The following is a 144,179-nucleotide window of genomic DNA, read 5'->3' as shown; positions in this document are numbered from 1 at the left end:
GCACTTAAGTTATAAAATATATTTCTGATCCATGAATAAAAGACAAAACAATCAAGCTGAAGCTCAAGTGCACAACAAAAAAAAATGTCTAAAAGCAGCTTTAGTCTAAAAATATATTTATATTTTTATTTATCTCTGTACAGTCTTTGCTGTAAGTGACACAGAAGATGTCCATGGCCACAGTTTGTTATTTTAAAGAATGCGGCTTATGTGGTCTGTCAGGTGATTGTGGCAGGAACTGCAGAGGGTTACTGCGCCTGTCTGGCCGGTGGGCAGGCATATTTTGTTTGGTGGGCCTGGAAACAGTAACTTTGGCAGCAAGGAGAGTGCCGGCACCAGCAGCAGGATGGGAGATGTTGTGCACAGAAGCATTCACAGCAGCCTCCACTTTCCCTTCCAGCTTCACCAAACGGTTGAGAATATCATCTAACAGCACAGCAATTGTCCTCTTCAGGTCAGCTTCAGCAAAAAGAGATAATGGAAAGATTAGTATTATGTTATTTCTAAACCTCTTTCTGACACACCCATCCAGAATGCTAAGTAGGCTGTTCTTTCACATACACTTTACAAGCAAAAAAAAAAGCATGAATAAGAATAATGTTCATTTTTTACAAGATAATGTAAAAGAATTACGTATGTAAACACTTTACAATAAGGTTTCATTTGTTAACATTAGGTAACAACATTAGTTAACCTGAACTAACACAATACTTCTATTATTATTAATCTTAAGTAATATTAATTTCAACATTTTTAAAATAAAAAATGGTAAATGGACTGCATTTATATAGCGCTTTCAACGCATATTATATATTATAGCGCATGGTCATCCAAAGCGCTTTACATATTGCTTCACATTCACCCATTCATTCACCAACGGCGGTGTCAGCCATGCAAGGCGCCATCCAGCTCGTCGACAGCTGGGGTTAGGTGTCTTGTTCATGGACACCTCGACACTTGGGACACTCGACACAAAAGCTGTATATATATATTAACCTAGATTAATAAATGCTATAATAATTTTTTTTTTTTTTTTTTTTCATTTTTAGTTCATGATAGATATTGCATTAACACATGTTAATTAATTAAACCTTATTGTAAAGTGTAACATTTTATTACATAAAAATGTAATAAAATGTAATAAAACTGAAATTTTGTTTGGTTAAAAGACACACGGGAAGCAACATTTGCTAGACATCAATTTCGTTCTATTCATCGCACAAAATTATTCTATGACTTCGAAAATCTATTTAGAATTTAGCAGGCAAGTCGTATGGACTGTTTTTACGATACATTACAGTGCTTTTGAACACTATAAAACAGCATACAGTTTGGAACACAATGAAGGTGATTAAATAATGAATAAAAATAAATACTTACCATATCCTGCCATGGAGGTGCCATGAGGACTGGAAGGATTTTGGTTCTCCTCGCTAAGGACTTTGACATAGCGATGGCTGAGCTCAAGGATCTGTTGGCGGAGTTCTGCACTGCTCTGCCGGCGTGGTTGTGTGACGGTGTAGTGAAGCAGCAGCAAACACCAGGCCAGGCCGAAGAGCACCAGAAACATACTCAGTTTGTGAGACATGCTCCTACGCAGCAGACAGCCCAGCATGACAATGCTGCAGGTCTGATGGGACCTGGGTTAAGGGGATGGGGTGGGGACAGGTTTAAAAGAGTCAAGGTCAGGGCTGGGAATAGTTCATTCGTGAAAAAGTGGAGTGGAGGAATGGGGAGAAAGATTGGTAATAAGGTCACTGATCTCATGCATTTGTTTAGCTGTTCTGTATTTTTGCCTAAGGAATTAACAGGGCGGAAGATGGATGAATTGTGTGTGTGTGTGTGTGTGTGTGTGTGTGTGTGTGGGGTATTTTTATCAATGGGGGTTAGGTGCAAGGAATATCTGTAAAAAACCACACACAAACAAGCAAAAATATGAGGATTAATTATATAAAATGGTACTTGACCATACATAATATATTTTATGAACGTGCACTTATCTTGCAAAGCCTCACATTTCAGTTTGCATGAATAAATTACGGAACCTTGTCATCGCTCTCCTTCTCTATGGTCAGAGTACTATTCTCCACCCAATCACAAATCACTCACTAGAATGGTGCTTTAAATGAATTAATAACGCAGGAGAGAAACATGACCAATTTTAATTCTCTGCACCACAAAAACAGCACCACGATATTGTTTTTGCACTTTCATTATATAAGTCAAGACTAAATGTTGTTCAAGCTTGTGACTTTCATAAACAAAGAGTGATCAAAGTACAGGTAGTTTACATTATGTGTGTGTGTGTGTGCTCCACCCTGTCAAGCTATTGTTTTCGTTTGGAAAGTTGTCAAAGCATAATCGCATGAAATTTAAGATGGGAATTACAGGATAAAACTGGGTTAAAACGCTGAGGTCAGACATATCATGCCTTGCTGAAAAGACTATGATTAGTTAAACAATGTCAGAAAGTTATTTATCAACTCAGTTTAGCTGCTGATGTTATCATAAAACCGTTATGATACAAAAAATAAAATAAAAAATAGGATCACTGACATTGGGCAGGCAAGAAGCATAAGCAAATCAAAAACCGTTCAGCATATTCAGGCTGGACTCTTATCAGCCATCGACACGTGCTTGTTTGATGATTTTCGCTCGGTCTGCAGACTGTAAAGCAATCGACTATATTACTATCGCACACACACATTCTAAGAAAAAAAAGGCCGGGTGGGAAACATATTAACTTAAACCGCTGGAACAGCCTGATGAAACCACTAAAGCAGCATATCTCATATAGAAATTACCTTAAATGCTTTAGTCAAGGTGACAGATTCGTTGACTCCAAATTGTTGACATCTTCTTAGCACGTTTTGCATGGCTGGCAGCCTTAAAAAAATTGGTATATTAAAACATTATTCAAACTGCAGCAGAACTTCAAGGTAGGCGTCTCTGTATAAAGTAAAAAGCGAAATATTTTATAGCTAAACCGCCTAAAAATAAATGCCAGATCACCATTCGGAGCCGCCTGATGTGGGGAAACTAGGAACAAACAGAGAAAAATGTTGAGTATTTCCCTGCGGTGACAACACGACATATTGCGTACGACGTCACGTTACGCATCAGCGATGTCCGGTTTGTGAATGAATTGTTCTTATGAGTCGAATCTTTCCAATGAGTCGGTTTACAAAATCGTCTGAACAATTCTTTAATATTGGACTGAACACGAAACGAACAGAAATGTTTCGAGCGGTCTTCGACATAGATGGTCCTCGAGTCATTGTATGTGCGTGTGTGACTGATGGACACAAAAGTTAGAGCAGACATGTACGAATAAAACGTTCTGGAAATATGATTTTTACAACTTTATATAACATGATTTGATCAAAAAACTTTTTTTTTCCAGCCAAAAGACGTACATTTGTAGTATTATTTGCTGTTAACGCAAATAACATTAAGGTTGTAAATGTTTTTTTTTTTAATGAGCATGACGTTACAATAAACACCTTTAGTAATAAACTGGAAATAAGCAGTATAGACAGCTGTATGTGCCTACATATTTATTGGAATAATTTAGAAATAAAAATAAAAATATTTCACACGAGGATCATGCGATAACTGAACTACGTCATAACTTAAAAGAATCACTGAATCGTTTTCTTGAAAATAACTGTTTGAAGGAACCGATCTCGTGCATTAGACTTCTCATCACGCACTCACGTAAAATGTAATAGGGAGCATGGGAAATGTAGTCCATTTGTACAAATGTAGTCGTCGCGTCGAGATGTTTACGAGTGTAGGCTATATTGGACATTACTAATACCAAAAATTACATTCGTATATTTATTTCCTCTTTTCTTTCTTTTTCCTGGTTTAGACAATAAGAAACACCGATCACTGTTGTTTTGTCGTTGCCTAGAAACACATACGCCTAGAAAAGCCTTAAAAGCTGTCAGTTACAGCGCGAGACTGTAGTTTATATCAACAGACAAAACAACCAAATAGACTCAATCACCGTGAAATGGAAAGGATACACATCGACACACATGCAACCAATGCAGTGGAGGCCTATTTAGAATACAGAAGGTAGGTTTGTTTGAGGAAAGCGGCGAGCTAATAACTAACTTACAAGTCTATTAAAAATATCTTCTTTGATCTTTTCATTTCCTGTTTGTTTGTTTCATGTTCTGGTAATTTGTACATCTCTTTGTAGTTCAAGTAGCATAATAAGCTTGTCAGTTTGTTAAGGTGATCTTAACGTAATTCTCTATCATTGAATGTCATGTTTTGTAAAGGATTGTTGGAGAAGATGACAGAGGGAGGATGTTTTCAGAAGATGAGTACAAGAAATACAAAGAGACAGTGGTGCCAAGAAGAATACGGAACCGCCTTTACGTCAGTTTTGGCATCCCCGGACAGATAGACTGCAAACTTATTGGACCAGAGACACCTTGCTTCTGTACACACAGGTATGGATCAGTCATACACATACTTGATGTACGCACACATACAAAAACAGTTTATTCTATGTTTCTATTTCATTCTCAGGTATAAACAACACTGCACAGACTTTGAGGAGTTGCCATTGGAAAGGCCTATACTTCTGCCCTGTAGGGTCAAAGGTTGTCACTGCGTGTCCTATGAATACATTCCTATGAATGGCTCTAAACCAGTACGCTGCCGATGCAAACACACAACCAATGAGCACACGGAAGTTGCAGGGCACCTGTGCAAGAAATGTTAGTTTTGCACCATTTCATCCCATATTATTAAATGAAAGCTAACATAAATCATCATGTCACACATAAGCATTTAGTAAAACATAAAATGAGTCTCCATTTGTCTTAACCTATTCAAACATGCAGGTACTCAGTGTACTGGTTATCGAAGTCCATTCACCTGCGGATGTGGTCAGCCTGGATATGCCCATGTGACATTGGTCGAAACCAGGGAAGAGCGCATGGCACGAAGTCGTCCGGTGGGCAGAGCTGTTCCTTATGTGGCTATGGGAGGGCTGACTGGGTTCAGCTCACTGGCAGAAGGCTACCTGAGACTGGACCCCAGTGGTATAGGCAATGTATCTGAACAGCACACACAATAGGATACATGTCACCTGATCAATGATTTGGTGCCACTACAAACAGTCGGTTAGCAGCACACACCTTAAGAGTCAACATTACCCTTATTTTATCATAAGTATGTGTGGCTATATATATATATATATATAAATACACTTTTGTGATTAAAGTATCTGACTAGATCAAGATTTTGGGTCAAAATGTATAGTAGTGTATATTTTGGTCTGTAACTTTTTGCCTTTTTTTGTTTTTAAGTCATTTTTAATAACCTTTTTTTTTTTTTTTAAAGTTTGACAAAAATGTTCCTGCAGTGTGAAAAAATATTCATGTTTAAATTGGTAAAATTACTGATTATAGTATCTACGTTTGCCCAGCAGAGGTCTGTAGTGACACACTTGCCTCTGCTTTGCTTCTCTTGCATTGACGTGACCGTGTGAGAGAGATGTGTCTTTGTTTTCAATGAATTGGCTTTAAATTGCTCTTCTCTACTTGGTAATGTTCAGAACAGTAATAGCAATTAAAGTACTAATTAAAAGAGTGTTTGTGCTCTATCTATGAGACACAGAGTGCTGCGTGCTCTGTGAACTCTGCGGGGCTCTGTAGCTTGCATTCAATCGTTTTCTGTTCAAGGAGCAGAAAGAAAGAAGAAACAATTTCACCCCTAATCATTGGTACAGTTCCACTAGAATAGTTTGCTGCATGTGCTGGGCATGACTAGCTCTGTCTTCCACTGCGTGTGTGTGTGTGTGTGTGTGTGTGTTTTGAATCTCAGAATATGTTTGAATGTGCTTCTCTGTATTTGTATTTGTGAATGTTTTATGACTCATCCTAAGCTTCTCAAGATTCCATTAGATTGGATTCGTTACGACTTCCTCTTTATATGTTCCTACTCTCTTCCTCTGTTCTGATATGCATCTCCACTCAATTGCTCTCGAGAACATCTGTCTGTCTCATGAAATGTGCAAATGCGAGTGTGTGTGACCTGTGAGACTTGCCTTTGGTGACGTCGGTGATGAAAAACCGGCAATGAGACCAAACACAGACTCTTCTCATTACCACACTTGAAATAAAACTCGTGGCTCATTGGTGGATTTTTCATTGCCACCAACACTCTGAAAATACCTCGCTGATTTATTTAGAAGTCTCTTTTGTACTGCCGCTCTTTGCCTGGTCCTCTATTTATATTGAGCCTCATTTAGATTGTATTATATTATGCACCCTGCGCCTCTCTACCTCTTCAATGATATCTTTAATTCGTTCGCTCTCTTTTGTCACCCTCCTCCAAATCCCTCAGCTTCAAATCTTTAGTTACGCAGAAATCAGTTAAAGACACTGAGAACGGGAGAAATCTGGTTGGCCGATGTCCTTTGCAATGTACATTCACTCTAAACAGAAAGATTCCTCAAATGGACAGTTCTCCCCAAAGAAGAAAATTCACACTTACTCACCTTCATGTCTTTCCAAACAATATATCTTTCTTTCTAATGTCCAAGCAAATCTATTCCATAATGAAAGTAAATGATGACCAAGACTTTAATCGAATAAACACTCAAATCTGAGTCTGTTTCACTCAACTGGTGTCATTTGTGACACAAATGGTGTCAGAAGATGTATAGACTACTTTTAATGCTTTTATAATGGATTGTGTCCTTTCAGAAGCTTGACAGACCCTGGCCACTATGCACTTCCATTGTGTGAAAAAGAGCAGCGTGAACATTTTTCAAAACATACCCATTTGTGGAAGAAGGAATGTCATATTCGACTGGAATGACACAAGAGATTATGTAGAATTTTTGTTTTGAGGTGTAATATCCCAAATAATTAATATACCGTATTCCTAATGATATGTTTCTATTATTATATTAACTAGCCTATATTTTGCTTTAGATCCCTTAAATAACTTAAATTAATCTTTGTTTTGGGGTTTAAGGCTTAATTTCTTGTTCATTATGGAACCTTATAAGCAAGTTCCAAGAACCCATAATCTGCTGCATTTAGAACCATTTGTCATTAGATTTCTAGATTTGAATGAACGTATTGTGAAGTCTATTTGTATTTGAATTGATAAAAGAGAAGATATTAAGAAATCCAGCAATACTTAAATCCCTTGAAGGTTTTTTGATACTTGATATACCATTTTTGCTTGAAAGTAATTGTGCCATTTAGATTGCCACAAACCAGGCCTCTTGGCTGCATGCATCAAATAATGAAATGCATTGCAGTTAAAATATCAATTTTCCAATCAACTTCTCAAGAGAAGTTTAATTATTTACACCACATTATTAATTACACCCACACACACACACACACACACACACACGTCTATGTGATAATGTGATTAGTCCACAATAATGAAACCCTTGCTTTGTCCTGCTTCCTTCCATATACTTCTTTAATTAAAAAAAAAAAAAAGAATGAAAGAAGAAATTGAAAAGGCTCTTTGAACTCATTAAAAATGCATTGCATGAAAAATGAGAAGCAACGGTTTATTAACAAAATATAAAATTACCATCTGACTGAGGTTTTGAATGACGATGTAGAAGAAAATCGGGACAGGATTACATATAAAGGAGCTGGTGTAAATGTTTAATTAATCTGATTAGATTCAGCAGATCTGTGCCACAAAAGTGATTCACATTGAAATCAGATTAATTCCCTTCCTTGCTGATACAGTGCATGAATTTTTATTCTGAGCTGAAATGAGTAAGTAATCGCAGTAGTGATTAAGACAACCATACGCTATCATGCCATTTTTTTTGAATAACCCAGGCCTGTCAGAGCAGAGATCACAAACTGCTGGGATTCAGATTATTGATGTGGCTTTATTTGTTTATGACACCCTTTGTCTCTTTTTTGACCCAAGCAGGTGTCCAAGGGAAGCCTTAAACACGCAAACAATCTACAAACACACACCTGTGTCCAAAGAGAACACTGGAGTAAGCTAGCGGAAGGGATGATGTCTGATCTGAAAGGTGACATATCGATTTAGTGTGAATGTTTGATGATTGTGTGTGTGTGTGTGTGTGTGTGTGTGTGTGTGCGTGTGTGCGTGTGTGTGTGTTGATGTCATCCCTAACGCCTAACTTCACAGATCCTTTGGTGTCATTGTGCCTTCAATAAGCTTTTTTCCTCTACTATGCTGTATTAATTACGACTTCCTGATAACCTTAATCTAAAGACTAAATGCGATGAAATCACTTCACAAATTCCCCGTCAGTGGAGACCATTAGAAAAAAAAATGCAAGGAAAGAAGGAAAACTTCAAAATATACCTCCTCACAAGTCTAATCTCCTTGCCATGGAAACCTTTCTGAGGTCTTTAGAGCAACTGATGTAGGAGTCACCATGGTGCCATGATTGACAGGGTTTGGGGAAGAAGAGAAGAGAGTAGAAAATAGACCTGAAAAATATTCACCCGTGTTAGGTTATGGCTTAGATTCGCCACACGAAGCAGCTGTCAATCAATGATATATTTCAAGAAGTCGAGTTTTTATTACTTTATACTTTATTAATAATTTATTAGTTTTACTCAACTTGCTATACTAAGTCAGGAACTGTCCAGCAAACAATGAATCACAAGGCACTTCTTGATTCTGTTCAGACTTTATTAATAGTCCGTTTATAATACATTGAATTTCCTTGAAGCCTCGTAAAGTGTCGTCTTAAGAGTTTCTCTTCTCAGTCTCCCGTAAGCCTGACAGATTGCCACACAATTGTCAGTCTATGTTGTGTGATGTTGAAAAGAACAACATCAATTACCTGGAATCAAAGCAGTGAGACCTTAAAGTGTGTCAAGACAATTGCTTTTTCAATTTCTTTGTTAAAAAGCTTGAAAATCGACGCTGGAACAGCACTGTGGCCGTGACTCGGGGTGCTTCTGCTCCTCTCCAATCCTTTATTCTGCTCAGTGATGCTTTGAAGGATTGAAAAAAGAGGAGAAGGAGGAGTGAGGGAGCAGAGATGAAGACTGTGGGATTGGTGGCGTTATTTATTCACGTCGAGCCCATGAGTGTGAAGGGGAAGACAAAAGCCACTGTGGAATCACGCAGCTGTGCAAAATCGATAAAAGTTTGCTTGACAAAAGATGATCTCTGTTATTCTTACATCAAAATACATCAATTTGCCCTCATACTGAATTCACACTCTCTCAAATACCCTCTAACACATGATGGCACTCTGATGATGATCTCTGACTTTGAAGACCAACCGCCAAGGGCGGATTATGGTCCTGCGAGACCTGGGGCAACAGCTTCATTGGAGGCTTCATTTTTTTTTGTAAGTTGTAAAATGTAGCATAACCCTTGAACAACCTGTAATATTTTAGATATTCTATAACAAAAAGAGAGAAAAACAATTTAATAAAATCATAATAAAAAAAAAACATTTTCATAAAATCACTGAAATAAAATGGGAAAACACATCTTGTCCAATTTACTCAATCATATTATTTGCGATCTATGCAACAAAATTGTGTTTCTCTTCTAAACTTGATTTCTTTGCTTTCGATTAATGTAATTCTCTAAAATGTGAAATCTACTAGATTAAATTATTTAGGCTGACTAAAATAATTGTCAACCAATCAAGTATTTGAAAATTATTTTTGCATGCTTTACTTGGGACTTAACAAAGAGAGTAAAATTTTTGAAAATGAAGTGTTATTTTATGTGTTTTGAGCAAAATGAGAAAAGGGGGAGACTTGATAATGTGTTTAATAGTGTTTAATGTTCAATTATGTTGGAATTATTAGAAGAGTGGAGCATTTGTGGACTGATACGGCACATGTTATTACTGCTTTGCCCAAAGATTTAGCTTGCTAATATGTGCTATTGCTAGCTAATAGTTTGGAAGCTATCTAGTACAGTCTTATAATTGAGTAATTTAGTTTGTAAAGCTATAAGAAATTGAATAAATTAATCGTGTTAGGGAACCATATTAAAATCATTTTGAGACTACTTAATTGGGATGCTTAAAAGTGACTTCATTCCTTGATGTTGAAATTATGTGAACAAACAATGTTTGTTTAACTTGATTGATGTGGAACCGATGTACAAGATTAAATCATATAAATCCAACACGTTTTTTTCAGTCTCATTGACTGCTGTGGCCTACGTTATTTTATTGGCAGTGAAAAATATTTGGTGTTTTGCGAAGTTCGCAGCATTAGTTGTGATTATTGCGCAGACTCAGAGTGATCGGGTGCATTTTAAATAATTGCAAAAAGCTTAATGGGCACAAAAATGAACAAAATCCAAATTTCACAGTTTTTTGGCCCTGCATGGCACAAAATGACCAGCTAACATCACTTCACTAATCCTATCATCAGCATAAGTGTGAACAAGTAGTCGGGTAAAATCACTCTATCATTCTGATTGGATTATAAGAGCAGACTGATTGCTATAGAAGAAGTGAGGGAAGAAGTGTCTCCAATCATTGTGTTCTTGCTTTAATGATGGTTACCTCCAAAGAAATACGTGCAGTCATTATCGCTTTGCATCAAAATGGCCTTACATGCAGGGAAATTGCTGTTAAAAAGTAACTTCTCTCCAAGAAAAACATTGAGGACAGACTAAAATTCTGCTTGAAGTATTACGACTGGACATTATTTTCTCTGAAGAAGCCCATCTTGACATCTTGAACATCAGTTGTCCGGAGAAGAAAGGGTTAATGCTAGCATGAGTCCTCTATCGTGCCAACAGTGAAGCATCCTGAAACCACCTATATGTGGGGTTGCTTTTCTTCAAAGGGAGTGGGCTCTCTCACAATTCTGCCCAAAAACACTGCTGTGAATAAAGAGTGGTATTAAAACGTCCTGCAAGAGCAACTTTTTCCCTTTTTGGTGATGGTCCATGCATTTTCCAATATGATGGAGCACCATGTCACAAGGCAAGAGTGAAGTGGCTCGGAGATCATTGCATTGAAATTTTGGATCCATGCCGAGGCAACTCCCCTAATCTTAATTCCATTAGAGAACCTGTGGACATCCCTCAAAAGGCGAGTGGACAAGCAGAAGGACTAATAAGGCAAGAATGGATCGGCATCAGTTAGCATTTGGCCCAGAAGCTGATATCTAGCATGCCAGAGCGAATTGCAGAGGTTATGAAGAAGGGTCAACACTGTAAATAATACACTTTGCATATACTTTTGCCAATAAAAGCCTTTTAAATGTATGTAATGTATGCGTAAATTGTTTTCCAAAATACCATAGAAACGTTGAAAATAATCAACAATAATCAATAATCGGCAAACTTTGCTAAACAGATTTTATGTCACTGCCAATACTTTTGGTCAGGGCTGTAGTACAAGACAAGATATTTGCATATATTCCACAAGACAATTTATTTTGCACAAATTATCTTATTCCAAAAAGATTACGGTATGTGAACTTTTGAACATGAATTTGTGTAAATTCAGTTGTTTATTTGAACTGTAACTTGTTAAACTCAAACCTCAATATGCATGCAGTTACCTCAACATAATAATGTGGAAAAACATTTTATAGTGTTATCCAAAGAAGTATAAATATGAGGAAACACAAAGGCCAAATTCTTTTAATCATTCATCACAACGAGTAAAACCAAAGAATATAGTTCTCATGTGCAGCAAAAGAGAAAGTGCTATAAGAAAATTGCTAAAGCATTGAAAATCCCCATTTCCACTATCAGGGCAATAATTAAGAAGTTCCAATCATCTAAAGATGTTACAAATCTTCCTGGAAGAGGATGTGTGTCTATATCTTTCTAATGCTCGGTGAGGAGGAGAGTTTGAGTGGCCAAAGATTCTCCAAGGATCATAGCTGAAGAATTTCAGAGATTAGTTGAGTCTTAAGGTCAGAAAGCCTAAAAAAAATTAAAATCAAACAGCACCTACATCACCAGAAGTTGTTTCAAGAAAAATCCTCCTCGCTCATCCAAAAACAAACTCCAAAATATTCAGTTGTATTCGGTTCTATGTTCTCGTTGTATTCAGTATTCAGAGTATTCGGTTCTATGGTCAGATGAAACAAAAAAAAGTGATTTCTGGCAGCAAACCCTCCAGACGGCTTTGGTGAAAACAGGGATAAAAAATACCTCACGTCTGTGGTTAAATACACAGCTGGATCTTTAATGTTGTGGGCCTAATTTTTTTCTGGAGGTCCTGGACATCTTGTTCAGATACAAGGTATCATGGATTCTAGCAAATAAACGAAACAGATAAAAAAACGAAACCTGACCGCTTCTGCTAAATCTTATAATGGGCTGCAATGAGATGCTCAGAAAGTACTGCTGTTGGTTCTAAGGAGACCATTTCTCAATTAATTTCACATTGCACCAGTAGTCGCGGGCATACAGTGTCACTATGTCTAAACTACATCAATTTTACATTTGCAGTAGCTTGTTTTCAGGTGTCTGGTCACAAGGGCCCTCTCGTGGAGGCCCCATTTGCTCAGTTAGTAATCTGTCCTTGCCAACAACCATGACTCAAGTGTAGGAATGGACAGAGTCAAATAACAATTATGAAGAGAGAACAGAAACAGACTGTTCTATAAAAAAAAATATCATTACAAAACAGTGAAGTTCCATGTTTTTATAGATTAATAAGACATTGTAAAACCGCTCTGAGAAAGAGATAAGGAGAAAGAGAGGGAGAGGTGGAAAAAGAGAGAGAAGAGACAATTGGAGTTTGAGTGGAGCGAAATTAGTTTGACGTTCTTATCTCAGGACTCTTTTCTTTAACATAAAGGCTTTTATGTAACATGTTTAACCAGTGTGACAGTGAACGGGAGAAGAAACGAGCAATAATTGCATATAGTGAGTCAGACATTTTTGCAAGCAAGTGTGTGTAACTGCTTTTTCAGCTTTTTTTCAGAAAACCAATCCTTACTTTAGACATGTTTCTATGTGAGTGTGTTTGATTTTAACAGTTCAATAACTTAAAAGTGTATATATTGGGTAACTTAGCATTTTAGATACAGTAATGCCAGTTACCTTGTTCTTGCTCCAACGAAAATTGTTCCAAACAAAGACAACAGATCTGTTACAACACCGAACAGCAGTGGTTTAGTTCCTGGATGATTCAACATGTTTAAATGAATCAACTGAATGAAGGATTCTCATGGTAACACTTTATTTTACAGTGTCCTTTTTACACATGTTACAGGCAATTATTAGTAATAACAGTAAATTATGCATGATTACATGCAACTAACCCTAAACCAAACTAAGCCTAACCCAACCTAGTAAGTACATGTTGTTAATTAATATTACTCATTACTTAACTGTATAATTACACTGTAACAAGGACACTTAAATTGTAAATTGTAACCTGTCTCACTCACAATCCCATGAAGCATTGCGAACAGCATAATCAAATTAAAAATGATGGAGAAATAAAAAACTACTGTTGATTATATAACAAAACAATATATTTTACACGCACATGTATACATTTAATTATTTTGAAAGCATAGAGAGGCTGACTCGTTTATGTCATTCACAGGCTGAATCCGAAATCGCCCACTATACCGCCATTTGTAGCAGTGTTCGAATCGTTATCAAGTGCACCCATCCTATCCCACAGTGCACAACAATAACGAGTGTACAGCCGATGTACACTCAACGGCTGTCCGAATTCACTCACTTGTTTTCATTCACCCTTCAAGTGAACTGTATTAGTGGACTATCGTAGGGAATAGGGATGGAGGGTTTAAGGGGCGATTTCGGATTCAGCCACAGTGTGAAAGGGATTGGTTGGGCTAAAGAGCTCTTTTGGCAGTTTTTATTGTGGCAACTCTCTGATTGGTGAAATTGTCTGTACAGCATCATAGGTAATTCAAAACGAATTCCGCTTTTAAACACTATTATTTTAAATAATAAGTTAAAATAACAAAAATAAGTGTATCTTTGTACACTGATAAAAATTATTCTGTGGTGAAGTAAATACTACATAAAAAACAAATGTAATTTCTGAATGAAAAAGTTAGTTCAGGCAAGAATTAAAGAGTAAATATCAACAATATAAAATTAAGTAAAACCTACTCAAATTTTCTGATACAGATGTTCCCATCATGCACTGGAGCATGAATAATTATTAAGGTTGATTTTGTTTGCTGTTTTCCAAACTGCATTTACACTATTGTATCATTGCTTTTGTTGTTAGGTTTAGTAACTTTATGACTTCTGAAGTTCATGTTCTACTAAAAATGACACATTCATACTCAAAGTATTTATTGAAAGTATTGAAGTCTCTGTTCGGGTAAGTGAAACCTAACAACAAAAGCAATGATAAAACAGTGTAAATACAGTTGGAAAACAGCAAACAAAATCAAGCTTATTAATTATTCATGCCCCAGTGCATGATGGGAACACCTGTATCAGAAAAGTTGAGTAGGTTTTACTTAATATTATATTGTTGATATTTACTCTTTAATTCTTGCCTGAACTAACTTTTTTCTATTGTCTTATTTACTTAGATGTTTCAAAGTAAAGCATGAACTTTATAAGCATGGATTAATTTGATATTGTATTATTTGAGTAAAGTTAATTTTGCTAAATTTACTCAACTTAGTTAAGTATAGATTTTGCTTAAAGGGTTAGTTCACCCAAAAATGAAAATTCTGTCACTAATTACTTACCCTCATGTCGTTCGACACCCGTAAGACCTCCGTTCATCTTCAGAACACAAATGAAGATATTTTAGTTGAAATCTGATGGCTCTGAAAGGCCTCCATTGACACAATGCACGGTTCACTCTCAAGACCCTTAAAAGGTAATAAAGATGTCGTTACAAAGTCCATCTCACTACAGTGGTTCTAAAATAACTTTATGAATCGGTGAGAATAGTTTTTGTGTTAAAAAAACCCCTAAATAACGACTTATATAGTGATGACGATTTCAAAACACGGCTTCAAGAAGCTTCGAAGCGTTATGAATCAATGAGTCGAATCAGCAGTTTGGATCGCCAAATTTCAGCAGTTTGGCGGTTTGACACGCGATCCGAATCATGATTCGACTCACTGATTCATAACGCTTTGAAGCTTCATGAGGCCGTGTTTTGAAATCGTCATCACTATATAAGTCATTATTTAGAGGGTTTTTTTCGCACAAACTATTCTCGCCGATTCATAAAGTTATTTTAGAACCACTGTAGTGAGATGGACTTTGTAACAACGTCTTTAGTACCTTTTAAGGGTCTTGAGAGTGAACCGTGCATTGTGCCAATGAAGGCCTTTCAGAGCCATCAGATTTCAACTAAAATATCTTCATTTGTGTTCCGAAGATCAACGGTCTTACGGGTGTCGAACTACATGAGGGTAAGTAATTAATGACAGAATTCTCATTTTTGGGTGAACTAACCCTTTAATTCTATATGTGAATTTAAATATAATTAAGTAATATTTACTTAATTTCTTTATGAGTTAAGTTCAATAGTAAGTTACTTGATAATAACAGGTAAGTTGTACAGAGCAGTAGCAGTAAAATGTACTTTAAATGTGTTAGTGCAAATCGTTACGAGGGTTTTATCAAGTAAATACAAGAAGTATTTTAGTTTTTTCAGCGTAGCTCACATCTGTCTTTAAAGGTTTATAAGATGTTAAAAATCAATTTTCCTATTAAGAAAATTAATGGGGTTTTAACTTTATTGTACGATGACAGCGCCTCCTTAATTGGCTTGGAAAAATTACGCAGAAGTGCGTTCCAAGGGACAGTGTTTTGGTCCCCTACACCCTTCATTCCTTCAAAGCTCTCACTCTGGAGGGTTAACCCTTCAGAATGGAACGCAGGGTGATTCAGGTTTTTGAACAAATTGGTTGAATGAATAAGTCAATATATTTGATTAACATAACAACAGTTACTCCAGTCTCCACAGTCTCCACTTACTGGCGAATCTTTGTAACCTGCAGAAGGATTCATGATAAATCCCCACCATCAATGCAGCTCTAAAATTCTGGTTGGGAAATTGGGAATTGTTTTGATTGTTTTTGATTCTGGTATAGACCTGTTTATGTATAGGAATGAACAGGTGATGGAAAAAAAACGTCATGTTCCCAGTTTACCTGCTTTCTTGACAGACATTATTGGATTGGCAGCTCTAAGACATGTTTTTATGGGTCAGACAGAGATGCAGCAGGTTTCATTAAAGTTATATCTCACCTTTGTGTCTGACCTGTGACTCTGACCCTTTGGCTTTGCACAAGCCTGAAGGCAAAGCACTGGAGGAGACAGGTGGCACCACAGCACCAGTATTTCTGTGGTCCACTTCTGTTCTTTATTTTCTTGAAAAGATTGCTTCTTAAAATGTACACACATACACACACTTAATCATTTTAGTTAAACGATATTTTTTCTACGGTTGAATAAGCTTATAAAACACAATAATCACAGGCACATTATTTTCTAGGAAATTTGTTCTGACATAATGTGTTCCTTGAAATGCTACTTAAATTTTTTTTAACAGCAGATTTAAACCGCAAACTCAATACGCATGTTTCAGGCTATTATCATGCAGTTACCTCAATATAATAAGGCAGACAGAACATTTTACAGTGTTATCAATAGAGCATGCTGTTATGTTTTTAAAGCGAGCTGTAATATTTTGTGAATAAAGCTCAGGAAACATGGATGGAGTATGTTTTAATGCAAGGAGGTACTAATATGCTTCCTTTTGAGGTTGAAAATGTACTAATTATTGTGCTTTTTTTCTTGAATATGAAAGTGGGAATATACACACACATACTATATTGCCAAAAATATTGGGACACCCCTCCAATTCAGGTGTTCCAATCACGTCCATGGTCACAGGTGTATAAAATCAAGCACCTAGGCATGCAGACTGCTTCTACAAACATTTGTGAAAGAATGGGTCACTCTCAGGAGCTCCGTGAATTCAAACGTGGTGATGGGTTGCCACCTGTGCATGTGAATGTAAAGGCAGGCGTCCTTTTGGCAATAGTGTTTGGTGGGGAAATGTAAATGGTAAAAAATAATGGTAATAATAATGTAGCCTACAAACTGTATATTCTATCCCCTTACACTAACCTTACCCCTAAACCTACCCATCACACCACACTTTATGCATTTTTACATTTTTAAAAGAACTCATTAGTTCTTTTAAAATGTAGGTCCCCACAGTGACATGAGTCCCCATGAGTCAGTGTGCATTCAGGTTGAAGTCCCCACCGGAAGAGAAAAACATGTCCACACACACACAGGTTTGTTTATCTAAGTGAGGACATTCCATAGGTTTAATGGTTTTTATACTGCACAAACTGTACATACCCCTACCCCTAAACCTACCCATCAAAGGAAATATTCAGCATTTTTAAATTTTTAATAAAACATTGTTTAGTATGTTTTTAAAGCTATTTTAAATATGAGGACATATGAAATGTCCTCATATTTCATGGTTACGTTGTAATACCCGTTATATTACCAGTGTAATACCCGTGTCATTATACAAATTTGTGTCCTCATAAATCACAAAAACAAACAAACACACACACACACACACACACACACACACACACACACACACACACACACACACACACACACACACACACACACACACACACACACACACACACACACACACACACACACACACACACACACACACACACACACACACACACACACACACACACACACACACACACACACACACACACACACACACACACACACACACACACACATACTCAGAGTATAGCTGTGGTTGCTGTTGCTGCAAATACTAAAACATTGTAGCTGCAAGTGTTAATAAGGTTCTGCGTGAGTGGAAGCAGATGTGCAGCAATAAATGGAGATGATTTTGGTGAATTCTGGAGATGAATTCTTGAGGTGCTTCCTTTCAAAGCTCTATATGCTGTTCATCAGCTCAGTGTGAAAGAGAGATTGGCTGAGAGAGAGAGAGAGAACAAAAAACACCAAGAAAGCGAAAGAGGTAAAATAGGACAAACGTCCCCATGTTACAACAACTAAAAAAATGGATTGTGCATGTAATTATCTGCAGTTGTTGACAAAGAAAGACATTCTGGCCCCACATTTTCCTTATCACAACACAGCCTCATTCAACAACACCAAGAACATATTATATTGTCATTTTTATGAAGACGGTTTGCCTTTGATGAGTGCAACACACTCAGACATACTCAGATAAAGAAGAAGAAAGGATGAGACAGTATTACAGTGAAAATATTTTTCAGCAAGAGAACAATGCCATGATGTTGTATATGATGCATGGACAAAGTCTCTCTGGAATGACTAATGTACTGCGGTTACACTGCCAAATAATCCATGCAAAATTCTCAACAGAGCACACTTATTCTAACTCTTATCCAGTGGTTTGAGCAGAATGGCCCCCTTTTTTTGCAGCTCTGGCAAAACTAATGCATTTTGACATCTGAATCAATCAAATTATTTCCTTTTCTTCTCCCTTTCAAGGTGTTTTTTTAACCATTAATTCAATCAGACTCCAAAAAGACATATCATGGTTTTTGGGGGATGTCCATTTTATTCATTACATTTGCTGGATAATGTTTCTCCTGCTTTTCAGATTTTACATTTGAGAAAAAGACCCCAGTAATAGGCCCTACATTGTGTCTTCACGAACAATGTCTCACGCTGTTCTCAGAAATGACAAAATATCCAGTCTGCAATCAAAAGTCAGATTTTTTTATTTTATTTTAAAAGGAGCTGAAACATTTTGCGTACATTTCATCCAAAGGTTAAGATATCCACATTCATTTTATAACTTTATTGCTCATATTGTATGTTGACACTTTTCTCATTTGTCTATTTTTCCTACTTTTAAGGGGAAACATCTAAGACAAATGCTTCAACAATAGGCTACCGAGTTATGAAAGAGCAATAAAGCTTTCCTCTGGCATTACATATCATGATAATCATAAAAGGGCTCTTTGTTTGTTCTATAGAATAAATTAAAGGGGACCATCATTTTCTGATAGAAATAAATTTCCTATCAAGTTCAGCATATGTGTATAGTATAGCTCAGGATGACATTTTAGTAAAGAACATCAGAACAACCAAATAAGTTTAAAAGTGGACAAAACTGGCAGTTTCAGATCATGACTCGAATCTTCTTGTTGTGTTTAGAGCAAAATAGAGTCCCTAAATAACCTCCCACGCATTCAAATGAGGACCAAACAAGCTCGTTGACAGAGGATTTAATCCGTGACGCGGGCTCGCGCGCATCAAAAGAGTCGCGCGCAATTGCGCGTGGGCTCCGCTCTTTATGGCACGAGCCGTCCAGGTATAAAACCAGAAGACGCACGACTCAGAATGCAGAAAATCGGAGAAGTCGAGACCCACCGAGCAAGAAGTGCAATCAAGACCTCGAAGTTGAAAGGAATGTAAGTGCACCATTTATATTATGCTTTTACATCATTTGGAAGCTTTATTTTATTCAAAGTTTTATTTCTTTTAGAAAGTAATGAAATGTAGTTATTGTTAAATATCTCTATTAGGCTAGTATTATTAAATATCACTATTAAGTGTTACGATACCATAGACTCAACTATTTGTAGTTTAATGCAGACCACAATCCAGCCCAAACGTCTTCTGGGTGTGTTAAGATTTGTAATTATACGAGTTACTTTTTTAGCACTTTTTGCTTTGTTTTTATCTCAGATGCACCCAAACATGAAAATGTGGATCGGTTGGGCAGCGTGCGCCTTCCTCTTGTTCGCCTGCTTGGGAACTCTCACGGAAGGGTATCCAACAAAACCTGACAACCCGGGAGAGGATGCGCCTGCGGAGGAACTCGCCAAGTATTATTCTGCACTAAGACACTACATCAACCTCATAACAAGGCAGAGGTGAGCTCCTCTTATTTCTAATTAAGACTCCTTCAAATAATTGAATATAAATGTTTAGAAATTCTTTCTCAAGTTGTTCCTTTTCTTTCTTCTCGCAACAACATAATTTGCTCTCAATTTATTATCGACAATAGTTAATCTATTGCCCATTTCTGCGGGTTTAGCGGTTTAAAAACAACCTCTTGAAGCAACTGGGGAACGGAAAGCTATGGTCCCGTTTCTTCTTTTCAAAAGCACTGTATTAATCCACAGATAAAACCCCGCTGACTCTCTAATTGACCGCGCACTACACAGCGCTTTAAATGTGTTTCTTTTTGTGTTAAAACAGCGGGATGTGGTTTTGTATAGGCTACTTACACAAATTCATTGCCCTTCTTTAATTATTGACGAGACGAAATACACAGTAGACAGCGAACGAAGTATCAGACAGAAATTGGCTTCTAAGAAACGGTTGCAAATAAGTCTTCGCATTAGTGTTTTATTATTTTCGCCTAGAGCAAAAGGGAGAACATAGATTAGAGTGGAAATGGAAATGATGCGCTTCATTCAAAGCGTGCTCGTCTAGGAGTTGTGGGAAACAAGTGTTATTGACATTGGGGTGGGGGCTGGAATATTGTTTCACATATTAGTATTAGGCTAGCTAATGTGAGCTCAAGTTTCAGTAACTAGACAAGAGGTCTTTGTAGTCAGGAATGCTGCCTTCACGTGCTATCGGAAATTTGATAATTCCGACTTCTGAAGTCGTGATTACGAGCTCATTGCATTCAAGTTTCAGAATGCGGGGGCGTTCATGTGCAATTTTTACCTCGGAAACTCGTATTTACGATAATTCCGATAGCACGTGAAGGCAGCATTAGTGCGTATATTTTACTCGCGAAGTACGCTAGACGTTTGATAGGTAGGGTGCCAAAATAAATCATTATTTTACAAAAGCTGACTCCACTCCTACTGTATAATTCTTACACTGGTGTGATTTTGACGCCTTTGTTCCGTTTGACAGGTATGGCAAAAGGTCCAGCGCTGACACCTTAATATCAGACCTTCTGATTGGTGATACAGAGTCCCACCCCCAGACCAGGTAAGGGTTATACACTAACTTTGGACAGCTTATAATTCATTGATCATTCTTTTATGACAATATTATAATCATAATCACAGTGTTCCATTCACCATTCTTAAGGAAACAATAAATCATCAAGTGGAACAGTGAACACTTTATTATGTAGAAAGTGTTTTTTTTTTAATTATAAGAATTTTCTGTCTGTTTATCCACAGATATGAGGACCATTTGGTGTGGTGATCTCAGCAGTTGTGTTAGCGCAGTCATGTCCATGTGTCACAACTTGCTGTGACGTATCACAGCCATAATCAGGATAGTGAAAAAACTGCATCAAATCCTTATGTCTGTACAAGTACGCGTCTATGTGAAATACTAACATATGGTTCCACTGCATATGGCCTTGTTGACGTGTGCTCTCTCTGTCTCTGGACTCACCGAAGATCAGTCAGCCGTTCAACAAGACAATTGTACAGAGAATTATGCATGTTGTGTCCATTGTAATCCCATATATCTAAAGAGAACATTATTAACTGTACAGTATAACAGTGATAATAAAGTTCACTATATTTGAAAGAGTCGTCTTTGTTTCCTGTGTTCTGTTTTCAATAAAAACATGCCAGTCAAGTTTAAGAATACTTAAGAAAGCTTAATGCAATGGCAGTTTCCTCAATTTTTTTTATTAAAAGTAGTATACTTTTACAGCCCTTGCTTAAACAATTCTCTAGAGCCTCATTGTTCGGAGGCTAAATGCTTAATTTAGATATAAAGTTGATTAAATTTGTTCACTTTTTAATTACAATAAATGGCCTCTTGGTCAAAAACTGATTCTGGGTTGTTTTGGCCATCTGGTAATTGTAGCTAACCATTGCAGAAGGGTCAAATTGCATCAGACACATTTTCCTAAGTTAAAAACAAAATAGAACTCGTGAAGCACATTATACACAAATCCAAAAATGATTGATCAGGATATTATCTTTATGAATTAGAAAAAGTCATTTTTGTCATATTTTGGATATTAGAAAGGTGAATAGGTACAGATATATAGCTATATATATAGAACATTTATGACGTAAAAGCATTTACATTCATCATGAAGGTGACGAAAATGTGACATTCAAAGCATTAAAAATGTAAGAGCTGATCCACATCATATGCAAATGTTTGCTTTTCATGGCTTCAATGTTTTATCATCTTCTTCAATGTTTTATTATCTTCAGGTTTGTCAGACTCTGTCACGTCTCCTGGGTCTTTCCCTAGTGGCCACTTTAAGTCATTTTCTTTTTATGTCATGTATTCAAGGTGTTTTTGATTTTCTGTCTCCTGTCATATTAATTGTGCACACTTCACCTGTCCTTTGTTCATGGTGTAGTTTTGTCCGAAATTACGTACTGTTAGAGTTATACTATATCTATACACGTGTGTAGAAGGATGCACTACATCCACCATGTTGCCATTGTCACACAATGGCTGTTCTTCAGCATTTACGAATACTTAATATCTATTCCATGGGCTCGGATAGTAGTGTCCATCAGATGCGTACTAAAGAATCTGGGCAGGTCACATGTCAAAATGTATCCCAGTGCACTGAAATGCTTGCGGTCTAAAAATTCCAACATTGCACCACAAAAAAGTGAAAAATTCACTAACCAGAAATATTGTTTTCTTCAGTCTCTCAAGCTGACAGATATAGAGGGTGAGCAGATTTTACAATGACGCTTTTTAAGTGCAATGGAATATTATCATACTGCTTACTGCAAACTATGCAGTAATAAGTAACATATAACACACCGATCAGGCATAACATTATGTGTTGGTTGTGTTGGTCTCCCTTTTGCAGCCAAAACAGCCCTGACCCCTTGAGGCATAGACTTCACTAGACCCCTGAAGGTGTGCTGTGGCATCTGGCACCAAGATCCTTTAAGCAGCAGATCCTTTAAGTTCTGTAAGTTGCGAGGTGGAGCCTCCATGGATCGGGCTTGTTTGTTCAGCACATCCTACAGATGCTCGATTGAATTAAGATCTGGGGAATTTGGAGGCCAAGTCAACACCTCAAACTTGTTGTTGTGCTCCTCAAACCATTCCTGAACCATTTTTGCTTTGTGGCAGGGTGCATTATCCTGCTGAAAGAAGTCACAGCCACCATGGACGGCAGGACCCAAGGTTTTCCAGCAGAACATTGCCCAAAGCATCACACTGCCTCTGCCTTCCTTCTTCCCATAGTGCATCCTGGTGTCATGTGTTCCCCAGGTAAGCGACGCACACGCACCCAGCCATCCACGTGATGTAAAAGTAAATGTGATTTATCAGACCAGGCCACCTTCTTCCATTGCTCCGTGGTCCAGTTCTGATGCTCACGTGTCCACTGTTGGCGGTTTCGGCGGTGGACAGGAGTCAGCATGGGCACCCTGACGGGTCTGCTGCTATGCAGCCCCATACGCGACAAACTGCGATGCACTGTGTATTCTGACACCTTTCTATCAGAACCAGCATTAACTTCTTGATCAATTTGAGCTACAGTAGCTTGTCTGTTTGATTGGATCACACAGGCCAGCCTTCGCTGCCCACATGCATCATTGAGCCTTGGCCGCCCATGAACCTGTCGCCGGTTCACCACTGTTCCTTCCTTAGACGACTTTTGATAGACACTGCCCACTGCAGACTGGGAACACCCCTCAAGAGCTGCAATTTTGGAGATGCTCTGTCGTCTAGCCATCACAATTAGGCCCTTGTCAAACTTGCTCAAATCCTTACGCTTGTCCATTTTTCCTGCTTCTAACACATCAACTTTGAGGACAAAATGTTCACTTGCTGCCTAATATATCCCATCCACTAACAGGTGCCGTGATGAAGATGAAGAGATAATCAGTGTTATTCACTTCACCTGTCAGTGGTCATAATGTTATGCCTGATTATTGTACACTATGCAACTATGCAGTACATTGCATTCTGCTTACTATTTTTAAAAGTAGTAGGCCTATGTGAAAGTGTATAAACGGCAGTGGTCAAAGGACCTTATTACATTGCATGCTTAATTGTGAGTGGTGTCCAGTTGCATATAAGGCATATTTTGGCAAATAGGTCATCCAGGTATTCCATGCATTGAATACAACATTTGCATACTATGCACTGTATACATACTACTGAAATAGTTCAAGTAGTATGCTAGTGTTAGATTCTGGACATAGCTAAGCCTGTTTGTCATTATTGTCCCTTACTGACATGGTTATGTTATGTCTGTGAGCATTGTAGATGATTCTAGGTTCAACTTGATTTAGTTGGACCACTACAGACTAGACTACACTTTGTGGACTTCAATGTTTCTAGTTATAATAAAAACATGGATTCAAGTGCTCACAATGGGCTGCACAATCTGCTCGTATAGTGATCCAAAGAGGAGGAACAGTACTTTCAGAGGTTTACTTGTCACTGCAAGCACATGCTATCAAAAAATATCAGTTTACATGCCCACATATAAAAGTGGCGGAGCCATTTGTCCAAATCCCTAAAGGGATACTACTCCATTGATGCATTTACTGATGCCAAGGGTGCAGATACCTTCTCTAGACGCCTCCCACCTGCACCAGAGACACCCTACATGAGACATTTAACAACATAGGCTGGTAGACTTGTCACTAGAGGAAACCGCGAAAACATTTTGTAGAAAGTGCGCCCTCTGGTGTGCGTTTAAGAATCCAGTATAGCCTATCTTTCTTGTCCATTTTCTTAAAGCTGTCCCATTTATAGTCTTGCTAATTTTATGAAGGCCTACATGATTTAGTCAAAATTATATAGTATAATAGGTATAAACTGTATAAACTCATATCCAATCCCCTAAAACAAAAGTTACTGTTAAAGAGATTAAAGGGCGCTCCCTATTGTGGTTCAGGCTACAATTTGCCTGTTAAATACAATGTAAATTGTATGGGGAAACAAAACAAATCCTGTCTCGTTTTTCCTGTAGTCGAGAGATTTAGTCTAATATGATTCTTATGTTTAAAAGTCGTTCTAATATGTTTAACAACAAAGGTAAACTCTATTAATTCTTAAGACACAATGTCTTATCAATGTCATCCATGTAACCTCCAGCATTCTCCAAGAGAGTGGGTATCTTCAGGTCGAAAAAATGGGTGTGCCGTGTGTGGTAGGGTTAGGGCAGGGGTGTCCAAACTCGGTCCTGGAGGGCCATTGTCCTGCAGAGTTTGGTTCCAGCTTGCCGCAACACACTTGCCAGAAAGTTTCTAGTCTAGAAAGACCTTGATTAGCTGGTTCATGTGCGTTTAATTGGGGTTAGAGCTACACTTTGCAGGACAGTAGTGGCCCTCCAGGAGCAAGATTGGACAGTCCTCCTGGGTTAGGGGTTAGTTTATATTGTTGCAATTCACCTGTCGGAACGCCCCTACCTTTCGGCACGCACATTTCTCCGAGTCCGACCTGGCTGCAACCCTCCTGTCTCGCATAATCTACCACGAGAGGGCGAGGCGTAAACCGAGAGCGCGTTCTGATTGGTCAATTCGCACAGACGTCACTCAAAAGGCGAGGCGTTTAGCGTTTGATTGGCATTGTGTGTGTCCGAATAGTTAACCACGGGACCCACGACCACTGAAAGCTTTGAATATCTGACCGGGACGACTGGAGAGGACTCGGAACAACCTAGGTGAGTGCAGAGATCATATTATTTGCGAAGTGCTGATTGGAACAAGTTGTGTTTCATTTAAAAGTAACACTGCATGTGCTGGAGAGAGACACTTTTGGATAGAAATGACTTTGCCTTCGGAAGTCCAGCCCCTAGCTGTCCTTTTTAGTGTGCGTGAATTGTGCGTGTTGTATGTGCACGCGCAATGTGTGCGAGTGCTTGGAGAGCACCAGGTTCGGTCATTGACTTGAGAGTAACGTTATGTCCTTCTCATCTGTCCAGTGTCCCGTCATGGTTCAGGTGGAACAAGTTAAGTCTGTTTTGCGCTTTGAACAAAAAAACAAAAATGGCCGCGCGTGTGAAAACATCTGCAACAAATATAGTTTGTAAATGCATATTATAGATGTTCTTTAGCCAGTCATAGATTTCGTTCGGCTCGTTCTGCTGATATTGATCTGTTTCTGCTCATCTAATGATCATGGACTGAACGTCCCGCGCTGCAGTTTTGATGGAGCGGAGCTTGAGAAAATGTCATTTGGGAATAAAAGCCAGGGGACCTTTTTCATGCAACTTCTTGAATCTTAATCGAATACATTTGCGATTGTCTTTTCGAGACTGTGCATTCTCTGGGAAGAGGACACGGTGGATGTCCTTGCGCGTTTGAGCTTCATTCGGCCTCTCGTTTTAAAGACAGCGGTTCGTTGTAAATGTTTCTACTGCGCAAAAGTGGCAAACTAGGCTATGTGTACAGTCTGGTTACTCGTGGTGTAAAATATATCGCTTAGTTCATAATTACGCAGTGTCCTACTCCCTCCCGAACCCTGGACATCTGCCCGTGTAAACATTTCCTGTGAAGTGACCGCCGGGGAATCCCTCTACGTCATTACGCTGAAGACTTGGGGTTCCAAAGGGGCGTGGCTTCAATTACCTGTAAATATCAGCTAACTTTAGAACAAGACTCTAGTCTTTATGATTGTTTTTACCCCCTCCGCATTTTTTATTTAATTTAAATAATCTATTTAATAAAATCTTTTTTTTTTTGTCACCCTTGTCAAAATGTCTTAATTCATACATTTACCTTTTAAATAGGCTACTTCTTCATTATATGTTCATAGTAGAATTTTGTCTTTGGCATTTTATTTTTGCTATATACATTATCTAAATTCCTTAATGATATAATATAATATAATTTAAATGTTATAAATGTATAGTTTATAAATGAAATTCTACATCCACAAATTCAAATAAGCTGATTGAAAGTCTCTCTTCACAGTTTTTATGAAAAAAAAATTAAGCCTCACGTAGACACAATATCAAATCTATCAAAACAAGTAAAATAAAACATCAAACATATGCTTTATCATTAACGTTTTCACCATTTTCACTTTCACATAGTCCTAAGTTTTACTTAGTAGGCTATAATATATTATGCTATTCAATTTTCTACATAATATTTGCCCTCAACCCAATAGGAAAAATGATATTGTATTAAAAATATGAAGCATGAATAACACAAATGACAATGATAGATATATTGTTCTATTTTAATAGAATGATCTAGACACGATGATACCATGATGATGATGAAAATTGTTGTTGTTGCCTTTCATTATTTGTTTTGCTGTAACACTTGGCACAATCAGCGTAATCCTCTTATTTGCAGGGCACTTCATCATGCAAACTGACCTACATATTCATGCAAGTGTGTCTGTGTGTAGCGAGGGGGGTTTGCAATGTGCTGTACCCTTTGTTCAGAGACGAGTGTGTCGTGTGTGCGCTCCATCAAGTTCACTAACTGTCTTTGAGACGTCAGCAGCGCAGGCTGTGGGATGGACATTAGGCTGTTGGCAAGCCTACTTGTGAGAACCGATTTGAAGAGACATTCATAAAAGCTACACAAACTTTAATGAATGTATATCCTTGCTAAATTAGAAAAAAATGATAAATAATACATTTGTTGTTTAATAATGGTGTCTAAAGTTGGCATGGAATGGAAGTTGTGATAGTCTTGTTTCAATGTATATTGAAACGGCTTCTTAAACCAGAAAAAAATGTGTAGGTCGAGACATGATTTTGTCCATTGGAAATTGATAGGATCGTTGGATGGTTGTGGTTTGCCATTGCTGTGATCCAGAGGTGGACAAAGTACACAACTCTATTACTTGAGTAAAAGTAAAAGTACTACTAGTCAAATATTACTCCGTTACAAGTGAAAGTTCTAAAAACAGATTTTTACTTAAGTAAAAGTACAGAAGTATTTGTATTTAAAAGTACTTAAGTATCAAAAGTAAATTTCATTTATGTCAATGCATTATTTTATTATTTTGCATTCTTGTATAAATGCACATTATGCCATCATTTAAGCCAGTCAGTGATGCTCCATCCGACATGCTAGCGTACAACTACCTTAAACTCATTTCAATACTTTATAAAAAAGTTACAAAGATCTTCACAAAGCTGCTATCACTTTAAGGCTGAATGCACGGATCCAATACACTGATACACATCTGATATTCTCCCAACTGTTTACTTATCTCTTTCTCCCAAACATTTTTGATCAATTGTATGCCAACTAAACTAATCTTTAATCTTTTCAGAAAACTGCAACATACTTTTTAAGTATGGCCATGCACACACACTGCGCAGAGGAACCGCCTTCTTCCATTTCGCTATAAACTGATCAGTGTTCAGAAAATGTTGGGAAACTTCACATGACCCTACAAGAGTGATTACTGATAGGCTGTCTGAAAAAACAACAACAACAAAAAACGTTTAAAGAAGAAAAAAATCCTCCACTGACTTTTAAAGCTGCTACAAAAATTACTTTCGACTTCGAGGGCCTTGATAGAAATATAGTGGAGTAAAAAGTACGATATTTGTCTTTCAAATGTAGTGAAGTTAAAGTCAAAGTTTCCCTAAAAAATAATACTTAAGTAAAGTACAGATACAAGTAAAGTGTACTTAAGTAGAGTACTCAAGTAAATGTACTTAGTTACTGTCCACCTCTGCTGTGATCTCATATGAGTGACAGGTGGTCCCGCCCTCGCGCAAGTAAACACATCATCAAAGAAGAGAAGAGATGTCACTGCCTGCAAGTGGGAGGGGAAATTATTTTGATTAAAATGTATAAGGGCACATGAAAAAACAAAAACAATATGTGCATAGATAAATCAATTATAATAAATACGGCAGTATTCCATAAAAAATAAGAATTGTCAATTTTGATTTCATGGTGACTTAAAGCTTGCAAAACTTGGGCCTTTTTATAGTAGTAACGTCAAAGTTAAACAAGGAGAGAAGCTTGCACACAAGATTTTTTACAAAAAATAAGTTTAGAAGCCAAATACAATTGATAAAGTCAAACCAAAAATTATTCAGACACCAGATATAATTTTTTACTAGTGGGTGCAGGACACTATAGTTAATTTATGTAAGTGAGGATAGCAAACTATAGTAAACTGTGACATATTATACCCAAAAATGCTTCATACTATCAGTAAAATTGATACAAATTTGGGACCAAAATTATTCAGACACTCTGACCTGACCATGTTTGGCTTGAGTGTTTTTGCTTTAATTGCTAATGCGACCTTTTACACCACAGACTGAACCTAAATTGGTATTATTTAATTGTGTACTTAAATTTAACAGCTGGCAGCTGATTGGTTGATTGTAATCCATTACATACCTTTCTATCAAGTTATCTGACATTATCAAGATGAATTTGTTCTTGTCATATATATATATATATTTTTACCATTTTCTAAATTATAGCGAATAAACAGTGATATAATGTGAGAAAATGTTGATGGTGTCTGAAAACATTTTGGTTTGACTGTAGAAACATTTTTTCTTTGCATCTGGCCTCTAAATAGATCATTTCTTTTGTAAGAAATCTATTATGTTTGCAAGCTCCTCTCCTTGTTGATCTTTGATATATGTTTTGGAGTCATTTTTAAAGTTTTTTTTATCTACTTACTCCTTCAGTATTTGGCACAGACGTTCCATGGCTTTTTTTGCTGTTGTAAACATGTAAACAAAATGTACAGTAATAGCACAGAGATTCACTGAAGCTTGCAGAATTTCACAATCCATCTTATTTCAACATGTATGTTGGCCACCTATTTTTATCTGTCATGTAATATGTATAGCACACTCTCCAACTTCTTCACTTGAAATGAAAAGTGCCTACAGTCTTAGAAGAAAAGGTTCTAGAACCTTAAAGGGTTCTGTCAGGCACTTCATATATAGAAACTTTTAGTGATTCCCATCATGAGATCATTTTATGGACTTAGTTTTAATAAAATTTTGTATATTGATTAAAGATTATGAATTAAACATCTTGGAAACATATATTACTAGAAGAAAATTGAAGCAACGTGTTAAACATGAAAGTATAATGCAATCATTTAAGACATTTAATAACATAGTAACCCACTGTACTCTTTGTCTTCTGACTTTCCATTCCGAGTTGTCCCTCCTGACGTTGGTCCTGCATATAGGCTGTTAAAGAACATATTTTATGGTTCTTCACACCTGTCAATAACACATGAATGACTAAAGCTAAATTTATACGTGTGATATATTCAAGCATCATATCTTCAATACTTATGTCTTAAACAGGACAGATGGCAAATACCATGCCAATAAATCATCATCATGCATTGCATTTATAAAGAATACATTTTTTAGACATGAGGAGATCAAGGGAGAAGAAGCATAGTGGATTTTGCTTAACAAAAAAAAACAGCCAACTGCCTCCTGACCTCAAATAACAGTTCACACAATGGCCCCGCTGTATCAGGATCAGGGCTGTGACAGTCTCCGTCCTGACCCAAGAAGAGAAGTGTGTGCGTTATCAGTGTAAAATGGTCTTTCTCTCTATAGATTCGGCACTTGCCTGGAGCAGTGGATGAGAAGTTTGTAGCAGCACGGGGAGGGAGCGGGAACACCATCGGCCACAAGTGAGTCGTGTGTCAGTGAATGTGGAGTGTGTGTTCATTGTTCCAATGTTACTTGAAAGTATATGAACAGTATTATTGAATGTGACATTGTCTTCACAGCTGGAATCGCATTGTTTGGCAACCATGATCACAGGTAGAGATGGTGAAGTGAGCAGGAGAAAGACTGAGTGTACTTGTCTGGCCTGCAACTTACTATGAAAGTACAAGCGCTTTTTATAAGCCAGTCGTGAAACTGCTGTAAAAATAACTTTTGATTAGTGATTCAGGTCGCCTATAAAAAGTTGTAGGTATTTGAGAAATATAAACACAAGAGCTACAGTATATATACGAGTTGTTGACTGGACATGGCATTTTTACTGTCAAACAAGATAAAAATTATTATTGTCGTAATTTAAAATGCAGTTAAACATTTCTTTGTCTTACATGGACCTGTTGTTATAAAAACTGCTTTGTCATTTGGATTTTTTTGAGCCAAATCTCTAAATTGTCCTATGGCGTGACTGTCTCAAGCATGGTTCAATAAATTACAATTTTTATAAAATAAAAAGAAAAGCATACAAATGTTAATTTTAGTAAATGACAATAATTTTATTAATCTATATATTTTTACAAGCGTACGATCTTGATACATTTTGTCACTGAAAACCATGTCCTCCGGTGTGACATCATATCCTGATATTAAATCTGGCAATTCCACGGACAACTTTAATTAGTCGAAGGACCCCATTCAAGGTCATGTTACTGTGAAGCCCATGATATGTGCACATGGTAAGTTTTTGTCTCAGATTGGTCAAATATTTAACTTTTTTGGAACCACTATAAAAGTGTTCATTTCTATTGTCCTTCAGTGCGACGCCCCTACATTCTTAATTCTTTCTTTGTCACACCATAGGACACATTTCAGTAAAAATGTTCAAAAAACAGTGAAAGAACTGACAAAGTTAGTGACCCATTATTTTTTCCCAGACATCAGACTTTACACTACATAATATGCAGTTTTTCTTCAAAAGTGGTGTTTTACAAAAAAAACCCATATATATATATATATATATATATATATATATATATATATATATATATATATATATATATATATATATATATATATATATATATATATATAAATACATACTTACATACATGCATGCAGTGATAGAGATTAATAAGATATAATTTTTGATATAATTCATAATTATTATTAATAGTATATGATTAGTATGTTCATTAGAGTCACACATTTGCCACCTAACAGAGGCCATTAAGTCAAAAAGCGATTGTGAAGCACTTAAAAAATCAAGCTGGTATAAAAAAAGTACTTGTAGTAAATGGTCAAATTGTAATATCAGCAGTGTTATTTAACTATCATTGAAATACTATTTTTATTAATAATTTTAGTAATTAACTTTTAGATTTTCCATGTTAATTTTAGTTTTAATTGAAGTTTTGGTAATTTTGTTGTGTGTTTTTGTCATGTCCATTTTTTTAATATATAGTTTTTATGCATTAAAAAGTAATGTTTAATAATAAAATAATTTTAAGTTTCTTAAATATATATTTTTTTATTTCAGTTAATGTTTATTTGATTTCAAGTAACAAATATGTTTAACCCTGAATATCGGTGCGAATTTGGAAAGCTTTACATTGTATAGAAAAATATGTTTTAACTCCATTATGTGAACGTCAGATAAGTCCGCATAGTCTTTCTCCACAGATTTAAATATTTTTTTGTAGCTATTGCTAACCAAGAGCAAATGTTCACTAAATATACTTACAGTTGTTGGGAAATCAGAGCCTTCACTTGAGTTTTATTAAATTAGTATCTTTTAATATATGGGACAAGGCATACATTAAATGCTGCTTAAAGCTACTTTCTGCAGTTGCTACAGGCTTATAGGAGCATCACACAGTTGCAAAGGCTCTCCATGTGTAACTCTGAGTTAGCCTCTAATTCGTATAATACCTTACAAAGATAATGGGCTTTTTCTGTGACTGCAGATTGTACTTGAAAGCCAGTGATGATTTGCATGTTCTGTCAGATGTCATTTGTTAATTCCATCTCTCCTGATATACTTCTTTTTAATTGTTTTCTCAAATTTATGTTCAGAAGTGTGTAATTAACCAAAATTGCTATTCGGTTAACTAGCTAATACTAATGTTTAATATAATGCTAAGCTGCTAAATTCAGTTTCTAAACTCACTGCCACTTTCGTCTTAAATGCATCATTTAAAGCGCATGTGCACTGAACATATGGACCTTTCCTGGAAGTATCTAATGCCTCAGGCATTATTCATCAACTTTTTCCCCACCTCTCCAATGAGTCATTTACACACCTGATGCTCGGACGTGCCTTTTCAGCCTTGCTCCAGCAAGCTCATAATGGATTCCCTAATCCACTGTGGTTGTATTGAGATTAAAATCCGGCTCAGATTTACAGAAGGCAATGCCATGAGAGGGGGTAGGAAAGGAGGGAGATGTGGGGGAGGAGCGGCTGGATTAGGGACAGATTGTATCCTCTTATGGCACAGCTGTGCAAGAGAGTGACTGTCATGAGTGACTGTCAAGAGGCTGGATGCCTCTTACAAACTGACCTCAGATCAGACTACGCTATCAGTAGACTATCAGTATTGAAAAACAAGATAAACAATAATTTTAGACCAGCCATTTGGATGAGCTATGACTATTTGCAACTATTTTGAGGTTTATATATATATATATATATATATATATATATATATATATATATATATATATATATATATATATATATATATATATATATATATATATATATGTGCTGGGCAATCGATTAATCGCATCCAAAATAAAATTTTGTGTTTACATAATATATGTGTGTGTGTGTGTACTGTGTATAATTATTATGAATATATAAATACACACACATTCCATGTATATATTTTACGAAAATTGTTATATTTATATATAAAATATGTATGGTTATATATGAGATGCATTATATAAATCTGTACAGTATATACATGCAAATATTTCTTAAATAAATACATGAATGGGTGTGTATTTATGTATACATAATTATACATGCGCACATATATTATGTAAACACAAATTTTGGATGCGATCAATTGCGATTAATCGATTGCCCAGCACACACACACTATATATATATATATATATATATATATATATATATATATATATATATATATATATATATATATATATATATATATATATATATATATATATATATATATATATATATATATATATATATATATATATATATATATATATATATATATATATATATATATATATATGCATGCATGCATGCATACATACATACATACATACATACATACACATATATATATATACATACATATATACATATATATATATATATATATATATATATATATATATATATACATACATACACACTCACTAAAGGATTATTAGGAACACCATACTAATACTCTGTTTGACCCCCTTTCGCCTTCAGAACTGCCTTAATTCTACGTGGCATTGATTCAACAAGGTGCTGAAAGCATTCTTTAGAAATGTTGGCCCATATTGATAGGATAGCATCTTGCAGTTGATGGAGATTTGTGGGATGCACATCCAGGGCACGAAGCTCCCGTTCCACCACATCCCAAAGATGCTCTATTGGATTGAGATCTGGTGAGTGTGGGGGCCATTTTAGTACAGTGAACTCATTGTCATGTTCAAGAAACCAATTTGAAATGATTCGAGCTTTGTGACATGGTGCATTATCCTGCTGGAAGTAGCCATCAGAGGATGGGTACATGGTGGTCATAAAGGGATGGACATGGTCAGGTCAGAATGGTCAGAAACAATACTCAGGTAGGCTGTGGCATTTAAACGATGCCCAACTGGCACTAAGGGGCCTAAAGTGTGCCAAGAAAACATCCCCCACACCATTACACCACCACCACCAGCCTGCACAATGGTAACAAGGCATGATGGATCCATGTTCTCATTCTGTTTACTCCAAATTCTGACTCTACCATCTGAATGTTTCAACAGAAATCGAGTCTCATCAGACCAGGCAACATTTTTCCAGTCTTCAACTGTCCAATTTTCGTGAGCTTGTGCAAATTGTAGCCTCTTTTTCCTATTTGTAGTGGAGATGAGTGGTACCCGGTGGGGTCTTCTGCTGTTGTAGCCCATCCGCCTGAAGGTTGTGCGTGTTGTGGCTTCACAAATGCTTTGCTGCATACCTCGGTTGTAACGAGTGGTTATTTCAGTCAAAGTTGCTCTTCTATCAGCTTGAATCAGTCGGCCCATTCTCCTCTGACCTCTAGCATCAACAAGGCATTTTCGCCAACAGGACTGCCGCAAACTGGATGTTTTTCCCTTTTCACACCATTCTTTGTAAACCCTAGAAATGATTGTGCATGAAAATCCCAGTAACTGAGCAGATCGCGAAATACTCAGATCAGCCCGTCTGGCACCAACAACCATGCCACGCTCAAAATTGCTTAAATCACCTTTCTTTCCCATTCTGACATTCAGTTTGGAGTTCAGGAGATGGTCCTGACCAGGACCACACCCCTAAATGCATTGAAGCAACTGCCATGTGATTGGTTGATTAGATAATTGCATTAATGAGAATTGAGCAGGTGTTCCTAATAATCCTTTAGGTGAGTGTATGTATGTATATATATATATGTAATGCTGCTGGGAGGGTGTTTCTAAAGCAGAGGCTATGGGTGTGACCGGTAAAATTTACATATTTCTCTCTTCTGACTGGTGTTATCAATCTCTCTGTATTTTTTCCTCTTTTTAAAATGTGTGAAAACATTGTTGTAGAGTTTTCTTTTGCTATTTGGGCAAATTGGAACACAAAAAAAAATATTTCATTACCGCTATAGAAGTTTACCCAACTATGATGACTTCCGCTTCTGAGAAACCCAGAAATGTGAAAAGGGTCAATTGTAGTCTTTTGAAAGGCCATCTGAAATGGTAAACTGTGCAATGTAGTGTTGTCAGAAATATAGATTTTTCGACACATTTGCCTGAATAGATACACGTACCTGCGCTTTTTCGCTTTCTTTTCTGCTGCTTATTGCGCTTAAACAGTAAAATACACACAAAATAATGTCAAAACGCCAGTCTTGGTGAGTAAGTGAATGTTAACGGTTGAAAAAGAAAACGCATGTGTAACAGTATAATGGATTTGTGCGTCAGGTCTAAAAGTGAAAGTAGCCAAATATTTCTGCTGCCAAATTATGAGATGATATTAAAAATATTTATGTCGCAGTTTTCCCCGGCAGCTGTTAAAATTGTGGCCAGTGAAAATGCTGGCTAGTACCTTTATGTAAGTTAATGTCAAGCCTTTTGGAACTCGAATTGAATACCAGTGGTTAGATAATTTGGGAACTTAATGTCCAGTGTTTCCAGATTTTTCTCCAAAGCACTCAAAAAGTATGCACATAAAATAATAATATTTATTTAAAATTAGTATTTGATAAACATTCTTTTATTAAAAACGTTTAGCAAGGATGCATTACATTTAAAAAAGTGATACACATGAATAAATTACATTTACTAAAATAGAATATAAAAATATAGAAAATTAGAAAAAGTAATAATATTTCACAATATTATCGGCGAGCATAAGAAACATCAACAAATCCTTCCAACCCCAAACATTTGAACAGTATTGAATTTTTATACATTTCAGATATAGTAGCTAAATATTTACATTTAAAGGTCCCATGGCATGGCATTTTTCTATTATTTTATAATGTTTCCTGAGGTGTACTTATATTGTTAGTATGACTTTTACATCATAAAATGTCATAATTTAGAAAGAAATAAAAGGCATTTTTTCTATACTGCTGTTTGCCCTGTGGCTGAGTGCCCTGCTTCAAGAGGCGTGTCTACTGTGAGACTTCAGTAAAAACGCCCACTGTTGTGATTGGCTGACATCTTTGTATTTTAAATGAGCGGAGGGGGCGTGGTTTAACTTGGTCTATGAGGCACGAGCAGGCACGAGCTGCTGCCAGAGAGACGGATGGACCTGAGTTCACTTCACATCAGTTCTCAGCATGTCTGAACTGTTGTAGTTACAGCATATACTTCAGGTTATTAGTCTATTTCTAGTCGGAGGGACTGTCACTCATGTCAGAAAGTTAGTAACTTTAGTAAATTATGGATCAGCGCTGACTGGAGACGCGAACCGTTTAGAACAATTCAGTCCGATTTGGTGAATTGATTCGGTTCACTAAAAAGAACCGGTTCAAAAGAAAGATCGTTCGCGAACCGGACATCACTAACGTACCAGAGACGGAGATCAGCGATTGCTAACAAAGTTATTTATAGTAACTACTGAGTTATGAGAGCGCTGTCGGTCAGCGCGAGTTTATTGTGTTTGTATCTGAGAGTTCTGAATAAACACGAGTCCCAGTCACACCGAGTCCGTCTTCATCATTATTACCAACTTTGTAACACATGCAAAGTACCATTACAGCTGTCGAGATGAACGAGTTAAAAGTAAGTGTTGATAATAGCATTATTTTCAAAATAAAATAAAAGTGTCAGTGACGCGCGTTGAGTGCACAGCGCAAACAAAGACACAACAGCAGTAATCGAATGTAATCCAGTTTATTGTGGGGCTAGGCTGGCTAGCCCGAATATGCTCACGCTTACCCCCCTTCTGCTTAATCTCACGCCGCGTTTGGTGCCTCCGCTGTGGCCCAGATGCAGTACTGGGGGTCGGGGATGTTGAAGGCCAACGGCTAGTGCAGCCCGAGCTTCGGCGTGTGTGAGGCTGATGTTGAGCAAAAACTCATGACTGTATGCACATTTTAGAACCGATAGACGCGACGAGGACGTACAAAAACACTGACTCACAAGATAGAAAACACCGTTCTGTCTGGAGAGAGAGAAGCCGCAGTGTGTGCACAAATAATAAATAATTAGCTACACATCTGTAGAAAAGGCTTTGAATACATAGGTAGATACATTAGTGCCCCCTTGTGGACTTTCAGATACCTTACGTGAAATGACGCACTTCCCCTTTAAGAGTTCAGTATTGACAGAACGCAGTTCGGAGAGTACGAATAGAGAATTCGCTGCCGCTGTTGTTGTTGTTTCAGAGTGCGTTCATATACAAGTGAGTGACTTTGTTTATGTTATTCATTATCTGTAAAGAGCCATAGTTAAAATATACATTTGATTGTATTGAGGTTATTTAGTTGTAATCGCGGATGTTCACCATATCATTGTTTACCTATTGCATCATATGCAACGCTAGTGAAAGCATACAGAGACAGTTAAATATTAATGTTTTGAGATACTTTGAGTCACATTGAGCATCTGTACGTTATTATGTACTTTATAAGTGATCTTATGCACATTATTTACGCCAGAGGTGTTGATTATCCCAAGCTCACGTGGCAGACCAATGTGATGCTAATTTCACGTGTGCTAATCTAGCCTATACGATCGCTATATATGTATAACTATATACATAATGGATATTTAAATGACAAAGTGATTTAATTCTTGTTATTATTTGCATTACTAATTGAGTATTGTTATTTCTGTTGTTTAGAACCACTCATACTACTCATAATACAGTCCAAACTACTCTGTATCATTCTGCCATCCATCTGCTACTTGTACGACAAGTCATCAAGCCAATAAAGTGTACTTCGTCTCTGACCGGACGACTTATGTCTGCTCAATATCCACCAGCACCCACACTAGTCTACCCCACAAATGGTCCTTCGAGCCGGATTTGAGGAGCTGTCATAAGAATGATGGATCAGAGTGATACAGATACAAGATACACCCATCCTGAGCCCACCGTCAGACCTAGACGATCGGTGCGACTCCCTAGCTACCTGTCGGACTTCGAACTCACTGATCATCAACAGAGGTTCCAGTCAAGACAGAGAGAAGATTCTTCCCCTGAGATGAGTGATGATTCAGAACTGTTAGGAGCAGCTGCACCTAAGTTAGCCCACACCTCCATTGAGTATAGCGCAAGTATGCAGTCCAAGCAGCCTCTGATAGAGTGGAGTCCCAGTAGTGAGTACGAACAACAGCGAGCACATACTTCCTCAGTCCCAGTGCTGTCGTCAGAAGTTCTAGTAGAGTTCCAGCAGTTACGTAAAGAGACTGATGAACTGCGACGTCATTCCTCTGAACAAATAAGGAAACTGGAGGAGCGGAATGCGGCCTTGGAAGTACAGTTGAGCCTACTTGCAGTGAGTGATAGATCCAGTCACCATCCACAGAGCACATCTTCCCCTGTTCCTCAACCCCGTGTCCATACTCAGCAGATCACTACAGATGCTAGGCCCATCCCTCTGCCTAGATTCAAGCTACATCAGAGAATGAGTGACAACACGGCAGAAGCATATAGACAAGATCGTCTGCATGACTTAGAAAGGAGACTTCAGCAGCTGGAGATGACATCACAGCTTACTAGCGCTCGACCCACACCATGTCAGTCTTTCCCTCAGACATCTCATGACAGAGTCGAGGATAGCAGAAGTGGCTACAGCTCCAACAGATTACGTATACCTCCCAGTCAAGAGACTACCTATAGGGGACCAGCTCCCACCATCCCAAACTTTGTTAAGCCAGATCCTAGAGAGTTTTCCCGGCTGCGCATAGCCCTGGAGAACATCCTGCCAGCAGATGCTACAGAGAGATTCAAATACCAGATTCTCGTCGATCACCTGAAGTTAGAGGAAGCGTTGCTGATTGCTGACTCTTATTGCAACTCATTATTCCCCTTCTCGGAGACTATGGAGGCACTTAACCAACAGTACGGACAACCCCACCAGTTGGCCCTTCAGAGAATAGCTGAGCTTATGGACGGTCCGAATGTCAGTCATGGAGACGTGCGAGCCTTCAGGATGTTTGCATTGAAAGTTCGCTCACTAGTGAGTATGCTTCAGCAACTGGGAAATAAAGGCTACATGGAACTTGAGTGCGGTTCCCATGTATCAAGACTGTTGTGTAAGCTTCCGCATGATCTCCAGACTAGCTTTCGACGGTCTGTCCATCCCCAACAAGTTCCCATTCCAACCTTGCTAGATCTATCAGCATGGTTAGAGTTTGAGCTGCAAGTTCAAGAAGATAGCACCAGGTTCTATCCACTAGCAAGTAAACCTGTACCCATTCACAAGAGGGGACCTCAGAGAGACTTGAGACAGCCAGTCAAGGCCACAAGTATCTTCCTTGGAACAGAGAAAGAAAGTAGTGATCCGCCAGTTCAAGTTCCCGACCCCAAGCCCAGAGACAGGAAGGTGTTCTGCCCATATTGCGATGCTCAAGACCACTACCTGAATGGGTGTGCTAGTTTCCAGAGACTGAATAGAGATCAGAAAGTGCAGTGGATCCAATCACACAAGAGATGTTGGCGTTGTGGACGAGCACATCAAGCCGCACAATGTAACCTCAAGACACTTTGCAAGAGTTGTAATCGCCGACACCTTAACGTCCTTCACAAGGTTAATGATAGAGGCTTTGTGAAGACACCTGAGAAACCTACGATCGGACCTTCAGAAAGTTGTTTGGTGAACACGACCACAGAGACATTGTACCTAGATCGTCCCACTGACAGCCGGCGTGTCTTGTTGAAGATCTGTAAAGTGCTATTGAGAAATGGAAATCACTGTCTAGAGACTTACGCCCTCTTAGACGATGGTTCCGAACGTACCATCCTCCTTCATTCTGCAGCACAGCAACTCAAATTGACTGGTCGGCCAGAAGAGCTCGTATTACGCACAGTAAGACAAGACCTCCACAAGCTGCGAGGTGCATCAGTGACCTTCACAGTATCGCCAGCTTCCCAACCTAAGACCTCATTCAGGATCCATCAACCCTTTACAGCAGAGACTCTGGGATTAGCCGAGCATACATACCCAGTAGAGGAGTTGCAACGTAAATTCCACCATCTACAAGGTCTACAGTTGCCACATGTTCAATCCGTCCAACCACTCCTCCTTATAGGATCGGATTACCCTGCTCTTATCACTCCAGTCGAGCCAGTTCGTCTAGGCCCGCCAAATGGTCCTGCTGCCATCAAGACCCGACTAGGTTGGACACTTCAAGGTCCAACTCAAGAGATCAAACATCACCTTCCTAGCCAACAGTGCCTCTTCACAGCTACTTCAGGCTCATATACTGACCTGTACAGACAAGTTGAGAGATTGTGGCAATTAGACGTGCTCCCTTACCGCAGTGAGAAACTCATTACCCGCTCAAAGCAAGATCAAGAAGCAATTTCACTGCTCGAGTCCAAGACTATCAGAGTTCCAGTAGATGGAGTAGCCAGGTATGCCACACCCTTATTAAGAGTGAAAGATATGCCTCTTCTGCAAGCCTCAGCAGATACCACTCTGCCTTGTCTCCGAGGAATAGAGCGGCGATTAGCCAGGGATCCAGCACAAGCAGACGCTTATCAAGTGGAGATGAACAAGTTGAAGGAGGCAGGATATGCACAATTGATACCTCCCGACCAAGTGGATCAAGCTGAGGAGGCGTGGTACATCCCTCACCACATGACACAACATAATGGCAAGAAAAGGGTTGTATTCAATTGTTCGTTCCAACATGGAGGGAAGAATCTCAACCAATTGCTTCTCCCTGGTCCCACACTGGGCCCTTCCCTGTTGTCTGTACTCCTGAGGTTCCGTGAACATGCTGTCGCAGTGAGTAGTGATATTAGAGGCATGTTTCATCAGGTGCGCTTGCTACCTGAAGACCGACCACTGTTACGATTCCTCTGGAGGGACCTAAACAGAGAGAAGTCCCCGCAAGTATATGAGTGGCAAGTTCTCCCCTTTGGGACGACGTGCAGCCCATGCTGTGCGACCTTCGCGCTCCAGAAGCATGTCATCGACCATAGTCACCCAAGCGAAGATGTCAGATACAGTATAGAGAAGTCATTCTATGTAGATAACTTCCTTCAGAGTTTCAGCTCCCAAGAAGAGGCCAGTGCACTGGCATCCAAGTTACGAGATCTCCTCGCCACAGGAGGATTTGATCTGAGACAATGGGCCAGTAACATCCCACAAGTACTCAACCATATACCAGCAGAAGCCAAATCAAGTAGCTTGATGTTGTTGCTGACACAGGTAAAACCAGACGCTCAGGAGTCCGCTCTTGGCCTACAATGGCAATGTAACTCAGATACTCTGGCCTACAAATATCGGTCCATTGCAAGCTCTGCCCCTACTATGCGCCATATATACAAGGTTCTAGCCAGTCAGTATGACCCCTTGGGGTACATCATTCCGTATACCACGAGAGCAAAAGTCCTGGTCCAACGTCTTTGGGACAAGAAAAGGGATTGGGATGACCCTCACCTTCCAGAAGAGTTGCTCCAAGCTTGGCTAACATGGGAGCAAGAGTTACCAAACCTTCAGCACATCTCCCTTCCCAGATGTTACATCACGTCAGAGTTGGATAACCCTCAGAGTATCAGAGACATACACATATTCTGTGATGCGTCTGAGCGAGCCTATGGCTCAGTAGCCTACCTCCGCACCCTCAGCCCTCAAGGTGATGTAGAGATAGCTTTCTTGACTGCCCGTTCCAGAGTTTCCCCTAAGAAACAACAGTCTATCCCTCGCCTTGAGTTGTGTGCCGCTCTGACTGGAGCCCAACTCGCCAAGTTGTTGAAGGCAGAACTCAGTATCCCTCTGTTTCAAGTCACGCTTTGGTCCGACTCCACTACCGTGCTGGCATGGATCCAAGCTGAATCCTGTCGATTTAAAGTTTTCATTGGCACGAGGGTAGCAGAGATACAGGAGATGACAGACCCCAAAGATTGGCGTTACGTTGATTCTAAGTCTAATTCAGCCGACGACATCACGAGGGGTAAGACGTTAGCTGAGTTAGCAAAGCAGAGTCGATGGAGTCAGGGACCATCTTTTCTCCTCCTACCCCCAGATCAGTGGCCACAGAGTCCCCCCATACAGCTCCCTACCGAAGATGCAGAGCTGAAACAAGGCATATTTTGTGGACTCACCGTTCCTATCACCAACCCGGCCTTGCCTGATTGCAGCCAGTTTGAGTCCTATAAACAACTACTCGCATCAACAGCCAGAGTCTTACACGGGGCGCCTAATGGTACTGACACTCTAACAGCTGAGGATTATAGAAAAGCAGAACTTGCCCTCCTTCATCAAGCACAGATCCAAAGTTTTCCAGTAGAGATTACTCATCTGAAGTCTGGTAAACCTCTACCTCTGAGCAGTCGTCTCTTGTGCCTTGCTCCAGAGTATGATAGCAATACACACCTCATCAGAGTTGGTGGCCGTCTCCGACGTACAGATCAACTAGACGAATTCACTATTCACCCCATAGTTTTGGAGCCTAAGCATCCCCTGAGCAGACTGATCATCCAGGACTTTGATGAAACTTTACACCATCCAGGAGCGGAAAGGGTGTTTGCAGAAATGCGTCGTAAGTACTGGGTATTGAAAGGTCGAGAAGCGATTCGTCAACACCAGAGGAAGTGCTTGGGGTGTAGACAGTGGAGAGGTCAGCCCAGCATTCCCAGGATGGCCGATCTACCTTCTTCGAGACTTCGCTTGCTCCAACCAGCTTTCTACTCCACTGGAGTTGATTGTTTCGGCCCTTACCTCATCAAGATAGGGCGCAGACAAGAGAAACGATAGGGGGTCATATTTAAGTGCCTGACAACGAGATCTGTATACCTTGACCTGCTCTACCAGATGGACACAGATTCATTCTTAATGGCTCTTCGAAGATTCATCTCCCGCAGAGGCAAGCCATTCGAGATCATATCAGACCAAGGTACAAACTTCCGCGGTGGTGTGAGAGCATTACAAGAGGATTTCGCTGAGCTCCATCCGTCCCTCCAGGAGCAATTAGCAAGCCACCAGATCACTTTCAAGTTCAACCCCCCAGGCGCTGCACACTTCGGAGGCTGTTGGGAAAGAGAGATAAGATCCCTGAAGTCAGCCCTCTGTTCTACTATAGGGGATCAGATTGTCACGGAAGAAGTCCTACGTACTGTGCTCGTAGAAATTGAAGGAATTCTCAATGCAAAGCCACTAGGATATACATCCTCAGACGTAGCAGACCCTGACCCCGTTACTCCCAACATGTTACTCATGGGGCGGCCTGACTCATCCTTGCCTCAAGTAGTATACCCCGAGTCAGAGTTGCTGAGCAAACGTAGGTGGAGACATAGCCAGCTTTTAGCAGACCACTTCTGGATACGCTTTCTCCGTAACTATCTCCCAGAACTACAAGTCCGCCAGAAGTGGCACAGAGAGACTGAGAACTTACAGCCTGGTACAGTTGTCATGATTGTTGATCATCAGTTACCCAGAGCTCTATGGCCAGTTGGACATGTAACTAAAGTATTTCCTGGAGAAGACGGGAGAGCAAGAACTGCAGAGGTGGAAGTCAAGAAGAAAACTTATCTTCGTCCTATCACCCGTCTTATCAGCCTCCCAGCCCTACCAGACTGAGTATCCCTTCGTACTATCCCTTCTGTGATAGTGCCTTTTCTGAATTCACATTTACACAGAAATGTGGGGGCGGCTGTAGAAAAGGCTTTGAATACATAGGTAGATACATTAGTGCCCCCTTGTGGACTTTCAGATACCTTACGTGAAATGACGCACTTCCCCTTTAAGAGTTCAGTATTGACAGAACGCAGTTCGGAGAGTACGAATAGAGAATTCGCTGCCGCTGTTGTTGTTGTTTCAGAGTGCGTTCATATACAAGTGAGTGACTTTGTTTATGTTATTCATTATCTGTAAAGAGCCATAGTTAAAATATACATTTGATTGTATTGAGGTTATTTAGTTGTAATCGCGGATGTTCACCATATCATTGTTTACCTATTGCATCATATGCAACGCTAGTGAAAGCATACAGAGACAGTTAAATATTAATGTTTTGAGATACTTTGAGTCACATTGAGCATCTGTACGTTATTATGTACTTTATAAGTGATCTTATGCACATTATTTACGCCAGAGGTGTTGATTATCCCGAGCTCACGTGGCAGACCAATGTGATGCTAATTTCACGTGTGCTAATCTAGCCTATACGATCGATATGTATAACTATATACATAATGGATATTTAAATGACAAAGTGATTTAATTCTTGTTATTATTTGCATTACTAATTGAGTATTGTTATTTCTGTTGTTTAGAACCACTCATACTACTCATAATACAGTCCAAACTACTCTGTATCATTCTGCCATCCATCTGCTACTTGTACGACAAGTCATCAAGCCAATAAAGTGTACTTCGTCTCTGACCGGACGACTTATGTCTGCTCAATATCCACCAGCACCCACACTAGTCTACCCCACAACATCAGAAATTACTGATCACAGATCAGAAGGAACTGAAAAAAGACTTCTGTTTTCATTTGTACATCCAAACACTGAGAAACTGCCAGCGTTCACTCGTTCACAAGGAATGATCTCTCGAGCGTTTGCATGGGCGTGCCAGATTCTCTGGGCGGAGGAAAGGGAGGTAACCGTTCCTGCTTGGACGTCAAACCAGGAGACTTCAGGATTGGCTCGTCTGGCCTGTCATTTTCTCAAAGGCAGAGAAAGACAGCCAGAACTCGGGTTTACACCGATCAACATTTCTATCCACTTGGGGACAATATTCAGGCTAGGGGAACTCATATTAATGTTGAAAAACCTCATAAAATGAAAATTTCATGCCATGGGACCTTTAAATGTTAATAAGTGCCAGTGATTTGATAATGGCACCTGAAGAAGCCAACTTCTTTTAGGCTCATTCCTAATACATTATGTATTTTTGAAATTGTATGATTTCAAAATTAGGGGGTTATTGCTTAAATGACCAGATTGGTTGAAATTCTTGGTTCAGTACGATGGTCATGAAATGAAAGTTGTGAACTAAAGATTATAGCGTGCATCACTGTGTAAACAGAGTAAAACTAAGTGAGCTGCTTTTAATACATCCAGAAACCTAATGCATTTGACTCCAACTAACATTATCAGCACTAAAACACACCAGCTGATTCAATTCAAGCATGACACATTATACAATCGATACATGCATTCAAAGCTTTGTGTATCTGACCGAATATGAGTAAACTCTGGTCTCAAACATGACTCAAAACTGTCCAGAGTGTGACAGTAGAAACTGTGAACATCCTTCATATATAGACCATTCAGTCTTGAAGTTGAAGTGTTGAATGTACTGCTGTTTATAATGGAAACCACAGAATTGCAAGTTCACAGTTTCACCCATGCATTTCCTGCGAAAGCCCATTTATGACCAGGATTGAGTCTGAGAAATCAGCGGGAGACATGTTCAATGAGGGTGGGTGAATCTAGCGTTGGCCCCACAGACCCCTGGTAGCTAAGCTTATATAAGGACACTTATGTAAGATCCACTGGGGGGCTTAACTGGGCGATGGGCTGTCTCTGATGTGAAGGGGTGGAGTCTGAAACAGCAGGAGAGGATTGCGGGATTAGATGTTTGGAGGGAGGACTGTATGTGTGTGTTTAAGTCAAGCACTAAGAGGATCTGTGTATGTGTATATTTATGTGTGTCCACATCTGTGTTTGGCAGACGCCTGGAAGGCTTTCTCTCCTTTCTTTGTTTGGATGCCTCTTTTTCTGTCCTTTTTTCACTCCTCTTCTACCTCCTGCCTGCTTTTTTAGAGAGTCAGAGGAGTTTCTGTCTAGGTTTTTATTTTATCAGTCACTTTGTTTCCATTGGCAGAAGTCAGCAGTTGTGCAGTTTTGGTACAGAGCAAAGGTCAGGAATGATTCTTACTTTGGGCGAAACGTTCACAAATGGAGCAGGTTCTAACTCGGATGCCGGGGACATTGGAGAAACTGGGGAGGGGGCGTCTGAACTTGCTGAGAGCGCAGAGACATCCGGAGGTTAGAGAGGATTTTTTTTCTTCATATCTTCTGTAGTTATATTGTTCAAATATGAATGGTATTTCTTGCCTTTTAGAAGAGGGTTGTGAAATATTCTGAACAAACCAAAAGAGAAAGTGTGGGTTGCCAGGTTGTGTCAAAGCATGCCATAGCGAGTGTAGCTTGTATCAATGGTTTGACAGATGCTGTTTTATTTGTGTTCATTTATGTTTTTTAAGGAAAATCATGCAGAACTTGAAAGAGAGGGTGAGAGAGGATCTCTTGCAAAACTTGAGACGTAGAAGGAGAAAAATGCTATGTAAAAGTTACACACAAGATTCAGTCAGCACAGAAACATTAATTAGTTGTAAATGTATTATTATTATTATTATTATTATTATTATTATTATTATTATTATTATTATTATTATTATTATTATTATTTTGGGGAAATAGCCTGATTTTAATTAACCTAAATGAGTCACTGTTTGCAATGAGAAGTTGATCTGAACTCATATGCACTCTTATGTGATCTGAATATTATTATTATATTAATCAACAATAATGTAATATATTATTTTAATTATTTTAATTAATTAAGTCTATTTTTTTATCAGCCAGTCCTTCATGGACTAAAATTTAAGAAATACAGACTTATGCGAAATATTTTTTTCTGAGGGTTTTTTTTTTTCTCCCCCAACTTTGTATTGTTTCATTGGGGATTTAATTGGGAATATCATTCATTTGATGTTATATGCAAGATTATTGACTTTTCCTACATTATTCCAAACATATGATTTGGTCAAATAACAAAGAATATATTTTGATAAAACATGCTATTTTGAGGCCAGTGAGTGTGTGTTACTCAAGCATTTTCTTGTGACATTTAGCGCTCACTGTTTGCATGGAATTTACAGTAAATCAGGTGTGTAATTAAATCTTTGGGAGTGTAATAACAGTACATGCCAAAAGTGCAATTTAACTGTCAAACTGAGTGCTAATGTTTCTAATTAGGTCTTTAAAATAAACCAAATTAAAACACAGCTTACAGAATTTGACAGATATGAGAGGACGTTTTTATTAAAGGGTGTGTGTGCACACACATATGTTAAATGTTAATTGCATGTTCTCATTTATAGGTGTGTGTGAGACTTCATTTGTGTTTTATTTCCCCCTCAATTGTTTATTACTCTGTCAGTTCATCCATTATGTACAGCCAAATAAGGGACGCCCCAGGGTACATTTCTCTGTGACATATTTGCAATAGAAAATAAACAGTGGCTCAATGTCAAAGTTTGCTGATGGTTGTTTCTGGACTGCAACAGTGGTGTCTGACCTGAATTAAGTGAGTGTAATTGAACCACTGAACTGATGTTAAATATTGATCTGTTGGCCTCGACTACTGTTTCCTGATGGAGAGTAAATGTGCAAGCATATATAAGTGCTCTGTTCTGTTCTACTGTCACAGATGGATTACGCTACTGCAGGCTATGACCTGTGTAGTCACGTGACTCACTGAGTGCTTGGCCTTGCAAAATGGTTGTGTGTGTGGATGTTGAGGGAGATTTGTCAATGACTGTGAGAGTGGTCTTAACATCAGTAGGAGTACACGTTTAAAAAAAAAAAAAAGTATAATTTTAATAATAAATACTTAGGTAATAAATACTTAATAAAAATACTTTAAAATTACTTAATAATAAATAATGAAATGTTAAATAAATAAATATTTATTACACCCCTAATATATATATATATATATATATATATATATATATATATATATATATATATATATATATATATATATATATTAGTGGTGGGCCGTTATGGGCGTTAACTTGCTGCGTTAACGTGAGACTCTTATCGGGCGATAAAAAAAATATCGCCGTTAATCTATAAAGTTGGGTTGGGAGCTGGGTCTATACTACGCAAGCTATGATGACTTTCACCTTGATATTTTAGCGAGGATGTATACCTAGCCGAATTGCACTGTAGGGGGCGAGAGAACGCTTCGGTTACTAACGTAACCTCGGTTCCCTAAGATGAGGGAACGAGTATTGCGTTTTGCTAAAACGCTTATGGGGTAATTCCTTTCCTCGAGATATTGAAGCAAAATTTTTATCCAAAAATACCATGTACACGCAGTGCAGCTGCACAACTCTCAGCAGGAAGCAGCTGCGTGCTGATTGGCTGTGCCGCTGCAACTGCAGCAACCTATGGCAAGACCGCGGGGCGGGACGGACCAATCAGGTCCTTCTAAATTCCCGCCACAAGGGGCAACAGAATTTGCATAGCCAAGGGTATATAAGACCCCGTCTCGCAAGGTTAGTCAGGTTAATCGACTGAAGCGACTCCTGAGCAAGTAAGCAAGCACGGCAAGCAAAACGCAATACTCGTTCCCTCATCTTAGGGAACCGAGGTTACGTTAGTAACCGAAGCGTTCCCTTACGAGAGTACTCTCGTACTGCGTTTTGCTAAAATGCTTATGGGGGACCAATGCAAAACGCCGTGCTTGCTTAACGGCTCTAAAGCCAACGACACCAAACCCAGGCCAACCTAGGTGGGCCCGTAATATGATATCAAGAAGTCCCAAAATGAGCCAGACCTGAGTCGGGCCCTTAATGAGAATGAACACGATATACGTGTAATAATATAATGTATAGACCAGACATAGTCGGGCCAGGAATAATGAATGGCCAGATGATTCGAGCCGTATAAGGAATGTGCTTATGACTTATACAATATTTAACCCAGACCGGACTTTTCGAGCCTTAAGGGGTTAAATCTGTTTACACAGCAAGAAGCCCAGCTTGTAAGGCCGGAACATCTAAATTATAGAATCTGATAAAAGTGGACGGGGAGGCCCAGCCTGCCGCCGCACAGATATCATTCAGAGAAATGCCAGTAGACCAAGCCCACGAAGAGGCCATGCCTCTAGTAGAATGGGCTTTGATGCCTAAAGGGCAGCTGAGATCTTTAGACTCATAGGCCATGAGATAGCATCCACTATCCAACGTGACAAGGTCTGCTTTGTAACCGCGCACCCTCGGGTGCGGCCGCCAAAGCATACAAAGAGCTGTTCAGTTTGCCTGTAAGCAGCGGAACGCTCTATGTATATTCTCAGCGCTCTGACAGGACAGAGCAAATTAGCATCTTCTTCATTTATCGGTGATGAAAGTGCTGAGAGTGAAATTACCTGTGCTCTGAACGGAGTTGAAAGCACTTTAGGTACATATCCATGTCTTGGTTTGAGGACGACTTTGGAGTCGTTTGGCCCAAACTCCAGACACGAGGCGCTCACAGAGAGCGCGTGCAGATCACCCACTCGCTTAACTGACGCGATCGCCAGCAGAAAAGCGGTCTTTAGTGACAGGAGCTTTAAGCTCACCGAATGCAGAGGCTCAAATGCAGAGCTCTTCATGGCATCCAGGACCCTGGACAGGTCCCATATAGGGACTGAAGGGGGGCGAGGTGGGTGAAGCCTTCTAGCCCCTTTAAAGAAGCGAACAATGAGATCGTTCTTTCCTAGTGACAGTCCGTTCACTTGAATGTGATACGCTGCTATAGCAGCCACATAAATTTGAGCGTGGAGGGGGAACGACCCGCGTCCAGAAGCTCTTTTAAAAATTTAAGCACTTCTGACACTTCACAATCATGTGGGGTCAGACTTCGCGCTTTACACCAGTCCGAAAAAACTGACCATTTGCCTGAATAGAGCCGCCTGGTCGCGGGGGCTCTAGCTTCAGTAATAGTATTCAATACATTTTCAGAGAGGTTCTCATGTTCCCGTTGATGGGCCAGACATGAAGCGCCCATAGATCGGGACGGGGATGCCAGATCTGCCGTTCCGCCTGCATGAGGAGGTCTCTCCTCAGCGGGATCGGCCACGAATCTGTATCTGACATCTGACTCAGTAGTGAGAACCAAGGTTGATTTCTCCAAAGCGGGGCTATTAAAAGCACAGCTCATTTGCTCTCCCTGATCCTCTCTATGACCTGAGGTAACATTGAGATTGGGGGAAAAGCATAAAGAGGAAGGTTGGGCCATTCGTGGGCCAACGCATCCTTGTGCTTGGAGAAATATATTTGGCATTGAGCATAGTCTTGTGAGGCGAAAAGATCCACTTTTGCCTCTCCAAACCTGCCCCAATTGTCTGAATTGCATGTGGGTGAAGAGACCACTCTGCAGGGGACACTTTGCCCCTGGACAGCATGTCCGGACCCAAATTCAGAATGCCTGGCACATGAGTCGCTCTCAGCGAGCTCCGATTGTGCTTTGCCCATATTTGGACTTCTTCCGCCATTGTGTGCAGATCGATAGATTTCAGACCGCCTTGGCAATTTATATAGGCTACCACCGACCTGCTGTCCGTTCGGACCAGGACATGGTGGTGCTTTTTGTACGGAAGGAAAGCTCTTAGCGATAGCGTGACTGCTTTCATCTCGCGACAGTTTATGTAAAGGCTCCTCTCCGAGTCTGACCAGAGACCGGAGACTGGCCTGCCCTCGTGAAGGGCTCCCCAACCTAGGTTGAATGCATCTGTCGAAATAACTTTCCACTTCGTAACAGTGCCCAAACTCACGCCCGTCTGGTACCAGACGGGATTTTTCCAAAGAGCCAGAGCCAACACACAGCTGTGGTCTACCTTGATTTGCAATCGGCCCGAGAGCCATGCGTGAGCTGGAACGCGGCGATTCAGCCAGTGCTGTAGGGGGCGCATGTGCAACAGACCTAGTCTGAGAACTGGCGCCGCCGAGGCCATGAGACCCAGCATCCTCTGAAAGTGTTTGAGAGGAATGCGTGCACCGGACCTGAGGGAAACCGCTCGGTTCTGAACCGAGAGCGAGGGTGCGATCGAGACCGTCCCTCCAGCCGAAATTAAGTCCTAGTCCGCTCAGACAACACGGCCACAGTAGCTTACATCAACTATCAAGGTGGTCACGCTCCCGCCAGATGTTGCAACTCGTCCGCCACCTCCTCATATGGAGTCAGAAGCATCTGAGGTCGCTTTGTGCCATTCACGTTCCGGGAGATCTGAACTGTGCAGCCGACAAGCTCTCACGGCTTCAGACACTCCCGGGTTAGTGGAGACTCCATCCCCAGATGGTTCAGCTGATTTGGGAACAGTTCAGCGACTCACAGGTAGACCTGTTTGCCTCCCACGACTCTTCCCATTGCCGCCTGTTTTACTCCCTGACCGAGGGAACCCCTCGGGACGGACGCACTGGCGCACAGCTGGCTGCGGAGCCTCCGCAAGTATGCGTTCCCCCTAGTGAGCCTTCTTGCACAGACACTGTGCAAGATCAGGGAGGATAAGGAGCAGGTACTTTTGGTCGCCCCGTATTGGCCCGGCCGGACCTGGTTCTCCGAACTCATGCTCCTTGCGATAGCTCCTCCCTGGTCGAACCTCCTTTCTGAGAGACCGGGCACCCTATGGCACCCGCATCCCGATCTCTAGAACCTCCACGTGTGGCTCCTGGATGGGACGTCACCCTACCACCCTACCACCTCAGGTGCAGGCTACCATCACTTCGGCTAGGGCCTTGTCTACTCGACACACCTATGCGTTGAAGTGGAACCTCTTTGTCACCTGTTGCTCTTCTCGCCGAGAAGACCCCTGGAGATGGAGTCTGTGCTCTTGTTTCTACAAGAAGGGTTGGAACGAAGGCTGTCTCCTTCCACCCTGAAAGTCTATGTGGCCACTATCTCAGCCTACCACAACCTTGTAGAGACAAAAACGGTAAGTAAGCACAACCTGGTCATCAGACTAAATCCACCTCGCTCTCCCCTCGTACCCTCTTGGGATCTCGCAGTGGTCTTATCCGCTCTGCAGAGAGTCCCCTTCGAGCCTTTGCGATCAGTTGAGCTTAAGTTCCTGTCAATGAAGACAGCACTTCTGATCGCACTGGCATCTGTTAAGAGGGTAGGGGACCTGCAGGCATTTTTAGTTGACGAAGCGTGCCTGGAATTCGGGCTGACCGACTCTCACGTCATCCTGAGACCCCGGCCTGGATATATGCCCAAGGTTCCCACCATTCTGTTCAGGGAACAGGTGGTGAACCTGCAAGCGCTGCCTTTGGAGGAGGCAAACCCAACCTTGGCACTGCTCTGTCCAGTACGGGCCCTCCGCGCTTACATAGACAGGACGCAGTGTTTCAAGACCTCAGACCAGCTCTTTGTCTGTTATGGTGGGAAGCTGAAGGGAAGAGCTCTCTCCAAGCAAAGGTTGTCTCACTGGATAGTGGACGCCATTGTTTTGGCTTACCAGACGCAGGGCCGTCCATGCCCCCTTGGGGTGAGGGCACACTCCACTAGGAGTGTGGCCTCCTGCTGGGCTCTAGCGCATGGTGCCTCGCTAACAGACATCTGCAGAGCTGCAGGCTGGGCGACACCCAACACATTTGCCAGGTACTATAACCTCCGAGTGGAGCCAATGTTCTCTCATGTACTCACCTCAAGTAGTGGCCGGTAGCTGGACAGGCTCAGGTGTCTTCGCTTGCTCGCCATTTCACTCCACGGACTGCGATATTTTGGGACAGGTGTGCTACCCCTGAAGCCCTGAGTTCCTCCACCACTGTTGTTGCTGACACCAGAGTGCATGCCTGTTCGGTCAGCCCTCGTGTCTGGCTAGGTGCCCCATGTGCATGGTTCCCTCGCTGGGTGACCTCCACATGTGTATTTCCACTGTAAGCCTCCTTGAGCATGTGTCTTCCCTTGGCAAGCTTGCCATCCCTGGGGGTAAAAGTTTTCCACCTTTGGCTGGTTTCCCCAGAGTTCTTCCGTATGTAGCCTCTCTACGGGTAGGCACTTGGTGCATGTTTCCACGTGGAATAATGCTTCCCAGTGTACCATGGTATTCCTGTGATAAGTTGGAGTCCTTCGTCCGTACTAGTCTTACTACTGGGAGGTCACACTTACGCAGGGCACTGGACGACAGCCGAGTGGCGTTATTAGATTGGGACCCCCGTTCGTCAGTGACTGACGTTACTCGGAGTGACTGAATGAAAGGGAACGTCTTGGCTACGTACGAGGTTAATATTCAATTCACATATAGTTGTATAGCAACTCATATCTCATTACAGCAGTTATTAAAAGTTGTGATCATGATTACAATACATAGAACATTTGGCAGTGGTGCATGTTGATTCAGAGTTTGCTTCAACTGAAGTCCTGGCTGGGGTTGGCATCATCTCTTCACAGGGCATCTCGAGGTAGAAACAGAAAAGCACATGGAAAATAATTAACGTAGCTGATGTTCATAACATTTCAAGCAGAAAATAATCATGTGCATTTTATCTGATACACCTAGAGTACAAGGTTATGAGATGTAGCATTCTGTGAATGCTTGGCTTAAGACAGGGGTGTCCAAAGTCCGGCCCGCGGGTCAAATGCGGCCCGGGGATGAATTTCAAACGGCCCGCAGCGTGTCTATTAAAATGTAGCCTATTATATGTGGCCCGCCACGGATCATTTACAAGTCATGCAGTTTCACGATGTCACCGCAAGGTAGCAGTACTAGACTTTAGGCCAGGGAAACAGCGCCCAAAGCGGAACGAAACCGCTGCTTGTGCTCTGCGCAACTCGCGAGCTCTGACTCTGAACAAATGTGTTTACCTGCTGAGTGTCTCCATCACGCGCCCACTAAACAGCCTTCGAAGCCCGTGAGAAGTGTTCGAGTTCAGCGCTGAGGTCTCCGGTACCGAATCTCTCTGTGATTTGATTTAATTTAAATCCAGTTAAACAGCGCTGACTTAATAAACAACACTAACGTGCAAATCAGCTGAGCCGATTCAAAATAATTTTCAAACAACAATTCGCATTTCGAATTCATCATGCGTTTACTGTGGTAACACCTGTGACCCTGGTAATTTGTCAGAAATGTAGGTTAATATCTAATTTTATTTAATTTGTAATGTAGACATGTATTACATGAGTAATAAAGGCCAAATTGCAGACTATTTTTTGTCATAAACTTGCAGTTTTGTGCATTTGTATTTATATGTCTATAGACTAAATACTTTAATACTATTCTATATATATATATATATATATATATATATATATATATATATATATATGTATTACTTTTTGCCTTGTGCGCCCTGCAAAAAATGCTGTCATTTAGTATTTTTGTCCTGTTTCTAGTCTAAATATATCTAAAAATTATATCTAAAAGATGTTACGAGATAAGTAAAATGACATTAGATATTTTTTCTTGTTTTCTGGAAAACACTATTTAATTGAAGTGAGTTTTTGTTTAAAATAAGCAAATATATCTGCCAATGGGGTAAGAAAAATAATGTTTCTGTTTGGAATCTTTAAGGAAGATTTTGGAAGATTATTTTTCTAATCCATTGGCAGATAATTTAGTTTGTTTCAAGCAAAAACTCAATTCATTTAGAGTTTTTCCCCCAGGAATGAAGAAAAAATATGTAATTTTCCTTAGTAAAAGCATCTTGATTTAAGAATTTTTTGATATTTGGACTAGAAAAAAGACAGAAATACCAAGTCAGAAAAGCATGTTTTGTAGTGTGGTTTTACCTGTGGTGATCTAAATAGAGCACTTATTAAATTTAAATTAGAATAGAGTTCTAACTTCTAACTCCGTAATAATATTAAAATTTCACCCATTAAAACTTTTTGGTTGATGAAAGTTTTACAGATATTGTTAAATATCTATACATTTCCTGTGTCCTATCTCAAGCTACTCTACTGTCAGCTCAAGCTTTTGTCAAATATATATATATATATATATATATATATAATAGAAAAGGGACCGGCCCCCAGGTATGTCCACAACATCAAATCCGGCCCCCTTTAAAAAAAGTTTGGACACCCCTGGCTTAAGAGATGTCTTTAATCTAGATTTAAACTGGGAGAGTGTGCCTGAGCCCCGAACTTTATCAGGAAGGCTATTCCACAGTTTAGGAGCCAAATGTGAAAACATACACACATACATAGCTGAACCATTTGGGGCCTTATAGATCAGTAGCAATACTTTGTAACCAATATGGAACTTAATGGGCTACCAGTGTACAGATGATAAAATTGGTGTTATATGATCATATTTTCTTGACCTGGTAAGAATTCTAGCAGCTGCATTTTGGACTAACTGTAGCTTGTTTATGAGGATGCAGGACAACCACCTAGTAATGCATTACAGTAATCCAGTGTAGAGGTCATGAATGCATGATCTAGCTTTTCTGCATCAGAAACAGATAACATGTTCCGTAGCTTAACAATGTTTCAGAGGTGGAAGAAGGCTATTTTTGTAACATATGGGGCGGCAGTGGTTCAGTGGTTCATGTAGGTTGTCTACAAACCGGAAGGTTGGTGGTTCGATCCCCGGTTCCACCTGACCAAGTGTCGAGGTGTCCATGAGCAAGACACCTAACCCCAGCTGCTCCCGACGAGCTGGATGGCGCCTTGCATGTCTGACACCGCCGTCGGTGTGTGAATGGGTGAATGTGAGGCAATGTGTAAAGCGCTTTGGATGGCCATTGGTCTGTTAAAAGCGCTATATAAATGCAGTCCATTTACATATGAAATATGATTTTTGAAAGTCAAGTTGCTGTCTAATATAACACAAAGGGCTGTGTTTTCCAAAAGCATCGTAAGCCTAAATTGATCGTAAAACAATGCCACCAGTGGTCTCTACGATCAACTTAGGCTTCCGATGCTTTTGTGAAACGCAGCCCAGGGGCCTCATTTATAAACGTTGCGTACGCACAAAAGAAGGCGTACGCCGCTCTCTACGCAATAATTGGTATTTATAAAAAGCAAACTTGACGGGAAAATGTGCGGTCCTTCACGCAAGCTCTGACCCAGGCGTACGCACAAAAACGGGTGAAATGAGAAATGGCGACACCGTCGGCAGATGGAAGAAACACGTGAAAGTGTGTGAAACTGTAGACCGTTGTGTAAAAGAAATGGCTATGCCTCTCATAAATAACATTAAGACTTCACAAAGCAAGTCTTACAATGAACAGCCTACACGAACACCCGTTTGATCGATCTGCAGTGTAAAACAAACAAAAGCAAACGAAAATTACAACATAAATGCAAATTAACACATATTTGCAAAAAGAAAAGTGAAATATGTTCTGCAATAATATTGGCATGTTATGCATTGCAATTCATCCTCATAAATATGGTAAACAACGAAATAGCTAATGTACAAAACTGATATTCTTGTCAAGTGTCCGTCTGGCGGAGCAGATAGATGCAATTAGACAGATAGATAGATAATTAGGGAGATATATAGATAAATAGATAGATGTATTAATTGTCCACTGGGGAAAGTTGTTTTCATAGTAAAATTTCTTCATCAGCTACGTTCATGGTATTCATGCATATGCCTTTAGTTTTATTTTTGATAAAATGACGTATGTCTCAACCATTCAGAAAGCTGCAAGACATTACATTTGCACGGAACTATTTCCCATTTCCACGTAGATTATAACCGACATCTGTAGCTTGTCAGATTCAATTAAATGGATGGAAATAAAATGCCCATCTCAATGCATAATGACGCACAATGGCTGATCTTGTGCTCTAGAAGATGTGGCGAATGGAAGGATTCGGAGTGAACGCATCTTCAGACAGCAAGAGGACACACTCTGGCGATGGAGCACTAGACGCTTTTTTGCCTCGACTTTGATGTCCGACCATTTCTTTTTTATTTCGGCGATAGTCCGAGGTTGTGAGGCTACAGCATTTACGGCGTCTGCAACCTTTTGCCACTCAAGTGTCTTTTTGGCATTAGTAATGCCCACACTGTGCCCTCCAAACAACACTTTTCTTCTCTTTTCAACCTCGCCAACGATAACTTCTACCTCACATTGAGTGAAGTTTCGTTTTTTTTTAATTTCCTCTCTGTGTTTGCCATGATTTCGCAACCTATGAATATTAACTTGTGTGCGTTTCACGGACTATTTATGGGCAAGTATGGGCGTGACATGAAGCCGCAAAAGCTGCGCTACATTTAGAATTGATTGTGATTTATTAAGGGAAAACTGCGTAGGATGTGCGTGCGCACGGTTTTATAAATCCGAATATTTCTGTGCGTACGCACGTCCTATGTTTCATCCGTACGCCAATTCTGACGCAAATCCTACGCAAAGTTTTATAAATGAGGCCCCTGGTCTTTAACTGTAGAGGATGAAGTAACAGTACATCCTTCTATTCTAAGAAATTCTGTGTACAGGTTTTTGGTCCAACAAGTAATACCTCAGTCTTATCTGGATTTAGTAGACACTGGTCAACCAATATTTTATATCTTTAATGACACTGTCAACTTGGTCAACTTTTAGAGATTTAATTTGGTCATGATGTATAACTGAGTATCATCGGCATAACAGTGGAAACTAATTCCATGTTTTCTAATAATATTACCAAGGGACAGCATGTATATTAAAAATAGCAGAGGTCCTAACACAGATGTATGTGATGTAGTGCTGTGTGTATATATATATATATATATATATATATATATATATATATATATATATATATATATATATATATATATATATATATATATATATATATATATATATATATATATATATACATACACATACTGTATATGCACTGTATTGCCAAAAGTATTGGGACACCCCTCCAAATCATTGAATTCAGGTGTCCCAATCACGTCCATGGCCACAGATGTATTAAATCAAGCATCTAGGCATGCAGATTGCTTCTACAAACATTTGTGAAAGAATGGGTTGCTCTCAGGAGCTCAGTGAATTCAAGTGTTGTATCGTGATAGATTGCCACCTATGCAATAAGTCCATTTGTGAAATTTCCTCACTACTAAATAGTCCACTGTCAACTTTTAGTGCTATTATAACAAAGTGGAAGCAATTGGGAACAACTGCAACTCGGCCACGAAGTGGTAGGCCTTGTAAAATCACAGAGCGGGTTCAGTTCATGCTGAGGCACACAGTGCGCAGAAGTCGACAACTTTCTGCAGAGTCAATAGCTACAGACCTCCAAACTTTGTGTGGCCTTCAGATTAGCTCAAGAACAGTGTGTAGAGAGCTTCATGGAATGGGTTTCCATGGCCGAGCAGCTGCATCCAAGCCTTACATCACCAAGTGCAATTCAAAGCGTGGGATGCAGTGATGTAAAGTACAGTGCCACTGGACTCTGCAGTGGAGACGTGTTCTCTGGAGTGACGAATCACGCTTCTCTGCCTGGCAATCCGATGGATGAGTCTGGGTTTGGTGGTTGCCAGGAGAACGGTACTTGCCTGACTGCATTGTGCCAAGTGTAAAGTTTGGTGGAGGGGGATTATGGTGTGGGGGGTGGTTTTTCAGGGGTGGGGCATGGCCCCTTAGTTCCAGTGAAAGGAACTCTTAAAGCTTCAGCACACCAAGACATTTTGGACAATTTCATGCTCCCAACTTTGTGGGAGCAGTTTGGGAAGGGCCCCTTCCTGTTCCAACATGACTGCGCACCATTGCACAAAGCAAGGTCCATGAAGACATGGATGAGCGAGTTTGGTGTGGAGGAACTTGACTGGCCTGTACAGAGTCTTGACCTCAACCTGATTGAACACCTTTGGGATGAATTAGTGCGGAACTGCGAGCCAGGCCTTTTTGTCCAATATTAGTGCCTGACCTCACAAATGCGCTTCTAGAAGAATGGTCTAGAAGAAATGATCTAGAAGAAAAATTCCCATAAACACACTCCTAAACCTTGTGGAAAGCCTTCCCAGAAGAGTTGAAGCTGTTATAGCTGCAAAGGGTGAGCCAACTCCACATTAAACCCTACAGATTAAGAATGGGATGTCATTAAAGTTCATGTGCATGTAAAGGCAGACGTCCCAATACTTTAGGCAATATAGTGTGTGTATATATATATACACAACACTACATGTTTCACTCACTATAATATTTTAGACTCAGGAAACTACCTCAGTGGATCAAATGAACACTGAAGACAAAAGAATAGTTAAACATGTACAATAAGGAGATTATAGTATCGTGGAAGGGGGTGTTATATTTCAGCCATCTGATATTGTGATGTGAAGTTTGTTGTATTTTACAGGTGAAACATTTTGTCATGTTCTCTGACCCTGGTGTGTATTACTCAGCGTGTTGCAAGGGGTGTGTCTTGTGTCGTAACAGCTCTCTTTCTGTATGCGTGCAGCTATGCAGCAGGTGTTGGATAACCTGGGCGAGTTGCCCGCCACCACCGGGGCTAAAGACATTGACCTCATCTTCCTCAAAGGCATCATGGAGAGTCCTATAGTCCGCTCACTGGCCAAGGTAAAGCACACTCAGCTGTCCAGGCTTTACTCTAGTTGATTTGAATAGCAAATGAGGTTAATCTAAAAACAAATTTAATTTGTGACTAAATTATATAAATAATTATTGGACAACTTTTGTCTGAAAAGCACACTCATCATCAACACATTTAGAAAGTCATGCGAATTTGTCAGATCAAAAATGTGTCATGCGATTAAATTAGTGTTAAATTCACAGAGAGGAGCAACTAGACACTGTAAGAAATATCAGTTCATGGATTGATGAAATGATGAGATGTTTGTGTTCAGGCTCATGAGCGTTTGGAGGATGTGAAGTTGGAGGCTGTGCAGGAGAATAATGTTGAGCTTGTGACTGAGATTCTGGGTGACATCAGCGGGCTGAGCGTACGAGATGACAGTGCTGCAGAGCTCTCCAAAATCCTGCTGGAGCCCCATTTTCAGGTAGAATATTTGTACCTCGTACCTTATCTTGTTTCATCTAAACTCATACTAGGGCTGCGCAATATATCACAGTTATCGAAATATCGCAAGGGCATGCAATATCTGAATGATTTTAATAGGCTACTTCAACATTAGACTGGGCACACGACTGTTACTTATGTGACTTGCTTGAATTTAAAAAGAGTTATTAAATGCAATAATTTGCAAAAAACAACTCCCTGCAGTCTCGTGCTGTCTGCTGTCTGACACACACACCGAAATGTGCGCACAAGCTGTTCTTTTTTTCGTGTCTTTTTACACACTCAAACTGTCAAATACACGCACAGTTATGTCTTGATGAGTATTCATGTAAACACAGTTGGTGATGCTTTAAGTGAAAGATATCAGTTGGGGAAAGAAATAGATTTTATACACTTGAAGCAATATCGTATCGCATATCGAATATCGCATTATTTAACAAGGATATCACATATCGCATTTTTCTTCAATATCGCACAGCCCTAACTCACACTTTCTCATTTTGTATTCTCTCATCTAATATAATATTTTCTTGTAACTTCTTGTCTCATCTCTTCTTGTACATTTTCTACTTTTCTTGTCTCTTCTTGTACCTTATTGTCTTGTCTTATTTCATCTCATGTCTTTTTATCTTGTCTCATCTCGTACCATCTCTTCTCATTTCATCTCGTGCTTTTTCTACTTTTCTCATCTAATCTCATACCCTCTCTTCTCGTTTCATGCCTTCTCATCTTGTACCGTATCTTCCCATCTCATACCTTCTCTTCTAATCTCATTCCATCTCTTCTCGCTTCATCTCATCTCATGCCTTCTCTTCTTGTTTCAACTCATCTCGTACCCTCTCCTTTCATCTCACCTCATACCATCTGGTCTCATTTCATCTCCTCTTATACCTTCTCTTTTCATCTCGTACCTTATCTTCCCATCTCATACCTTCTCTTCTTGTCACATCTCATTCCATCTCTTCTTGTTTTATATCATGCCTTCTCTTCTTGTCTCAACTCTTCTCGTACCATCTCCTCTGCTTTCATCTAATTTCATACCATCTCTTCTCGTTTCATCTCATCTCATGTCTTCTCTTTTCGTACCTTCTCTTCTCTTCTCTTCTCATCCTTTCTTCTTGTCTCATCTCCTACCATCTCTTCTTGTTTCATCTCATACCTTCTCTTCTTGTCTCAACTCATCTCGTACCCTCTCCTCTCCTTTCATCTCATTTCATGTCTTCTAGTCTCGTCTCATCTCATACCTTCTCTTCTCATTTCATACCTTCTCTTCTTGTCTTATCTCATCTTGTACCCTCTTTTCTTGTTTCCACTCATCTCATGCCTTCTCTTCTCATCTCATACCTTCTCTTCTTGTCTCATCTCCTACCATCTCTTCTCGTTTCATCTCATGCTTTCTCTTCTTGTCTCAAATAATCTCGTAAACTCTCCTTTCATCTCATGCCATCTCCTCATCTCGTATCCTCTCTTCTCATACCTTCTCTTCTTGTCTCATCTCATACCCTCTCTTCTCATTTCATCTAATCTCATGCCTTCTCTTCTAATTTCATCTAATCTCATACCTTCTCTTTCTCATCTCATGCCTTCTCTTCTTGTCTCAACTCATCTCGTAAGCTCTTCTCTCATTTGATCTCATCTTATGCCTTTTCCTCTTATAGCTTCCCTTATTGTCTCATCTCATCTCATACCTTCTGTTCTTGTTTCATCTCGTCTCACGCCTTCTCGTCTCATCTGGTACCCTCTATTCTCATTTAATCTCATCTCGTACCTTCTCTGCGGAAACGACTAAAACTCTGTATTATGCATGCCAGACAAGTGCCAGACGCACTTGCCTATAGACTAAACACATAATATTTGCATGCTTTCATTCTCAAAGATTTTGACAGATTTTGAAAGATTTTAGACATTTTTTGAAGTTTACACGAAGATGATAATGGTATCATTTCAAAGCTATTTAATAACCATTTCAAAGTTTGCCATGCAAATTAATGGGCAGAACGCATTAAAAGTTTTCTATTTTAGTTGAAAATGGTGTCATGTAAGCATCCCCAAAGTAAAAAACGAATGATTTTTTACAACGGAAATTAATCAATCAAAAACGTAGTTCAGCTGGACAATAACTTTTTTCTAGAACTGCTGTACAGCCAAAACAATCTCTCTTCCATTAATTTCCTATTATCACTGTAAATCTGCTTTGAAACAATCTGTATGGTAAAAAGAGCTTTATAAATGAAGGTGACTTGACTTGACCTTATTATCTTATCTTATCTCATATCTTACCTTCTCTTCTTGTCTCCTCTCATACCTTCTTATCTTGTCTCATCTCATATCTTACCTTCTCTTCTGGTCTTGTGTTGTCTCATCTTAAACCCTCTCTTTTTTCTCATCTCATACCTTCTCGTCTTGTACCTTCTAACTTTTTTTCAATATATTTCAATAATTATTTTGTTCTCACTTCCTCTCTTTTATTTCAGTGTCTTTTGGAAGCCCATGACATAGTGGCATCTAAGTGCTATGAAGCCCCAGCCCCTCCTGAAGTGATCAATGATGCGGCAGTAAACAACGCTCTTATGCAGGCCGATGCAGTGAGGATGATTGGCATCCGCAAGAAAGCAGGAGAACCTCTGGTGTGTTTTTATGAATATATAGATTTGTATATGGCCACAAGTTGAATCAACAATTTTAAAATCTCATCCAGTCACAATTTCAGTCAATATCCAGTCCAAATACGCAGATGATCCAACTGGGCAAAAGAGTCTATATGCGTGTCATTACTTATGCTATCGTTTTTTCCCAGGGTGTGACTTTCCGAATGGACAAAGGTGACCTGGTAATTGCCCGCATCCTCCACGGAGGGCTGATTGACAGGCAGGGGCTGCTGCATGTGGGTGACATCATAAAGGAGGTGAACGGGAAGGACGTTGGCAATAATCCCACTGAGCTCCAGGAGATGCTCAAAGAATGTAGTGGAGGAATAACGTTGAAAATACTGCCCAGCTACAGAGATGCTCCGGCGCCACCACAGGTACACACACACACACACACACACACACTCACATAATAATATCCATATACACCACTGTTTAAAAATTTGGCTCTGTAAGAATTTTTTTTAATGTTTTTGAAAGAAGTCTCATGACCAAGGCAGCATTTATTTGATCAAACATGCAGTAAAACAGTAATACACTGTAATAAAAATTCAAAATAACTGTTTTCTATTTTAATATATTTTTAAACGTAATTTATTCCTGTTATGGAAGCTGAATTTTCAGTCTTCAGTGTCACATGATCCTTCAGAAATCATTTTAATATGCTGATTACTTATTATTATCAATGTTGAAAACAGTTGTGCTAATTAATATTTTTGTTTTGAAACCGTGAAAGGATTCTATTATCTTTTGAACATCATTTATTTGAAATATAAATATTTATAACATTATAAGTGGACATTTACTGTCAATTTTGATCAATTTAATTAATCCTTGCTGAAAAAAAGTATTACATTTCTTTAAAAAAAATCATACTGACCCCACTTTGAAGTTTACGCTAAATTCAACTGCATATGAAGACACTGAATTTGCCAAATCATGTTTATACATGCAGTTCAAATCCACCAGTATTTGTTTCAGGGCATCTTCGTGAAATATAAAATGCACATATGTAGACTTATGTGCACGCCGACACATAAGACATCCATTCTTGGGGTTGCATTTGGCCATTTGTAAAATCCCATGATGCTTTGTAGTAAAAAAGATCCCTGAGAGCCCTATTAATAACACTCCACATGCTATCTGGGGCAAGACACGCGCACACTCAAAATCTCATTACATGGCTCCTGGTATTTTCTCTGTAACACACATCTCTCTCTGTGTTCACATAATGTATTTATGGATTTTTCTTTGAGAAAGGGAATCTGCTAATAACATGAATAATTTTGTTATTGTGATTCAATATCTGAAAGTCAGTGACACTAGGTGACAAAATAAGGATTCTTTTCATCTTCCATTTATGTAAATATTATATCATCCCCACCTCCTCAATCTGTTCAAATCTAGGAAGATCTGCCATGGAAAATTAGTTGTTATACTTGTCAGATCATGAAGCCTGATCAAATAAATGTTAGTGTGTGTAAGGTTAAGGGTAGGTTATCTTTAATATGAATGCTTTTCCAGATAAGCGCATATGGCACCACAATGCCACGGGATGCATGGATTTAAGCCATTTAAGCACATTTAAAACATCTACATTAATACACTAAAATATTTCAGATTTAAATGTTGCATGGTGCTCCCCAAATGATGCTTTTTGCTCCCATGTGGTGTAGTTATATGACATCTTCCTAACAGGGCCATGCTTACCAGCAACACCTTGATCTCTTAGTTGAAGTAAATATGTATTGGTTGTACGTTTTAATTTATTTATGCTTTACTTTTTCATTCTCTGTGTAAAAGTTCACAAAGCATCAATTACACACCTAATGCACAGTCTTTGCTCCTCATTTTTGTTGTACTAATGCTAACAAGTGGAAAAAGGAATATGAACTTTCATTACTATTATCATTTGCCGTTTTATTTTAATGTTAACATTATTATTATTTACCATGGAATGCGAACAGCCCAGGTTCAAAGCCTGAGTGACCGAGAGTGTGACGTTTTCTCAGAAGTCATTTGCTGATTGCTAAATAAATGATGTACTGTATTAGTGAATATAATAATCATACTGAGTGCTGGTTAGCGTTTGGATTAATTTGTTCAATCACCTGTTTTATTTCTCCCAGGTGTACGTGCAGCCACATTTTGACTACAATCCAGCCAATGACAATCTAATTCCATGCAGAGAGGCGGGACTTGCTTTCCAAAGGGGTGATATCCTGCAGATTGTCAACCGAGAAGACCCAAACTGGTGGCAGGTATGATTATTGTGGTTTTTAATTACCTATTCTTATTCATTTGCAGTAGTTGGTCATTGTATTTTTCTGGCAATATTGTTTTGACTGACAGGCATGCCATCTGGTGGAAGGAAGTACTGGGCTGATTCCCAGTCAGTTTCTGGAAGAAAAGAGGAAAGCATTTGTTCCTAGAGACCTAGATGGAGCAGGTGATATACTTAAACACACTACTGTTGCCATAACATGAAACCAAATGACAGAAATATTTTCTGAAACGTCTGACACTGTTTAAAGGACAGCCCATATACATGTATTGTCTTATCATGTATTAAAATCTATGGCACATTTTTGTATGGGATACACACAAATTTGTCCATATATGTTATAGCAATGCCACAAGCCTACAGAAAATACAAACTTAATGCCATCTAGTGGACAACCACATAACATTACATCAGCGGTTCCCAAACTGGGGTACGTGAACAAAATGCTAAGTTTTTCCGTTCTTTTAATTCTACCCCACCTTAAAATAACATTAAAACTGAGCATGTATTTCTAGCAGTGTAAAAACATCTTTTGTTGTCAAAACTAACTGAATCCACACAGGCATCATGCATATAGGTTGCATGCAGAGTATGCTGCCTTAGGGTTTTAGCACTTGAAGAACAAATATAGACACAAACTGTACATAGAAATTGATTAAGACTCATCAATACAGAAACATACCCTGTGTGAGTTCTTGTTTTTAATGTTGATAATATACAAGCAATAGGCTCTAATGCATTTTCCCCCCGAATATGCACACGATTGCAAATGTGAGATTTTTTATAGGTCTGCAACAATTCCTCAAGCAAAAAGATAATATTAAGTTTAAACACAGTATTGTCAATAGTGTGTGCTCTATTTCGTAACTAAATAATAGTTCCAACTAAAGCCACAGCAGAACTGTTATGTTTCACCAAGCGTGGTTAGTGAATGAATCTGCGGCTTTGAACAATTCGGGAGAATCAACGATTCAAATACCCATTCATGAATACAACGTTTGCTTAGTTACTGAATGAATGACTCAATGACTCACTCATTAAGACAGTGAATTGCCGACACATACTGGTGGTTAGTTTGATATTTAAAAGTATCGCTTTGTTTTTACCATCATTTCATATTGAAAACATGATCTCATAACATTATTTACACCTATTGTAATTGCATTAATGCTAGCTCTGAGCATCATTTTATTGTTTATAATGTTTCCTGAGGTGCACTTATAATGTTAGTGTGATTTTTACATCAAAAATTGTAATAATTTAGAAATAAAAGGCATTTTTCCTACCCTGATTTTAGCCCTCTGATTTGAACGCTCTGTTTTAAAGGTTAAAATGAAAATTATCCCATAATTAACTCACCCTCAAGCCATCCTAGGTATATATGACATTTTTCTTTCAGACGAATACAATTAGAGTTATATAAATGTCCTGGCTAATCCAAGCATTATAATGGCAGTAAATGGCAGCCCAAAATTTTAAGCCAAAAAAAGTGCAAAAGTTAATAAAAGCCTTATAGCATTATATTTAGATCTATGGCATTATATTTCGATCGTGGCATGAAAGGATCACAGACATGTTGAGCGCATAAATGCAGTGATCATTGCAACTCAATTTCTGCACACTAACTAATGCTTTCATCATAACTAGCAGTGCAAATACAATGTAAAAAAGAGATTCGTTGATTATAACGAGAATTTTGGCAAGAGTTCAGAACTCAGTCACTGATAAACTTGTGCTGTTTGATTGACAGCTCCAGCGATTGTAAAGGGAGTGTTCCTTGCTCGCTTTCTATGTATAGTTTACATAACAGATTTTTTCATCCTACCAAGAGAAACAATGTGAAGTTGGCCATTTAGTCACTGGTTTGATTTACTGACACATAGACAAAGAACATATGACTGTACATGAATCATTACATTTCAGAAATCACTGGTCACAGATCAGGCATTAGAATTAACACGGTTACTTACATATTGTTGCATTACTGTCGAGTCCACATCATAAATGTCTTATAATATACCGAATACAAATAAATAATGCTCAACTGAGACATTCACATTGTTGGAAATAAATAACCACATTCATAGCATTAGGATCCTTTGGAAAGTAATGTTATTTTTAGTCCAGTGATCCTGTATCTCTCTTCTCTCCTTGTCATCTCACTAACACACGGCCAAAGTTGATGCGGTCTTTCCACAACGAGACATTCTCTAGGCTTGGTTCTTATAGCATGATGGCCTCTTATATGTCAAATGGGGGGGTGCTAGGATTTAAAATTCCACAGGGGGTACGCCACTCTAAAAAGTTCGGGAACCACTGCGTTACATAATTAGAGTATACTTTACTTTATTGTCCTTTTCAGGAAATTTGTTTTGGACTCGAAGCTGCAATAATACACTACATACATTCACACAACAGACAACATTAAAGAAAGGAAAGAAAAAAAACACTCCAAGTAATTTAGAACAATGACTACATCTTGCTGTTTGAAATATTAATAGATGCAGGTATAAATTATTTTTTGTAACGGTTGCTCTTACAAAGTGGGACTCTATAATGATGGCAGAAGTTGATACATCGAAAATAGAACATGGCTTGAATCACTCACTATTGTCTGTGCATTCTTAAGAACCAACGAATCATAAATGAATTGTATTAATATTGTAATTAATATACCTCTCTTGCTCTGTCTTTTTCTCTATTTTTTAGGAATCCTATGTGGAACAATAACTGGTAAAAAGAAGAAGAAGATGATGTACCTCACTGCCAAAAATGCAGGTAAAAAGATAAAAATATGTTGTTATATAAAAATGTTTTAAAATTGTGTACTAATTAAAATCAAATTTAGAAAGAGCTTGATCTTGACAGAATAAAATAGACATAATAAAATATTTTAAAATAAAATGACATCTCAAGCACAATAAATAATTTATATATTGTTCCTGTGAAAGATTATAAAATATATATTTTAATAATAATATTCTGAAATATATAAAAAATATATATTTAAAATAAAATTCTAAATTACTCATTTATAGAATAAGTACAAAATGACCCCATCATTTTAACTTACTTTCGAAAGGTCTCTTCTTGCTTTTTGACCTAAAATATATATGCATCCTTTATTCGAATATATCTAGTTGACCCATAGTGTTTCCTCTTTTGTATGGTTATTCTGCAGAGTTTGATCGTCACGAGCTTCAGATCTATGAGGAAGTAGCACGTATGCCACCATTTCAGAGGAAAACCCTCATTCTCATTGGAGCGCAAGGAGTGGGGCGCCGGAGCCTGAAAAACAGACTAGTTGTACTACATCCCACCCGCTTTGGTACCACCGTACCGCGTGAGTGGCTAAGGAATACTCTTATCTATATAATATAAATAAAATACAAAAAATACATTTTCTTGTCTATATGTTTACCCATTTCTTTCTTCTGTCTCAATATCTCAGATACGTCTCGGCGGCCTCGCGATGACGAGCGAGATGGTCAGTCGTATAGATTTGTAACGCGTCTAGAGATGGAGACCGACATCAAAGCGGGCCGGTACTTGGAACATGGAGAGTACGACGGCAACCTCTACGGTACTAAAATCGACTCCATCCATGAGGTGGTGAACGGAGGCCGTACATGTATCCTGGACGTCAATCCTCAGGTGAGTGCTTTGACAACAGCTCTCAAAGTCAGAGAGGTTCACTGTAAGGTGGAAAATAATCAAAGATATTTGAAATAGAACAAAATCATCTGCTTTGCTGTTAGCAGCCATCGTTGTGATCAAGATATTGAAATTGACTCAACCCCCTCCCCCTTAACGCCATCAGAGGGGCCAGTTGGAGTTAGAAGAACAAAAGAATGGCTGGATGGCAAAAAGGTTTTTACACCTTTGATTCAATGGGGGAAGTTTTGTCTGATTGGTTACTTTCAAACGTCTTACGGTTTGGTCTGATTGGTCAGTTTTAAAAGAGTCAGATTTGAATTTGGTGAGATCAGGGAAGAGGATAAAAGAGGATTTCAACTGTAGCTCGCGCTCTTTTGGATTCTCTGGCTTTCTTTAGAGAGAGCTGCTCTTTAGCTCTCTCTCTCTCTCTCTTTCTCTCTCTCTGTAAGACCGCATGAATTCGCTCCAAGGATCGGTAGCGAACCGCGGTGAAGGCCGCACGCGTTCAGTGTTTCAGCTGGAAACATGGATTTGATTATAATATTCTTTATCTGACTCCATTTATCATAGTTGTCGCATTTAGAAGAGAATGCCAACTGGTTGTTTGATCATTTATATTTGATAGTTAATCATACATTTAATCGTTCCGTTTTAACCCTTTGTTGCAATTATACCTTCCACATTGGAGATAGTTAATAATTACAGATTAATTCAGAAAGTATCAAAAATGTAACAATTTATTAACAATCAAGTAAATGTAAAATGTCAATCACATAATAGGCATAAATCTCTTTTAAAAGGAAACACAAATTCTAGTTGGTTACACTTAAAATAGTTTCAAATAGATGTAAACATAAACCCTTAATTATGCTCAGTAGGCCTCTGCCTAAAATGTTACCTGTGAGATAGAGAGAGAGAGAGAGAGAGAGAGCTAAAGAGCAGCTCTCTCTAGAGAAAGCCAGAGAATCCAAAAGAGCGCGAGCTACAGTTGAAATCCTCTTTTATCCTCTTCCCTGATCTCACCAAATTCAAATCTGACTTGATCACGACGATGGCTGCTAACAGCAAAGCAGATGATTTTGTTCTATTTCAAATATCTTTGATTATTTTCCACCTTACAGTTAGATATTATTTTATGCAATTTAGGCTAATTCGAATTAGGAATATATGAAACATACTATACCGTTTGGGATCAGTAACTTTTTCCCACATTGATGATCATAAGAAATGTTTCTTGAGCACCAAATCAGCATACTAGAATGATTTCTGAAGGATCATATGACTGAAGACTGGAGTAATGATGCTAAAAATTCAGCTTTGCAACACACACACACACACACCCTGGACCACAAAACCAGTCATAAGTCGCATGGGTATATTTGTGGCAATAGCCAACAATACTTTGTATAGGACAAAATTATCGAATTTTCTTTTATGCCAAATATTAATTAATAAATTAATTCATATTAACTGATATTAAGTAAAGATCATTCCATGACGATATTTTGTAAATTTCCTACTGTAAATATATAAAACATTTATTATTAGTATAATGTATAGGGCTTAATTTGGACAACTTAAAATTTTTGGCGATTTTCAAATAGTTGTATCTCGGCTAAATATTGTCCTATCCTAACAAACATAAATCAATGGAAAGCTTATTTATTCAGCTTTCAGATTATGTATAAATCTCATTTAACCCTTTAAGACCTAAGGGTATTTTTACAATTAATTTTCCGCCTGGTGTTATTTACTAAAAAAGCTTGTAAAACATCAACCCTGTTGTGCACAGACAATTGACACACCTCTTTTTTTCAAGACAAGCTGCACTGTCAGTATATTTGTGTTGCATTGATGTCACCTGAATGTAAAATAAGTTATGGGACCATAAAGACAAATGAAAACATAAAACGGAAATTGAATCACTCAAATATTTATTGAAAACACACACAAATAAATAAAAGCTAAGCATATTTCCTCTGGAAAACAGTTTGTTCAAGTCTTTAGAGTCCTGGAACTCAGGAATAAACATGATAACTTATACAGAACCAAAACTATTTACATTTTTCCAAAAAAAGTCCAGGCGCTTTTGGCCTCTTTGGATTTTGGATATTTACTGGTGCCAAGCCTCAAAACAGTTCCTATCAGGAACTTCTCCTCAAACTTTCTCCTCAAACTTTTTCCTCAAACTTTCTCCACAAAACTACTAAAAACTGCAGCGCGTCTCTCTCTCTCTATCCTCAACACTAGCCGTGCGTCTCTATCTCTCTTCACAATAAAAGAGCTGTGGTTCATGCGTAATGACGCACACCAACGTGGATGACGGATCAGCCTGTCATTGGTCAAACCCTCATCCAAAATGGCAGCTAGCATCGCGCTAGCGGCAAAAATGACGGAAAATGTATAAATTATGGACATCAAGTGGATATATCTTGGATGTAAGCGTTTTGATTTATTGCTGAACAACTCCAAAAAGATGCACATGTTCCAGGCTGGATAGAAAACCTTCTGTAAAGGCTACAAAGACACCAAAGACACCCCCGTGATGGCTAGCTCGTTAGCTTTCTGCTGGAAAAAACGGTAAGAAAATCGATAAAAGTTTCATGAAATAATATAGATATTTATCGGAGGTGCCGTGTGACGTTGTGGGCGATGCCGTCGGGCTCTGAGGGTTAAAAAAATTTACCCTTATGACTGGTTTTGTGGTCCAGGGCCATACAATCAGGGCTTGACATTAACTTTTTTGCTCACCAGCCACTGTGGCTAGTGGTTTTCCAAAGTTACTAGCCACTCAGCATTTTCACTGGCCACAATTTTGCTGCTTGGAAATTACATTTTATATGATTAAAGTTGAATTTGGCATGCTTAAATTACTAGATTTTGAGTCATTTTACTTGATTTAAAAGATTTAAAACCCTTTCAAACTTTCAATGCAGAGTGACCACCCAAATCAAGACTACATTGTATATCAGCTGGTATGCAGGTGGGCAAGGGGTGGGCAATATGGCTAATATGAGAAATTGAATATAGGCTAAATAAAAGAACAAAGAAGCAAGTTACAAAAACAATAATACATTTCTTTAAAAAAAATACAGATACAGTAGGTTTATTTAATATGTATACATTTACAATATGCATACATTTACATTTACTGTATTTACATACAGGACGTTATAACGAGTAGGAATATAGTGTGACCCCTTTAAGAGTGCGCGCTCCCTGTTGAGAATGCGTATCAATAGTACAAGTGTGCAGTGCAGTGCACCACACAGTTTTTCGCGTGCATACGATACGCACTTTATGGCGTGTATATGACACGCATATGATACGCACTTTATGGCGTGTATATGACACGCTCTTGGGTAGGATAGTGGACATTGCAGGACATCGCAGACGACTTTATTTTTATCAGCACTTCCATCATATCAGGCTACGTAAATGTTCCAATCAATGATCCAGGCAGCGCGTTCTCGTCTTCCTCCTTCATTTTACAGCTCAGGGTCAAAGTCCAATGGATTAATCTGCGTTTTTTTTAACGCGTTATTTTTCCTCAGATTAATTAATCGAAATTAACGCGTTATTTTGACAGCCCTAATATATATATATATATATATGATATATATATATATATGTATGTGTATATATGTATATGTGTGTGCTAATAATGTGCATACAAGTCTCATTTTTATATAAACTGTTTATCCTTAGATATTTATTCTTGACACATTTTATTTAAAGGTTGCACATAGGAATGTATTTCTACTCACTCACATGAGCCATAGACTCAATATTAGTGGTCCCTTCTCATTATGGCTGCTATGTGGCGGTCACATGAGCTAATTAGACGGGTAAATGAGTTAAAGAACAACCTACCACAAGTTCTTAATAAACATACCACAAGCTCTTTCCATAGAGACTGAGCTTATGTTGCGTATCAGTGAACCATCATATAAACAGGTTAGGAAGCAGAGAGGCTCATGCGGTCATTTCAGCTGTTTAGGAAGACAGCCAGCAATACATAAACATATTACTTACTTTGTGCACCTTCTATCGTGAGTTTATAAAAAAAAAAAAAAAAAAAAGACTGGGAAGACACATTAGAGGCTTTGGGTCCTGTCGTGGAAATTTAAACTCTTTAGTGGTGAGATTGTAATGAAAACCAAACCCAATAGGCCCTTTTCACAATGACGTCAGCAAACTTCAGCCTTTCCTCAAAGCAGTGTATACGCACTTCCGTTTAACCGTACTCACGTTGGATACTTCAGGAGAGTGCCAGAACTGGCTACTAACAGTAGCGGTGGCAAAATGAAGCTTCAATAAGCTTTGAAGCTTTCCAGCCAGATGTGTTGAAAAGTGGTTCATTTCTTGAGGCTTCGAATGCACACTAGAGACACCTGCTGGTCAATGCAAAAATGCTGCTTAAAAATTGTCAGGACTGTGACAGTGCCAATATGTGTTCACACACACACACACACACACACACACACACACACACACACACACACACACACACACACACACACACACACACACACACACACACACACACACACACACACACACACACACACACACACATAAATTAATCATTCAAGTATTTATGCTCAGTGTTTCATAATTTTGTAACTGGGGAGTGCTTTTGTTGAACAGAGGGAAATGGAGTTCTTTAGATTGGATAAAACAAAGTGAAAGTGATTAATGTGGACTTAAGAGAGGGCAGTGGAAGTGCTTGTGTAGTTTGACACGTCATATAGTTGAAGCATCCCGCCAAAAGTAGGGTGACCAAACGTCCTGTTTTCCCAGGACATGTCCTGTTTTCAAGTCCTGTCCTGGCCCTAATATAACAATTTTCTATCCATACAGTGGAGGCATACTTTAAATGTATTGAATTTAATAAGGAATCTTTGAGTAAACTTCAAGTATCATTTGAGTATCTCTTTGCCGGGCCGAGTGTCCTGGTTTTCCAGGACCAAAATATGGCCACCCTAGCCAAAAGGGAACCTCACTGCACTCAAACGAGGCATCGAACGTCATCGGTGACGGCACTTCACTGAAACGATACAAGCCTCGATACGGAGCTCCGATGGGAGGTGCCTGACGTTCTCGACACACGCTTCGAAGCCTCGGTATCAGGCATAACATCACTACCTAACAGCTCGTATAAGCTCGTTTAGAATAATAATGTTTATGTATTTACAAGGTTTTATATTTTAGTTTAGTTTAATAACGTTAATGATCATTTCCAGTTTACCATTCTTTAACATGTACGTTAACAGGATGGGAAGCCTTATTCCAAAATTGATTAAATTCATTATTTCCCTCAAAATTCTACAAACAACACCCAATTTCTGGGTATTTCTGGCAGATGTACTGTGTAAAGCTGCGTTCACACCGAAGGCGAATAGAGCGTCTGGCACGAGTGATTGGAAATTTTTATGAGATATTGTTGTGAGATCCAGTCGATCAGCAACACTCAGCACTCATTAACCCCGGCGAGAGCTGCCTTTCCTCGGCTAGTCCTTCTGGCATTTTCCGCTGGCTCTGATGTCTCGGGGCGATCTTTGGTCTCATGAATCTATTTGCTTGCCAAATCGTTTTGACTGAGGGCAAAGTGAAGCTTCATAACTTTATTTTTTTAGGCTATTTAACTTTAGACTGGGTTGTGTTTTATGAATTATTTAATTTTATTACAGTGATAAAAATAATCATATATAGCCTATGCACACTTAGTCTATTTTTTGAACCACATGTTAATGTGTAGGCCTATATTTTTATTTTATTTTATTTTTAAATGTAAACAAAAATAGGCATGGTTTTGTTTTATATTTTGTTTGTTATAAATATACATTCAGTGAAGATGATTCAGGTAACTTATGCGTTGCCTGAACCACATTTGTGTGGCTATTAATGTTTGATATTTTTTTAATGCAAATGAAAAGAGGCAGAGTGGTGTTTTATGACATAAAACATTTATGACGTTTTACATAGCTACTGGAGTGAGAGCGAGCTGTCATCCATGGCGCAGCTCCTAAACGCGCGTCTATTTCGCTTCAAACGCTCGATTTCTATGCGCGTCCAATTTTAGACGCGATTTTGACGCTCTATGTGCGTTTGGTGTGAACGCAGCATAAAACTCCATAACGTTTCACTATGCTGGCGGAAGTAATCATACACGGCTCTGTGTCGGAACGGAAGTTGTGTGACGTCATGTGAAAAGGGCCTATTGTCTTCGAAGTAGGCTATTTTATTCTTGTAAGAAGGCCATTCACATACAGACAAAGTTTCTACAGAGAAGGACAGCCTCACCCAGTGCGGGTTTCCTTAAATTGTTACCCCTCACCCTGCTGTTTTCCTGTTATGCTTAAAGGGGTCATAGAATGACATTTTTGTACAAGTTAATATGATTCTTTAGTGTCTAAATGAAAAGTTTGTAATATACTTTAATTAAAAATTCTCATTAGTATTGTAAGAAAACACTCATTTTACCTGGTCAAAACCAGCTCCGTTTTCAGCAAGTCATTTCAGTGTATGTGACTTTAAATGATAATGAGCTTTGCTCACCCCGCCCCCTCTGCTCTGTGGGGCATTCGGTTCGACCCGACACAACACCACAACACACGTGGAGTGTTGCCTTGACAACATTTGAGGGTATATTTTCGAGAAATAATGGCAACGGGAGTCTCTGAGGAAACATCTGAGCAACCTTATCAATTTGAACTATCAGTTTGATCTATCTTTGTACTGGCAGAGTAGTGTAGTTGCTATGTGTTTACTGATGTGTTAGTTCATTGACAGATTGATGTTATGTTATAAGATTTTTTTTTTTACATTACTTCTTAATCAGTAACAGACACCGTTATAAACCATGTACAAAAGTAAGCTTAGTGTAGTGTTACCACGTTAACTTTATCACCCGAGTACACAGTTTGTAATAACAAACATAATGCGTTGTTCATTATAAACGTGGGATTATGAATTATATTGAGAACGTCATACACAGAAAGCATGCCGTAATGTAACTTACCCTGTAAACTTTAGCCTCATTCATCGTGAAGCGTGCAAGCGATTTGCAAAGATTAATATAAAGGTTAATAAAACACAACACCACAATCGCTTTGACACCATTCTGCTCCAGCGTATCAACAATGGCGGACTGATGACAGCTCGCTCAGGGCGGGTCTGTGTTGAAACGCTGCTGTCAATCAACAATCGTGGGAGGGGCGTACACCGTGTAACGTCACACGGTCAGACGGCTCGATTTGAGACAGGGGAAAATATATAAGGATATTAAAAAAAAACACTGGATGTATTTTTATCATTATAGGATGGTTGTGTACAGGCACTGCCAACACACATTTCCGTATAATCAACTTGTAAAAGTGCATGTACCATTCTATGACCCCTTTAAGTGAAATTGAAGATATATATCGCAAAAAATTCTCTCATCTCTAATTCCTGAATAGAGGAGCCTCTTTTAAGAAACAGCAGGATGTAGACATGGAACACCTTTTGTTGCAAACACAATATTAGTTTGTCTTGTCTGACACATGAGATAGCACACATGCACAGTAATTTTCCACTAAGACCAGTTGTCTGTTTTTATGCACACACTTGCATAATAAAGTAAATGCATTCTGCATAAAGCTAAATTAAATTCCACTGCAGTCCATAAAACGTTGTGTAATCAAAACCCTTGATATGCACAGATATGGCTTGTTTTATCTTTGTATTCTAACTGTTTTGAAATGTTGTATCATCTGTCCTCAGGCTCTGAAGGTGTTAAAAACTGCAGAGTTCATGCCATATGTTGTGTTCATCGCAGCTCCAGAGTTTGATACACTGAAGGCCATGCACAAAGCTGTGGTTGATGCTGGACTCACCACCAAACAACTCACAGTGAGTCCTGTTCAACTTTCCCTGGGCCAGTGCCCTGAACATCTGATCTAGTTCTCAAATGGCCTACCATATTTACATGGTGTAAGGTTTATGGGTTAGTTCAGTTTCACAAAATATGGCATCAAGGCAACACATCCTGATTGGTATTTCCTCTTTGGTAAGATGTGGTACTTGCCTACATCAACATTTATATCAGAGGTACACTTAAGGTTTCTTCTTCTTCATGCAATATGCTACCCATGCTGTAGTTTTAAACATGACTTGTAAGTGATTCTGAGCACATTTTTGAATTGTTCTCCTATTTAAACATAGATGGCCATCTTTGACCGCTGTGCTACATCTTGCTGCGTTTTCATAATGCAGATATCAATAGCTTTTTAATAAGATTGAGATACACATGGCATTACATTCATGGCATATTATGTTTCAAAAGATTTCTATTTCAAATGTATATATATTCATTTTTTTTGGAGGGGGGGAGGGGGGGTGTTATCTTTATAGAGTAAATGCAGCAATTATATGGTTGTTCTGAATTTGAATGAATGTATATGAATGTAAAATTCTGTATTTCAAAATGTTAAAAAGTGAAAATAAAATAAAAAATATTGCTAAAAAATTTTGATATAAATATTTAGAATTATCAAAGAATCCTGAAAAAATTGTTTTCAACATTGATAATAGACTTTTGTCCACTGTAGTGGACATTATATTTTAGTGAATTTCTCTGACACAATACATGTCAAAGTCGGGATGTGCTGTAAAAAGCACATTCAGGGCTTTTCAGAGATACCAAATATTTGGAGGTTTCACCAGGACTACAACTTTTCCTTGGTGTTTAAAATGGCTGACATTAATTTAGTGATTCAATTTAGCACTCTTGTGGAAATATGATAATATCTTGTAATTATCATTTAAATCAAATTCATTTTCAAGTAGTTTGTTATAAATCAACATTTTAGAAAAAAAATGTATGGGGTTTCTAATCAAAATATGACTTTCTGTTACAAAACAGAGCATTGATTTTATACATGTCCACTATGGTGGACACCAGGACTTAAATCATGTTCATCGGGCATTTTGGGAGACACAAGTGAATAGAGAAGGAAATTGCATATCAATATTCCTATGAAAATATTTAATGCAAATTAGATACAGTGTATAGATGCATTGTATTGAATGGGAGAACCCATGTATGGCCATTTTACCCACATATTGCATTAAGTAATGTCAATTAATTATCTTATATCTTTCATAACATAGTTGAGAATAATCTTTAAACAAACCTTAAAATTGATTGGTGAATGAAAAAAAATCCCATTGTTTTTGCCTATACATGTGATTTCATGTCATTTTATTTTTTAAACAACTGAGTTCTGGAATCCACTACAGAGGACATAGCATAACATTTGAATAAAAAATAATAAAAAAATACATTAAAAAAAAGTAGTAGTTGTGTCTAGCTCTCAATGGAGGGACAGAAATCCCTCAGATTTCATTAAAAATGTAACTTCATTTGTGTTCCGAAGAGTAACGAAAGTCTAACGGGTTTGGAACAACACAAGGGTGAGAAATCAATGAAAGAATTTGAATCCTTTAACTCGAATAATAATTCAGTTCTCTCTTTCTCACAGGATGTCGACCTGAAGAAGACCGTAGACGAAAGCGCTCGTATCCTGCGGGCGTACAGACACTACTTTGACCTCATCATTGTCAATGACAACTTAGACTGTGCGTTTGAGAAACTGCAGTCAGCTGTGGACCAACTGTGCACTGAACCGCAGTGGGTTCCAGTGAGCTGGGTTTACTGAGGGCACCTTTAGAAGCTCACCATACAAGCGTTTGAGTGTGCGTGTGTGTGTGTGTGTGTGTACAGTATGTGTATGATTGGCATACAAGGTGATTGATATGGGGCAGAGTGAAGTTACGTGTTTGGAATGACCAACCAAATGAGTGTCATCTCCCGCAAAAGCACCGTTAGCCCAACCTCTTTTTTGTGCACACAATGCAACGTTTTTTCTACTCAAACTGAAAGGGAAGAGTACTTATTTATTTTAGTATTTGTATGTTTTTAATGAATATCTTTCTATTTGTAACATCTTTGAAGAAAAGAAAAATGAGGAAAACTAAAACCGGCCTTGGCGAATCAGAGGCCATATTTTTTAATTTATTATTGTAGTTATTTTTACATGTGTTCCTCCTTCATTTTTTAGTTCCTGAACCTACTGTGATGTTTTGATTTATACTCAAATGAAGACAAATAACCTGACAAAGTGTAGCAGGCCAAGGGCTTATGTAGAACATTTTAGATCCTAAAATCATGAACCATAAAACTGTTTACATAGACCCTAATCTCTTAACCGCTTGTTGCTTATCTTCCTTTCCAAAAGAGATGTATTGAATCTCTTTTATGCAAAAGTCCATATCAATGTGTGCAGTGTGTTTTATTTATAGTGCATTTTGTAAAATTGAATTAACCAATTTTGTCTTGTACAACATTGGGCTGCACATTGTGTCTGTGTCTTATGATCCTCAGTTAATTTATTTAAAGTCTTTTAAGGAAACGAACAAACAGTCCTGTTGATTTCAGCCGTTTTCGTGTTTTTTCTTTCTTGAATGTCTCAAAAAATTCTGTTCCAGAATGTCATGACCTCTCTGCCAAATGTATTTAGTCTCTGTGTCAACAACAAGGCAATAAACAGGCTGACCATTGTTTCTCTTTATTCCTCTTTTCCATTTATTAAGGATAAAATTGCATGAAACAATCAAATAGAAGCTTTTGGAGAAAATATATGCATGCACTCTTTATCTGTAGAGATACACAATTTAAATGGCAAAAAATATTTACAGTAACAAAATGACAAAAGGTTTTATATTAAAATACGTTATTAATATTCCAAAATATCTGATATTTATTCTGACATTAATACGGCTGCATCTAAATTAGCTATGGAAAACAAAAAACAATTTCAGAGAACAACTAAAATCTTAAAGTCTTCATAAAGAATTTTAAATGATACTTTTACCTCAATTTCATTTTAAATCAATGTAAATAAAGTCTTTAAATGTAAAATTTAGTTGTTTAAGTAAGTGCAAATAATTATAATTATAGTACAAACAAATAGCTGGGAAAATAAAATACATATAAACATTATTTTTGCATAAATATTTAAAATATACATGATTAAATATTTAAATAAAATATTAATTTTTTGGATTCATTATGGAATGAACAAAGTGGGTAAATATAAGCAACACATTAAAACTAAAGCGTGTAATTTCTGCATCACTAATATGTCTTAATAATCAAGAAAAACACTTTCTGTGCAATCTGCCTTTTCAGCGAGACAAAGTAATTTAAATCCAATTTACTTTTATCTGACTCCATTTTATCATGACCTCGAATTTAGGTTAGAATGCCGATTTGGTCATTTGTATAATATTTTCCCAACTAATCGGATTATTCTATTTAATTCTTTACTCTTATTGAGCTCATTCATTTGGTTCTCAGAGTTGCATAGGGTCCTCGCACTGGCCGCTCATTATGCAGGCCCACGATCACAAACTTTCCAGTCTTGGTCACTTGACAGAGGTAATTGACTATACTGTTTTAAGAGTGCCGCTCTCATGCTTGCTTTCTATAAAAGCCCCGAACTTTCCTGCAACATCTCTTTAAATACTCAGACCGAGACAGAAACTTCTTTCAAATGTAAACATGAGTTCACAATGGGAAAGTCCTGTAGTTTACACCTTATTGAGGACAGGAGGTAATATGTATGAAGGACCAATTGGCAGAGGACACACCCCACCACAGTTAGCTAAATATCTCTAAACTCTTAAAACCTTTGTTACCTTTTAGTTTACTTCTGTGGGAATGAAACCTTTGTACCAGTCATTTCAAACGAAACCCAAACATGTTTAATGTTGTATGATAATTGTTCACATTAAACCATATAGATTTTGGGTGAATTTCATGTCATCTCAACATGTGGGGAGGAGAGATGAGGGTAAAGGGAATGAAATGTAAACTAGGTGATTGAGTGGTTGCGTCTCGGGTGGGGATGTAAATTTCACAAGAGTTTAGATGATTAATTTCCTTTGTTTTCTCAGAGGGTCACCCTCTCTTCCAGCTTTCCAGTTTTCCCAGTCTTACAACACTAACAATGTCATGCATCACTAAGGGAAGCAAGGCCATGGATGGCAATGCACAGGACCATAGGGAGGAATCCCTCTCTGCATGTCATTTCTGAGGTCAGTGTGCCATTCTCTTTCCTTAGTAAAACGTTACATGACTTAAAAAGTGCCTCTGCTCTGTGGAATTCATCGTCATTTTGTAGGAAAACAGGGATGGTGTCTTTGCAGAGTGGCGTGTGGTTAGAAGTCAGATGAATTACCTAAGTATACAGAAAATACAAAATTAAATTACATATATTTGAATGCATTTTGTAATTTTTTCAAAAATCAACACAGAATTATCATTCAACAATATTAAACTCACTAAATCCTGTAGACTTTTGAGACCTTCAGAAGTGCAGAACGGTTCTAGCAGGTTCAGTCCAACATTCGTCAGCTCTGAATTGAAAATGAAAGAGTATGAATGAAAAGAGAAAGAGTCTGTGTGTACACAAGATATCTCTGAGCTTAGGTGTACAAACCCTCAAGAGCGCTGATAAGCATTTGCATGGCATGCATAAGCTCCCTTCTCTCCTTGCTTGCTTTCTCTCTGTTCCGATGAGATACAGCGATGTGACAACCATTCCGTTCTTCTGGTTTGCTGCTTGATCCATTTAACTCGGATGCCAGGGAAATATCACTTTGATTGGCTGTTGATATCTGACATCCATTATAACCGGACAATGACGCTGATGTGGAAAGTCCATTCTTGTCAAGTGGTTCGCACTTCAGTAAGTCTAAAAACGCACCAACAATCTGGCTCTGATTTTCAGACAGCTCGCTGGTTAAAAGGCATGGATTTTCACCACTGCTTAACATATCTCTCTGAAAGACAATTAAATAAGACAAAAATAAATAGAAGTGATAAAAATATGTGTGTAATACAAATGTGGTCGAGATCGAAGACTGTTGAGTATTACAACACTAGTTCCTGGGTCAACATATTTTGTTGATCTTGGAACAACATTTCTGTCCAGGTTACCCAAATAAGCATGTGTGGGTATAAGCACAAAATAGAGAAATTATGGGACATGCAACCTTTAAACACTGCTAAAAATGAGGAAAAAGAGACCATACAAAAATCTTTAAAATCATTATAGAAAGAATTAAAGAAAGAATCTCCAATTTATGCAATTTTAAAAACCCTTGTGCAATACGAGTACACGATTAGCAAGCATTGTTCCTTTTTAACTATCACTCACTCCATCCACCAAAGCTGACAAGACAGTTCGGTCCAACAGAATTTTCCTCAACAGGAGCCGGATGGAGGAACGTCTTTCAGTAGACAAGTCAGCCAGCGCACAAAAGCTAGTCTGAAAATCTGCAAGTGCTGCAAAAAGAGCAAAAATATATCTTATTATCTTAAAACAGAAACTAAAAGGTTGATTATGGCAATATCCTAATAACCAGGAAGGAACTTGAAAAAGGGAAACAGGAATAAATGGCTCATTCTACTTCTGCTTCTGCCCACAGAACACAAAGGAACTGAAACACACACCATTTTTCAGGGTATCAAGTGGGAAACCTTCTTGTATCAGTGGCTGTTGACCATCCACCTCTGATAAATCGGGAAAGGGATTCTGGGAAATGTCGTCTGCTTCTAGCTCACAAGACGCAAGGCACAAATCTAAACTCACACAAAAATCAAAACTCAGATATGGAAAGCCCAAATACATATACAGCACACTTGTCAAACTGCTTTTTAAAGGGGTTATATTATGTTTTATTATCTATTATGTTAATTTTGTTCTTTATTTAAACATTTTCAACTTTTCAAGGCCGTAACCATGTCTTTTTTATAAAGCATAAAGAAATAGAACAGTGAAGGAAATTCTAGGTCTAATTCTAGCTGGGAAATAATCATTTTGAAACATTTGGAAATAATATTTGCATTAAAATGTGCACACATGTACTGTTATTTGCATGCCGCATATGTTTGAAAACGTAAAACGTTCCTTGTCTCGTCACACTCAGTTAGGAATTCACGTAGGCCTAATGAATCACGAATCATGTGAATTTTTTGAGAGACAAAAATAAATAGTAGTTTGCATCTCTGGATGTTACTGTCAGTCGTTTAACATTTCTATCGCAAAACAGTTGACCTTGAATGATTCACTATTTACATCTTACATACATCAAACAGAGTGCTGCATAATGGAGCAGTGCAAGTTACAAAGCACAAAGTCACTGATTAAGCACAGTTAGCACTGTTTCTGGACTCCCTGAAACTGAAAAAAGTTACTGAAGGTTTCTTCCGGGAATGTACATTTGGCAACTTTTTTTCCCTGATTTTTGAGATCAAAATGACTGAATTTGTGGTGTCAATTTCCAGAAATTTGCATTTTTTTTCATAATTAGGATACCACATTTATCATATTACGTGTAACGTTAGATGCACAATAGTCACACATGACAAAAGAACAAACAAAATACATAAATCTTGTTTATTTTGGTTTACGAATAATGCAGGATTTAAAAAAAAAAAATGCATGTTGATTTTTCGTTGTATTTAGTAATCGCAGAAACACAAAAGTGGAGGACTATTAGCTGAAGAATAAAATCCGTTTCATGTGTCTGTGGGACAATCTGAAAGAGATTGCAATAACACGAAAGCTGATTGGCTGCAATATAAGCTGCATGTTGGTCTCATTTGTAGTCGTAATGCAGCAAATTATATTTGGACTAGCGAAAGAAAGAACTACAACACCACAGAATAAAAAATGTTAAAAAAACATTCTAAAGTGCTGCAGGATTTCAATGGGCATCAGAGGTAGTGTTACATGGACATAGGAAAATTAAGGCCTAGTCCACACGTACACGGGTATTTTTATAACCAGAGTTTTTCCTCCTCCGTTTAAAAAAACAATCGCGTCCACACAAGCACGGTTTAAAAAAAATCTCCGTCCACATGAAAACGCAAAATCGCGCTATGATTGGCTGCCTGATTTCCACATGGGTCCCATCCACGGAGGGATGCTATGGGCTCAGTGAAACCCTTCTACAAGTTTACTTTGGACTCAGTGACAGGTAACTGTACACATGGGCAGGCCCAAGTGGACTGAAGCTTCACACACTTGCCTTACTATGTTGTATTATTGCATTCTGGCGCCTCTGTTCTGCAATACAATGAGATAACTGCGCATGTATCTGTATAGGCTACATGTGATAAGCGGAGCAGATTTATTAAAAGCTACGTCCGCCATTGCATAGACTCGACTCATGTAACGTAAAACAAAAGCGATAACGGCGCACAAACTGACGTCAAACAAAGGAGAGAACGGCGCACATTTTGACTTAACAAGCCTAAATCTCCGGTTTTAACCATCCACACGACAACGCTGTAACCGGAGTTTCTAAAAAACTTCACCCTGGCCGGAGTTTTCAAAAAAGTCCGGTTTCAATAACCGGATACTGCGTTTGCGTGTGGACGAACAGCCAAACCGCGTAGAAAAAGCTGTGGTTTTGAAAATACCCGTGTTCGTGTGGGCAGGGCCTAAGACCTGTTTAAAATGATTTAAGACCTAGAACAGAATACTTTTTAAGGCATAAAATAAATTAAGGCCAAAGGCCTAAAATTTAGATTTTGAAATTCTAGACTTTTTTAGAAATTTTTAAAGACTTTGCGGACACCCTGGTTGAGTTAGTAGTGTGTTGAAACTCGCGGCTATGGTAAGGGGTGTGACATTTCTGAAACACACTCGTCCAGCCAACCAAATTGTGCTTCATAGAATGGCCTTCATAGAGACAGGAACTAAACTAAAGTGTTTTTGACAGACAGGGAAGAGAGGTGCTGCGACAATGTAAAACATGTGAAAAATTCTGTTTAAAAAAAAAATACTATTCAAGCATGAAAACCTGTTTTAGTAGACCCCAAAATCAAAATCAAGACTTTGAAAAATAATATATATCCCCTTTAAACGATGAATAATAGAACAATAAAAAACAATGATAATGAACTAATAAAAAATACATTGAAATAAAAAAATAAAAAATTCAATATTAATTCATACATTTAATAATAATCATAATATGGCCAACTGACCAAAGTAGCCGTCACTTTCGATGGTCATTTCAATGACACTGTAAGCCAACACAGTTTTCGGTGGGATGTCTAATGCAGTCTCAGAGTCAAACCGTAGTTTACCCCTTCCATCTTCCATGAACATCTGAAACACTCAGATAAGGATATTTATTAAAGCAGTGATCTAAACTCCTGCCCATCACTGTTCAATCCATGAACACACTTCTTACAAACCTCAACACAACCCACTCCAAACATAGCATGGCAGCCACCCTTCTCCAGTTCAGTACAAGAGATGGAGCAGTTGCAGGTGGTGACGATTCGCTCTTTAAGGAGGGTAAAACCCTTGTTCCTTTTTTGGGATTGCTGGATCAAAGGGTGATTGAGGTCTAATTTCCTATAGGGGTCATCAAAAGAATGTATATCTAATCCCATCAGTTTGTTTTCTTATATGCATTAAGTATGTTAAAGGGATAGTTTACCCAAAAATACTCACTCTCATGTTGTTTTAAACCTTTAAAATATATATTGAAAAACTTTGAATTTTATTTTTGTCCCTACAATGTTTACATGCACGTCTTGATTTTGCGTTTTATTGAGTTAGACGTGTTCCTGCGTCAACATGTTTTGTTGATCCTGGAACAACATACTGTCCAAAATTATATAATAACCCTAACAATAAATCTAACCCTACCTAACACTGATGTAGAAGCATCTAAATCTGGTTGCTTAAACTTGACATAAACTGCAAACTTGTCCCTGGAATCTGATTGATTGATTGATTGGGATGTTGTTCCAGGATCAACAAACAGTTTTGCATATTATAATGAGCTTCGGCTTAATTACACGTGAGGAATTGTTTTGAAAACTTCAAATGTGGAGAAACGGCAACTGGAATGAACCACCCACAGGGCTTGCAAAATGTCTTTGGCAAACAAACAAAATTATTTATCTCTCATCCCCCGCAATTAATTGGAATGTTATTTTTTATTACTTGGCCGGCCCGATCGGTGGATATAACCGTGAACCGTGCATCACTAACACACACACGCACCCACAAGCCAGTACGTGCATCAGCAAAACTTCACCTCAGACAAAATCAGCATGTTCAAAACTTTGAAACATGCCATAAGCTTTATTGCTTGGAAGTTCGATCCGGTTTAGCTCCACGTAGGCCTATGTTATTTATCTATAACATGTCAGGCACGAATCGGTGGGCGGGGCTACAGAATCAGTCGTTCGCCTTGAGGTGGAGTTTCACTGCTCTCTGACATCACAGGTAAGAACATTCGCAGATCGATCATTTGATGAGCCAGCTGTCAATAAAAGCTTTTATTTGACTAACAAGGAAGTTTTCAGCTCTGAAACTTATCGGATATTCTTATATTACGATTACCTTTTATTTATCAAAAGCTCAAGGGAAAGTCAATTTCTCAATTCATGACCCCTTTAAAAGAGTCGCCAGTGACACACCTACTATATGTGTGTTCATCTTTTATGCTGTGCTTATGGGTATGTATGTAATAACACTTATCATTCTATTCATTGTCTGTCTGTCTAATTTATTTATAAAATAAATAAATAAATAAATTAAAAAAAATCTGTTCTGTGCTAGATTAACTGAGAATTGTTACAGCACTTGCATATTGTTGGTATTGTTGCCCTTGGACTGCTCTAGCTGCTTCTATTGCCCTCATTTGTAAGTTGCTTTGGATAAAAGCGTCTGCTAAATGACTAAATGTAAATGTATGTGAATAATTCTTAGTGAATAATCAGAATAATGAAAATTGCATGTAAACAGGAGTGAAGAGGATTGTCATGAAACATGTTACTGCGATTAAGTATACTTACTCTGATTATTGGAAATAATCACATAATTGGTGCACATGTAAACGTAATAACGTAGACATTTCAAATCAATCCAATATTGCTTTGAACAGTTAAAAAGATTCTTCAAAAATGTCCTTTAAAGGTGAGGAACATGGAGAGTGAATACATTCCTCCAAAATCATTTTTGGATGAACTGTCCCTTCAAGAGATACCACAAGGTTCAACTTTATTATATACATTATATATAAAATTACATATTAAAGTGTTTTTCTCTAACCTTCCTTTGGAGTCATGTATTAGTTTCGGAATATCCACGTATTCCGTCTGAAGTTTCCCAAGAGATAAACAAAGTTTTGATGAACCTTGTCCATTCATATTTAGGCTGAAAGCAGCTGTTCCCATATCTATAGATCCAGCAATGGAGTTTATGTATCTTCCCTCATATTTTACAATCTCGTTCTCATTACACACTGTTCAAAACAAAGAGACAAACTATATCTTTCCATTTAGGCCCAAAACATCTGTTAAAGAACACACAGCGATACTTATTTGCTATTCACTTTACCTGGTTTAATTGCGTCCCCATTCAGCAGGTCATTAAGAGTGAAGGGTGTGGGTTTGTATTTAGCTTGCTGCCAGAACCATCCTTTCTGGGTTTTTAGCACCACCGCAAGCTGCTTGAGGTTCTTGGAATCATTCGGGCTGGAAGCTGCAATCAGAGAACCCTTAGGATCTATCTGTTGGACCAGCTTCTTTGTCGCTCTCTCAAACATCCTTTGCACAAACACAAGAACAGGCAGCATTAAACCACATTGGAAAAAAGTGTACACCTGATTAACACCTTTATTCATTGGCTTTTTTCAAGCAGTGTTCCTTATGATGGATGCAAACTATATAAAACATTAAATACATATTTTTTTTTTTTTTTGCTTACACACTAAAATAGTAACAAATTCCAATTCTGCTGTAAAGCAGCGGTAACAAGCCAATATTGTCATTATTCAGCTAAAGTCAGTTCAGTGTTGATTCAGTTCAGTTCAATAGCTGTAAAGTTAATCAATATTGTCATTATTCAGCTCAAGTCAGTTCAGTGTTGATTCAGTTCAATAGCTGTAGTTCATCAATTGTGTATATGTACTGTCTGTACAGTGTATTTGTGCACATATGTAAATGTGAGCACTATGAAATCTCATTTACAACTCACTGCATACTGAATATGCAAAAGACACAATATAGTTACATTACATTTTTCACATCCGCGTGAAGTTTGGGGTGTATTTGGCTAATCATTTGATGTTTTTGTGTAGAGTTGTGAGAAAATGGTCCAGTTTCAGAAATCTTTATAAGCAAGCCTTTATTTGTTGTGAAACCACAGAATTATCATAAAATATGCAAATACTCAATTCACAACTGAATACATTGTAATATACCAAATGTGATAACCTTCAAATAGACTAAATGTGAAGAAACTGGTTACCAAAGAAGTTTTCTCTTCTTGCCAAAACATGAAATAAAACCATAAAGGGGAACAAATGAAGTGACAGATGATAAACTATGACTAGCAAGGTTTAAGTGAGATTAGAGAAAGGTGAAATAAATCAAACCTCACAATGAATCAAAATGTCAGAGAATCTGTGAATGGCTGCATCTGTACACAAAAGATGGTGGTTTGTGGGTGTTACAGACATGGTTCATCATGCTAATAGAGTAAGACAACATAATACCTTTAGTCTACTGCTCTAAATTGGTTTAAACTGGGACAAAATAAGGGAAATTTTAAATTGCGGGGCTTTCAGTCAGTGGAACTCCCCTGACACAGGGCCAATGAAGTTATAGTGGCAGGTATGTTTATTAAAGAGCATTACTGAATGATGAACAACATGTTAAACAAACTCTCCAGAAGTTTCCAATGTCATTCTGAGGCTCCTTTTAAAAGGGATAGTTTGCCCAGAAAGGATATTCTGTCATTAGTGGCACCCTTGTGTTATTCCAAACCTGTATGACCTCCTTTCTTCTGTGGAACATAATTTGAACAGCATAATTATATTTTTTTCAATTAAATCACTATTGGATACATCTAGATGCAAACACTATCAGTCACTGCCTTGTGACAGTAGCTTTCGGCCAGGAGATGTTGTCAGGTGGTGTCCAAATCTCTTCGGATGTTTCAATCCTAAACCACAAAGTCCTCCATCTTCTCCTGGCTTCCACCTCAACTCCTCCCGACTGTTCCAGAGCCAAGAAGAGGCTCTTTCCACTACCTCCCCCAACCTGCGAGCAGCTGTCTTCCTCTTCTTCCCTGCTATTCCCAGGGCCATGAGCGTCTTCCATACAGACTGCACCGGGAAACCCCTGCAGCCAACCTCAACTGGAAATAGCCAAGCCTGCCACCCTTTGTCCCTGCAATGTTGGACCAGGTCCTGGTACTTGGTAGCTTTCCTCTCTGAGGCCTCTTCACATCTGTCTTCCCACGGTGCTGTCAGTTCAATCAGGATGATCCTCTTCACCTCCTCAGATATGACCACATCAGGCTTCAGGGATGTTTAGATGACCTGGGGAAAGTGTAGTTTCCTTTCTAGGTCCACCCTCATCTTTCACGATTGTGCTGCCTGTAGGAGGCTCTTCTCGGAAGAGGGTGGCTTCTCCCCCTTCCTGATGAACTGGATGGATGGGGCTGGTCTCACGTGGGTCTGACGCTTTTTATCTCTCCTGCTCCAAGATGTCAGCCAGTGCTCTGAGGACCTTGTCATGAGGGGAGATAAGCCTTGGCAGGCCCCATTTTGTTAAAGCTCCTTGTAATCCATGTTCCATGTCTCTTGACCTTCGCCCTTCTTCCTCCAGGTGTCAGACCTCAGCTTGGATCATGTCTCTCCTCTGCCCTGGGTCTGCTTTCCCCCATTGCTGGAAGTTATTGGTCAAGTTCTTGTCTCCCCATGCATGGGTTCCCGATGATGTGCTTCAACTTCAGCATTCTTTAGGCCTGTGCCACTGATGTGTCAGTTGCACACTCGCGTCCTGGTCTTGTGGTGATGCTGTGGTTTGCTATTGATATGAGTCATTGCAAGAGGAAAGAGAATGGTATAGCTGCATCCTAGAGATATCCAAATGGGGGAGGACAGACAGGCACATGACAAGCATGCATGCATGATTTTTTCCCCCCAACCCAGTTCCTTGCAATCTCTGCACCGCAGCAGATTCTAAAGATTTAATTGGTCATGTCAATCACATCGCTGAGGTCCTACACAATGCTATGCTAAAACAAAACCTAACCCCTTAACCTACCATATACTTATAGCCGACAAGAACGATTTTGGGGTCGAAATCATTCTTGTCGGCTATTGGCTGGAGCACTGTTTGTTGTGCTTCATGGTGCAGCCTGCACCAGTTTGTTTTTGTTGCAGTTTGTGGAGCTTAGGCGGACTACAGAGACTGTGTTTTTTTACAGTGTGTTCAGGGGACAGGCAGCTAGTGGATACCGAGGAGGTGTTTGCTGTATGTGACAAAAAATGTTTGGCCTAAAAAATGTGTGACATCGCTTAGAGCACCTTTAACCTTAGCCAATGAAATTGACTGCAGGGTGGGATTTGCACTGAATGTCGTGCTAAAGAAAAATAGGGCACATTGCACCCGGAAGGCCACATCCATCATTAGAGACCCTTTACACCAAGGTCATAATATGTTTACCCCCTGCATGTCTGGTAAAGATACAGGATACTCTATGCCCACACAACAAGACTCAAAAACAGCTTCAACCACAGAGCAGTTCCACTAATGAACACCACACCCTTGGACCTAGAGACCTTAACCACTTCCTCATAATATACAGCATTTCTTCACTCTGCAAAGTTTCATTGTGTAATGTCCTATTTATCACAGTGCAAAACAACAATCTTAGCACTTGTCACTCCCTGTTTTATTGCACAAAATTTTTACATTTATGAACATTTGTGTTTTTATTGTATTGTACTGTATTGTGTTGTGTTGTATTCTTGAAGGCATCTGGAGGTTACTCCACCAGAGTTTCATTGTACATGATTGTATCTTTTAGTTGCACTCAAGACACTACCCCCTCCTACCCTGCAAATCTCGAGCCCCGGGACAACCCCGATGCTTAATGAGTAAAACCTTCACACACACTGGGATGGCTTGCAGGGTATTCTCGTTTATATCGCTGCATATTGCAGAGCAGGCCCGGTGCCAAGCACCCTCAAACGCAAGCAAAAGCACCCTTAGTTGATACTGTAATAATATTGGCGAAACAGATTTGGCAGATTTGCACATTTGTTTCCTCTGGAAAGCGTCAAATGCATGTTTTTGCAGCGGTGAGTAATGTAGCCAATCACAGATAGTTGTTGATCTCTCGAACGCGATCAGAATCTCACCGCTCAAAACGGCAGCGTTTTTAGGCTATTCTGTGCTGAGTTAATGCAGGCTTGCGTAACCTCTCATTAACAAGATATTTATTGTTGACAACTTAAAGGGTTAGCTCACCCAAAAATGAAAATTCTGTCATCAATTACTTAAGTCAGGTGTACACGGTGCGATTTTTGTCGTACGAGCTCGCAGGCGATTTTTTTCAATCGCGTGGAAATCGTTGATGCTCGTATGGTCGCGGCTCGCAGTGTGTGAGAGGAATGACGAGATGAGCCGACCTCGTTAAGAGCACCTCCCGACCTCACGATAATTTTTAAACATGTCGAAAAAGTTCGGGAGCTGTCAGCTTGAATTCGTGCCGTGTGTGCGGTTCAATGAGCCGATGTGTCGACTGATCTGAAGTTGACTAATCAGGAGTTGGAAAACCACAGAAGAAGAAGCGACGATGGCAGCGCCACAACGAATTTGGACACTTGAAAAAGAGGATAAACTCGCTGAACTCTGGCAGGAACAGCGAGCACTGTATGACATCTCAAGCAGTGTGTATCATGACAAAGTCGTCCGTGATGACATTTTACAGCGGTTCGCCAAAGAGCTACAGTTATCAGGTGAGATGCAGTATGTATAGGTCTTGCTAGGTATAGGTCTTGCTAGCTATAGTGTGTACTAGGCTTTAATGCTCTCTGAGGCCGAATCCGAAATCGCCCCCAAAACCCTCAATCACTATTACCTACTTTAGTTCACTAATACAGTTCACTTGAAGGAGTGAATGAAAACAAGTGAGCGAATTCAGACAGCCGTTGTGTGTACATCAGCTGTACACACGGGATTGTGGGATTGAATGAATGCACTCAATAAAGTCCACTATGGTTCCGGACACCACTACGAATGGCTGTCCCCTCAAATAGTGGCCGGGACGATTTCGGATTCAGCCAGTCTCTCCATCTCTCACACACACGCACTCTCCGGTGCTGAAAATGAACCTGCATTTATAGCAAACAGTTTGTGCTATTGCTTCTGAAAATCGGCAGGTAGTAAAATCGTGTCGTATTATCACTGCGTCCGTACGATTTTCAGATGAACTCGCCCCTAACGTGTGCGTGGACATACGATCTTCAGACCGTCAGAATTCGCACCGTGTACGCCCGCCTTTACCCTCGTGCCGTTAGACACCCGTAAGACCTCCGTTCATCTTCGGAACACAAATGAAGATATTTTAGTTGAAATCCGATGGCTCAGAAAGGTCTCCATTGGCACAATGCACTGTACACTCTCAAGACCCATAAAAGGTACTAAAGACGTTGTTACAAAGTCCATCTCACTACAGTGGTTCTACAATAATTTTATGAATCAACAAGAATAGTTTTTGTGCGCAAAAAAAACCTAAATAACGACTTATAGTGATGACCGATTTCAAAAGACTGCATCAAGAAGCTTCGAAGCGTTATGAATTAATGAGTCGATTCAGCGGTTTGAATCGCCAAAGTCACATGATTTCAGCAGTTTGGCGGTTTGACACGGGATCCGAATCATGATTCGACTCGATGATTCATAATGCTTCGAAGCTTCATGATGCAGTGTTTTGAAATCGGTCATCACTATATAAGTCGTTATTTAGTTTTTTTTGCGCACAAAAACTATTCTCGACGATTCATAAAATTATTGTAGGTCTTACGGGTGTCAACCGACATGAGGGTAAGTAATTAATGACAGAATTTTCATTTTTGGGTGAACTAACCCTTTAATTTTTATAACGGAGCTTTGTGAGATTGCGATGAACTGACAAAGCAACAGCCTTTTAGTGATCATAGCGATCTTGGCTCACTTTCAAGGCTACAGTCTGTAACATTCATTGAATAAAACTATTGCTGCTAAGAGGACCGACGGCCAATCGCATGCTGCAAAGTTTAGGAAGTGACATCTAAATATAAATTTCACTCTGCATGAGACAGAAATATCCTCCTGAGACCCAGATCAGAGGCTTTGCCTCTGTAGAGGACATTTTTTTTTGCGAATTTCTCTGACAACATGCACAGTTTTAAGTCTGGATATTCTTATGAAATATGAGACATGCTTATGAAAATATTATTACATGTCTTTTTACATTAAATATTGTCCCAAGACACATTCATATGCAAATTATATATAGTGTATAGATGCATTGCATAGAATGGGAATGGCATATGGTCATGTTTACACATATTACATAGTAAAATGGTATATCAAATTATTCTGTTATATCTTTCATTACATTGAGAATCATCTTCATACAAAGTTTGGATAAAAATAGCTTGAAGCATAAAAATTGACTGGTGAAAGAAAAAAAAATCCTTTTTTTCTGGTTCTCAGGAAGACGATGTGTTAAAATACTAGTAACGCATTAAAGCAATGTAAAGGCAGACTAATAGATTAATAGACAATTTGTAGCAAAATATTTTTGAAATTCCAATTATTGGTAAAAGTGAATAGTAAATAAATAATCATACATTTGTCACTGTACACTGCTATGGTGGAGCACATTTACTAGAGCACCCTCAGTGATTTGATTCTGGTACTGGACCTGTTGCAGAGGTTCAAACTTCGGTCCGAATGGCACTGGCCACGAGCTCAGGGCTCCTTTCTCATGGAGCATATTTATTTATATAGGATTTTTTATTTATATAGCATATTTATATATTTTTTTTATTTTAGACCGACTAGAAACAATGTTTAATTTATGAACTCCAAGATCACTTAATTTTCCACAGCTCATATAGTATACTTTTGTATACTGAAATTTCTTGGAAAGACAATTTTTTCAGCGTTTCATCAGCAGAACAATCCAAAAACAGTAAAACCCACTGAAGATTTGTCTGTCTATATGTCTATCCCTCAAAGTCACAGCCTTGCTTTCTTTACCGTTAAAAATCAAAGATAGCGCTGGAATAAGGTCCACCTAGGTACTTGAGAGGGAGGGGAAATTATTTTGAATTTTGTTTAAATAATGATGTGCACGGGTAAATTATTTATAATAAATACTGCAATATGTAAAAATAAAACAAAAGAATTTGTCATTTTTGATTGTGACTAATTTTGGGGTGAACTTTTTGAATGAGCTGAACCTTTAAGAGTGGGCAGCCGGTGATGAATCATACACTTAACCCAAATTAAAGTGTAAATAATATGATTTTTTACATCAATAATGGTTATTTGAATGGATTTTCAATCAGCTCATTTAAAAAGTTCAGAAATACATTACACATGTACATTTAAACGAAGTTTAAAATGCAAAACTCAATTTTATTATTAAGGGGTTTCCTGCTCCATCTCTCTATCAAAAAGGGTTTGAAAAACACCAGCTCAAAATCCTTTGCGTTATTGAGACAATGTTTCACAGGCAGTAGGCCAAATGGATGGTGTTCTTCAAAAAGACTTAAAAAGATGTTTAAATAACCTCAGTCACAATAGAATGAGCACAGCAGACCAGCATTTATCTCCAAACTTGCCACTTCATGACATACACGTGCACGGTTGAATTCGTGTACATTATTATTACACGACAGACTCTAGTGCAAGAGATCGGATGATCAAGAGTTAGAGAAATATAAGAAAAATATTTAAAATATTTTGTTTTTAAGTAGCCTACATACCTGTATCTGTAAGTCAGATAACGTGTGTGATGCTGATGCCCTGTAGATCAACAGCCAAAAAGAGCTGAAATTGCGATGGATTAAGAAAAACGCTGCTACAATTCATAAAACAACGGCTTTGTTTAAGAGACAAGTCCACACCGTACCCCTCGTGTTAGAAAGTGCAAAAATTCAGCACGTTCACTCACATTTAAATGTCTCCTCGACTCCTAAAAAGTCCCCTCACACGTAATGTGACGCAACGGGTTAACGTGCTGTCGGTCAGGAAGAGGCTGCAGCTATTATGGGTCATTGGGAGAGTTTTTGAATATCCGCCTTTTGTAAGGTTTCTTGCCATAAATTAAAAACATCAGCCCAACACATAATACATATCTGTAATACTGAAGATGTTACCTATCCATTTGAGGAGGAACAAAAGTTATATCATAATGAAAGGAGGTGTGACATACACTTTTATGTAAACTGAGCCAAAACTGTTTTTTTTTTTTTATATATTTGGGTGATTGGGACACAACCTTTGGGTGATTGAGACAGTACATCTTGTCATTGATTTTGGCTAGTGTGCATTGTTGCACACGTTAGTTCATACTTTGATATAATTTCATATGCAAAATCACACTGTCTGTTCCTCATGACTCCCATGTTTATTTCTGTTCAACTTTATTACTCAGTGTTTATAAATCTGTTGACAACTCATACATTACAGAATTCCCTTACCCAAATTTCACTGAACACATTTAATTGTCTTCCCCCAAATTTCACTGAAGACATTTAATTGTCTTTTTCCCCCAAATTTCATTGAACACATTTAATTGTCTTCCCCCAAATTTAAGAAAAAAAAAAAATAGATAAATTAATCGGATTCCAATCGGATAGGCACAAAAATTTGATTTGGATTGACAGTTTGAACGTAGTTAGTGTATTATTAATTGTCAGTTAGTTCATATATTGCACAAAACTTTAAAGGAAACATGAATATTATGGAGTACTACTGCAACAAAATCAGTAAAAATGTGCAACTGTCATGGGCGAGTGGTTGACAAAACACCAGTTTAGAGCATACATAGCATACACAATGGTCCTCTGTTGCAAAGTCAGTCATTTTCTTAAGAAGCAAAGCCTTTAAGCACTGTCCCAATCACCCAAAACTATACTGTCCCATTCACCCAAATTGTGTTTGGTTGAATGGGACAAAATAAAAAAACACCTAATTCTGAAAACAGAAACATTATATTAACTATATTTTACTGATTTTGCTGCAGTAATATATCATATTCATGTTTCAATCAAAGGTTTTGGCAGTATATTTGCTATGACAATTTTATGACCTTGTTATTAAAACTAGCAAAAGCTATTGTTATTTTCTTCACCTCATAACTTATCACAGTACCTGCTAGAGGGTGGGATATATTAGGTAGCAAGTGAACATTTTGTCATCAAAGTTGTGTTAAATGCAGGAATAATGGGCAAGAGTAAGGATTTGAGCGAGTTTGACAAGGGCCAAATTGCGATGGCTAGACGACTGGGTCAGAGCATCTCCAAAACTGCAGCTCTTGTGGGGTGTTCCCGCTCTGCAGTGGTCAGTGTCTATCAAAAGTGGTCCAAGGAAGGAAAAGTGGTGAACCAGCGACAGGGTCATGGGCGGCCATGGCTCATTGATGCACATGGGCAGCGAAGGCTGGCCCATGTGGTCAGATCAAACAGATGAGCTACTGTAGATGAAATTGGGTTAGTTCACACAAAAATGAAAATTCTGTCATTAATTACTCACCCTCATGTCGTTCGACACCCGTAAGACCAAAAAAAAATCAAAATAACACCTTTATCCAACTAGTTCTTGTCTTCCGTGTGTGCCTCCACAGTGCATGCGCGAGAATATGACTCAAATCCGGCGTTCGGACACATGACCCAGAAGCGATTTGTTTACAAGCAGAGGAAGACGCGCGTATCTAAGCTGTTGAATTCTACATTGATCGTGCTTTAGGTCTCGGCGTAGTTCTCAAAATGGGGTTAGAGTGTGCATTTCATGGATTCCCGAACCCCGGCGCTACGTGATATTCTTGCGCATGCGTCGTGGAGGCACACACGGAAGACAAGAACAAGTTGGATAAAGGTGTTATTTTGATTTTTTTTTGCGCACAAAAACTATTGTCGTCGCATCGTAAAATTATTGTAGAGCCACTGTGGTGAGATGGACTTTGTAACGACGTTTTAAGTGCCTATTATGAATCTTGGAAGTGTAAATGTACTGAATGCCAATGGAGGCCTATCTGAAGCCTTTCTCAGCCATCAGCTTTCAACAAAAATATCTTAATTTGTGTTCCGAATATGAACGGAGGTCTTACAGGTGTCGAACGACATGAGGGTGAGTAATTAATGACAGAATTTTTATTTTTGGGTGAACTAACCCTTTAATGCTGGTTCTGATAGAAAGGTGTCAGAATACCAAGTACATCGTAGTTTGTTGTGTATGGGGCTGCATAGCCGCAGACCAGTCAGGGTGCCCATGCTTACCCCTGTCCACTGCCGAAAGTGCCAACAGTGGACACGTGAGCATCAGAACTGGACCACGGAGCAATGGAAGAAGGTGGCCAGGTCTGATGAAACACATCACGTGGATGGTCGGGTGCGTGTGCTTCACGTACCTGGGGAACACATGGCATCAGGATGCACTATGGGAAGAAGGCAAGCCGGCGGAGGCAGTGTGATGCTTTGGGCAATGTTCGGCTGGGAAACCTTGGGTCCTGCTATCCATGTGGATGTTACTTTGACACTTCCCATCTACCTAAGCATTGTTGCAGAGCATGTAAACCCTTTCATGGAAACGGTATTCCCTAGTGGCTGTGGCCTCTTTCAGCAGGATAATGCGCCCTGCCACAAAGCAAAAATTGTCCAGTAATGGTTTGAGGAACATGAGTTTGAGATGTTTACTTGGCCTCCAATTTCCCCAGATCTCAATCCAATCGAGCATCTGTGGGATGTGCTGAACAAATAAGTCAGATCTGTGGATGCTGCACCTCGCAACTTACAGGACTTGAAGGATCTGCTGCTAACATCTTGGTGTCAGATACCACAGCATATACACTATATTGCCAAAAGTATTGAGACACCCCTCCAAATAATTGAATTGAGGTATTCCAATCACTTCCATGGCCAAAGGTGTATAAAATCAAGCACCTATGCATAGGTGCAGAGGCGCACAGTGCACAGAAGTCGGCAACTTTCTGCAGAGTACATAGCTACAGACCTCCAAACTTTGTGTGGCCTTCAGATTAGCTCAAGAACAGTGTGTAGAGAGCTTCATGGAATGGGTTTCCATCGCCGAGAAGCTGCATCATCAAGTGCAATGCAAAGCTTGGATGCAGTGGTGCAAAGCACACCACCACTGGACTCTAGAGCAGTGGAGACGTGTTCTCTGGAGTGACGAATCACGCTTCTCTGCCTGGCAATCCGATGTACATGTCTGGTTTTGGCGGTTGCCAGGAGAATGGTACTTGCCTGTCTGCATTGTGTAAAGTTTGGTGGAGGGGGGGATTATGGTGTGGGGTTGTTTTTCAGGGCTTGAAGTGAAGTGACGTGTGGTGACCCTTACTTGGAATTTGTGCTCTGCATTTAACCCATCCAAGTGCACACACACAGTAGTGAACACACACACCGTGAACACACACCCAGAGCAGTTAGTCCATGGGCCCAGGCCACAATTTTCACTAATTGGTACCACCCAAGGTGGCAAATTCTAGTTAGATTTTTTTGTTTTAATCCATATCTCTAGATGATATTACAACATGATAACCTTTTTGTTAGTGGTAGCTTTGTCACAGAAATCAGCCTTCAATGACACAAACCGTTAAAAAGTGAAAAAATCTTGTAACTTTATTTGAACAGAACACGTCATACAAAGAAAAACAAAAATAATTCTACCTTGTTCATTAACTTATTTGATCATTGCAAACAGTTTTTGTTTATTCATCATCATCATCATCATCATCATTATATTCAACTAGTTTCATGACATCAGTATCCTCCTCCTCCCTCTGATTGCTGCAGGTTTGTAGCTTGTACACTTCTGTGCACTTTAATTTGTTGGCAAGACAGGAACAGTTGGGAAGCTTGCAGATCCATGAACACTTGCAGGCCATAAGCTCCCGAACAGCCATTGGTGCTGGGGGTCCCCGTATCCAGTCTAAAGTCAGCATACTTGTGCAAATAACTGGACGGTATTTCTCATCCATTTCAGTGAGGTGTCCAAATGTCTAGAAATTACCTATACATATTTACCGTAAAACTTCAAATAATAGCCGAGTCCCAAATAGACGCCTGTTTCTTTTAAACGCCTGGTGTGACGACAGGTTTGGGTAAATAAAGGCCGGTCTCAAATAGAGGCCTGGTCTGTTTTTTAGTATCGGGCTGTATTTGATCTTCTCAAATCCGTCAGATCGTCTGTTCTATGCTTTGATTAGATTTCACATGACAGACGGAACCGTTCATGAACGACTCATCACTATGGCAACATAACAGAGGTGAACGAACTTTCAGTCTTCAGTTTTTCTTAATTCTCTCAATACCACCATGGAGAAAAGTATAATTTGACATTTAAGCTGACAGTTGTCAAATTTCAAGCGTGGGTAAAGCTGGATACGGAGCGGCTGAAAAATTCCTTTAATGCTTGCGCGCAGACGTGCGCGTGTGTTTGTGTGTGCGAGGGAGAAGGAGGAGATATATTTCATTAACTTCGGGATGTTATCCTTAGGTATGTGGCCTGACAGTAGCTTCTGATGGAAGCGAGGATCACCTTATCCATTGTTTCAAAGAGGGAGAGCCGTGCGCATCTGGGCGGGATCTGTTAGTGCGAGCAAGGCAGGCAGAGTTAGCGGAGGCTGGAGAAGTGGAGGAGAGCAACGAGGAGGAGGAATTCGCCCATGAACTTGTAATTGAGAATCGCGGGGATGATGATAGTGATGAATAGAGTAATTTTCTATCACATGATTGCAGTTGTTTTACAGGGTAGCCTTCATTCTTTCTTGTTGATGTGTTTCGGGCAACAAGTTCATACGCTCAATGGATTTTAGCGGTAACTTATAGGCCTATTGTTCTGCCCATTGCTGTCACATCGTTTCGTTTTTTGTGCTGCCAATAATCTAAGACATCTCTTACATTAAATGATTTGTTAAACACATTCGAATTAATTATAAATTAAATGTAATATAATGTGGTGACCTCCTACCGTCATGCTTGAACATCTCAACACTAAATTAAAGGCCTGTCTCTTATAGACGCCTGTTTCAAATACAAGCCGGTGCAGTTCGGTGATTTGGGTAAATAGAAGCCCGGGCTATTATTTGAAGTTTTACGGCATTCTATTTTATTATTCGTTATTAAAAATTTTTATTATTGTATTTATTAGAAGTTTGGGAAAGCTTTACACAGCAGACCTGTCCGACAAGAACATGGCCACCTGCATCAACCTACAGCTCTTTGAGGGCCTTGAAAAGATCAGTCAAAGCTTGCTACTTGTTTGCTAAAAATGAAGGTCTGGTGTTACCAGTTTACCTTGTACCATCACTTGATGTGGCCCCTAAAACTGTGTGACATTGGCATATCAGCAGTTCAGAAGAAGGACTCAAAGGCTAACAATATATATATCCGGAAGTGGCTTGGCCTTACCTGATGTCTGTCAAATGTAGCCCTGTTTGGAAGAAACACCTTGAGGCTCCCAATGAAATCCTTGAGCTTGGTCTTCAAGCTGGAGAAGCTGCGGCTGGTATTCGAGCTGAATGACTCACTGAATCCGGCAGTGCAAAACAACATGGCCCAAGTGCATACTGGAAGGAAATGGAAAGCATCACAGTCAGTACACCAGGCCATTGTCGGATTGGTGCAAAATGGCAGGGCAGGCTTTGGTCGGGAAACACCACCTAAGATGTGGTCCAAAGCCTCAAAGGTAGAAAGAAAAACCTGGTGATCTCCGAAGTTGTGAGGGATGAAGAGGAGGCTACAAAATCAAAGCCGTGAGCCAATGCCAACAAGGGAGATGGACAACCTGGGAGGCTGTCATCGACAGGGCTGTGACGTGGGCTGATTTGTGGAGGATGCCTCAAGCAAGGCTGAGCTTCCTAATCAGGGCCACGTAAGATACCCTACCAAGCCCCCAGGATCTGCACCTTTGGTATGGCTCAGAGAAGATCTGCCAGCTTTGTGGCCATCAGAACCTCAGCTTACAGCACATCCTATCCAGCTGCAAAACGGCACTGACCCAAGGACGTTATGGTTGGCATCACGACCAGGTCCTGCGAAAAGTAGCTGAAGTCATCGAGGCCAACAGGGCCAGTCCAGCAGCAACTCACAGGCTGATCCAGTTTGTGAAGCAAGGGGGTGAGGCATTAGGCAGCACCTCAAAGGAGTGGTCCTTGTGGTCACCCGGCGGCAACAGGGAACTGAGAGCTGATCTTGATCACCAACTGAAGTTCCCACAGCAGGTCACCGTAACCTCCCTCTGGCCAGACATTGTGCCCTGGTCTACCATCACAAGAACGGTTATTATGGTTGAACTGACTGTGCCATGGAAAGACGGCCTAGAGTCTACTTTTGAGAGGGAAAAGGAGAAGTATGCAGACCTATCAGCTGCATGCACTGAGGCACAGTGGCACGCTGTCATGTACCCAGCAAAAGTCTGCTGTCGAGACTTCACTGGAACATTCCATGCAACGGCTCCTGAAGTCCCTAGGTGTCAGAGGTGCCAGGTTGTTTCATGATGATAATGGGCTTTTTCCTTTCCTTTCTTTTTTTTTTAGGTTGGTTGGGGCCCCCTACTACGACTGCTGGTAGGGGGCCCCAAGCAGCCGCCTACCTATGCCTCTACGTTAAGACCGCCTCTGCACATTAACTAACTGTTCAGCATTTTGCATTGAGAGCATGTGTCATAATTTAGATATATTTTTAAGATGGTAGAATGCAGTTTTACAGATGCTAGAAACGTGGCTTTCAAATGAGAGATTGGTATCAAAGAGCACACCCAGGTTCGTAACTGACGGCGAGGACTTGACAGAGAAGCCATCAAGTGTTAGACAGGTAGGTTGCTACTTGTGGAGCTTTTTTGTCCAATAATTAAAAATTCAGTCCTACCATATTTGAAGCGAGGGGACGGTTTTGCAGCCTTAGCTAAATTAAAGGGTTAGTTCACCCAAAAATGAAAATTCTTTCATTAATTACTTACCCTCATGTCGTTCGACACCTGTAAGACCTCCGTTCATCTTCGGAACACAAATTAAGATATTTTTGTTGAAATCCGAAGGCTCAGAAAGGCCTCCATTGGCACAATGCACTTACAAGACCCATAAAAGGTACTAAAGACGTCGTCACAAAGTCCATCTCACTACAGTGGTTCTACAATAACTTTATGAAGCGACTAGAATAGTTTTTGTGTGCAAAAAAATCAAAATAACGACTTTATTCAACTTTATCCTGAGCCTCTGACGTGAACTCACAAAGCACTATGACGCATGCGCGAGAATAGGCCAGTAGCTTGTGGCTCTGTTGCTTAGATATGGCGCGTCTTTCTGTAAACAAAGCTCCTCGCTCACTGGCTGCTCACAGGTCATGTGTCAGAACACTGGCTCTATAGGCCGTATTCACAGCAGCGCCATCTTTGATATTTAACAGGAATGAAAGTGAGGCTGTGAGGGATAGATTTACCGTGTTTTCAATGGCATCCCCTGTAAAAAGCTGTATAAAGATCCGTGATCACTTATAATTTTCCACAGCTCATGTTGTCTGTAGTTTTTTGTCTACTGAAACCTCTTTGAATATATTTTTGTGGCATTTCATCAGTTTAAAAACACATTAAATAACAGTACAGCGTACTCAAGAGATGTAGGGCTATCCCTTACAGCCTCGCTTTCATTCCCGTTAAAAATCAAAGATGGCGCTGCTGTAAATAAGGCCTATTCTTGTGCATGCGTCGTGGTGCTTTGTTAGTTCACATCAGAGGCACATAATAAAGTTGAATAAAGTCGTTATTTTGATTTTTTTCGGGCACAAAAACTATTCTCGTCGCTTCATAAAATTATTGTAGAACCACTGTAGTGAGATGGAGTCACGATGACGACGTCTTTAGTACCTTTTATGGGTGTTGTGAGTGCAAAATACATTGTGCCAATGGAGGCCTCACTGAGCCTTTGGATTTCAACAAAAATATCTTAATTTGTGTCCTGAAGATGAACGGGTATCGAACGACATGAGGGTAAGTAATTAATGACTGCATTTTCATTTTTGGGTGAACTAACCCTTTAAGTGTACACGATACTAGGTAATGATCTGAGATGTCATCGCTCTGCTGCAGAATTTCAACGATATCAACATTGATTCCATGTGACAATATTAGGTCTAAAGTATGATTATGGAGATGAATGGGTCCTGACATGTGTTGCCTAACTCCAATAGAGTTTAGAATGTCTCTAAATGCTAATCCCAATCCATCTTTTCCATTGTCTACATGGATATTAAAATCACCAACAATTAGTACTTTATCCACAGCCAGTACTAACTCTGATAGAAAATCAGCAAATTCTTTGGTAAAGTCTGTATTGTGCCCTGGTGGCCTGAATACAGTAGCTAACACAAATGTTAGATGGAATTTATCATTTACACTACATAATGTTACATAAAGCACCAGGACTTCGAAATAATTATATTTGAAACTAGACTTCTGAGTAATACTGAAAATATTACCTAGGTTAACACATATCAAAATAAAGAGCAGTATTCACCTTGTCAGATGATGCTAGTGGCTTATCTATACAACAAAGTATGGTGGTGTAATCTTGTTTTGAAACTAGCACCAGTCGTTGTTCTTGCATAATATACTATTTCATACAGTACATGTCATGGATTGTCCCACCATCATGGTTCTGATATCACCAGATAACAGACAGTCTTGTCTATCCATATATGAAAAGATATCCTCCCTAACATCAATATATTTTGAGATATAAATATAACAATTTAATATATGCAAAAATATGTTTTAATAAATATGAAGACTAATATAAAACATATTCAACAAAAATAACGTCAAATTATGGCAGATCTGGATAGCCCTGACTGTCCTGAAAAAAAATCAACATATAGCATGTATGGCTACCTCTTACAATAGACTTCATACAAACCTGCTGTGCAGAAACTGTAGGACGATAATGGCAAAAATAATGATTGTCCCAAAAAATTAGTAAAGCTACTCATTTGAAATTGTTATCATGTTTCAAAGTACTGGTACCAAAGAGATTTTGCCACCTTAGGTGGTACCAAATTCTGGCTTGGCCCATGGACTAAGTTGTGGATGGAGCTGGTTATTCACTCCCCCCTTGACAATTCCTGCCGGACCTGAGACTCGAACCCGCTGAGACTCGAACCTTCGGGTTACAAGTCCGACTCTCTTACCATTAGGCCACGACTGCCCCAAATTGGCCTCTTAATTCAAGTGAAAGGAACTCTTAATGCTTCAGCATACCAAGACATTTTGCACAATTTCATATTCTCAACTTTGTGGGAGCAGTTTGGGGACCGCCCCTGCTTGTTCCAACATGACTGCGCACTAGTGCACAAAGCAAGGTCCATAAAGACATGGATGAGCGAATTTGGTGCGGAACTTGACTGCCCTGCACAGTGTCCTGACCTCAACCCGATAGAACACCTTGATGAATTAGAGCGAAGACTGCAAACCAGGCCTTCTCGTCCAACATCAGTGCCTGATCTAATGAATTTGCTTCTAGAAGAATGGTCATAAATTTCCATAAACACACTCATAAACCTTGTGGAAAGCCTTCCCACAAGAGTTGAAGCTGTTATAGCTGCAAAGGGTGGACCAACTCCACATTAAACCCTTTGGATTAAGAATGGGATGTCATTAAAGTTCACGTGCATGTAAAGGTACACTTGGCAATATAGTGTGTATGTGTGTGTGTATATATATATATATATATATATATATATATATATATATATATATATATATATATATATATATATATACCGGTATATATATATATATATATATATATATATATATATATATATATATATATATATATATATATATATATATATATACACTCACCTAAAAGATTATTAGGAACACCATACTAATACTGTGTTTGACCCCCTTTCGCCTTCTGAACTGCCTTAATTCTATGTGGCATTGATTCAACAAGGTGCTGAAAGCATTCTTTAGAAATGTTGGCCCATATTGATAGGATAGCATCTTGCAGTTGATGGAGATTTTTGGGATGCACATCCAGGGCACGAAGCTCCCATTCCACCACATCCCAAAGATGCTCTATTGGGTTGAGATCTGGTGACTGTGGGGGCCATTTTAGTACAGTGAACTCATTGTCATGTTTAAGCAACCAATTTGAAATGATTCAAGCTTGGTGCATTATCCTGCTGGAAGTAGCCATCAGAGGATGGGTACATGGTGGTCATAAAGGGATGGACATGGTCAGAAACAATACTCAGGTAGGCCGTGGCATTTAAACAATGCCCAATTGGCACTAAGGGGCCTAAAGTGTGCCAAGAAAACATCCCCCACACCATTACACCACCACCACCAGCCTGCACAATGGTAACAAGGCATGATGGATCCATGTTCTCATTCTGTTTACGCCAAATTCTGACTCTACAATCTGATTGTCTCAACAGAAATCGAGACTCATCAGACCAGGCAACATTTTTCCAGTCTTCAACTGTCCAATTTTGGTGAGCTTGTGCAAATTGTAGCCTCTTTTTCCTATTTGTAGTGGAGATGAGTGGTACCTGGTGGGGTCTTCTGCTGTTGTAGCCCATCCGCCTGAAGGTTGTGCGTGTTGTGGCTTCACAAATGCTTTGCTGCATACCTCGCTTGTAACGAGTGGTTATTTCAGTCAAAGTTGCTCTTCTATCAGCTTGAATCAGTCGGCCCATTCTCCTCTGACCTCTAGCATCAACAAGACATTTTCGCCCACAGGACTGCCGCATACTGGATGTTTTTCCCTTTTTACACCATTCTTTGTAAACCCTAGAAATGGTTGTGCGTGAAAATCCCAGTAACGGAGCAGATAATGAAAAACTCAGACCGGCCCGTCTGGCACCAACAACCATGCCACGCTCAAAATTGCTTAAATCACCTTTCTTTCCCATTCTGACATTCAGTTTGGAGTTCAGGAGATGGTCCTGACCAGGACCACACCCCTAAATGCATTGAAGCAACTGCCATGTGATTGGTTGATTAGATAATTGCATTAATGAGAAATTGAACAGGTGTTCCTAATAATCCTTTAGGTGAGTCTATACTGAATATGCATACAAGCCAAGTCAGAAAGTCAACTTTACAGTATTTCTAAAGGGCTTTGTGTGTGTGTGTGTGTGTGTGTGTGTGTGTGTGTGTGTGTGTGTGTGTGTGTGTGTGTGTGTGTGTGTGTGTGTGTGTGTGTGTGTGTGTGTGTGTGTGTGTGTGTGTGTGTGTGTGTGTGTTACTCTTTAAACATAAATGTAAGGGGGAAATCATTTCTTTCTCAAAACACTGAGTTTTGATTTCTAAATGATCAAGTGTATAAGTGTTTTCACACATGATTGTTGGGTGTAGGTAAATCAGCAAATGATTGTGCCATTTAAATAGCAGTGTTTTCTGAAACACAAGCTATTTTTTTTGAGTGATAATGTCTAATGTAGATAACTGTTTAGAGTTTTTGCAAAAAGTTTGTTTTACAATAGCAAACTGAGTTTAAAGCACGTAATGTGCTTGTAGTTTTGCAAACTTGATCTAAAGATTAGGTACAAGAGTGAATGGTTTCGCTAAATGGGCCTCAAGCGCCACTTTTAGTGTAGAAGCAATTAAAAAAAACTAATGCAAAAATCGTCCATATTTAACACAGGCATTGTGCCATCTGAACACATTCATTTATTGAATAAAAATAAAATAATTTCAAGATTTAAATATTTTTACATCTTGTGCATCAACCGAATCAAGAACATCTAACTGTACAAACGAAGTGGGGTAATGCTGCACATTTAGAAACTTGATTAGTGGTCTAAAAATTGTGCAGAATCTTAAAATTTCCTTATTCTATGTTATATTTTGTTTTACAAAACTTCATTTCCAGGTTTAAGTGAAAAAAGAGAGTTCTTAGCTTTCGTGAGAATTTATACATTCTTGAGGCAATGCCAAGGGAAGCTGTGGTCAGACTACTTACATTTTCAGTTTAAACTTTACACTTTCCAGCTGTCATTTGAATACACATTTACTTATGTAGAAAAAAAACCTGTAAAAGTGCATAAACTTTAAATAATACTTAATAAAAAAAAAACTTAAAATAGTCACTATCAACTGCCAGTTTGAGGTTTGGCAGTTATTATGGTGAAGCTGGTCACTTCTTCATAATTTAGTTTGGAGAGAACAGTTGCGCATGGAGTATTCATTGTGTGTGTATGCGTTCATGAAATGACATTCATTAAAAAAAAAAACCCTGTGTCATGTTCAGAAAGGGGATCTGAATTATACAATTCTACCAACCATTCAGTGATGAAGCAAACAAAGCCCCTACGGATACCCTGCTAACAATACCTTTAAAGTTCATGATATCCAATTGCAACATCTTTTACTCTTTAATTAAAGCTTGTAGAAAAATAAAGGGCTAAAACAAAACAAAAAACACCATCATAATAGTTAAGCAATAGATGAATATCCAAAAGCATCTGTAAAATGAAAACAGGGAAAGTTCCTTAGATTTGTGCTCACTACATTTATTGTGCAAGGCAAACATGTGGTCAGTCATACACTGATGCAATCTGTTTCCAATCGTCTGAAAGCAGCAGTCCCAGATATGTTTAATGTCTTTGTAAATATGTCATTGACTAAGAAAATAAATGTTGGGTTTATCACATCTAAAACACCACACCAACACTTCATAGAAACAGGACAACAGTTATCAAGTGTAACAGGCATACCACATGAGCACATATAGACAGTCTCTCACAATCTCTCTCTTCACAAACATACATAAAAAAGGAGAACAAGCATGTTCACAACATACAATTACCATCCAGTATACAATCATTCATTGAGAGAATTTCTTTTACACATTTTATATATTGTTCCATTAGTTTTCTATTATTTTCCCTTTAAAGAAAAAAATCCCTGTGCAAAAATATTTATGGATATATATTTGGATTTCTTAATTCTCTGGTAATGCCTGAGTGGATTGTCTCAGTCAGCAATGGATGAACTGTGGCTTTCAAACATTGAATATAGTACAAACTACCCTGGGTGTGAATCTCTTTAAACTATTCAGTCTAGGTTACATTTCACGAAGGTGAACATTTCAGGTATACGTTTATTTTAAATTAAATTTCAAAAAAAGGTAAGGTAACATTTCAAAAAGATATAAGAAATTCGATTTTGCATAAAAGAACATCAAGTCTGTTTTTAGGACCACGATTTTTTTTTTTAAATTGTGATATTCATTTTATGATAATTAAGTAATCCAAAATTCTCATTACTGTAATACTTTTGATTTCTCATACAATATTTTGTGCTGATTAAAAATAATAATAATAATAAAAGGCAGTACAAAAATTACTACCATGTTGCATGAACACTCTACGATTTAAATACATCATGTTTTTCAGATTACAGTAATGAGAATGACAATAAAAATAATATTGAGAATGATGGTCCAAAAATAAGCTTCATTTACAAAAATAATTTCTTTTTTCTTTTCTTATTTTAGGGCAAACTTAATTGTTTGTCTTTAAAATTCCAAATCTTGATTGATTAAACCTTGATTCATATATTTTTTATTTATTTATTATAATCGATCTGAATAGTTTACAGCAATTTTTTTTTTAAACTTTGCTTATTAAATACAAATACACCAATTGTATCCAGGTAGTTACAAAAGTCATTGGTCAGTGCATTTGCATCTAAACATCAGCGAGGCAGTTTGACAAGTAAGGCATTGATGTGTTTCTAGAGATACTTTCTATATTGTGCTATAAATGTCTGTTTAACAAAGATAAATACCAATACAAAATACACCCAGATAAGCACAGTACATTAAAAGCCAAAAGTGTGCAGGGATCTATATGCAGAGAGAGCAGAAACAGAAAAGTCAATGACACAAATCCACTGGTGGTCACCAGAGCACAGGGAATTCTTGTTTGCTGAATCCAGGGTCCTTCCTGAGCTCCCAGTAAGTGCCATTGCTCACCCATGAGTCGTCTTCAGCGCGTCTGATTGAATTAACGAAAGAGTGTTATGAACAGAAACTGTTGGAACAGAGACGAAACAGAAAAGTGCATCACTTACTTGAAAAATCGGGGTGAGTGTGTCATGTTATTTTCCTGCAGGACTCTCCTCCTCTCTCTTTGGAGGACTTCAATTCTTTCTTTCTGTTCTTCTGCTCCCACAATATCACCGTCTTCAAGTAATCTAACAAAAAGAGGACCAATAAGTAGCCAATAGCACACAAAACTGCTTTTAGTAATGATAAGAGTTCACTTAGCATAACATATACGCATAATTCATACTTCATAGTAAGTAAAAATCTGCTAAGGGGTAATTAAATGTAAGAAATCATGTAAAAAAGTATAATCTTTTATTGGAAAATGTAATATTTGATCAAACTTTGATAAGCTTCAAGCATGTTTTTAGGACCAAGATTTTTAATTAGTAATTAGTAAGTGTTGAAATGAACAAAGATAAATAAAAGCTTTAAAAGTGCAGGTCATTATTAGTTAATGTTAACTGATGTTAACTAATTAACCTTATTGTAAAGTGTTCCCAACTATTTGATGAAAAATCACCAGTCAAGTTTATAATACATGTTACAGCAGCATATGAGAGTCAAATTGGACAACTACAGGGACTCATCTCTAGATCAATAATTTAACAGTTCATCTATTGCCAAAATTAGAAAAAAAAGATCAGTCAAGAATAGAAAATAATTTAAAACATTGTGAATGTGTGTGCAGCACAGAAAACAGCGTGAAAGTTTTCTTGTGCTTGAATGGTTTAAAGTCATATTAAAATGCACACAAAGGGATCGAAAAGAGAAATTGAAATCTAGTTTTTTTATAACACTTTTTAAAACTATTGTTCCATTATTACCCCGTACAGATTTTGACTCATCTGATTACGTCTGTACCTTTGGTCTGGTCTAAAACGAGTGTCAGTCAGGGGCAAGAGTGGCCTTAAACTCTCTTCCAATTCATTTAACTCAATTGCAAACTGGGTGAATCCATAGTACTGCTCATGGTCCTCAGGCATAGAATCTATATGCACCCATACACAAAAATACAAAGACAAAAAAGTGCTGTGTTAGCACCCTCCTGAGGTCATTATCCACAAACTCATTGAAGATGGAACATTGATTATAATTTAGATATTTGGAACATTTAAATAGTTAAATGGTCTGGACTGGTCCGAAACTCACTTGCTCTCCAGATGCAGGTTGCAGAGGGTGGTTTTCCCAGGTACAAGGCCTCATTCCATTTGCCAAACAGAGAGTGAATGACACGCCCCTCTGAATCAGTGACCACACCCTCTACCTCATTAGCATTCAGACCTCCAGATCTCGACTGAATATAAGACATGCATAAAACAAATCATAATAAAAGAACAGGTGATAAACAAATCATTCACAAAATGAGAATTTGGTCAAGGTTGTTCCACAAGAGTAAGAGTAAGAGTAATTTTGCATGTCTTAAGGATCCCACCTTAAGGAAAGTGACTTTGCAATGACTGACGTCTCCCATAGTGGTTGAGTTCTTGATTGACATTTCTCCGTAGTGTTCGATCCAGCGCTGACCACTTAGAATGTTATGAATGCATGAAGTGACCTTACTCCATTCATAACGCTCCCCAAAACTGAGAATAAGCGAACGAGTGAAAGAAAGACAGAGAGATGCTGAGACATGGAGGAGAATGCGGGCTGGAATAATGGAAGTGAATGATAAGCAGAATAATTCAGGATAATATAAATAAATAAAAAAATCACCCTGGCAACTCTAAGTGAGTGACTCCCATGGGAACAATCTCCATGGATTTTCCCCAAAACTTATTCTTCCAACGGATATCTAATGGACATATGCAGAGAATGGACATTTTACAGCATCAAAATCATGTAAACCACTAAAAGGCTTGACACTAGCTAAGTGTGATTCACTTACCTTGCCAAAATGTGTAGTTTTTGGACTCACAGTGACAAGCGGACACAGGTGGATGGTGACTGACCTTAGGGACACAGTGTTAAAGAGCATGAGAGCGTGTACACTAGGGCTACCACAGCAAAGGAATTACTCTCGTGGTGATATGCGATATTAATCGCCATAAAAATAAAAAAAGGCAGGAGAATGCAAACCACATGATGGATAAACGAAAACTGACCAGGAACAACTGAAACACACGGCTATATAAACAGGGGTAGGACAAAGTAAAGTTAACTAGACATATGTGAAACTAATACCGAACTATAGCAACAAACAAGGACATAATCAGCAACCGATGAAACCTAAACCAGGGCTGCGTCCGAAATCGCTGTAGGTACATATTTTGAATAAGTAATTACTTCATAACCGCTAAAAAAGTTCTATATGTTCTATACTATCTATGTTCTATATAGTATGAATGTCTGTAGTATGAATTCAACTGGGTGTTCAAAAACGCTGATTCATTCATTAAATGAAACAAGCCGTTTAAATTATTTTAACTTTGAATGCTACTTTACAAAGCTCTACGGAGCTTCTGTACAAATCACAATGGTAAACAGTCTTAAGTAAAAATGACCCAGTTGTTGGAGAAAAATGTATCATCATTAACTTATTTAACATTCAATACACATGCATGAAGTGTATGGCCTTATGAAAAAAACCCCATCGCGGTTGCTTGCATTCCTCTGCGATTGGCTTGTCAGTATTGCGGGATTACAATATTGCGGTTACCACAACAGCCCTAGTGCACACTTTTGTGTTTTGGTTGAAATAACAGAACAGTTACCTGTTCAGCAATGAAGCGGAATCCCTTATCTGGGCGGAGACACTCGTATGTCTCTCCCAGTATAGGATTAAAGGGTTTTCCTCCTGCTCTAGTGAATGAACATGCATAGGCTGACACAGCAAATGCTGCTATATATACCTTAAGACAAAGACACACAAGAATAGAATATATGGTTAAACATAGGGGCAGCACAATAATCCTTAAACTAACGATGACAATTATTTTGCTCAAAAATTATTATTGCAATTATTAATAATCACTTTGACTTTCATTTGAAAAATTTCTTGTAACATTTCATTAGAATTATTGCACGTTCACATAAGAACAAATTAAGAAAACATCAACTTGTATGCAGTTTATTTTATATTATAATCAATCAGGAAACAATATATTTATCATGTTCATTAGCACTATATAACGTAAATTGGTAAAATCTTAGGAAGCTTCTTAAATTTATAATATTACTTAAAATAATTCCAAACTATGTTAATGTTTTTCTACTGTATCAGAGGTTGTGTAAGTAGTGTTGTTTTTGGCGGCCTGTTTTAATTTTAGTTTTAGTCTAGTCTTTGTGTCAAGCTGTCATTTTAGTTTTTATTAGTTTTAGTCATAGTCATACTATTTTAGTCTAGTCAAGTTTTAGTCGACTAAAAGTCTGAGCATTTTAGTCTTATTTTAGTCAGAATTATCTATGGCTATTTTCGTCTAGTTTTAGTCGACGATAACTGATGACATTTTAGTCAAGTTTTAGTCAATGAAAATTGTATTTTAGTCTCTTTTTAGTAATGCAATTCTATTTAACCCAGTCAATATAGTATAAGTACATATTATAGACAAAACCAAAATCTTCTTTTAGCCAAACCCATTTCAAACCATGTTATCTTATTATATTATTGTTACCTTATAGACTCAAGAATACATCCATTCCAGACACGGAAGACGCTCTGATTTGAAGTTACAACATATTTATTTTACCAACTAAACATGTTAGAAGTACACACACACATAAATTTAAATAAAATAAATAAAAACATTGAGATGTCTCTTAAGGTTCGTGGTGTTTTTTCCTGTGATTTTTGTGGCCACATTTCTCCCCATCTTTTTCCACAACACCCGTTTTATTTTCCATTTCAATGTAATAAAAGTTTTTCCAAATGTCTTAATAAGAATAAATGCATATTTAATTTAATTTAATAATAAAAAATTATTATTTCATTCTTTAAAACTGTTTAAAATTAGACCCACATTATAGTTAAAATGTTTTTCTGTCTTGTATTTTATCTCAAAATAAAGGATGTAATTTTATTCCACATGGAAATGAGCGGAAATAAGTGAATACAGCCTCTTATTCGCTTATGAGGTAATCATAATGCTGCGGTTATTTTAACATATCTAATTGCTGCCGTTATAACGGCCCATTTCAAATGTTTACGTGCTTTTCTTTCTTTTTTTGAGCGGTGATGAAATATCTTGCTCTTGTAAATACTTGTCAGCATTTCAGTAATACAAGTCTAGATCTTTCAAATGCATCCAAATAACAGCGAAGCACAGCCGCACGGTGCTCTGCAGTGGCCAAAAAGGATATAAACCGTGAATTCTGAAGTTATATATTATTGAAAACTCAGACATGTGGATTCAGAAGGCACCACACGACCTTGGTGTTTGTCAAACAGTAATTTAGGTCATTCGGCCGGAGATTTTTACACGGGTGGTGGGAGAAAAACACTGATATTCTGGATTAAGACGACAATAAAATCACTGACTAGCCCCTGTAAATGATAAAGACACCTTACAACCGCTGGACAAATAATTACCGTCCGAATAGTGCTTACGAACCCCGACTGCCCGCCCATCGGTCTCGTTCACTCACCGGAACTAAATCTTCTAAAACGCCGCGCGAGTGGGGCTTGAAGAGAGCGATATCGCCTGCGTCTGAGCAGTGCGCCCTGATGCAGCCCCTGAATGAGACGCACAAAAATACTGCAAAATAATAATAAAAACGCGACTTTTCGTCTCGTCTCATTTTCGTCAACGAAAATGAAGAGACATTTTAGCATAGTTTTTATTTTGTGAACCACATTTAGTCTCGTTTTTATTCGTCATCGTCACATGACCAGCATTTACGTTGCGTCTCGTCTCGTTTTCGTCACGTTATAAAGGTTCGTTGACGACGATATTTAGTCATACTTTTCGTTGACGAAAACAACACTATGTGTAAGTGCATTATTGAGCAACCACAATTGCAAACAATACAGTTGAAAATCATGTTTGGATATATTGCAAATATTGCAGATGATTATGCTTAAATAATCAAGAGAAGTAAAAATCACGGTCAGGATTAAAATACAATTAATCATGCAGCCCTAGTTAAACACAAAATTCAATCTTAATAGCTTTTGTGTTCCATAGAAGAAAGAAAGACCAGTTTAGAAGGACATGAGGGTGAGTAAATTATTATTTGACTTGATCTCACCATGCGCATGTGTGGGTTGCGCGTGTTTGCAGCGGTTTCCAGCAGGTGGCAGTACTCCACTTCCTCACACAGTCTCTGCAGAGTGTTCATGGGCTCATTGAGTTGGACAGGCATAGCTACTTTCGACAGGTCTTTACCAATGTTACTGCGCAGAATACTCCACAGATTCACGCTCTCGTTTATGCGTGCACTTGGCAAACGGCCTCGCCTCATCACTGCACCCTCGTTGCCATTACCTGAAGACACTAAACAAACACAATTCATTAACAATAATTGCAAAGAAATGTGAATCTTCATAAATGGGAACTTGAATGTGCAACAGTGAACTTGTTTGACAGTGCCTCACCAAAATTCTCCCTCACGCTGCCATTCTCACTCCTGCAAAACTCTACTGATGTGCTGTCACTCACATCACTGACGTACGAATCATCATCAGACACCTGGTCACACAAAAAATTTATAATGATCATAAAGTATTTTATGTCTAACATTTTAGGGTTCTGGCACATTTTTAAAGTAAAATTTGAGGATTTTTAAGACCTTTTTTAAGACCTGAAGAAATAAAAATTAATACTGTGTGTGCAGAGCTGTCAAACAAACTTATGTCTCAATTTTCAGGACAATATTTAGCTGAGTGTGTTTTTGAATGCATTTACAATTGCATAAATAATGATATGAGGTAGAGACCTGTGCAGGACTGTTTTCTTAATCCTGCTCCCGCTGAATTTCTGACTATTACCGCCTAATCCCGCAAGGTGTTTGTTCCACTCCAGCCCCTACCCGCAAACATTCTGTTACAGTATGTAGAAACTGTGAAAGAATTACAAAAACTATATGCTATGCTAAACGTTCAGAGTAACAGAGATAAAACATTGCAATTAATTAAACTGACCTAAAGTAATGCTAGAACCACAAATGACAAACATTCAGCTATATTTTTATTATCCTTATAAAAACTCTATTAACTGTTAAAAACAAAACATCACAATAAGTGGATCCTAAAACATTTAAAGGTGGCAGCAAGTCACTGTCTTAATGAGAGATCAGTGAGCCGTTCATTCTACCGATTCAATCAAACGGCTGACTCTTTCAGGAACAAAGCAAGTGATTGTTTTTATGAATGGGTCATTGCGTTAAACTGATTCTGAAACGAACAGATTCAATTCAAATGTGGATTAATTCAGTAATGAAGCACTGCTATGTGTTGATCTGAGAAACACACCGGTTCTGCAGTATTTTCATTTGGAAATGTTCATTGGCAAAATAAAACAAAAACACAATATTGTGACTAAAATGTAATTTACAATGTTAACCTGTTATGTGTCATATCGATCACAAGTTCAGTATAGAGTACATCAAGGCTCAGTGCTAGGACCATTGCTTTTCACCCTGTACATGCTACCCTTGGGAGAAATCATTAGGAAGGATGCCGTTAGTTTTCACTGTTACGTTAAATGATACTCAGCTCTTTATTTCTTTGCGCCCTGAAGCAACATACGAATTCACAAAATTAACGGAATGCATAAGTTGATCTAAAAAATTTGATGACCAGTAATTTCCTACTATTTACTACTACTATTAAAACAAACATAAGTTTTAATTATTGGACCAAAAACCTCTGCATGTAATAACCTAAAATACAAGTCTTTGTTGTCAGTTAGGAACCTGGGTGTGCAAGCACCTAGCATCTGTAAAACCACATTTTTCCCATCTTAAAATATATCTAAATTATGACATTCTCACAATGACAAATGCAGAAAAGTTAGTTAATGTGTTCATGACCTCAAGGCTAGATTATTGTAATGCTCTACTGGGTGGTTGCCCGGCACGCTTAATAAACAAACTCCAGCTGGTCCAAAATGCAGCAGCTACAGTTCTTATATATTGGAATATAACCACATTAGCCCGATTCTGTCAATACTGCATTGGCTCCCTAATAAACATTGCATACATTTTAAAATCTTGCTAATTACTTTCAACACAATAAATGGTTTAGCTACTCAGTACCTGAGCAAGCTCTTAGCGCATTAAAGTCCTTCACATCTATTGAAATCTTACATTTCTGGCCAGTTAATAATACCTAGAATATCAAAATTAACTGCCGGCGGTAGATCCTTTTTCTTTTTAGCAAGTGACATACTCTGTAAGTTTAAATCTAGACTCCTTAACCTGGCATACACTTAACAAATTATCCCATTTCTAAAATTCACATCCATTAAAGGATTGCTAGGCTGCATAAATTAGGTCAACCCTAACTGGGAACACTTCCCATAACACCTGATGTACTTGTTACATTGTAAGAAGAATGGCATCTAAGTCTCTCTGTTTAATCCAGGGTTACCGTAGTCAGCCGTATACGGTCTGTATCCAGATCAGATAGTGGACCTGCGCCAAGACACAACCACAACGCAGCCATGAATGTCTGCATAGATCCTGTCAACTATACAATCCCCTGTGAAGGCCTCGTCGACATGACAGTACAGATCCTCAGCAAAGACCACAAGAACCAGACAAGTCTTCTACACCAGGGGTTTTCAAACTTAATGATGTCAAGGACCCCCAATATCATGAACCTTTTATGAGGGACTCCCTTTCTAAAATATATATATATTTTTTTTATGTATGAAAAACATTAAAAACTGTTAGATAAATAGTAAGTGTGACATTATAAATACTACATATTGTTTCCAAACTTAAATTGGCTATATTTAAAGGGATGGTTCACCCAAAAATGAAAATTATCCCATAATTTACTCATTCTCAAGTCATCTTATTATATGTATACGTGTATATGACATTGTTCTTTCAGACGAATACAATCAGAGTTATATATAAAAAGTCCTGGTTCTCCCAAGCTTTATAATGGCAGTAAAAGGCAGCCCAAAATTTGAAGCCCAAAAAAGTGCCCCACATGGCTCTGGCACACATCGATTCACTTCAGAAGGCCTTTATTAACCCCAATAAAGGCCTTCTGAAGTGAATCGGTGTGTGTAATAAAAATATCCATAATATTTAAAAATTCTGGTAAGAATGTATACAGCAAGACACATTTAGATATGAAACAGTTAGAATGTTCGTTACACTTTAACCATTTTTGCTTTGTCTTATTTATTCTCTGTAATTTCCTGGGGACCCCTTAGAACTTTCAGGAGGACCCCTGGGGGTCCCCAAACCCCTGTTCTACACAGACCTATGACCAGCTTCATCTCCATACTGGCATGATGAATCTGATTTTTAAGCAAAAGGAACTGGATGAAATATTTGAATGCTACTGATCCAAAATCTAATTTCTGACTTGTGATGTAGCCTGAATCAGTCACACAGTGTTCCTTTGTTGGCCAGAGGAGAACTGGCCCCTGACTGAGCCTGGTTTCTCCCAAGGTTTTTTTCTCCATTTCTGTCACCTGATGGAGTTTGTGTTCCTTGCCACTGTCGCCTCTGGCTTGCTTAGTTAGGGACACTTAAAATTCAACAATATTATTGATTTGACAGCACTGGCACTATTGGATGAGAACTGAACTGAGCTGGACAATGACGATGAGCTGGACAGAACTGTTTTATAGATGAAATGAAGTAATTAAATAATTGGTGATTTTACAACAGCAGTGAATCAACACTGAACTGACTTCAGCTGAACAATGACACTAGTATTTTCTTTTAGAGCTGCTGTACAGCCGAAATGAACTGTTTTCATCATTTAATCATTTTACTGTTATCACTGTAAAGCTGCTTTGAAACAATCAGTATTGTATAAAGCGATTTATAAATCAAGGTGACTTGACTTTTTATTGAACTGTTGTATAAAATCAATATATCACATTTGCAAGATATTTGGGGAAAATTGCACTTTTCCTGGTGTGATATTGCTTAACTACATTTTATGATATAAATGTGAGAGAAAAACTCACAGGAGGAAAAATGCCCGTGTATATCTTGAATACATCAAGATATCTCAATACATCATGTTTCTCGGATTATTATAATCAGACCTAACAACATTGAGTTGCACTAAACGGCTATATTTTTTCGATCAAATTTAAGACCTCATTTCAAAATGTAATGCCTAGCAGAAAAAAAAACACATATTTAATAGATTTTAAGAGCCGTAAAAAAGGAGATTCAAATTTCACACTTTTAAGGCTTTTTTTAACGAACTGTGGGAACCCTGCATTTGGACATTGCTCTGCAATTCAGCCTCACATTTTAGTTTCTTTTTGATAAAAATATTTAAAATTTAATTACATTTTTAAATCACAAAATCATTGATTCATGCAAATATGTGTTTTGACCTCTTGACCTTTCTGACCTCATTCTCAGACGAGCTGCCAGACAGCAGATACTCTTTAGCGTCAAAGAACTCTGACAAGGACTCTGGGATTGACCCTCGACTCTCACTGGACACTTGCTGCAGCAGAGGGCGTGACCCATCAAGGACATCCTGATTGGATAAGAAGATATAATTGGCTTGATTTGGGCCAATAATAATAACAGAGAATATAAACACTTAAAAACAGATAACAAATTTGTTGCTTGTATACCTTTTCACTGATACAATCTAATGTGATCCTGACTCGATCTCTTTCAGCGCAAAGGGAAGTGTACGCTGATCTAAGAGTGGAATGAACTAGTAGAAGAAAGAAAGGGGTAAAGAGTATGTGTCATTTCATCATATGGTTCTTGTTATATCAAAAATCTCAGTCACTGATAACACAAGTGATTGAAATCTATTATTTATTCTTGAAAACTATTATTTTAAATTATTAATATAATGTAAATATTTATATTAATAATTATGAACATTATAATCCTGCAAACACGCATGTGAACATTCCTACTCACCAGTGCCAGCGAGCTGAAAAAACTCCTCCTGCATCCGGGAGGCTTCCGTGGGTGAGTCTGGACTATCCAGGCATGAGTCTGGTGAAACAGGCTCTGAATATACCAAGTTTGGATGAGATACGTGCAGACGGGAGGATGAATTATCAGGATTCTGCTAAAATATGACAGAGAGTGAATGACAGATATAGTGTGTGATTCAGTATCTAGTATGTGTAAAGTGGAGTTAGATTAGGAGCCTAAATCTTACCTGTAGTGTGCTTTTATTTTCCTTGCTATAATTCTTTGATCTCCATTTTTTGTGTCCTCGTTTCTCTTTTTTGGAGCCTTCAGTCTGAGGTCACACGCGCACACACACACACACACAAATAATTTTTTAATCACACGCACCAAACAAACATATGTTGATGATCTGTTAATCGATAAATACAATAAATGCAAACTATACTACCTGCAGAAAGTTAATGGCAGGTGCTGAGAATGCTCGGTGAAGAACTTCCATATTTTTCAGAAGAAGATTTAATTCCAGCAACGATGACTCACAATCTGACAGATCTAACAAAAAGATTACCATTTAGCATTTCATTTTCTTAGTGATGGCTCATCCTGCTTTTCAGAGTGTTCTCTGTGTATTATCTGAGAGATGAACAGTATTTTGGCCATGATTAATACTGCAGAATGATGTGTCAGTTTCTTGAAGCTACCTTTGCAGCACTTCTCCATGTCTTGTGAGTTTTGGCGCCAGCTGTTCTTCAAAAGGACTGCTGAAGGCTGTTTGGAGTGAAATGAACGCTGGGAACAAAGAAAAAAAGACAAAATGTGTCATTGGTGCATATTGCTACATGCCTTTATCTGCCACTTGGAAATTATAGGAAAGACTTCAAAAGTGTGGGATCTGTAAGATATATATAAGGAACCCTTTAGTCTCCAGTGACACCATATTCTAGAACTGAAACCTACGCGCAGTCTCCAGAAGTACAAGGTGTCAGGTTCTCAGAGACTTTGCTAAGGTAAAGAATCATAAAGCATGACCCCCATTTAATAAGAATCACAAGCCGAAGTGTTGTGAAATACTTGAAGACAGATAAAAAAAAAAAAAAAGGCTTTATAGACAGACGGGTTGCGAGTGACTATTGAGGGACCAGAACCACCTCGTTTTGTACCACTGTTTGAAGAATTAATCTTCCAGAATCTGGCAGTACATTTTGGGACTTCATTTTAAGCCCATTTCCTACCCTGAAATGAATTGTTAGTAGCAGCTGACACCATGACTCCCTTGCCACTGCCTCTGTAGTCTGACATTACTGGCATCTGACATGTCTTCATCTATTTCATGACACTTCAGCTTGTGATTCGTATTAAAGGTGTGTTCACACTTGTAGTTCGGTTCTTAGTTATTTTGGTCTACATATAGTCCTGATACATATAAAGATACATATAGTCCTGGTTCAATACACAACAAATAAAGCTTTTATGACGTATATTTTGCGACGGAACTTGTCTAACATCCAAAATAATGCTGTGTGCTGGGCTAAATACGCCCGCTGTTTAAGCGTACATATGATGGTATATGATGGAACTGACAACTCGTGAAAAACTTATAAAGTGGGTAAAGGAGTCAAAACAGAGGCAGGAATCCATCTGTCACACACACAAATGAAAATCTGCTGTGAGGAGATTCTGTTCTGATGCCTGTATCGAACTGTGTTGGACAGCATCATGACTATGATGAGAAAAAACAGATATGCTTGATCATTCTGTCCTTTTAGGGTTGCAACTTGTGACATCATGTCCTGTTTTTGGTTCATTTACATGCATTTGGTCTGTGTTGCGTTCATATTTCAGTTGAACTTCCCCAGAGTTCGTTTGAAAGTGGACCGAGACCCCTCCACTTGTTTGGTGCACACCAGGGTTCGGGTGGGAGCGTTCACACTTATTCAATTGAACCGCACTAACAGAGCAATTGCACCAGAGTTAGTTTTAATCGAACCAAAGCTTCCAAGAGTGAACACACCCTAAAGCTTGGTACATACTCCGCAAGAACAAAGAAATGTGTTCGTCCTGGCTAGGAAATTCCATACTTCACAAGAAAAGCAGGTGCCGAACAGGTGCCACTTTAGATTTTTGACCAATCACACAATAGTTCTCGGACACCCACAAGAAAAAAGTTAAGCTCAAATGATGTGCCGAGAACAAGCTGCAAGAACTCCAAAACCAGGGCAGCGAGAACAAAATTACGGCATTTTGTTCTCACAGCCCTGGGAGCGATAACTTTTTTCTCTGTTCTTGCGGCGTATGTAGGGTCATGTTTCAGGATTCCCTGTCTTAGCAAAGTCTTTGAGAACGTGACACCTTGTACATTTGGAGACTCTGGGTAGTTTGCAGTTTTGGAAAATGGAGACTAAGAATTAAGACGAAAAATAAAGTGTGGAAACACAGATGTTGTAAGGAAATGTAAACTCTTTTTCTACTGTACATCCAGATGTTTTGATTCTTGATTTAATGAATTTTTAAAAAGCCAGAACACTAGAAACATCAGCCATTACTTCTTTCATAACTTACGTAATAAACAAATGTGAGATTTAAACTAACATTCTCTGTCAATGGATGTCAATATTATTGTGACTTTTCTAATAGCTTCACAGTTTCTTATCCTGTTGATGGGACATTGGGTTTAAAGGCTGACTTTTATACTATACTGTGATTGATTACTGTGGAAGGAGAGTAAATACTAGTCTGTTAGAGGCGGGGTCAGATTGCAGGTGTCGCTCGGGAGGCTCCATGGCTATCTCATTCTGACGGAACATTCGATGATGACGTAGTTGCGTCACCCACTTTTCAAACAGATCCCGAGTCTTTGCCTGTGAATGTAAAAGCAAATACAGCTAATGAGCATGTGCATTCTCAAAATGAGAATAAATAACAAAAATTCTTTCCCCAGCATATGTAGGTGTATGTTGTTTGTGTCTATGCCAATACCTTTAGGTGATAGATACTGTCCTCTGTGTCCAAGTCGATGCACATTGACTTCTTCTTCATGGCCATGACAGATAGACCAACATCAATGCGACCTCGTAACCTCCCCTTCTTTAGCTGAGGAATCAATCACACAGTAAGGGATGAAAGATCTGACAGGTTAAGCAATCTTACGCCACATGAACCTTGAAGAAAATGTGTGTAGTGTGTGGATGAGACTGTGTTTTTAAACTCACATCAGTCCCAGTCTTGGCATATGTAAGGATGCCCCTTTCAAGCAGGAAATATCTCTGTAAAAAAAAAAAAAAAACATTTAGGTGAAAGATGCATGTATTTAAATGTCATTATATTCAATTACAAAATCACGTGATCACCTTATGCCAGCCTTTCATTGGCCACTTCCTCTTTTTCAACAGCAAACCTTCCTGCTTCTCTGGCTTCTGGATATTTTCTGTCAATCCCCGCAAGTCTTCAACCACCTCCCAGCTGTCCTAAAGAATAAGAAAACGAGATAAAAAGAAAGAGGTGTACATTTGAAAACGCTGCGGCAGAAAGAACAAAAGAACCCCCCTCAATGAAAAACTGAACGTCTGTCTTGCCTGTCTGTTGTCTTCTGATGAGGAGTTACTCTCTTTCCTTTGTGTAAATGGAGTCATGCCTGGTGTGGCGGGTGATGTCTTGGGAGACAGTGGTGCAATTTGCTCTTCTGAACTCATCTTGTTATTAACTTACTGTGGACAAAAAAAAAAAAACAGTCAACACTCAACACAAAATTACAGTAGACAAATTACATCATGTGGCCAGCAGAGGGCAACAGAGTCACAGACAAGAACAAGTGAGTGAGGCAGAGAAGGAAAGGCCAGAAAGGAGAAACCAAGGGGGTCGCCCAGCCCCCGGAAAGCGTACCACCCATAGGCGCGGCCATTGCTAACCAAGCCATCACCTCCTGTTAGCATCCCATCGACTCCCATTCATTTTGGCCTCACTTTGACAGTGAATATCTGAGGCGTTTAAAGACTCCATTCGTCCATTGTTTATTTCTAAACAAACACGACAATGTATAAAAGGCTCCATTACCTTGTATCTTACACTATCGCCCCGTTGAAGCTGTTTTTGTAAAATATAGGCTAACGATTGCGTCATAACCACGCGACAATCTTTTCCTGTCTATGAGGCAATCGGGGGGACGTGGAGGCATAAAGGCAGATAGAGATGTTGCAGATCCTGCTTCATTCATCAAAAGTTGCTCCTGCTCACTCTCTCTGTCTCTGCAAGATTCGGTGATTCAGATTTTACGTTGCACAACTACTAGAAGACTTGCCACTGTCGGACAGGCTGATCACGTCACATCTACGCCGTCAAGCTCAGTCTGAGGCTGCGCAGTACGCTCAGCCATCAGGAAGTAAGTGCTCCTATCCTGACTTAAATTCTCCCCGTTGAAGTCTATGGGGTCGCTCTGTCCATTTCTTTTACTGTCTATGGGAGAAACATCACTGAAATCTCCAAATATTTCATACAAGTTATGGCCAGTAAAATTTACATCATCCTTTAGTTTATGTACCTAACATTAATCTAATTGTAGGCAGGAAAAACATACAAAGTCAACTTAATACAAAAAACAACATTCATTCATTTATTTATATATATATATATATATATATATATATATATATATATATATATATATATATATATATATATATATATATATATATATATATATATATATATATATATATATATATATATATATGTATATATATATATATATATAAAACCCATTTAAATATACAGAAATAAGAAGAAACAAAATAATGTAAAAAAATGTCAAAGACAAATGTCTCTAATAAAGAACACAAAGATCACAGCAGTTACAGCACAAAGGCCTAAATTAATAAAAGGAATCTAATACAGGCTTCCAGATTTTAACTAATACATTTGTAAATATATATATTGTAAATATATTTGAATAATTATTTTGATTTGTAAATGGTAATTATTTAATATCTCACACAAAATGTAAATATAAATGTATCATGAAAACATATAGCAGAAAATATATATTTATCAGGGTTTATTTCACCCTGAGCCGTGTGTGTGTCATTGAGTGCACAGGGACACACTGTTCTTGTGCCCCTATCCTTTCTTCTTTCAGTGGACTAGCAATATGTACACACACACACACACACACACACACACACACACACACACACACACACACACACACACACACACACACACACACACACACACACACACACACACACACACACACCTTTTGCAGAACAAGGGTTTTCAATCAATAACCAAAACTTTTAAAATCCATTTAAAAAAATTTAAAAAATGTATGGAAGAGTTTCTAGATTTATGGAGCGGTCCGGTGATTCATTTATCCACCCTGAGCACATTTAACAAATCAGACATATACTTGTGCATCAGTGTGTCTTAAAAATGTAAACGCTTATTCACATACAGTTTTGATGCTCATACACATATATTTTAGCTGTAAAGTATAAATGAAAATGGCTCTGCTTATATTTGTGCATTAAATTACAGATACAAAATGACCCATTTTGTGCATTTGTGTAATGTGTGAGTTTATAAAACAATGTGTAATAGGCATTTTCCGTGCATGTGTGAATTGCATAAAACATTTGTGAGAGGTTTTGATACCAATACCTCCACTAGAGCGCAATAAAACTGACTGGACCAATTTTTTTTTCATGACACTTTAATTTGAACACAATCCAAAACTGTAGAACTAACACAGTCTAAATGTGAAAATATGATCTGACTTTTACAATTTTTATGAACATTAAGCCAAGGGTTTTTATAAAAAAGTCTGTCCCACTCATATTTACACACTTATCAAATACAAACAAAACATCCCACGCAAACTACACTTAAATGACTTAATATTTACGCCCACACCCAGCGACACGCATACACATATTTGTGTGTAATGTTTACATAGACTGTTAAATCTTTAGGTTAAAGCATTAAAGAGAGAGCATGTGGATAGGAGAAATAGACAGAGCGACACCACAGATTACTAATGCTCAGGTCATATGAGTCACCAGGGCAAATTAAATATACAACCTCCAACGAAAATCTCCTCTTGTATGAGCGAGCCACTCTTGCCGTGGGATAAATATGTTGTTATTCCACATAAACACACAGTATTTTTCAGAGCATTCGAGGGGGTCACTTGCTTGTCTCTTTCTAAATTTATGTATGTTTGAGAATCTGGGTGTAAATACCAGTAACTCTAGACAGAGTTTTCAAACTCAGTCTGATTTTTGTTTAGTTTGCGGAGCCAGACTTGTCTAAAGCTAGACTGAGGTATGCATGTAGACAAGAGTGCGTGCGCATCCGAATGCATGTTAGTGTTAGGGAAAAATTAATTCCTGTGGTTTTGCTTCCCCGCGTTTGTATACACTACAAACATTTCAGCAGGAACTGCCCTGCATACTAGGTTGTTAATATATTTAGTGTTATTTATATATTTAGTTATTTAAATTTCTGCTAATCAGGCATAAGGTGTTGCTAAAACACATTAGTTTCTAATCTCATTAAATTCAACATTTTTTAAAGGAAAGTCTCACAAAATAGGTGAAGTTCCCTTGTCAGGAAGATATGCAAATACGGAAAGGCAGGGCTTTCCTTTAACCCTTTTCTTTCCTATTATTATGCTGACAAAAGATTCTAGAGTCACAGCAGCACACAAATAATACAGTGATAAGGGAGTTAGCCATGACGCAAACTGGGGTAAAAATCACTGTACCACCACACAGCCTTGAATGTTATACCGTTTTATAAAAAAAGCAAGAACAAAAAGTATGATTAAAGACTAATTGTAATTGTTCAAATTCATTCATTCATATGTTCATTCATGTTTTTTTTAAAAGTCTCTTATGCTCACTAAGATCACTACGCATTTTTTGATCAAAATACAGTAAAACAGCAATATTGTGAAATATTATAACTTAAAATAACATTTATATATAATATTAATATATTTTAATATGTAATTTATTTGTGTGATGGCAAAGATGAATTTTCAGCAGCAATCACTGAGTCTTCAGTGTCACATGACCCTTCAGAAGTCATTTAAATTCCATTGCATATGGGGTGTAAGTGTTCTTAAATGGCTCTTGGGTTGGGGGAGAGAAGGGATGTGTTCTTTGGTTAAAGGGATAGTTCACCCAAAAATGAAAATTAGCCCATGATTTACTCACCCTCAAGTCATCCTAGGTGTATATGACATTCTTCTTTCAGACGAATAAAATCTGAGTTGTATTAAAAAAGTCCAGGCTAATCAAAGCTTTAGAATAGCAGAAATAGTTGCTCTGTTTTTGAAGTCCATAAAAAATGCTTCTGTCCGTCGAATAACGTGCTCCACGCGGCTCCGGGAGGTTAATAAAGGCTTTCTGAAGCGAATCGATGTATATTTAAAACTTTATAAAGTAAAGTTCCAGCCTTGCGCCTTCCGTGGAAAAGTGTTGAAAGTGCCTTCTCGCAATTCAAGATGCGTACGTGACATCTGACGAGCGTACCTGGTAACGTAAGCCTTATGAACGGCAGAGGCACTTTCAACACTTTTTCCATAAATTGAATACGGAAGGCGATCGGCCAAGACTATACTTTATAAAGTTTTAAATATGGTTATTTTTCTTACACAAACGCATCGATTCGCTTCAGAAGGCCTTTATTAACACCCAGAGCCGTGTGGAGCACATTATTTGACGGACAGATGCATTTTTTATGGACTTCAAAAACAGAGCAACTATTACTGCTATTATAAAGCTTGGATTAGCCAGGACTTTTTTAATATAACTCTGATTGTCATATACACCTAGGATGACTTGAGGGTGAGTAAATCATGGACTAATTTTCATTTTTGGGTGAACTATCCCTTTAAGTTTTTTTATTCATTAAAATTTTGTATTGTAAACGTCATTCTTTTTAGAAAATAATAAAGAGAGGTGCATAAAAATAAATTCTTATATGCTGATTTGGTGCTCTTGGTATCATCATCAATGTAAATATTTGTGCTGCTTAATATTTTTTTGCAGAAACAGGGATTCATTTTTTAAATTCTTTGATGAATAGAAAGTTCAAAAAAGTAGAATTTATTTGAAATAAAAATCTTTGTAACAATGTGAAAGTTACTTTTTTTTCATGCTTTTTTAATAAAAAGGTATAACGTTCAAGGCTGTGAGGTACAGTGATTTTTACCCCAGTTTGTGTCATGGCTACGGTTAGGATTACTGTCACTTTTAATCGCTTTAATGCATCTTTGCTGAATAAAAGTATTCATTTCTTTATCTTAAACTTATATAAATCAGATATCCGAGCCAGGACTTTCCATTTTAAGGCCCGGATTCATGGCAAAGTTCTTTTGGTTCTTTACTTTGGGGTAATAAAAAAGTTTGAAATATGTGAGCAGCGATTTACTATTAGCAAACATCTTGACGGCCCTGATCCCTGTTGTAGAGTGGTACACCCCCCATGACATTGAGCACAGGTTGCCTTGTCTCATGAGGGTGAGTAACCTATGATGTAAACAGAGAACGCCAACACAGTATGATCAGAGTTAGTTGTAATGCCAAACAAAACAAATGGAAACTGACATTGTCTATACTGACTTTCATGGTATGTGAAAACAAAAACACTCACAAAGACGCACAAAATATGAGGACTGGGCCCTGTATAATACAAGTCAATCATTAACACCACATAATTTAGTCATTACAGTAAATGGGCGAGGGCTGTAGGAACAGGGGCACAAAAGCACATTGAAGATAGTTATGGCAAATACAGACTCATCTGAGGATAGATTAAAAGAGGTAAAGTTTGTTGGACTTAATGAATGACAAGCAGTTTACTGTGGGTGAAGGTCCAAAGAAAAGAGCAGTTAACAAAGCAAATCAGTGATGTAATAAGCGAAAAACCTCAATCCCAGGTTACATTGTTTTTTCAAAGATGGTTCAGTCACATGATTTAGTAAGGGGCAATGAAAGCTTACCAAATTAAGTATATTGGTTAGATAGCGGCCTACTAGGGTTGGGCGATGTCCCCTAAATTGGCAGTTTTCCCTTAATAAATCACAATCAATTCTAAATGTAGCGCAGCTTTTGCAGCTTCATGTCACGCCCATAGTTGCCCATAAATAGTCCGTGAAACGCCCACAAGTTAATATTCATCGATTGCGAAATCATGGCAAATACAGAGAGGAAATAAAAAAAACTTAACTTCACTCAATGTGAAGTAGAAGTTATCATTGGCGAGGTGGAAAAGAGGAGAAAAATATTTTTTGGAGGGCACAGTGTCGGCATTACTAATGCCAAAAAGGCACTTGAGGTGCAAAAGGTTGCAGACGCCGTAAATGCTGTAGCCTCACAACCTCGGACCGTGGCCAAAAAAAAAAAGAAATGGTCGGACATCAAAGTCGAGGCAAAAAAGCGTCTAGCGCTCCATCGCCAGAGTGTGTCTGCCACGGGTGGGGGAGAGGGGACACCGGAGATGACCTCTCTTGATGAGAGACTGGCGGCAATTATTGGGGAATCCCTATTAATCCCTATCCCTATTATCTACGTGGAAATGGGAAATAGTTCAGTGCAAATGTAATTTCTTGCAGCTTTCTGAATGGTTGAGACATACGTCATATGTTATTTTATCGAAAATAAAACAAACTAAAGGCATTTGCATGAATACCATGATTCCGTAGCTGATGAAGAAATTTTTACTATGAAAACAACTTTCCCCAGTGGACAATTAATACATCTATCTATCTATTTATCTATATCTCCCTAATTATCTATCTATCTGTCTATCTAATTGCATCTATATCTGCTCCGCCAGACGGACACATTGACGAGAATATCAGTTTTGTGCATTATTTCGTTCTGTTTACCATATTATTTATGAGGATGAATTGCATAACATGCCAATATTGTTGCATGTTATTTTTTTTATTTTTTTTGCATTTCTGTTGTAATTTTCGTTTGATTTTGTTTGTTTTACACTGCAGATCGATCAAACGGGTGTTTGTGTAGGCTGTTAATTGTAAGACTTGCTTTGTGAAGTCTTCAAGTTATTTATGAGAGGCAGTATTGCCATTTCTTTTACACAACGGTCTACAGTTTCACACACTTTCACGTGTTTCTTCCATCTGCCGACGGTGTCGCCATTTCTCATTTCACCCGTTTTTGTGCGTACGCCTGGGTCAGAGCTTGCGTGAAGGACCGCACATTTTCCCGTCAAGTTTGCTTTTTATAAATACCAATTATTGCGTAGAGAGTGGCGTACGCCTTCTTTTGTGCGTACGCAACTTTTATAAATGAGGCCCCAGCTCTTCTTATTTTAATATATCTCTTTACATAAATACTATTTTCTACTTAAAAAAAATTATTTGGTTATTTTACTAACCCAGTGTTTTGTATGTGAATGCTGTTTCACATGAATATTACCACAGGAGTCAAGCACAAAGCTTTGTTTAGCCTAGAAAGGAAATAATCGTCAGATAGCACTTTTTCATTCTGTTTTGCGATCTGGTCACTCGATTTTCCATGAATTTTAACAATAGGCCTAGTCCATTTTATCCCAATGGACATGGACATCTCGTTTCTTTTCCCAAATCTTCACTCACGTCGCACCCATTTTCGCAGGGGATTAAAAACATTTCTTCCTTTCGTTTGCTTATAATTAAGTCTATTATAACTATTCACTTCCTTTACTGTGGTAAAGTATAAAAAACACTGTGGGACGAATACCTTTTTACTTCAAATTTTATTTAACACAGTTTGTTCTTGTAATTAAACTTGGTAAATCGCGTCAAGTTTGGTTTATTTGAATAGCGCATTTCACACACACCGGTGATTTTAGTTTTGTTTTCTCTGGCAGTGAATAATCAAACATTGCCTAAATGTCTTGACCCTGTGGAAGATAAAATCCGCTCTTCAGACCTTTTACAACAAGTGTTGCTTTGCAACATCAGGAGAAAACATGAAGACGAATATATTCGAAAAGGTGTCTATCCAGCTTGTGTCCCACATTCCTCTCAAAGCGTAGAGTGGTATATGGAAATAATATGAAATTATGAATCAAATATTTTTCTTATATTTTTTGGTTACCATTATTTACTGAAAATCGTTTAAATGTTTTATAGGCTGTAGTGTGTTGTTTCACTGATGGAAGTGCTAAAATAAACACGCATGCTTATGGATGTTTCAGCCTCAAATTATTTCAAAATGCAGGCTATATATATCTGGCATATACTACAGTATTTAAAATAGCATATATATGCATTAGTTACATTCCCAATTTAATTTACAGAGCAATCCCTGCTAAGTTTTTAGTTTAACTAATACTATAGAAGAGGATTAGTGTGTGTCGCACTCACAACAGACTAGCAACGAGGGCGTGTCATCGCGATGGTGGCGCTCCATCGGCACAACCCTACGGCCTACACAACCTCATGTATTAGGGCTGCTCGATTATGGCAAAAATCTTAAATCACCATTATTTTTGGTCAATATTGAAATCACGGTTAACACAGTTATTGGTGGGTGAGTCGTATTTTACGATACGAGTCCTTTTAAATATCAGTGAAAGTTCAGCAAAAACTATTACTAGGTTAACTAATGTAAGAAAAAGATCTTCAAAATAATTACATAATGCAAGTAAACACTAAACAGTCAGCAATACAATCAGAACAAAGAAACTAATTACACACAAAACAGACAAAAAAATACAACAGAACAAAAATACAAATTAAGTAAACAGTGTTTTAAGTTTTTCAGGAAGATATACTAAGTAACAATCAGGGCTTAAAAATGTAAAAAAATATCAATCGGTTCACTCCGAGCAGAATCGATATTATAGCGTTTCCGTTTTTGCGTTCCTCAATAAACATTACTGTTCCAAAAACGGGTTGATTTGAAAAAAAATACCGGTTAATAACGTTATTTTAATTTAGCTTATACTTTAAACAAATATGTATAAATAGACATATTTTTCACTCAATAATAATATAACGCATGGTAATTAAACTTTAATATTTATTTCATAACATTTTTAAAACCACAACAGAAATACATGCATTAATTACAAAGCATAAACAGCGGGACACATACTGTTGACCTGTTTTAATGGACTGTTAGACAATCGAAAGTGGCCCTCTTATGCCTAATTCTTTTCAGAAGAGTGATAACATTCTTTGTACATAACTTTTTTTCAACACGACTTGTTTTAAAAATTGCATGAATAAAGAATAAATAAACTGGATAACCATTGCTCTTTTAATGCACCGTCAACTGGTAATTTCAAAGCAAACACTGAACGGAATCCATAAACTAGCCTAAATCAGTCTATTTGAGCTTAAAGTCCGTACTACTTATTTAAACGTACGAAAAGAATGTCCTTCATTGTAGACCTCAGCGGGGAAAGAAATGTACTTGAGGGATGAAAATGCGCGCTCATACTGACTTGCGTACCGGTAGATTCATAGATGACATTTCACTCACGCTTGATCCGTCAACGTCACATGCTGTCCAACTCTATTCATGATTGGTCACTGCCAAATTAAAATATTAAAATAACGATAAAATAACGTTATTAACCGGTTAATGGTCATTTCAAATTAACGTTTCTGTTCAGAACGATTCAAATAGATTTTGATTTCGTTTTTGTTCCTCTTAAAATTTCGTTCGTTTCCGGTTTTCGTTTTCGTTCCTTGAACCGGTTCAGAGCCCTGGTAACAATATTCAGATAAGTAATAGCCTACAACTAAAATTTGAATAATCAAATGTACAATATCACTGCATATAATACTGCAACGTCTTACTGTTCACATTAAATATAAATTAATCCATATTAAGCTACTTAAGTTATTCAGTCAAGATCAGTGAGTGATTTCTTTGCCATTTGTTGCTTGATTATCAATAATGACAGACTGCAGCCAGCAGGTAGCCTATATTAGGCTGTGGTCACATTAAAGCTAGGGTAGGCAATTTTGGAGAGGCTAGCAATAGCAAGTGTAAGGTGGAAAATAATCAAAGATATTTGAAATAGAACAAAATCATCTGCTTTGCTGTTAGCAGCCATCGTCGTGATAAAGATATTTGAAATTGACTCAACCCCCTCCCCCTTAACGCCATCAGAGGGGCCAGTTGGAGTTAGAAGAACAAAAGAATGGCTGGATGGCAAAAAAGGTTTTTACACCTTTGATTCAATGGGGGAAGTTTTGTCTGATTGGTTACTTTCAAACGTCTTACGGTTTGGTCTGATTGGTCAGTTTTAAAAGAGTCAGATTTGAATTTGGTGACATCAGGGAAGAGGATAAAAGAGGATTTCAACTGTAGCTCGCTCTCTTTGGATTCTCTGTGGCTTTCTCTAGAGAGAGCTGCTCTTTAGCTCTCTCTCTCTCTCTCTCTCTCTCTCTCTCTCTCTCTCTCTCTCTCTTTCTCTCTCTCTCTCTCTATCTCACAGGTAACATTCTAGGCAAAGGCCTGCTGAGCATAATTAAGGGTTTATGTTTACATCTTTTTGAAACTATTTTAAGTGTAACCATAACTAGAATTTGTGCTTCCTTTTAAAAGAGATTTATGTCTATGATGTAATTGACATTTTACATTTACTTGATTGTTAATAAATTGTTACATTTTGATCCTTTCTGAATTAATCTGTAATTATTAACTATCTCCAATGTGGAACGGTATAATTGCAACAAAGGGTTAAAACGGAACGATTAAATGTATGATTAACTATCAAATATAGATGACCAAACAACCGGTTGGGATTCTCTTCTAAATGCGACAACTATGATAAATGGAGTCAGATAAAGAATATTATAATCAAATCCATTCTTCCAGCTGAAACACTGAACGCGTGCGGCCTTCACCGTGGTTCGCTACCGGTCCATGGAGGAATTCATGCGGTCTTACACAAGCTAGCTTCGAAAGCGTAAGATCCCACCCACCCTTTAGAGCGCTCTTCAAAGCCACATGAACGCACACAGCAGAGTCTGCAAAGCGTCACGAGAGTCAGCGTTAAATGACCTCATGTCTCAGACCACATAACATTACAATAGTGAACGTAAACAACTTACAGAGCTCTTACTTGGTACCACCTGACTTCTGCAGATTAATTTCGGCGTTAATAGTGTTGACATAGAAACTCAAATCTGAGAATGTTAACAGCTCCGGGTAGAACGTCACAGGTTGCTGATTTCGTAATTCCGTTAATGACATGGCTTGAACACCGCATAAGCTTGTTGTTTTGTAGAGGTTAAACGGACCGTAGTTGATCTGCGATCCATTAATTGTAAAGTTTAACCATCCTGGCCAAATTTGCCCATTGGCCTCTATCCATCATGGCCTCCTAATAATCCCCATATACTGATTGGCTTTCATCACACTGTCTCCTCTCCACCAATAAACTGGTGAGTGGTGGGCGTTCTTACGCAATATGGCTGCCGTCGCATCATCCAGGTGGATGCTGCACATTGGAGGTGGTTGAGGAGATTGCCCCCTTCTATATGTAAAGCGCTTTGAGTACCTAGAAAAGCGCTATATAAATGTAACAAATTATTATCATAGAGTGAAAGTTTATAATTTGCATGTATTTTGTCTTGTCAATTTAGTACTCGCGCAAATGTTTTTTTTGCATACAGTCGCACACCCCCGACACGTGCACACACAGAGAGGTGAGTCATCGAATTGCTTCCTCTTTCGTATTTTCTTGTGCTTGAACGGACACACACACAAATTACCGTATTGTTCCGAATAGGGCTACACGATTAATCGAAATCGAACCCCAATCGCGATTTGGCTTATATGCGATTATGAAAGCGGAAAGGCTGCAATTTTAATGAAATAAACAAATGCCCAGCATGTCAGTGAAGAGCAGCTCTGTGATCAGTAGTAAACGCTGCTCCGTCTGAAAGCACTGCGAGTTTGAGTCGCTTATAATGTGCATTTGAAAAAGCAACACGTGTCAAACATCTTCACAAACTATCAATGTGAAGTGTTCATAAACCTGTTGCCCAACAAAATATGTTTAATAACACGTTTTAACTCACTACAGTCAGTCGAGTGTTTGTGAGCTGATGTGGCTTCTTATCACAGAATCAGGCAGACAATGTATTATTCTATAGCAGGGGTCTCCAAACACGGTCCTGGAGGGCCGCTGTCCTGCAGAGTTTAGTTCCAACCCCAAATAAACACACCTGAACCAGCTAATCAGTGTCTTATAAGGCCCTAGTTAGACACTGATTAGCTGGTTCAGGTGTGTTTAATTGGGGTTGAAACACACCTGAACCAGCTAATCAGTGTCTTATAAGGCCCTAGTTAGACACTGATTAGCTGGTTCAGGTGTGTTTAATTGGGGTTGAAACTAAACTCTGCAGCACAGGACCGAGTTTGGAGACCCCTGTTCTATAGTACTCTATACAGTGATAAAGTCTATGTCAATCAGCACTGCTTTATTATTATGAAAATACACAAGAAGGCTTGTTTATTGTCTTTATGTTTAATCAGTCAAATTGTTTCTATCTTCCTTTTATTCAGCCTACAAAGGGATTTCCTGAAAAGGATTACTTCTCTGAGGCAGATGTGGAGTTTCTGCCCGAGGGCGCCCTCTGGCCTCCAGTATGAATGAAACTTTTTGGTAACAAATTATAATTTTATAAAATAATACTTCTCTCTAAATAAATGTATATGACAATCCATATGTTTTTCTTAAATATACAGGAGTTTTTTCGCCACAGTGGATGCACAAGAGGCTCATATTTCATATTAAAGACATAGACTTTAAGAAATTGATATCACAGATGAAAAGCAAAGATTTTTATAATAATTTTACAATAAATCCATAGACCTTTCTAATGGTTTTTAGTCATATGCAGCCTGCATATTAACAGTTTTTGTAAAATAAGTTTTCTGTAAAATATCAATATTATTATTAGTAGTAGAAGTAGTAGTAGCAGCATTATTTTGTTATATTTTTTCTTAAATACTCTATTTTTAATAATGGAAATGTTATTGTAATAGTAATATTTCTTATTTTGTTAAATATTTTTATTTAGCAATAATAATAATCATAATGATTATTATTAGTCATATTAATATATAAACGCAAAATGTTATATGCACACACTTTTCATTTGTAAAAAAAATAATATTTAAACCGCAAATCGCAATTTTAACCAGCATAAATCGCAATTAGATATTTTCCCCAAATCGTGCAGCCCTAGTTCCAAATATAAGACGACCCTGAATATAAGGCTGATCACATAATGCTGAAAAGACAGAAGTTTCTACTTGAAGTTGGAGCGCAAGTGCTAATCTATTAAGCCGCATCATTCTTATGATTCTTATGGTGCATCAGAGCGGTCGCTCAGCTGCATGACGGCTCTGGTTATGGCAGCACTGTCATTTCTTTTTTCGGCTACGTACTGACTGACACACTTTTGCCAGTCAGTTTCTTCGAAGCGGCTGCTTTTAGGACCGCGGTAAGCTTTTCTCTGACTGTTAGCATTTTCAAGGCTGTCTTTTTGGGCTCTCCGTCTTCTAACATTACACTCTGACAACCGTATTTCTTGGCTGCTTAATTCCTGGGCGGAACACTCGTTTTACTTGTATTTGGCACTCCCTATTTTTGCGGGTGACAGTATTCTCGAAAATACAGTCGGTTATGTCTTAAGAGAAAGTAAACCGTTGAGAAAGAAATCTGATGTGCATCATTATATTGGATCCATGCATTCAGTCTGAAAGTTACAGCAGCCTATAAATACCAGCTGCTGTCAATGTCACTAATGTTAATCAAACAACAAAACACAGCTTTAGCAAAGATTAATCTATATTTAATCTATACAGTAGTGTTATTTTACATTTAGGCCTCGTATCCCAAAAAATGTTTTAGCCAACTGAAAACGGCAGCGCAACATTTCTTTTCAGTTGAGACGCTTTGCTTGCTATAGACTTGGTCGGCATTACTGGGAATGCCCACAAAAACGTCATACCCGTTTATGCCGTGGGGGAAAACAAGCTATTCGAATGAACGTGCGTAGACCTTGTTAGATGCTTTATCTTTACTCTTTGTAATGACTATGATTGATTTTTGCTTGGTGCAATGCCGAAAAGTTGCTGTGTGGTGTTCTGCAAGTAAGTAAAATAAGTAAAAAAAAAAACAGTGGTTTGTCAATTCCGAAAGCCTGTGCAATATGTCCTTTACAATAAAACATTTGCATTACATGATGCTGGTATTATTGTAAAGATGAAGCGATTTCATTAACTGCAATGGTAAAAGTTTGCTTAACAAAATGCCAATAAAGTCATACTTGTCACGGTACTCAAACTGCATCAAAAAAGCAGTCAATTTATCGTTAAAGCGTTTTTTTTTTTTCACAGTGAGCTATTAAAAGGCGACTAGGCTTGCTACGATAGTCTGTGTTGCCGGTGTTCAGACTCAACACCGGTTACAATACTTGCCCACCGTGGCACCGCCCCACCGTCGTTTAGATTTTTTTATAGTAATAAAATAATTTAGTTCAGTTAGAGAACAGACAATACAAATAAAAACTGAATGTGTCTGCTTAATAAAGCATGATCCGACCGTGAGTCTCGGCAGCGGCAGGAGTCATTCATCAGAGAGTGAGGAGCTGACTGAGATGATCGCGGAAGATTTGGTTTCAAAACGAAACGTAGAAGCGCCTATTTAAGGGAGTTTGTCATTTGTTTTGTTGTTGTGTTTTTCATTAAAAATAATAGGCTAATGAACCCACAATTCAAGCAACCTGCAGCCGAATTGGCGCTAATTCAAAACAAAGTAAAATGTGCACGGCTGCACAGAGCGCGCATTGTTTACTTTCGTCTGGCTCCGCAGCGCGAGCCTCCGCGCTACACTGACCGCTCGTGCGGACGCGTCAAGTATAAACAAGGCTTTACGGACGAACTGTCATTCATTCATGGCGTGCGTCTCAATCCTAGTCTGATCAATGCCTGATCAGTGCCCTGACTACTGAACTAGGGAACTGATTGAGACGCACCCATGGCCTCACAGAGCGCGCATTTACAGACGAGCTGTCATTCACGGTGTGCGCACACTGCCGCGTTTTCAGTTCAGAGCGATCTTGTGCATGTAATTTTCGGTTAGATAGAATTAGTGATTTAAAAGCCTCCGTCGGTGATACCGGTATTACCGGTGTTGTCACACATCGATTAACCGGTGGGAAAATTTCCTCACCGTCACATCCCTAATGGCGACAGAATGCGCAAGGTTATTGATGTACAAAACATTCAAAAGTCGTCTTTATTTCATTATGGGAAGGGCAGGGCTCAAGCTGATATAGTCACACACGACACTTGAATGACATTTTCTCGTCAAAATGCATGCTGCTGTCCCAAATATTACACAATATAATATCCTTCTTCATAAATCACCCAGTCTTTTGATAAAGCCAACACGGAAGTGACTTAAACTTCAATTAATCGACTGGCCGCTAGAGATAGGCTCCAAAAGGAAGTCAAATCAGATATTAACTATATCTGCATAGTTGATAATAAACAAATTACAAGCATGGATAAATACAATAGAAGAAAGATAATATTGAAATAAGCAGTGCTTTATGTTTTTCAGGTAAATCTAACAGTATTCAGTAATTCAATAATCAAATGTAAAATAGCAGTCTTCTTAACTAGCCTATATAAATGAAATAACTAATATAATTAATTAATACATTTCAATCTATGATGGTTAAACTTTGCAATTAATCCGCGAATTAGGGCTGTTCGATATTGAAGAAAAATGCGATATGCAATACCTTGTTAAATAATGCGATATGCGAAACGATATTGCTTTAAGTGTGTAAAATCTATTTAAATTATATTAAAAAAATTATTTAAAAACTGAGAATGAGACCATTTATGTGTTTAACATTCTTCGCTACATCTTCTGAAAGTGGCCAGCAGTGTTTTAGCAAACATTTATGTCACAAATCTGACAATATAATTTTAACATCAATGTAAATAAACCAAAAATGTAATGCCGATATTTAAATACCAAAAACTCTTTGACTTGGTAATATATAGTTATATCAACCTAAAACTTAACATCAAGAACATCCAGGTAAACAAAGACACCTGAACTAGGGGTGGACGATTATTTTTGTTATTTTAATTTATCATTATTTAAAATAAGAGCTAAGAAGAAACAGTAGTCTTCACATGAATTAAATATAGACTGATACATAACAAAGCTACAAAGGTAAATCACCCTTCAGTGATTTTTCTCTTTTTCTGGTTTACTGTAGTAACAGGCTGTCACTTTAAAGGGTTAGTTCACCCAAAAATGAAAATTCTGTCATTAATTACTTACCCTCATGTCGTTCGACACCCGTACACTGCTGAAATTTGGCGATTCAAACCACTGATTCGACTCGCTGATTCATAACGCTTCGAAGCTTCATGATGCCTTGTTTTGAAATCGTCATCACTATGTAAGTCGTTATTTAGGGTTTTTTTGCCCTATCCTGCGATGTGACCATCGCTGCGATTTCGATGCTTAAACGATATATCATGCAGCCCTACGTCACGGACATTCCATCCATATTTTTTACAGTCTATGGTCAGCCCTAGATGACAAGTGATGTCTGCACGAGTAAAGTGTGCGAAGGTATGTAAATACATATGTTGACTGACAGGTAGGATATTGTATCATTGAATTTGGACCAATTTCAATAATTGGATTTTAAAAAAAATTCAGTCTTCCACAGAAGATAAGCAAATTTTTTTCTAGCTTCTTCTATCATTGATTGCTATCAGATGTGAAGAGTTTCAACCAGTAAAAATTGTTCATAAAAAAAAAAGTCCTACCCTACCTTTAAGAGCTAATGCACAGATCCAAAAAGCGCACCACTGTGAAGGACAGGATGATGCGCTGGGCGGAATGCGGTACAATAATCATTTTACCACAATTATTGTGTTTTCATAATCCTTGGAAGCCAAAATCGAACCTCATCTCCAGTCACTTCATGAGAATTTTACCATTTCATTCGACAAAATATATCATCATATCATAAACACCCACACAGAAACTCAAAAGGTCTTCACGGCAACCCGTCAAAACAAAATTAAATTTAACAAAGTAATTGTGACAGAAATATATTAATGTTGTACAGTAGAATTTAGCTAGCTTACGTCTCAATGTAATAATAATAAGTGCATTTCATTTATACAGTCATGAATATGCAGTGTTATTTAACATTTGTTTACTTTATTTCTGTACCTGGAAACTGCTAAACCCACCTAAAATGCACTGTTTATTTCATATGTATCTTTGTTCTGTTGTATTTATGTAGGTCTGCTGAATGTTAAAGTCCCCTGTAAAGTCAAAATTAAATATGTGTTCTGAGTTTGTCACACCACAGACAAATGTGTTATTAACCACCCAGCCAAATTTGAATCGTAAATAAATCTGCCAACTAAATAAAATATCTTATCAAAATCTTGAAAAAATAAGCAGCATTCTCTGCTCTCAAAAGCTGTTTGCGTCTGCAGTCGGCGCTGAAACCACACCCACTCGGGGGAAAGCTGCCGTAAGCACACAAGACAACATTTACATACAGCTCACGACAGCACCAGATGTCGGCGGGACAAGACGGGAGGATGAAGGCCGGGACGGGAGATTGTAGGTTCGGCCCCATTCCGCAGCGGAATATCAGTGAATAGTTGTCTCCGAGTAGCTTGTAAAACTATCCGGTGTAAAGTCACTGCAAAGTCAGGTGATGGTGGTAATCCTCAGCTCTCCATCAAGGTAGCTGTTCACAAAATTAATCCACCTCTTCTTGATATCATCGTTTTTGTTTTGTAAGCTGCTCTGTAAGTTGTAGGCTGTAGTCACTAACAGTACTGAGAGTAACTCGCGAACACCGTGCTCTAGTTATGATAGTGTTAGGGGAGGGGCCAGGCTCAGTGGCTCCAGTGCAACAACAACATAGAGCTTAAAAAAATATGGACAATGCAACATCATTCTCTTCCGCTGAAGAAAAGTGAAGCCGCCGGAGGTCCGAATATGGCACTGATATCTTACGCAGACCTCTGGACTGGAATCTGCGCAGTAGAGAGCAGGAAGTAGAGCCGCAATATCAAAAGCCCACCCACAATCTCGCAGATGCAGAACAATTCATTATGTTGGTGTGAAATAAACAGTTATGGAAATGTAGAAATGTAGTGGTGCCGTGGTGGGCAAGTGATAACCAATAGCCGTGGCTTTGGGAGTGGCCTCATAGGGCAGCGAAGCAAGTGCATTCTGGGAGTTGTTGTCTTTTATCCACATGAGACAAAAATAAATTATTTTCTCAGTCTAGAAGGCACCAAATTCAAAAATAATTTCACATTTCTACTACATAAATGACCGTTTAAATACACATTCATCTTCCCAGCGCTGAAGTGCCCCTTTAAAAGTATCATTCTTTCAAACATTTCTTATTTGTATATTCAAAAAATATTCAAAGCAATCTCATAACATTTTTTAATGCAGTTGTAATTTTTCAGTGTAAATTATTTAATTTGATTGGTAACAGCCCTATAGTATCTGATTATTGTAATTGAATTTATTGATCAAATGTAAGAATTTAAAATGAGAATAAATAAGAATAAATTATATTTACAACACAAAAAAATCCTATGTAATAATTACATTTTTTACTTATTTTTTACCTGACTTCCTCAAATGGCACTTGACATCTACTATAACTTTCAACACTGAAAGAAGGCCACAGATATGTATTATATTAAATTGTTTGTTTTATGATATGATTGTGCATGTGCATGAGTACATTTGGAAAAAAACTATAAAAACAGCTCATATGCCATGCAAGTCATCCAAACCCACTTTAAACCACCGCAAGCACCATGAAAGTCCCAATAAACCACAGTGACGACAATATGACAGGAAACAATGTTTGACAATGCTTCTCCTTGTCTAACAAAATAAATAAATAAATACTAACTAAAATGAGGTGTCAATTTCAAAGGATGATGCTACACAATATTTGCATGTATGGCGCAAACTTAAGTTGGAATACAATGTTAGGCTGAATGACAACATCAGTAACCTTTCACTTTCATTGTATGAAAGAAATGCAATGAAATTGAATTGTGACTGAAGCTGTCAGTCCCTTACATTCTGCCTAACATCTTTCAGAAGAAAGAAAACCATACAGAAACAACATAATGGTAAGCAAATGATGACAGACGTTTCCATTTTTGGGTCAACTGTCAATACAATAATTTTAAAACCACCTAAAGTTGAACTTAGCTACATTAAAGTAATGATGGGGAGCAACATTCTACGATGTCGCCAGTTCTCTAACATTACATAAACAACAACAGAACTACATGCATGCACACAATATTTGCATTCGTGGCGCCATCTGAATGCTTGTATGCAATGTGGGCCCCTTGTTGTTGCCACAGCAACGCGATGTGCCGATGACTCTGACCAAACTGATCACAATACAGCTAAATTACACCATACAAACGAAAGTGAATTGTGACCCAGGACTTCTAAAATCTACAACATCAAAACGAAAAAAGCTTGAGGAGTCTTTAAACAGTAAGATTAAAAAAGTAAAGGAAAAATGTGTCAAATTAGGCCCATCGATGAGTCAGTCTATCCATGATGAGGACAGGAAGTTTTCAGGGTTTCTAAGGCGAAACGTTGATTGGCTATCGAGGCTGAGATATTAACAAAACACACTTTAATGTTGTCTTCACGTGCTATCGGAACGATCGTAAATAGCATTCCTAGGTAAAAACGTAATTAGACACCCTCTCAAGTCAAAATTTGAATGCGATGAGCTCGTAATCACGACTTCAGAAGTGGGAAGTAGGACATTTCCGATAGCACGTGAAGGCAGCATTATATTCATGTTTTGGATGCACATTCACGGAATGTCAAATGGAGGTTTCACACACGGTAACAGTGGCTAATCAATTAACTTACAATGCTTATCTTACAAAAAGCTAGGACTTGTTTTTATCATTAAAATATATATCTGTCTCCCTGTGTAAAATGAACACAAACTCAGTGCCTACCACAGTTGCCAGGTTCAGAGTGACAGCGTGGCGCGGCGGCGGCTCTGTCGTCGTGTCACTGACGGTCCACTTATAAAACGCCTTATCAGCACATTTATACTTTGGACCAAGTGACTGTCACCGGGTTCACCATCCCTGTTCTTCTACCTGCCGAAGTCAGATCTTAGGTAACTTCGCTTCTGAGAAGATTATCGCGAGCGAAATGTCCGTGACGCACCGCTGTAATCCGAGAGTGAAGGGGAAGGTGGAGGCGACGGCAACCGCAAGTTTTAAGTTTACTGTTTCCAGCTCAGGTTTGAACCTCGAAGCTGTGTTTTGAGTTCCGCGGTGAGGCGAGCAGGAGGGGGTGGGGCATCATGGTGATTGACGTTTAGGAAGCAAATGAAAATCCACCGAAGAGTGGCATGTCGCCCTATCGAGAGACTGCATTTTAAAACGCAACAGAGACCATTACGTAATCCAGGTAGGCTACGCCCAGGTAAGCAGTCTATCCATATATGTGCCTGCCTGCCTGCCTGCCTGCCTGCCTGTCTGTATGGCAAGCCGAGTTAGCTTAAAGGGTTAGTTCACCCAAAAATGAACATTCTGTCATTAATTACTCACCCTCATGTCGTTGGACACCCGTAAGACCTCCGTTCATATTCGGAACACAAATTAAGATATTTTAGTTGAAAGCTGATGGCTGAGAAAGGCTTCAGACAGGCCTCCATTTGCATTCAGTACATTGACACTTCCAAGATCCATGAAAGGCACTTAAAACGTCGTTACAAAGTCCATTTCACCACAGTGGCTCTACAATAATTTTACGATGCGACGACAATAGTTTTTGTGCGCAAAAAAAAAATCAAAATAACACCTTTATCCAACTTGTTCTCGACTTCCGTGTATGCCTCCACGACGCATGCGCGAGAATATGACGTAGCGCCGGCGTTCGGGAATCCATGAAATACACACTTAAGCCCCATTTTGAGCACTACGCCGAGACCTAAAGCACGATCAATGTAGAATCCAACAGCTTAGACACGCACAAATCGCTTCTGGGTCATATGTCCGAACGCCGGATCTGCGTCATATTCTCGCGCATGCGTCGTGGAGGCACACACGGAAGTCGAGAACAAATTGGATAAAGGTGTTATTTAGATTTTTTTTTGCGCACAAAAACTATTGTCGTCGCATCATAAAATTATTGTAGAGCCACTGTGGTGAAATGGACTTTGTAACGACATTTTAAGTGCCTTTCATGGATCTTGGAAGTGTCAATGTACTGAATGCAAATGGAGGCCTAACTGAAGCCTTTCTCAGCCATCAGCTTTCAACTAAAATATCTTCATTTGTGTTCCGAATATGAGCGGAGGTCTTACGGGTGTCCAACGACATGAGGGTGAGTAATTAATGACAGAATTTTCATTTTTGGGTGAACTAACCCTTTAAAATGTTCCCATTGCTTGTCATAATAAGAAAGCTAGAAAGCTCTACGACTCAATTCTTACTAGTAACACTTATGATTAGAGAGCTCTCTAATTCGATTCTTAGTAACGATTACAATAAGAGAGCTCTCTAATTCAGTTACTAGTTCACTATATGCAGATTTCATGGAGTTCACATCACCTAAAACAATAGATAGAAGCTGCATTTCATTAATCATCAGCTTATTTCAAAATCAAAGACCGCAACAGGAGAGAGCCCGGCAACAGCACTGGTAAGATCATTTAGTTTCTTTACTTTTAATGAAGAGGATTGCGTGTTGAGCATAGTGTTGTTTTCGTCAACGAAAAGTATGACTAAATATCTTCGTCAACGAACCTTTATAACGTGACGAAAACGAGACGAGACGCAACGTAAATGCTGGTCATGTGACGATGACGAATAAAAACGAGACTAAATGTGGTTCACAAAATAAAAACTATGCTAAAATGTCTCTTCATTTTCGTTGACGAAAATGAGACGAGACGAAAAGTCGTGTTTTTATTTTGCAGTATTTCTGTGCGTCTCATTCAGGGGCTGCATCAGGTCTCACTGCGCAGACGCAGGTGACATCACTCTCTTCAAACCCCACTCGCGCGGCGTCTCCGGTGAGTGAACGGGTCCTTTGGCCGGCCAGTTGG

General features: G+C 38.5%; 6 protein-coding genes across 17 annotated transcripts in view; 3 read left to right on the top strand and 3 right to left on the bottom strand.

Annotated features, from left to right (window-relative positions):
- Nucleotides 1-3,121, bottom strand: part of ccdc126 (coiled-coil domain containing 126) — a 3,508-nt gene extending 387 nt beyond the window's left edge. The window contains exons 1-4 of one of the 6 annotated variants that reach the window (XM_079828662.1): nucleotides 3,013-3,121; nucleotides 2,805-2,886; nucleotides 1,381-1,903; nucleotides 1-459 (exon numbers count right to left, since the gene is read on the bottom strand). The exon at nucleotides 1-459 is cut by the window's left edge and continues 387 nt beyond it. In XM_079828662.1, the coding sequence (XP_079684788.1) occupies nucleotides 188-459; nucleotides 1,381-1,615 (507 nt within the window). In that variant the 5' untranslated portion in view covers nucleotides 1,616-1,903; nucleotides 2,805-2,886; nucleotides 3,013-3,121 and the 3' untranslated portion in view covers nucleotides 1-187. Of the gene's footprint in view, nucleotides 460-1,380; nucleotides 1,904-2,556; nucleotides 2,668-2,804 lie in introns of all 6 variants that reach the window. The other 5 variants (XM_079828660.1, XM_079828664.1, XM_079828665.1 and 2 more) reach the window with 5 other exon arrangements.
- A 624-nt stretch (nucleotides 3,122-3,745) lies between these two features.
- fam221a (family with sequence similarity 221 member A) lies at nucleotides 3,746-7,473 on the top strand. The gene is made up of 4 exons (XM_079829419.1): nucleotides 3,746-4,083; nucleotides 4,293-4,466; nucleotides 4,546-4,736; nucleotides 4,863-7,473. The coding sequence occupies exons 1-4, from the start codon at nucleotides 4,019-4,021 to the stop codon at nucleotides 5,096-5,098; spliced, it is 666 nt and encodes a 221-aa protein (XP_079685545.1). The 5' UTR covers nucleotides 3,746-4,018; the 3' UTR covers nucleotides 5,099-7,473.
- A 12,228-nt stretch (nucleotides 7,474-19,701) lies between these two features.
- Nucleotides 19,702-21,189, top strand: npy (neuropeptide Y; the record flags this gene model as incomplete). The annotated part of the gene is made up of 3 exons (XM_079829324.1): nucleotides 19,702-19,889; nucleotides 20,890-20,967; nucleotides 21,165-21,189. 3 exons carry the CDS (start codon nucleotides 19,702-19,704, stop codon nucleotides 21,187-21,189), a joined length of 291 nt encoding a protein of 96 aa, XP_079685450.1.
- Nucleotides 21,190-25,484: 4,295 nt separating this feature from the next.
- pals2b (protein associated with LIN7 2, MAGUK p55 family member b) lies at nucleotides 25,485-79,362 on the top strand. Of its 3 annotated transcripts, XM_079829592.1 has the most exons (14): nucleotides 25,485-25,603; nucleotides 30,470-30,546; nucleotides 30,646-30,679; nucleotides 59,580-59,698; nucleotides 59,986-60,138; nucleotides 62,633-62,785; nucleotides 62,956-63,183; nucleotides 64,936-65,067; nucleotides 65,159-65,255; nucleotides 67,800-67,868; nucleotides 68,272-68,433; nucleotides 68,542-68,744; nucleotides 76,515-76,643; nucleotides 78,275-79,362. In XM_079829592.1, exons 3-14 carry the CDS (start codon nucleotides 30,670-30,672, stop codon nucleotides 78,449-78,451), a joined length of 1,632 nt encoding a protein of 543 aa, XP_079685718.1. In that variant the 5' UTR covers nucleotides 25,485-25,603; nucleotides 30,470-30,546; nucleotides 30,646-30,669; the 3' UTR covers nucleotides 78,452-79,362. The 3 variants fall into 3 exon arrangements, with proteins under 3 accessions (XP_079685718.1, XP_079685719.1, XP_079685717.1); XM_079829593.1 differs by lacking the exon at nucleotides 30,646-30,679 and having other exon boundaries at nucleotides 25,501-25,603; XM_079829591.1 differs by lacking the exons at nucleotides 25,485-25,603; nucleotides 30,470-30,546; nucleotides 30,646-30,679 and adding an exon at nucleotides 46,373-46,442.
- Nucleotides 79,363-80,538: 1,176 nt separating this feature from the next.
- Nucleotides 80,539-94,904, bottom strand: gsdmea (gasdermin Ea). Of its 2 annotated transcripts, XM_079829590.1 has the most exons (11): nucleotides 94,856-94,904; nucleotides 94,668-94,707; nucleotides 87,230-87,438; nucleotides 86,942-87,134; nucleotides 85,069-85,231; nucleotides 84,856-84,979; nucleotides 82,312-82,440; nucleotides 82,016-82,143; nucleotides 81,296-81,638; nucleotides 81,139-81,212; nucleotides 80,539-81,034 (listed from the first exon to the last, which is right to left on the bottom strand). In XM_079829590.1, the coding sequence occupies exons 3-11, from the start codon at nucleotides 87,435-87,437 to the stop codon at nucleotides 80,807-80,809; spliced, it is 1,590 nt and encodes a 529-aa protein (XP_079685716.1). In that variant the 5' UTR covers nucleotide 87,438; nucleotides 94,668-94,707; nucleotides 94,856-94,904; the 3' UTR covers nucleotides 80,539-80,806. The 2 variants fall into 2 exon arrangements, with proteins under 2 accessions (XP_079685716.1, XP_079685715.1); XM_079829589.1 differs by having other exon boundaries at nucleotides 94,668-94,897.
- Nucleotides 94,905-107,419: 12,515 nt separating this feature from the next.
- osbpl3a (oxysterol binding protein-like 3a) lies at nucleotides 107,420-142,412 on the bottom strand. Of its 4 annotated transcripts, none has more exons than XM_079828985.1 (22): nucleotides 142,075-142,412; nucleotides 122,575-122,706; nucleotides 122,350-122,466; nucleotides 122,212-122,265; nucleotides 121,979-122,092; nucleotides 121,732-121,860; nucleotides 119,704-119,791; nucleotides 119,451-119,554; nucleotides 119,250-119,333; nucleotides 119,003-119,156; nucleotides 118,702-118,787; nucleotides 118,470-118,601; nucleotides 114,510-114,603; nucleotides 114,164-114,408; nucleotides 111,691-111,828; nucleotides 110,865-110,928; nucleotides 110,693-110,771; nucleotides 110,412-110,562; nucleotides 110,129-110,273; nucleotides 109,841-109,967; nucleotides 109,003-109,125; nucleotides 107,420-108,926 (listed from the first exon to the last, which is right to left on the bottom strand). In XM_079828985.1, the coding sequence occupies exons 2-22, from the start codon at nucleotides 122,689-122,691 to the stop codon at nucleotides 108,830-108,832; spliced, it is 2,442 nt and encodes an 813-aa protein (XP_079685111.1). In that variant the 5' UTR covers nucleotides 122,692-122,706; nucleotides 142,075-142,412; the 3' UTR covers nucleotides 107,420-108,829. The 4 variants fall into 4 exon arrangements, with proteins under 4 accessions (XP_079685111.1, XP_079685112.1, XP_079685114.1 ...); XM_079828986.1 differs by having other exon boundaries at nucleotides 119,003-119,153; nucleotides 142,075-142,408; XM_079828988.1 differs by having other exon boundaries at nucleotides 114,164-114,399; nucleotides 119,003-119,153; nucleotides 142,075-142,403.
- Nucleotides 142,413-144,179: the final 1,767 nt, after the last annotated feature.

The sequence above is a fragment of the Gobio gobio genome (genome assembly GCF_949357685.1).
Source record: "Gobio gobio genome assembly, chromosome: 11".
In the NCBI taxonomy this organism is placed as follows: domain Eukaryota; kingdom Metazoa; phylum Chordata; class Actinopteri; order Cypriniformes; family Gobionidae; genus Gobio; species Gobio gobio.
The sequence above is the reverse complement of the archived record's forward strand: the minus strand, read 5'-3'. Positions and strand labels throughout refer to the sequence as shown.

Excerpts from the sequence above, each read along its gene's own strand:
- fam221a (XM_079829419.1), top strand. The coding sequence starts at position 4,019 with ATGGAAAGGATACACATCGACACACATGCAACCAATGCAGTGGAGGCC. Across the intron at positions 4,084-4,292 it reads GCCTATTTAGAATACAGAAG|GATTGTTGGAGAAGATGACA; the intron begins GTAGGTTTGTTT and ends TGTTTTGTAAAG. Across the intron at positions 4,737-4,862 it reads AGGGCACCTGTGCAAGAAAT|GTACTCAGTGTACTGGTTAT; the intron begins GTTAGTTTTGCA and ends TCAAACATGCAG.
- osbpl3a (XM_079828985.1), bottom strand. The coding sequence starts at position 122,691 with ATGAGTTCAGAAGAGCAAATTGCACCACTGTCTCCCAAGACATCACCC. Across the intron at positions 114,409-114,509 it reads CAGCGTGAGGGAGAATTTTG|TGTCTTCAGGTAATGGCAAC; the intron begins GTGAGGCACTGT and ends GTGTTTGTTTAG. Across the intron at positions 108,927-109,002 it reads CACTCACCCCGATTTTTCAA|ACGCGCTGAAGACGACTCAT; the intron begins GTAAGTGATGCA and ends TAATTCAATCAG.
- pals2b (XM_079829592.1), top strand. Across the intron at positions 62,786-62,955 it reads AGAAAGCAGGAGAACCTCTG|GGTGTGACTTTCCGAATGGA; the intron begins GTGTGTTTTTAT and ends GTTTTTTCCCAG. Across the intron at positions 63,184-64,935 it reads ATGCTCCGGCGCCACCACAG|GTGTACGTGCAGCCACATTT; the intron begins GTACACACACAC and ends TATTTCTCCCAG.
- gsdmea (XM_079829590.1), bottom strand. The coding sequence starts at position 87,437 with ATGTTTGAGAGAGCGACAAAGAAGCTGGTCCAACAGATAGATCCTAAG. Across the intron at positions 87,135-87,229 it reads TGGGGACGCAATTAAACCAG|TGTGTAATGAGAACGAGATT; the intron begins GTAAAGTGAATA and ends TGTTTTGAACAG. Across the intron at positions 82,441-84,855 it reads CGAAAGTGACGGCTACTTTG|ATTTGTGCCTTGCGTCTTGT; the intron begins GTCAGTTGGCCA and ends GTGTGAGTTTAG.